We start from the raw sequence: 144179 nt of genomic DNA on the forward strand, positions 1-144179 counted from the left end.
CCAAGTAGATCATGCAACATCAAGATCTATCCAGGCAATTGTCAGGCCATCAAAAGTCTGCATTATTGTAGTCATCGTTGTTATTCATGCAAATTCTGCAAATAGACTTGGAAGTCTTCTAACCGCTAATCACGCCATATTAAAAAAATAAAAAATAAAAAATAAAAGTTAAGAATGAATATCGTAGCCCGTATTTACTCTATTTGCCGGTGACACCATTAATTAATTCTAACAGATATGCTTTAATTATGAATATTGCTTTTGGAAAATAGCTATATTATTATCAGGGCACTCAATATAAATTGAGATCTAAGACAAAATTTAAGTTAGTCATTCGTAATTATAATATAATAAAATAATATTTTATTTAAAATCTTTAAATAAAATTTTTTTTTAATTTATATTGAATACTACTACTTAAAATGAGACTTCAATATAAATTTAACACCTCAATTTAGCAAGATCTTAAAAAATTATTAAAAATATAAATAATTCATTGTATTAAATATTAAATTTAGTATTATGAGGCCTTGCACACATTAAAAAATAAAAAAGTTATTTAAAATTTTATATAATGAAATGGTTTTTATTTTTTTTTCAAAAAAAAATTAAGAAAAAAACACATTATTTTTAATTTTAAAAGCCTTACATAGGGTGGGGCCTTAAGTAATGACCTAATTGACCTTACCATTGAGCCGGCCTGATTATTATATATAAAATAATGGACTTGCATAGAAGTCTTTGTTAATTTGTTTCAGGTAATTTCTAGCTGGCTTCCAACTGCTTATAAACACGTTAATAATGGGCTTGCCCACAATTAGGCTCAGTTGCCCTATTCATATTGGGCCTGGCCCAACGGCCCAATCTGAAATTTAGATTGGCCTACCCCTGTTTAAAAACTAAAAATAATAATGTAAAAAAATAATTCAAAAAATCTAAAATACTGTAAAAAATAAGTTACAAAACTAAAATTTTAATACAATGACTAAATCAAACTACAAATCACAAATGATAAAGTTAAATTTAAAACTACAAATCACAATAAATTTAAATTTACAGCATCAAAATATTAAAATGAAATAGCAACAATGGCACAATTCCTTGCATCAGTCTTGAGTCTTGACAGTCCATACTCCATGTATTTGAATCGATGACTCGATAGTGATTTCTAATTTTTCTCAATGAAGTTTTATTGATCAATGCACTATCTTTTTCTTTTTCTTATAATAGGTATCTATAATAATGCACTATAGAATTAGGTACTGTACTATTGTGACGGCAAAGTGAAAAAGAAAAACAAATAAAATCTTAATATGATAAATAGTAATCATGAACTCACATCCACGTCTAACTCTGACTAGTTTTGTATGATGGTAATCATGGTATTGAGTTTCTCACCAATAAAGGGGCCATCCCACGATGCGTCCGTCTTAGTAGTCAGTCACCCACAATTAGTCTAGGCAATTTGTTGTCCTCAGATCTTATTACTATTTACAAAATTCTAATTTCATCTTACTTCCCAATCATCTTCTAAACCGATATATGTGACTGCAGTTCCTCTACCCAAGTTCTAGAATTTGGATAGAGGGTAATTAATAATAAAATAATAATAAGAATAAATAAGCCAATCTAAACGGAAACCATTTAAAACCATATTTCACAAGTAATAGCACTCATTAATTCCATGTCTTCCACAATGTTAATAGTAAATTACTCATTTACTCATTAAGTGGTGTCACTTGAGCACTACAGTTTGTTTTCACCAGAATAGAGATTCTCAATCAGCTGCAATTCCTCTTTCTTTGCAACCCTTACTTTTTCCACTAATTTACCTTCATTGAGGATCACAGAGGTTAGCAGCTACTATGCATCCCATTCCTCTGCAATAACTTTTAGATTCATCGAATCTCAATTCAGCCACCTTAACCTACAGGGACATGTTGGAGGGCATTTTCTTAGTGAACTTTCTCAGATGTAAATAATAAAAAAGAACAAAGCATTGTACCTTGACTATAAGGTGTTGTTTGGTCTTCCTACTATACTGATGTTGTGAATAAAAAATAACTTCCACAGCAGATATAATCGGCAAATGCAAATCACCACAGCCAACCTGCCTAGCTCACACGGTTATAAAGAGCTTCCAATACTTGGATTACAACCAATGCATAATCAGAGGGCAGCTCACAATATCTATGTATTAAATGTACCCAGTAATCACCAGCTTCTAGCATGCACAATAGACTTCAAAATGGCATTTAAAGATACAGCAACCTCAAGACATCTCATGATCATATTGGTTGGTTCTTGTGCTGGCTTGAGAAAACAAAATGAATCGACATTTCATTGAACATGGAACTTGGCGTTTACCCTCTGCGGAGATTTTTTTTTTCTTTTTTTTTTTAAGGAATGCAATAAAAGTGTTGTCTTGAAAATCTATATAGAAAATAATAGCTATAAGATCTGTCCCATTTTGCTTCCTTCTCAACCCATCTAAGTATTGATACCGTTACATTGATAAAGCAAGAACATTTTTCATGAGACTTATTTTACTCAGCAGCCACACACATAGATCAAGTTAACATCCATACATTCACCACACAAAATTTGGACTAATAGACATGATCTTACACAAATAGTTAGAAAATTAATATATACATATAGAAAGGGATGATAACAATACAAATTTATATCTTCTCATCCCCACTTCAATGAATCCATTAAATTACTTTGATAACGTTTACCAATCTCCATCGTTCAAAAGTAGGAAAAAAAGAAAAAAAAGAATAACAGATATAAAAAAACTAAGAGGCAGAAAAATCCGCTGATCTTTAAACCCAGACTTAAGTTGTTTAAAAAATCAAAACAGATCCAAGGAAATAGCATTTTTTATGATACATGGTAATCATACTAACCTGGCTACAACCTCTCTTTCCAATCATGATTACATCACCCACATCCCATTATCCACATTTATATTTTTCATCTTGCAAGTATTTTTCAAAAGACTTCAAACAATAATAAACAATAAACAAAAAGAATAAAAGACAAACAAGAGAATCTAAACAAAGGCCAATTTAAACCATAATTTACTAGTAATAGCACTCACTAATTCCATGCCTTCCATTATGTAAATAGTAAATTTCTCATTTTGTATGTGGTGTAACTTGAGCATTGTAGTTTGCTTTCACTGGAATAGAGATTCTCAGTCAGTTGCAACTCCTTTTTCTTTGCACCCCAAACTTTTGAGGATCACAGAGGTTGGCAACTACCATGCATCCCATTCCGACACAACAACTTTTAGATTCATTGATTCTTAATTCAACCACATCAACCTATGGGGACATGTTGGAGGGCATCTTCTTAGGATCTATTTGGAAACACAATTGTTATCAAATGCTCTCATACTACTTCACTACAATTGACAAACTATTTACTATTATTTACAAACTCTTTCACTATTATTCACAGATTATTTGAGATATTTTTAATATCCAAACGGAGATTTGGTGAACTCTATTAGATGTGAATAATGAAACAGCTTGCCCACACCTAGAAGCCTTGAAATCCACCAAGATCTGTGACGCCTCCAAATTTCGTTTGGGATCGGACGGACATTTGAAGCGTCGAGACATGCAACACAAGGTTACCTGCCCCCGTTCATGACATATAAGATGCAATATTCCTAACATGCATCTAACATTATGCAATATTCGCAGCGGATAATTTTTTTCTTTAGCAATACTATGCACCAAATTGAAAATATCCCAATTGCTTAAAACATACTTCATACATAAAGACCCATTGAACAACTAAGATCACAATACTAGTCCAAAATACTTATGATCCAAAAAGTACTGGAGATGCAACTCCATCGTACAAGTAGTAATTTAACTACTATATTAACATTAACGACGCACCGTCGTTCAGTCGACTGTGTCTAGTTGGTCAGCTCCTGATCCTCCTTCAGGTCCTGTAACAAGATCTACCATTCGGGGGGAATGGTAGTTGGGACTACCACAGTGAGATTTGATTACAAATCTCAGCAAGTTAACAAAAAACTTCCACACAGACTAATGATGCATGGATGACAGTAAAAGCATAAATGCATAATCAAATTCATAAGTAATTAAAGCATAACTTAGCGTACAACATAGCATCATTGACATATCTTAAATTGAATCATGAACTGAACTTGACTTGACATGAACTTGATCTGGAACTTGACTTAGCATGAACTTGCTCTGAAACTTGAATTAACATGAAAAATACATACTCCACAGTTGTTGTGGCCCCATGTATTCTACGTGTAAATACATACTCCACAGTTGTTGTGGCCTCATGTATTCTACACAAACTTGACTTAACATTAAAAATACATACTCCACAGTTGTTGTAGCCCCATGTATTCTATGTGTAAATACATACTCCACAGTTGTTGTGGCCCCATGCATTCTACACATCACAATGCAGTTAAATACATACTCCACAGTTGTTGTGGCCCCATGTATTCTACATAAACTTGACTTAACATGAAAAATACATACTCCACAGTTGTTGTGGCCCCATGTATTCTATGTGTAAATACATACTCCACAGTTGTTGTGGCCCCATGTATTCTACACATCATTATGCAGTTAAATACATACTCCACAGTTGTTGTGGCCCCATGTATTCTACATAAACTTGACTTAACATGAAAAATACATACTCCACAGTTGTTGTGGCCCCATGTATTCTATGTGTAAATACATACTCCACAGTTGTTGTGGCCCCATGTATTCTACACATCATTATGCAGTTAAATACATACTCCACAGTTGTTGTGGCCCCATGTATTCTACATAAACTGAATATACTCATGATGAAACGTGACTGGAATATGAAATGACTGAAGCCTTGACGTAACATAACGTGACTTGAACATAATTTGAAATACATAACCAACTTGAGATAGTAACATTTCGTAACATAGCATAACATATAACAGACAACATATTTATCATGACATATTTGTAATGTATAGTAATACATGACAGAATATATTATGTAACAGATAAAAATTGATGACAGAATAAATTCTGTATAATAGACAATTACATGAGAACTTGGCATGGCATGACATATATGATAACATACATACATACACTGTAGTTCTTTTACTTAGCACACATACACAGTAGACTGCTAGTAAGTTAAAAGCTAACTTACCTCGATCTTCGCGTTTCTTATAAAACTTTAAGCGCGATCACGAGGAACTGTAATTAATGATTCTAAAAGTTAGCACTAAATCACTAATAAATTGAAATATGAAAAATACTAACTTAAAGAGTAAAATTTCTATTTTACTCTCTGCATGTAGGAAAATGACCATTTTACCCATAACTTAAGGATTTTGCATACTAACTCCAAAAGTTTCCAAAATTTACATTCCTCATGTAAATTTTATCATAAACTTAAATATCAACTCAGAAAAATTTAAAACAAAACACAACTATGGAAAACACACTATGGCCAAAAAAATCCATAGGCCATTTCCCTTGATTTTTGTTGCAATTCCTTCCAACTTCAAAACTCATGCTTAAATCAAAATTTTGCAACAAACATCTTCCAATCCTAAGTTCAAAACCATACTTAAAACATCTATTTAGAAAAACCTAATAATCAACACCAAACTTTTTTGTAAAAAGATCCAAGCACTTGAATCACAAGTTTTGACCTTAAATCAAAACATCTCCAAGAGTTTCAAAAAATCAAATCTTACTTCTAACATATTCATAATATCATCCTAACATCAACAATGCTTTAAATCATCAAACTAAAGTCACCAAAATCACAAAATAACATTTGGAGTTTTTGGTTTTACACTTAGTCCAAAAACAGAAACTTTTTCCTCAACTAGTTTTGATAAATCTCTTGATCTATGACTTATAAATATATGATCTTCAAACCAAACCATCACATGGTTTAAAAAGATGCCCTAAAACATATATAAGCTTCTAATTCAAAATCACATGGTTAGAAATTAACCAAAACATAAATTTAGCCAAGAATATCCACACTTTGGCTTATCTGAATATCTCTATACATAAAATTTCATATCTTTGGAACTAACATCAAATATCTTCAAAATAATAATATAACATATATATAAGATGCTTAGGATCTTCCAATAAAATTATCAAAGTCATTAGAATAGGTTTAGACCACCAAAGAGTTAAACTTTCTCAAAACAGAAACTGTTTTTCCTCTTCCAGTTTCTAAGTTTCTAAATCTAAGAAAATCTTTCATCAAAACCTTTAATCATGCAAAAATCCTCAACCAATAGTCATATATATACATGTTAACAATACTCCATAAAAATTTCGGACCAATATCTATCCATTAGCTTGGTCAAAAACTCCAAACTATAACATATTCTCCAGTTTATCTCCCAGAATGACCTTTTTATAGTTTACACAATATTTGACTGACCAAATGATCTTCAAATGGGGCAAATAAGATATCCATGTAAACTAGACTAAAAAAGGAACAACTTATATGAAGGAGACTTTATGATAAAACACTTACAACAGCTTCAAAATGGGCGTGCAAAAGAACTCCTAAAAGCTGTCCGAGAGAGAGTGTTTGGTATTCTTTTAAAGAAACGTGTAAATGAAGATAATTTCGTGAGGAGGGGTGGCTGGAGAGATACTTATGGATGAGATATGGAAGAGATGAGGCTAGAGTGAGAGTTAAGTGTAGGACTCTCTTACCTGAAGTGAGAGTTAAGTGTAGGACTCTCTTACCGGAGTGAGAGTGGAGTGTAGGACTCTCTTACCTATTAATATCTACAAAAATCAACTCAAGATATTTTTACCCAATAATATCCACGAAATTAACTTAAAATATTTTTACCCAATAATATCCACGAAATTAACTTAAGATATTTTTATCCATTAATATCTACAGTTTTGAACAGACGTTTCGCCCGAAATTATGAAAAAGTGTTATTGCGCCATAAGACTTTAAAAAACCCTCCGAGTCTAATGGCACAAACCATAATACATTTTGACACTTCTAACTATCTCCAATAATCAAAAACACTTCTGATATCATAATGAGTAATAACACTAACTATGTAGTTAGCCTAAAACCTATATGATTAATGGATTCGTGAAAACTTATAGACTATTCACGAGGTTCCTAAAGTCAATAGAAATTCCACAATTGAATTTCTAGCGGGCTGTTACAAGATCTATCAAAATTGCTTTCTTCATTTGGTTCAAACCTGTGACAATTCAATATTAATTAGAGCTTCTCCAAACGAACACATTATGCCTAGATTTGCTTGAAGCTCATTCAGGTCTAAGACTTTTTAGGACCATATGCAGAATTAGAGTCTGATTGATAGGAAAATGAAATAGTCAATGTGCATAAATTGGGTTCTTATAATATTCATTGAGCTAACTACTAGGCTTTTCATCAATTAAAATATTGGAAAAAATTGATTATCATATGTAGTTTTAATGTGTGTCAATACTCTATTAACCGACTATGATAGGGTATTCAAGAAATCCTTGCTCTCCTATAAAGATTTTAGATGAATTTGCAGTCTCTCAAATTAAACAATCTCTTATATAATAATATTTTCTGGCTCCCCTTAACTAAAAACTCGTGGTGCTTAATTGAGCCAACAAACCAATTGGAAAGTTGACACTGCATGAGATCTGACTCCCAACTTGTAAAAAAAATGGCTAACATCTTCTATACCCAAACGAAATAATCCCAAGCCAATACTCAAAAGGACTCAGCTTTAAGAGAATGCTCCTGCTGAATCTGGGAGTACATGCTCATGAGGTCAATCGTCGATCCAAATTACATCGTCGGCTTCTTGGATTGGATGGAGTCCAAGTGCCTCGAGCTCCAAGATGAGCAATGTACGTTAGATTTTTCAGTTTCTTGGTACATTCTTTAATCCTTAGGAAGAACCAAGTATTTTAGATTTTTTGAACAATTTCTTGGTATGTCCTCTAATCCTTTGGAGTATTGGATCTTGGAGGACAAGCTTGGTGTCGTCTTGAACAGGTCTAAAAGGGGATTTTGGTTAGTGGACTTTCTATGAGCCACTTTGGACATTGCGATCGTTGTTATTGTTAGTGTCGGCGGTTGTTGGTTTCATTGATAGTTCTGAAACTTCCATTAATACTTCTCTCTCTCTCTCTCTCTCTCTCTCTCTATATATATATATATATCAACGAAATGTGCACGCGACACTCACACTAGCCCTCTATACTCCTCCCTCTGTCACAGCTTTTACAAGATGCATTTGACATTCAAAACTTATTGATTTTCTCGTTGCTATAATGCTGGTGCAAAAGGTATACAAAACAATAAAATAATGAGAGAAAAGTTTGCTTTAAGATGCGTTACAATATCGCTTTCCTTAAGATAATCTTCGCTCTCATCAATATCGATATGCATATGAGTTACAAGCGAATTTACCTTTAAAATATAATAAAATCCAAAACAAGTTTGTTTGTCTAACTGCATTATGCACATACAAAATTATTCTCAAATACTTTCAGATTTTACTACTCAACCAAAAGATTAGAAATCTATTCTTTGCAAAATGAATAGATCTTAATAACAAGTTTTTAAAAAATGAAAACTTTTTGAGATATAGAATTTTGAAATTGCCATGTGAGATTATGTTAATTTGTACGCTATGAGGTATTTTTATAGATGGTAAAGTATGCGAACAAAAAGTTGCAAAGAGTTACAACTTTTTGTTTTACTAAAATTGGTTATGAAGAGATACATATATTAGACCTGCTGCCAATGCATAGTTTGGACTTAGTCCAACGGTCACCATGCTACTCCACCAACCGGTTGGTAGTACTAGTTTGAGTCCCAGACGTGTCCCTTGAAAGTAATTTTTAGATTAATTTCCTGGGCGCTTGGGCTGGTTTGGCGCTGTGCATTGCACCTTGGGCTTGTATAAGGCCCTTCTTATCAATAAATCATTAACACTCCTTTATTGAGATTAGGCCCTTCCACTAAATTAGTGAATGACTTCTGTTATATATATATATATTTTTTTTTTTTCAAAGCCGTTGCGGGACGGTCGGGCTACTAAACATCTACGAGCAGCCCTCCAATCACTGCTTGCCAGGTAAGAAAATACACTATAAGAAAAATAATTTCCACTACACAGAAACACTTCTAATTAGAAGCAACGTACTGATTTCGCGCACCTCGTGTTTTCCTCTGCTCGTCTTCCTTGCTACCCCTATTTTCTACTCCATTCCAACCCAAATGAAGATTTCAACTGAAAAAAAAAAATCCCCAATGGCAACTTGAACGGCCGGCACGAACTTTGATAGAATTCAACAAATAATAAAAACCTCAGAATATTGCTTTCGGTAAAGAGATGTGATTTCTAAATCTGTACATAAAGCTCGATTTCTTCTCATTTTTGACTGTATTTAGAGAAATTTTTCCATTTTTTGGCAAAAAAAATCACTGGTTTTCTATTGGAGAAAATTTGATCTTTGTTTTCTTGAATTTGACTGTAAATCAATCGAGTTTACAAAATTTAATTTGTATAAGCCTTCGGCGATGGTTGGAGAGAAGCATCATATGGCGTTCAAACTCCAGCAAAAAGCAAGTAAATAAATTTCATATTTAATTTCTAAAAATACATGAGTAAAGTAAACAGAACAATGGAATTGGATTAGATTAACAAAAGAAAAAAAGAAAAAGATGATGGTGGTCTCCTGAAAAATTTCTCAATTTCTCTGTTTCTATTTTGATGGATTGAAGTCTTAGAGTTTATGTTGGAGGTATGAAGGTTGGCTGTTTGTACCAAGGAAAAGGATGATGGAAACGTGGAAGACATGCTGCGATGGAGAACACAGTGTGCATACAAGGTGTTTGCTAAAATGTAGAAGAGAAAATCACAAGTGTATTGTACGTATTGCTATGGGATCTGAAAATGCCATCAATTATCTTCCCCTTCCAATATCACAAGTGTAGAAGCAAGACTTGGTCGTTCTCTTCCCCTTCCAATATTAGTCCTATTGATTATCTTTTCCTTTTGCAGATGATGTAAATGCAAGTTCACAAAGAAGAAAATGAAGTAGAAACAGAACACAGTTAGCCTCTGTGTTGCTAGAAGAGACGAAGGCGTATGTGTTTCAACCGTGCTAACTCCAGTCGTGCGAGAGAGAGAAGTGTCGTGCGAGAGGTGGGTGCGAGCAGCCTTGCGACGGGGCAGAGAGGAGATGTGAAGGCAGAAAGGGGGTGAGAAGGATTTCTGCTAATATACAATAATAAGATGTAGTGCAACACAGGATAGTTTAGATGAAAAGTCTAGGTGTCAGCTGATTAGTGGTGGGCTACTCTTCTATGTTTATTTGCCCGACTGCTCCCCAGGTTTTTTTTTTTTTTTTTTTTTTTCCTTAGTATGAGTGGGGTTGGGGTTTGGCTTGGGTATTAGTTCTACGGGAAACAAGGGTTGAGGTTTAGTGTAACTTTTTGGGTATTTTGGGGTGTTTTTCACGGGTCTTTTTTGGGTCATTAGGGGCTCTTTATTATGGGTTAGTTGTTTTCTTGTATACGTTCAGTGTACTTGATTCCTCCTTTTGATATATAAAATATTTTTACTTAACAAAAAAAAAAAGGAGTGATTTTCTGGTGATACAAGAAATTCATGAATGGTCATACCATTAAAATTTATTACAATCAACCATTGGAACTAGGTGTTAAAAACAAGTTTCTAAGTTCGTCCATCTTCGAAGCTACACTTATTCCTCTCTCCAAAGACCCCACCATGGGCATATCAGTATCATCTTCCAAATCACGGTAATCTGAGAAGTGCCTTGGAGACCTCTCCATGAAGCTAAGAGGTTGATCACCCTTCTTGGCATCATCCAAGCTACACCCACCCTAGCAAAAAAGTCATTCCACAAAGTCGTGGCAATCTCACAATGTATTAGTAGATGATCGACGGATTCTCTTCTCTTTTAACCCAAACAACACCAATCCAAGACTATAATTCACATTGTCTTGGAAAACGTGGCACATCTTATGTCATTTCTAATGAGAACTTTGTGAGAGGCATATTGCTTGGTGGCTTGTTTTGGTCAAAAGATTCTTTTCTTGTGCGTTAAAAAGTTTTGGGACATTTGCGGTATGCTGGTTTTACTTGATGGTATTCATCCTCAACTGACTAAGTTTTGAAGTTATGACCTAAATTTTTGCAGGCACCCAATAACACTCAGCAGTCTTACAAAGTGAGTGACTCTTTCCCCTTCAAGTGAATAAACAAGTGGAGGGGAGGGTTCCATGTGACCTCAATGGCAACTACCAGGAGCCACTGGGGTGTTGTCATGTCTCGTAATGTTGGCTTCAGTGATCAAGTTGAATTTTGCTTGTTCTATGTACAACATATTCTGTTCTCACTTCAATTTTTCTATGTTCCTACAAAAATGTGGTGGAAGTGTAAGACCAGCTGCCCTTTTGTTTTCATAGTGTTTCTTTGGCTTTTTTTTTTTTTTTTTAATTTGGGGGGCACTACAAGAAAAATGGTCTTTTGCAGTGATTTAAGTATTTTTGGAAATAAAATCGCTGCAATAAATTATTAATTCCAGTGATTTTGATGTAGTTGCGGACTTTTAATATCAAATTTTAGAACTGATCTTTTGCAGTGATGTTTTGACTTTTTGCGACGAAAAAATTCGGTGTAATATAAAAACACAGCATAAAGTTTTGAAATGGACATTTGTAGCAATTTTTTTTCTTTTTTTTTTTAAATTTTTTGCGATGTAAAATTCGCTGCAAGATGTGAAAAAAACTGGTTTCGGCAATAAGTGACCCAATGGAATTGGTGTATTTTTAAGAGCAAATCACTCGGGCACCAAAACGTACCAAAATGCCCTTTCCCCCCAGAACACCATTTTGCATTTGAGAAATCCCGCCCGCGTCGCCCAGCACCGAGTCTTTGAAATCGTCGTCCCTTTCGTCGTCTAGCACCGAGTCTTTGAAATCGCCGTCCCTCTCGTCGTCCAGCACCGAGTCTTTGAAATCACCGTCGCAGACTCGCTTCCACCCTCCCCCTCCCTTCGAAGCATTTCTTTCCTCCCCCTCATCAGAGTCTTCGAAGCCTTAGCCCGATCCCTATCCCCATCCCTTGAAATCCATTGAAGCCCCATCATATTAAGCTTCATCAACCATGACTCTGGGTGTTTATTTAATCAGTGTATAGTTGTTTATTTTCTTGCTTGCATTTTTGCATTCTTTTTTTGGGTGCCAAAAGTTATTATCTTCTCGATGATTAGGAAACCCAAATCCTTAAGCTGTTTCTTTTTTCAGTTTGCCTGTATTCTTGTTTGCTTGAATTTGTGTATTTTGTGATATGTATCTAGTTCGTAGGAGCCGTATTTTACAATACCTTGATTTTTGGATGGCTATGTAAGTTTAAGACCTAGCCCTTGTCCATTACCTACCCGTGAAAATTATATGGTGTTCTTGAAGTTATGTTTTTATGTATAAATTGTGTTGGATGTTGCATTTCTTCAAATCTGCTTGATATAGTTTGAGCATAAAAATGGCAAGTTGCTCTATATCTTCTTCCAAGGAAAATAACTTTTTTTTTTTTTGTTTTTTTTTTTATAAGTAAACAAGTTTTATTGATCAAAGAATAGGCATAGCCCAGTAGAAATACAATAACAACTATCAATGATAGTTGACAGAAGAACTTGCTACACAAGTAAAGTCTGCAAAATAATTGCAGGATATCAATTATTCAAGCTCTATATTACCTTTGAAAAAAGGAAAGTTGTTGGCTGATCTTAAGCACGCATGAGCTTGTGGGCATATAATACTAGATATATGTAGGCAAATGTAGGACCAGAACACAATCATTATCCTATATAATTTTCATATAGTGCCTCAAAACCCAATGACCAGACTGGTTATGGGTTATGCCAGAGAAATAGTTCACACCCGTTGCATTCATTTAGCTTAATCATTTGTTTAAATATTATGTTGAGTTATTTAGCTTCTCAATTTATATTCATTTATATTCATTCATATATAGCCATAGCTCAATCCAAAAACCAATATAAATGATGTTGAACATTTCAGTTGCTAATCCATTTTCCCAGTGACCATGTCTTGCAGAATGGATACTCTTCACTCCTATCATTCACAGTGACTGACATTAACAATACAGTGGCAAAATTTAGCAGTAAGGGAAATTACCATGAAAGCAAGGAGCTCTTTGTTTGTTTCATTCTTGTTTTCTTCTTTAAAGTAAGTTTCTTCCCCAATACTACGTATTTTCTTCTTCTCTTTTTTCCTATGTTGCCCTAGCTCTTTGCGTACATGGAGTTATTGTTACTGCTTGTGTTTTCCTAATCAATTCATATTTATAATTTTTGTTGTGTGTATATCATTACATAAACAAATAATTATTTATGTAAACATCTGACTATTAGATTTCTGAAGAAGAACTGAAAAGTGTTTTGGTTCTGTTTTGAGATGTTGGGCATCATTTGAAGATAGCCCTCTATTTAGTGAAAGCATTTGCTCTGACTCCATTTTTTGGTTAGCTGAAAGAGATTGGTCCACATAGAATATCAAAATGATATAGAAAGTATCTCTGCATTTCATTTGTCTAGCTCTACCCCTTATGTTGCTGTGCTGCAAAATTGATGTTGAAAATTGATGGTCATGCTGTCATTGATGAAGAACATATCTTACTTTCAAATGATCTTTGCCGGGTTGGAAAAATAAAACAAATGTTTAAATAAAGAACTCATCCTGTTTTTTTACCTTGCACATAGATCATCATGATCAGACAAGAATAGAACATCTAAAACTTTTTAGGCCAAGAAATTCTTGAGCATGCTTGCAAGTAATAAGGATCATGCTCTTGTATTAATCCTAGTTGCTTTGGAATTGGGTTGAGTTATAAGGATCGTGCTGGCTAGGGGGCATTACAAAAACCCAATTTCAGATCTTTTATTTGATAAAATTATGCTAAGCTGTATCTACAAAGGTTATAACACTGCACTGGTTTGTTAGCATAAGCCTCCAGACATAGGGCATTAATTTTTGCTTGGTTTAGCTGTAGATTATAAGTATATGAAACATATCAACATTTGGGAAATTTTTGGATAAGATGTTGTGATAGACATTCTTTAGCATATTTATTGGCTATGGAATAACTATAAGACTTTTGTGAGGTAAGAATCAGTACAATTACCTCATCTATGGTGAGCCCATTTAAGTACTTTTCTATGTGCTCCTTGGTTATTGTACTAGTTTGATCACCATATATTTTACCATCCAACTTGCTTGATGAAGGGAATTCCTGCGGATAAATTAGAACGGGTATGTTTTGGCATATGAAACATGACCTACTTGGTTTAAAAACAGTTGAGAAGACAGGAAAAGAAACTGAACTTAAACATATATATGATTTATAGATTTCAAAACTTCTTCCAAGTTGGTTCATTTTTTTGTATGTTTCTTGTTCAAAGAGTATCTTAGACATAGATTAATGAAAGCTTATGTTTACTTGGAGACTTACTCCGGCCAGCAATTCCCTTGCAAATTCTTCATCAGTCCTCCAAGCAGACCCACCCCCTGCTCCACCAGATCATTAAAATAACCAAATTAAAGTGAAATAAAGAATCAGATAAAAAATTGAAATAAACAAATATCCCCTATATTGTTTGCCCCTTTCCCCCTTTTATAATAATAAGGTAGGATCTTCAGTAAATATCAAACAAAAGAAAATAAAGGGGGGAGCAGGGAGGGAGGAGCCATTATAGTATATTTTTAAAACAAAATATTGATGCCTTACAAGTTATATATATACAAAGTACCTTTAATAACTTCAGGATCGCCAGGAATTTGTTTATTCATGCCCATTGAAATGCTTATTTGTTTATTCGTGCCAATTGAAATGCTTAACCAGATGATGCAAACATTTCTTTCAGGATTGTAGTGTTGAAATCACAGAAATATCTGTTACTAAATGGGGTTTTCTTGTTTCCTCTTTATACATGCCACGTTTTCAAATATTAAAGTAATTAATTACATCTATTTCAGCTGCCGTTTGTAAGTGATGGTGGGTGACTTTATTTTCATGTCCTGAGGTAAAATGTGAATGAATTTCAAAAGTTTGAGATGGAGAGCAAGGTATTTTTTAGATGCTTGTGTTCGGTTAGCATGTTTAGTTTAAGTGGGGTCATTGTGCTGGCAAGTGGAGTATAAATAAGACTAAACCAACTTCTATAATATATTTGCTCAAATATGTTCATGTACTTCTTTATAATGATGTCAGATGGGGTTTTTTGGATGTTTTTTCAAAGTCTCTAGCCTTTAAGGAATTCTGGGGATGAAAGACTAGAAGAAATATTTTTTGAAAATTTCTGGATTACTTTAGAAAATCTCTGTCGACCAAGGAACTCTAGGACAGAGTCCAGAACAAACTTTTTTTTTTTAAGCTGTGGTTGTGAGAAGGTTTCAGTAAACATAACTCCTAATAGCTTTTCATGTTATGACTGGGAAGGAATTTTTGGATTTAAATCTTTCGGTGCAAATCATTTCTAGGATCACTGAGTCTGTGTCAAACATTTCTGTTTTTCCTGGCTATTAAGTTTTAATTTTTTTCCTCAGGTGGGTTGGTCTTGCGGGTTGCTTGGATTGGGTCTCCCATGTTTTTGGCCTCTGATTTTCTTCCTGGTATGCTTTACATTTTTACTGTGAAGTGCATGGTTTGCATATTTTCCTCTATTTTTACTGCTTCTATTTCTTGGTTGTGGTGTTGGTTTTGGTTTTGCGTATCTTCCTGGTATGCTATTTGTTGTTGCTGCTATTTGGCCTCTATTTGTTGCTGCTATTTTTGGGAGAAAAGAAGGTACTTAAGGTAGTGATATTGAAGATGTTCTAAGGGAAAAAACTTCTGAGATGAACCTCTTTCTTTTATTCCCTAGAACATTCAGCAGGCTGTGACAAGAACTGTATTATATCCATACGAAGCTACTGAATTAACAGCCCTAACTAAAATGTCTGTTCCATCTCTTTAAACTCATCTCTGGCACCTTTAACTACAAAATGCCCTCTCTGAAGACCAAGAAAAAAACATCTGACAAAATGTTCATGAGATGAAATATTGGGGTTACTGATTGGATGTTCATGTCCTGATTCATATGCCTTTAAATGATAATCTTTTCTATGCAGTGCCAATGTATATACCTTTATTTATTTATTTTTTATTTTTTATATACATAAGAAGTAAATTATATTGATATGAATGAAATAGGCATAGCCCATGTACATGGCTTCTTCAATGATGCAATGGTGAGAAGGGTTATTTCATAGAGCCTACAAATTTCTTACTAGTCAATGTATGTGTTTTTCTTTATAAAACATGCACCTGGAGGAACTTTCTTTTTAGAGGAATTGTTTTTACTCATTTCCCTTCATCTATCACTTTTATGGACAACTTGGTGGTGATTAAATAGGAAGAAATGTTGATAGCAAACTAGCTGTGTACAATTTGTATTGGAATGGTGACCATGTCTTTGGGTGCCACAATCTATAATTGCTTTAGGAGATAATTGTTAGAGAAATTAGCTCAAAGATACCAGCAAGACATTCCCAAGTTCTGAAATTTTAGTATCATAAATTCTGTCATCGTATCTTCCAACCTCATCTGTTCTGACATTTTTTCCTTCTAATACTTGTTTAGTTGGGTGTATAACCTAGTGGAGGGAAGTTAGAAACAAGCATAAATCGTGCAACCTACAGCCTGAAGAGGTGAGATGATTTTCTGTCTTGTTTTGTTACAATTTGTACACTTTCTACAAAACATTATGCTATAGTTTTAACTCTATTTCTTCCTGTATTAATCCCGATAGCTTAATTAGTTCCCAGCACATTACTTGCTTCCAGTTATGTACTCTAGCTGGAGCTAGCTTTGAGACAAAAGCCTTATCATCTATGTTTGTTAATTTATTTTCATAATTAATCCTTGTTCAGTTGCAAGAATCCAACTGATCAAAAAGAGTGCGTGTGTGTGTGTATTTATATATATATATATATATAAAACTGGGTTTTACAAAAGAGCAGACTATGTATGTCTATGTATATAGCACTACCTTGCTGTTCTGTGTAGTTATATTGAACTGTATATTAAACTGTAAATTTACATACTTGCATAGATTTGGATTTGATATTAGAGATATGATTTGCCTTATTTTTGGTTTTGGAGCTATTGATAAGCTAGCCTACAAGTTCTATTGCAATATATATTAATAAATTGCATGTTTCTATCGTTGGATTTCCTTAATGAATTTAACTTGCCCAAAAATAATATTATCAATTAAGAATAATATGGTCTTACTGGGTCTCCTTGAGATTCAGGTGTTTATCTATTTGATTTTTATGCATTAATTGATTGTTATCTTTCACTACAATTGTGTGTTTTAGGCTATAACAGCTTTCCAGCTTCGATAGTAATTTATTTTTTTAAAATTTGTAATTGAGTATTTCCAGCAATTTTTAGCTGCTGGAAATAAGCATGTTGCTGTTGGAAATGCACATTTGCAGCGTTTCTACATCGTTGTGAGAAATATTATTTGCAGTGATTTTTTCAAATGCGGCAAATGAGAACATCTTTTTGCAGCGATATTCTAGCTATTTCTGACAGTTATAAATCGTTGCAAATAATTGTGACGTGCAGTTGCGACAATTTTGTCCGGTATTTCCAGCAATGTAAATCGCTGCAAATAAAGTGTTATTTCCAGTTGCTTTTGTTTATAAGTGAATAAACAAATGTGACTAACGTCCAGCGCAGTAGAAATCGCTGAGAAAGAGAAATTGCAGCCATTTTAGGGGTTATTTGCGGCGATTAATGGTGCTACAAAAATATTCTTACGTACATCCCAATTTCTGAGCACCCATGTTAAGGTAAATGTGTTTGGGAGTATATTCTTCTGGGATGAGATTATTTCTATGAGGTGCAGATATAGGTACATTATTTCTATGAGGTGCATATATAGGTTCATTGTAGTACCTTTTCTTAGACTTGATACACTAAACTTTTCGTTTGTGCTTCTGGTTTATGTGCAGGCCGGAAAAGTGGCAGAAGAATCTCTATCTTGCTTGTTTGTGTTATGGGCGGACGGTATCTTGATTCCTTTGTAATTGCAAGGAATTTCTAGGTCAAAAGAAAGTGGGATTTTGGTGTTCCTCTTTTCCCACCATTTATGTAGGATTTCATGTCAGTTGTAAAAAACGATTGAGGAGCTTAGCTGAAGCGGCAGTCGAGACATGTGCTCGTATGTATGATAAATCGGTATTAAAGGTGTACGTTTGCCTTTCATTTTACCTCCTTGTACGAGTTTGTAAGAAAAAAATATATAGCGGCGCACCATTTTTTCTTTTCTTGTTTCTTTTAGAAAGTAGGAAGACTATTGACTTTAGAGCAGTGTCAAGTTACTCGTAGTGTTGACATAATATCATTTATGTCCTTAATCAAATAATGAAACTATGGTTATGCTAACACAATTCTATCTTGACAAAATGCTCATATTAAAGGTATATATGTCTATTCGTGTAGATACCTACGGTACTACTAATGATGTTCTCTAGGGATGGTAGTAGTTATAACCTTTCTTCCCCTATTACACAAGAAGGTGATGATTTTCTCCATTTTACATGTCATAGATTGCATATTACATTAACTGACAAGGTTAGCAGTCAAGAACCTTCTTTTGATTGTTACTTGGATAGTAGTAGTAAAGGCTCAATTTGAAGTAAGGAGATAATAATGCTAAGCCCAAATCAATTCAAAGTTTGGTATGCAGCATGCATTTACTAGGGTGCAAGCGCATTGAGTCAAGTCCAACTGTGAAGCTTGAGTGAGTGGCAAAAGTGAAGTACAGTGTTTTAAATACATCTTATAGTCGAGTGGGAGTGATTTCAAGTATCTATTGTTCTCTTGATGATCGATGATCGTGTATGTTTAAGTTCAACAATTTTTAATCATAATTCCGGTTCAAACCTCTTGACAATTTGATATCAAGGACTTCTTTAAATTGGCCTCATTTGGATTTAGAGATGAGATGAGATGGTTTTAGAGGAAAGATAAAAGTTAAATAAAATATTATTATCATTGTTTTTAAAAATTTGAAAAATATGAATTATTTATTGTATTTTGTGTGGAAATTTAAGAAAGTTATAATGATAAGATAAGATGAGTTGAGATGAGGTGAGATCACCTCTCAATCCAAATAAGGAAATATATCTAAAACTCATTCAAATATAAGATTTTTTAGAACTATATGCAGAATTGGAATTGATTAATAGGAAAATTAAACAATTCATATACATGAGAAATTCTGAATCTCTCAAAAGAAAACAATCTCTTATATAATAATATATTTTGGCTCCCCTAATTAACTTATTACTCCTGGTGCTTAAATGAGGCAAGTTAAAACAAACCAAATGGAAATTTGACTCATAACTTGTAAACAAAATGGTTAACATCTTCTATTCCCAAGAAACAATACCAAAGCCAATACTCAAAACTCAAAAAGGTAACTTTTATAAAGGACTCCTGCTGAATCGAATCTTCATTTCGCATCATGCAGCAATTCCATGTCAAGTATTGTCCCACGTTTTGGCAGTTGAAGTTTCCCTGATGATCACTTCCATGTACATAACATTTAACCATATTTTTCATATTAAAAACAGACAGAAGCAAAAACGACTAAATACTGCATGTTTTATAGAGATCCAAGTTTGAGATGAAGCAAAGAGGTAGCATAACGTACCAGAAACATGACAAAGAAGAAAAGCTGGTTGGGTGATTGTCTGCATTGCCTTAATCAATCTGAGATTTTATGATCACTTCGACATCGTCAATGGAATTGAGAGATTTCAGGTACAAAATGGTGATCATCTTTTATTCCCAAAATAAAAAATGCCAAGCCATTACTCAAAAGGACTAAGCTTTAAAGAGGTACTCTTGATGAATCTAATCTTCATTTCTCATCATGTCGCATTTCCGATGGTAAATTAAGAAAATTGACTAAGGAATCTAAATCTGATCCCAAACCAAGAGCACCATGATCATCCGGACATACTAAATGCAATCCCCATTCTTTCACTTCTACTCCCATAAATGAAGTTTGATCGGCGAACTGCTCAAATTTTGCTATAGTGGAAATCTTCCGTTTATCCAGACTCTTCAATTTCCAACTTTCCAAATCTACCGGATCCCATAAATACTGCCATAATACAATTTGCTTATCCAAAATGACGTCCGTGGAAAGTGCAAACAAAAATTTGCAAAAAGGTTTTTCTGGAGTACCGTCATCCAAACAAATTGGAAACGCCACCCTTTCATATCCCCTGAAATCAACTGGAGGAATTAAATGGAATTGACAAACAATAAAGATAGCAATCCCCATCACCGACATCGTATCACCATCCGACTCTGTGTCACCATCCGACATCGTATCACCATCCGACTCTGTATCACCAACCGACTCTATCTTTAGAGAGGAGCCATTACACATGTCAAAAAAGAGAGAGGAGCCATTACTTTTATTGTGGACCCACTCCGGGATTGTAGATCCCAATGAACACCTTGTTATCGACACCCCTAAGCCCTGCACAAAAAGAGATGTTAATTGCCGCACAAACTAAGCTATTTTTGTTTTGGTGGATGTCGACTTCATGTTTTGTTTATGTCAACAGCACCCTACGTATATTTACGTGTGTTCTTTTCTAAATTGAAGAAGAGAGAGAGATAGAGAGACTCACATCATCGTCATATCGAATATGCACCCGTTCCGTCTCATATTCTACAGGTGATCCGATATCACGATTGGTGGGATATGAGCTTTGTTTCGGCAAAGAGCAGTCATTAATGAACATAACCAAATCTCTTGATTCACGGGGCATCCTCTTTTCTCCTTCGAGTTCAAAGGAACCGATGCTCTTGGGGAGTAGATTGACAGATGGTATTTGTGTTATAGCAGTTTCGTATGCCTGAAATTCCTTCAAGCTTTTCAACCTACTCAGGTCTGGAAATTTCTCAAGGCTTGGCCAACCATCCAACCAGAGAATTTCAAGAGATGAAAAACTATAAATAACACTCGGAAAAATTGAGACTTCCGATGATGGTAACCTCAAGCTCTTTAGAGATATCTCTTGAGATATCATATCTCCCATAATATTCAGGAAATTCCCAAGTCTTGAACATCCATCTAAACTCAAATGTTTTAGTCGTTTGAGAAATCCGATGGATTGGTGGACCTTACACAAGCTTTCACAATCTGAAAAATTTATTATCTCAAGATTTAAAGCTCTACTCAAATCTGGTATTTCAATCAAGTCGTCACAACCACTCAGATCTAATTGCTTCAAATTGTCTAAAACCTGTTATAAGCAAACAAGTAGTTATAATTAATTAGATCAAAATATGAATATATTAACTTATTTGGAAAATATATGAAGAGTGATTATTAAGAAGATCAATACATATTTATTTATAAGAGTGAAAAACTTACTACCAACATCCCCTTCCATAGTTGTTTGATTCCGGTGCAAGGCATTTCTATTACTTGTAGTCGTCTGAGAGTTCCGATGGATGGGTGGACCTCACACAAGCTTGAACAGTTTGTCAGGTTTATTTCCTCAAGTTTTGGGGCTCCACTCAAATCTGGTGTTTCAATCAAGCTATAAGAACAATTCAAATCTAAGATCTTCAAATTGTCTAAAATCTGTTATAAACAAACAAGTAGTTAGTTGGACCAAAATATGCAGTGGCGGAGCCACGTTGCGGCCCCCCAGAAATTTGAATATATATATGTTAATTTTTTTTATTTATTAAAATAATATTAATTTATTATGTATTGGCCCCTCGAAATAAATAAAACACATCTTATATAAAATAAAATACATATTTTTATTATAAATAAAATTTTAAAAAAATTCTAACTATAACCAGTAGTATTTCTAACATCTTTCTATTGTCTATATTGAAAGAGAAATAGTTAAGAATTTTGATTTAGCTTCAATACTTAATGATTTTGTTTGTTTAAAAGAAACGCAAGTTACAATTTTAGACACTATGTATTTCTTTTGTTTAATATATTTATATAAATGTCTTTATATTATTTCAATGATATATTATTCTTGACATATCAAATACTTTTTTAATACATAAATTGTTTTAAACATATTTTATTTTTATTGTAAATCTTCCTATCAGATTATATATATCATAAAAAAAATTATATAAAAGTAGAATAAAACATATTTTATAAGAGCGAGAAACTTACCATCAATCCCTTCCACAGTCGTTTGAAGCTGCTGCGAGGCATCCTTAGTACAACAAGACCTTTTGGTTGGAAACTGCTCGGCCAGGATTTCGGAGGACAATTATGCCAGTTTAGGAATTGCAACTTATCGCTTGGCATGTATTTTAAAGGATTTCCACGCCAGTTTATATATGATTGAAAATGCTCGAAACGAAGAAATCTCAATTCGAAACTAAGAAATCTCAATTTTCTCATCTTTGAGAATGCTTTGGCGTTCATATTGAATCTATGTTTCGCTTCATCACGAAGAACAAAATGGAGGTATATGCTTTCAATTGCATCAGTTCCCTAGTAACCAAGAAGAGCGGATTAGCAAGAATTAGGATGAAAATACACCTTTTTATATTAATCTATACACCAATCAACTTACAGTATCTTTCTGTAGCACGTGAAAGACATCCTCCTTACGACACAGCCTACTACGTCGTCCAGGTTCTTCAGGATCTTCGCGGCGAACTATTTCCTGCCCCATTTTTTTTAGCAAATCATGCATGGGGCTTACAAGAGACCTGTCGACGAGAACCTCAAAGTCGATGGCTAGATATCTTTCCTCAGAAAACCTTATGTAACAAAAACATGCCAGATCCAAAAACAATTTTTTCTGCGATTCCTCCAGCCCATCAAAACTTATTTTAAGAATATCAAAAATTTCAGTTTTAGAAATCGCTTCCAATTTATCCCTAGCACTTTTCCATAAATCTATTGTTCTCCCAAATAAGAAGCGACCCAAAACTTTAAGAGCTAAAGGAAGGCCTCCAGCATAACTCACAAAATCCATAGATAGATCCTTGTAATTCTCTGGAGGATTGGTTTTGTCGAAGGCTGACAAACTAAATAGCTGCAAAGCATCGGCAGTTGGAAGCAGCACAACCTTATAGGTATCATTCACACCATGTGTTATCAACGTATGACTATCTCTGCATGTTATAATAACCCTACTCCCTGGACCAAACCATTTCTGATTCCCTGCTAATGCCGTCAGCTGCTTTTCACAATCCACATCATCAAGAATGATAAGAACCTTTTTATTCCGCAACCTGGTGCTCATCAACATGATTCCCTCGCGATAATCCCATATATGTATTTCTTGTTGCATGATCATAGAAAGCAGTTGTTTTTGTAAAGAAGCTAGATCAGGAGTAGTAGTAGATCTTTCTCTAATACAAGAAATAAAGCTGCTTCCTTCGAATTGACAAGAAACTCTATAATAAATTATTTCGGCCAGCGTTGTTTTACCAACGCCACCCATCCCATGAATTCCTAAGAAGCGAACATCATTCGATTCCATATCCAATAAGTTGATCATATTCTCTACACGGGAGTTTATTCCAACAAGTTTCTGGCCATCATAATGAAATAGAATATTTAGCATTGTATAATTGTAGAATATCATTCCACTGATTTGTTGTATAATTGTTGACTCGTTCCTGTAATTTGATAGAACAATTAATATAGACGAAAGCTAAATAGGCACGAACAATTAATTTGAAAGTTGTTTTGTAGAAAAATTATAAATGTCCTGAGTAGCTAGATAGATAGATAGATAGTGTTGACTAACAATAACAATAACCGCAACAGTACTAGCCAGTGTTGACTAGATTACTATTTTCTCAAAGTTTCCAAGTTATCTTAATTGTTTTAGAAGTAGAAAAGAGGACTAAATGTTACCTGTTCGCATTTATGTGCTCTCCGGAAATATTACCGACTTTTCTGCAGGCATTTCTCCACGTATCAATCTCTTTGATGTCTACCTTGAGATCTTTTTCATGTGCAGCGAAAGCTTCTGCAAAATTCCCTCTTTTATTTCTTACATCTGAAGGATTCACATGATAGAAAATAGGAATAATTTTGAGATTCTTCTTTTCCTCCCATTCAACGATCTCGGCAAGTTCCCTGAGGCACCATTTGGAAGAAGCATAATTTGCCGAAAAAATGACGATGGCGTATTGGGATTCTTGAATTGCTTGCGGAAGCTCTTGAGAAATGCATTTTCCTCGCTCCAGTGATTCGTCATCCCTAAAGACGAGAATACCTTTCCGTTTTAAATCAAAATAGAGATGATCCGTAAAACTTCTACGAGTGTCTTTGCCACAGAAACTAAGGAAAACATCATGTTTACATCGAGGCGTCGAGGAAGAAGGTGAGGAAGAGGTTATGATTTTTTCATCTTCTTCCGAACAAGATGAATTGTCTCTTTTTCTTTTCTTAGCATCTTCGGAATTAGTAGATGAAGAGGGTGTTTGAGTGGCCATGAATGCAAATGCGAGATATTTAGAAGCTTAATTGCGGAAGGAAATATTGGTAATTTGCGGGCTTAGACAATGAGAAGAACAATGAAGATATCCTGAGTTAATCTGTAGGTATAATAAATGGAAAATATATATATTATATTTGCCTACAAATGTTTCAGTCTTTTTATATTTGCGATCTTATCACTTTGTCTGACAGATTCAAATATATATATATAAATATATATATAACGTGCTGCTACATGCACATGTATTATCAATCGATGCATCAATACCCGTAACACTACAATTTTTTAATATATTAAAAAAGGAAACACGTCAGTACACACCTTTCGGCGGTTTGGCATTGGCATTTTCTGTTAAAAAATGCAAGAGTCACCGACAATCGGGTCTCTTTTTTTTTTTCAGTAATTAAAGAAGTAATTTTTAATAATATTATAAATTTTATTTTAAAAAATATTTAAGAAAATAAAAAAATAAAAAAATAATATTTTATTTTATTCTTCTTGAGATCGGTGTCGTGCTACATCCAATACATTGCTCTTTTCTCTATTCTAATAGAGTGGAGCTATTCTGCTGCCCAAATAGCACGGTTCAAAATGATAGTTAATCTTTTTCTTTTTTACATTTTTAATAGATTTAAATATTTTTAAAAAATAAAAAAATATACCAATATATTTAAATTCACTTTCTTAATTATTAAGTAAAAATAAAAAATTAACCAGCAGTCACTTTGAGCGATCAAGTAGTGACGGCATACAAGCCTCTATCCATTCTAATATCCTGCTGTGCTTGTCTGGTCTAAAAAGATGGCGATCGTTTTTGTTGAATATCGAGGTTGGCGGCTTAATTTTAATAACTTCTCCACTAACTATGTTATTTACAAGAACTCCAGAAGAGCACAACTCCAGAAGAGTAGTGAATTTAATGTTAAAACAATCTTGAATCAATATGGCGAATTTGTTTACCAAAACATTATCAACTGCATCATTTAAAGAGTTGGTACACAATATGGAGATGTATCAATGCAAAGACCTTTCACTATAAAGTCTTGAAGCACTTTTATATGGACAAAACTCATCCCCTGAGTACTCTAATAGTTGTTTGATCACTTGATGTGCAAAAAGACTCATTTCATCTTTGTGAAGACGATGAAAAAATTCTTGGTCCTGAAGTACTTTATCTCAGTACAATTGGAGCCTTGATGTATCTTGCAAATTGTACTCGGTCTGATGTTGCATTTTCAGTTAATTTACTTGCAAGATATAGTTCCGCACCAACTCATAGACATTGGAATGGTATTAAACATGTCATTCGTTACCCTCGAGGTACGATTGATATGAAATTATTTTATCAACATGGATCAAGTCCACAATTAGTTGAATATGCGGATACAGTAATCTTTCAGATCCACACAAAAAAATCATTGCAATTCGTAAGTAGAAATGTGAAATTAATTTCAAGAAAATACGATCAAGTGATAATCTGACAGATTTATTCACTAAAGCATTACCAACTACAATATTTAAGAAAATTGTGCAGAATATTAGAATGCAGAGAGTTGAAGACCTATTAACATGCACTTTTCAAGAAAAATAATGTCTTAAAAACTTGTACTGATTGTACTCTTTTTCCTTTACTAAAAAAATAAAAAAAGTTAAAGAATGAATATGGTAGGTCCAATCCACTAACTCTATTTGCTGGTGAACATTGCCACTTGGAAAAGAGTTATAATATTATATATAATTCTACAAATGGACTTGCATAAAAGTCTTTGTTAATTTGTTGGAGGTAATTTCCAGGTGGCTTCCAACCGCTTTAAAAAAACGTTAATAATGGGCTTGCCCATAACTAGGCCCAGTTGCCCTATTCAAATTGGGCCTGGCCCATGGCCCAAGCTGAAATTTAGATTAGCCCACCCCTGTTTAAAAATAATAATGTAAAAAAATAATTCAAAAAATCTAAAATACTTTTAACTAAAAGTTAAAAAAACTAAAATTTAAATACAATGACTAAATCAAACTACAAATCGCAAATGATAAATTTAAATTATAAACTATAAATCGGAATAAATTTAAATTTACAACACCAAAATATTAATATGAAATAACCACAATGGCACAATCCTCCACATCAGTCTTGAGTCTTGACAGTCAATACTCCATACATTTGAGTCGATGACTCGATAGTGATTTCTAATTTTCCTACATGATGTTTTTATTGATTAGATGCACTATTTTTTTCTTTCTCTTATAATAAGTATCTATAATAATGCACTGTAAAATTAGGTACTGTACTATTGTGACGACAAAGTGAAAAAGAAAAAGAAATAAAATCTTAATATAACAAATTGTAATAATGAACTCACCTCCATATCTAACTGTAACGAGTTTTGCATAATGGTAATCAAGGTATTGAGTTTCTCACCAATAAAGAGGCCATCCCAAGATGCGTCCGTCTAAACAGTCAGTCACCCACAATTAGTCTAGGTAATTTGTTGTCTTCAGATCTTACTACTATTCACAAAATTCTCATCCCATCTCCCTCCCTAAACATTTTCTAAACTGATATATGTGACTGCAGCTTTCTTTACTCAAGTTCTAGAATTTGGGTAGAGGATAATTAATAATAATAAAAAATAATATGAATAAATAAGCAAATCTAAACAGAAACCATTTAAAACCATATTTCACAAGTAATAGCACTCATTAATTCCATGTCTTCTACAATGTAAATAGTAAATTACTCATTTACTCATTAAGTGGTGTCACTTGAGCATTGCAATTTGCTTTCATCGGAAGAGAGATTCTCAGTCAGCTGCAACTCCTCTTTCTTTGCAACCCTTACTTTTTCCACTAATTTACCTTCATTGAGGATCACAGAGGTTGGCAACTACTATGCATCCCATTCCTCTGCAATAACTTTTAGATTCATTGAATCTTAATTCATCCACCTTAACCTACAGGGACACGTTGGAGGGCATCTTCATGGTGAACTCTTTCAGATGTAAATAATAAAAAAGAACAGACGATTGTACCTTGACTATAAGGTGTTGTTTGGTCTTCCTACTGTACTGATATTGTGAATAAAAAATAACTCCCACAGCAGATACACGTACGTCACAACAACACATGTAGTAACATATAATCGGCAAATGCAAATCACCACAGCCAACCTGCCTAGCTCACACAGCTATAAAGAGCTTCCAATACTTGGATTACAATCAATGCATAATCAGAGGGCAGCTCACAATATCTATGTATTAAATGTACCCAGCAAATCTATTTAGAAACTAATAGCTATAAGATCTGTCCCATTTTGCTTCCTTGTTCCTTCTCAACCCATCTAAGTCATACAACACTCTCACATGGCCCCGCAAATTGCACATAACAATGATCAGCAAGGGCTCAATGACAAACATATATTGAGAGACAAAGCTGAAACTTTTTTTTCCCTTTCTTTGAACTAAGAAATTCAGCAAAATTCTGATTAAATTGATAACGTAGAAAAACTCATGGAGTTGTATCGTTTAGAAATCATGGAGTATTTCAATATATAGGATACCGTTACATTGATAAAGTATGAACATTTTTCACGAGACTTATTTTACTTAGCAGCCCTACACTACCTACGGCCTGCTGAGTAGAATATTTTTTTTTTTTTATTTCTTTTCTTTAATAGGTGTGTAGTGTAGGAATGTTAATGAGAATTTTTCATTTTATGAAGGAGCGGGCTACTATTCCGCTTGAGTAGCACCACTCCATTTGACCGATAGTTGATTTTCATTTTTTTTTTCTTTTCACATTTTTTTAATATATTTAAATATTTTTTAAAAATAAAAAAATACATCAATACACTTAAAATCACTTTCTTTATCACTAAGTAAAAAAAAAAAAAAAAAAATTGACCAAGTGGTACACTTGAGCGATATGAATCGGGCGGCATATAGGCTTTTCTCTTTTATGAATTGGGTTTATTTTACTTTTATAGGCTATTTTACAATAATACCCCTTATTTAAAATATAGTTTTATAAAAAATATTGTAAAAAGAGTCGTGTCTATCATTTTCCATTTAAAATAGATAAGTTTTTGCCTTATTTGAGCATTCTCATTGGCTAAGACAAAGACAAAGCTAAAATTACATGCTTTACCTTTTACTCATTCCATTCAAGAGAGATTCCACATGTTAAATTATCCATCTATTAGTCAAAATAATAATAAAAAATATTATTAATTTAATTTTTTTATAATTTTTTTTTATCTAATTTATTTTTCTCATATTTTTTTTATTCAAATTCATTGTAAATTGTACGAATCTAAGTACCTATATATATATATATATAATAATAATAATAATTAGTGGTGCAACTATTATGTAGCAAAGAAATGAGAGAAATTAGTATAAATTATTCAATGGTACTGGGTGAATAGTAACCATACGAATAATATATAGAGTTCCTTTAGTTAGCAAGCAAAATATTTATATTTTACCTCTTTTAATATAGATCATTTTAAGAGATTGTTAGCCAAATTTTAATTTGTATTTATATTTGGCTAATCCATGAATGTTCCAACCGTTTAATGGTGTATTTTCAGGATTTTACTTGTCAGAGCACTTTGAAATGGCGACCTACACGTCAAACATTTGCCATTATACGTCTCAAAATTTAAATAAAAAGGGGGATTTATATAATATATTAATGACTTTCAGTGAACATATGAGGAGGAAAAAAAGTTCAGTGCATGAAAACAGATAATAAAGCTTTTGTGGATTTTTACATATCAATAACCAAATATAAAAATGAACCAAGGTTCAAATGAAATCATTAACTAGCTGGTTTTTACGTTTTCAAAGTTTGGGATCAAAGTTCTCAAAACTTGAGACCATAGTTTTTCAACTTTACAATATCAATATTAGAGAATCAATTCGCTAGCAATTATGTATTTTTACAAATCTCTAGTTAGAAACCTAACTAGAGGATTGACATGTAGCATACCAACTCCATATTTGTTTTTAATTGGGTGAGGCGTGGCATTAGTATGCCACATGAATACTTCAATTAAGAAAGTTTTAAAATACTGGTGCCACATCAGCTTCAATATGCCAATCGAGCATATTGATTTGCTTTCTTCTCGATGAGGGGAAACGTATTTTGATTAAATGGTAAGAATTTGTGAGTCAACAATGAGCATTAAGGGTGGGCAGCAGTGTAACACTTGGGCCTAGCACGAAACTTGCAATCAAAAAAAAGAAAATTTGGGTTAATATCTATGAAATGCCCACTTGAGATTTAATGAATAATTTTGGAATAAACTATTGACCCGAAATTTATGTTAACAGAATATGAATTTTATTAGACTTGATAATTAGGTTAAAATCCTTTTAATGAGCCAAGTGAGAAATGGCTCGAAAAATTTAAAGAACAAGTTGTATTATTTTCAGAGATTGTGTTAAGGCCCATAACTGACAAAAACAAAAAGTCCAAACCTTGTACGCCTAAAAACCCAAGCCTAGCTAGTCAACATCTTATGCATGTTTCTTTATACTATTTCCTTCTCTACGGATTTTATCTACCTATATATATATATATATATAATATGATCCCTATCTTGCACGTAGGTTCGTCTTCCCGCTAAAAAAAAAAAATTAGGGCCGCACCCTTCCTTCATGTTTAGAGAATAAAAACTAAAGCCCCACCGCGCCAATCCCGACAAAACACGCCCCACCCATAGACGTACAAACCATGCATCGGAGTACCAAGTGAGCCTTTGTTTTGGTACTTGCGGCCTTTCACCACCACCTTGAGCACCCACCATCTTCACGACCTCCACCCGATTGCTATTGCCGGGGAACCATCATGCACTACTGCAGCATCTCAGCAACTCAACCACCATCATCCACAAGAGGGTCTTGTTCCGCGCATGGTTGTCACACGTCGCAGCAACAAAGTGCGTTTGCTGGCTACATGCGTCGTACAGGTAGATTCGCAACCTCCAAATTTGACCCACCTCACCTCACATTCACCAGCGTATGGTCCCCACTCACCACTATAGACGAGCGTGAAGAAACTCAGTCCGCTACAGTCTAGCCCACACAATACCGGTCTCCCTACTATGTTTTCCGCTTTCTCCACTATTTTCCAACCATTTAATAGTGTATTTTTAGGATTTTCCTTGTCAGAGCACTTTGGAATGGTGACCAACATGTCAAACATTCGTCGTTATACGTCTCAAAATTTAAATAGAATGGGAATTTATATAAGAGCAATGCTACATACAGTTATGGAGTGCGCAAGCGCCGTGCATCTATTTTAAAAAAGAGTAGGGTCCACTATTAAAAAATTAATTTTTTTCATGTGAGTTCTATATGTATTTACTTTTTTTTTAAATGATTGTGTGGCCTTTACATATTCACGATTGTAAATATCATTTTTTTATTATAATATATTAATAACTTTCGGTGAACATATGAGGCGGAAAAAAAATTCATTGCACAAAAACAAAGAAAAAAAGCTTTTGTGGATTTTCAAAGATCAATAACCAAATATAAAAATGGTTGTGCTGCATCTATGAATATTGGGTCTCGATTTTGGATCCGAAGATGTGTAATTTGTTTTTGTTTTTTCTTTCATGCATTTTTAAAATAAAATTTAAATATTTGTTAAAAAAATTTACAACATTATTAAAAACTATTTTTTAATCATTAAAAAAAATACAATGGAGACCCATTGTCGAGTTCTATAGCATTTTCCATATAAAAAAGAATCGGGATTTAAATGAAATCAACTAGGCATTGGTTTTGACTTTTTCAAAATTTGGGATCATAGTTTCAAAATTTCAGACCATAGTTTTTCAATTTTACAATATCAATATTTGAGAATCATATTGCTAGCAATTAGGTATTTTTACAAATCTCTAGTTAGAAACCTAGCAAGAGGATCGACATGTAGTATACTAATTCCATGTTTGTTTTTAATTGGGTGAGACTTCGCATTAGTATACCACATCAATACTTTAATTAAGAAAGTTTTAAAATACTAGTGCCACATCATCTTCAATATGCCAATTGAGCATATTGATTTCCTTTCTTGTCGATGAGGGAAAAGTATTTTGATTCAATGGTAAGAATTTGTGAGTCAACAACAAACGTTTGGGGTGGCCAACATTTGGGGGGGCCCACACCCCGCTACCCCACCCTTGCATGGTGGGGTAGGCAACTCAGCCTGCACATTGTGGGGTGGGAGCCCCGCTTTGCAAGGAGAAAGCCCAGCGAGGATAGGGGGTTGGTGTGTGACTGTAATACAAAAGTCCTACATTGTATTGTCTTGGCCTCTTGTATAAAGGCTTCATTAGGTTATATTAACTTACACATTACATGCACTAACATTTCATCTCATTTGACTATCCAAACATCTAGAAGTTTAGGGTCGTTTGTCTTCGCAAATGAGATAAAAGTTAAAAATTAAATAAAATATTGTTATAATATATATTTTTTATATTATTTTTGTTTTGAGATTTTAAAAAGTTAAATTATTTATTTTATTTTGTATGGAAATTTGAAAAGATTATAATAATTAGATAAAATAATATAAATTGAATTGAGAAGTTTGTGAAAACAAACTAGCCAGGATTATTGACGGTAATATTTCTAACGTGCGCTATACAATCAGAAGAACAATGAAGAGATCATGAGTTCTATATAGAAGCTATCCATCGAGTACTAGTAGTCGACACGAGAAAAGTTCCAAGTCTTTGCAATCAACTCAGAAGTCTTTCTATTATTTTAGTCCTCGTTATTTTTGCAAAGCCTAATAAATAAAGAAAAAAGCTACCATGCCGCCTAATACTTACCGTTCCATTTGACCGCTAAGTAAAATTTTTTTAATTTAAAAATTAAAGAAGTAATTTTTAATGTCTTAATGTATTTTTTAAAAATATTTAAAAATAATAAAAAATGTTAATAAAATAACTGAATAAAAAAAACACAACTTTTGCACTAGCGGTCATTTGCAGCGGCATAGTAGCTCTACTCATAAATTAACACGTGTACCAATTCTTGAGTACTTCCCTCTTCTCTGCATGATTTATTTCCATGTTATGATTACTAACTTTATGATTAAGGGTAGTTCGGGATTGCGGTAAGAGTCTTAAAAAGTTTTTAAATAGATTTGAAAGCTCTCTAATAGAAAAATTAGATTTTTTGGGTGTTATAAATCAAAATATTTTTAATCTCAAATAAGTTAAAAAGTACGTTTGAAGAAAAATATCATTTTGATGTTTTTTTTTAAAAGTGCTTTTCTAGATAATGTGGAATGTATTTGAATTTTAAAAATACTGCCAATGAACGAAAATATCCATTCAACTTTCAAATAATAATAACTTTCAAACTTTCATAAATATGGTTATAATCTTTTAAAAATTTAAATAATCGTCATTTCTACTCCAGAAAGCATTTCTTTAATTTTTTTCCAAACAAATATAACATGATTGAAAGTGTTTTAAACATATCGTTATCAAATAGTAAATAACGTTATAATAGTATAATTTATTACTTAAATTATAAGTTATGAGCCTGATTGAGCTGAATTATTGCATATTTTACATATTTAGAACCAATATATTTCAATTACTTTATTGATATTATTATTGGTTTTAAATGAAAAAATGATTAAGAAGCATAAATCTGAGTTTGTAATTTAATTTGGTTAATATCATGGTTTATACTTATTTTTATAACCTGTGATTTAATTGGATAATAATTCTTCACATGCACAACACATTTTTTATATTATATTCTTCTTTTTAATTATTTTTAGTCTTCTATTATTTTTAATGTGTTATTTCTTTTTGTTTTTACTTCTTTTAAATATTCAAAAGGCACAGATGAATTTAGTGGAAAGAAATACGAAACCCATGCTTGAAATTAAAGAAAATGGTGAGAAAGAAAGCAGTTTCAGTTGCAGCACCTGGAAGAATAATAAAAAGAAGAAGAAGATAAGCATCAATTGGGCATAAGCTAATAGGGGTGTCAAATCGTGTTAACGAGTCGTGTCAAATCATGAATATTATATTATATAAGTCAATCCTAACTAGACCCATTAAGCTTATCGTATCAAAATCTCAAACCCTAACACGACCTATTAATATAACAAGTCGTATCGTGTCAACCCGTTTTGACCCATTAGTGAATATTACGAAATAGGTTAACATAACACAATCCTACCCGTTTTAAACTGTTTATGTAAATGGATTAAATATGCCCAAAATTAACCCTTTTGACTTAATTAAATTTAGCATAATTTTTTATAATATTAAAATTACAATATCTATAAAAAATTATAAAACTAATTACAAGTCCAAAATAACAATCTAAACAATAAAAAATATCTAAATTAAAATTCTAAAAATTTTATTTTAGGTATAAGGGTATAATTGTAATTTTAACTTTTTTAACGTGTCATAACGGGTTGACCCATTATCAACCTGTTAATGGGTCAACCTGTTTTGACCCGAACACCGTTAAGACTAAATCCTAACCCGTTATTATCGTGTTGTATTCGTATTGGGTTAACGGGTAGTGTAACATATTACCACTCCTATGTGCGAATGCTTTGGGAGAAAAGAGCAAAAAGAGATTACGGAGGAAATGGTTTATAGCTGGCGCCCATACAGAGAATCAACATCATGCCCATTGTCCAATTTTCTCATGCAGCAGTTTTTTGACACAACATGGAGAAAAATAGAAAAATAGCAAGGCAATTTTCATTTGGACGGACATGTGAGACATCATTTCTCGTTCACGTGGAACACGGACAGACGCATGCGAGACACACAGCTTGTGCATGCGAATTCCAAACATGCACTAAGTGTGTTAAAGTAGATTCTTCAATCCGCAATGGCTTCAATTATATGAATTTGCTTAGTATTTTAGTTATCTTAAAGTTTGATATTCTTATCTATGTGCATTTTTTTTTATGATAAAAAGCATAGGGTATTAATTAATAATGAAATATTACAACTAGACCTGAAACATACATTATAAGTCAACTACATTATTAATAACGCCTCAGTACACAACCGTGATTGACATGGACTAGTCTCTTCTACAAACCTCTACAAACCCAAAGGCTAAGAGACTGCACAACTCTGTCCAAAGACAGAGTGACAAAACCTCATATACTGTCTAAGACGAATAAGAGGACAAAACTTTATGGACTACTGTCCAAGAGACCAAGTTTTTTTTTTTTTTTTAGAAAAACAATACAAACATAAACTACAAGAAAAATAATACAACACTAAAACATTAAAAAAACACTCATGATGGACTTTGGTCAGCCCACGCTGTTTGTGCCCGACACCATCCGCATGCATGCCTCCTCGTTTTGCTCCAAAGCGCTCCAAAGCACTCCACCACAGCATCACATGGTGCTACACAGAAACCACGTACTCCACCCCAGTCCTGAGATTTATGGAAGGCATCGCGAAATTATGCTGGCAACCCAGAGACGTCAACTACACTATGTCTTCACCCTCATCTCAGCCCAAAACCCCCCTTCACGTGAAGTTCCTTCCAACCATTAAGTCCCACCTATGTTTTTGTAGATGGAAACAGAGTTTGGCAGCGGCACTGAAGTTCCTCCACAGAAGGCGTTTGACCACCTGAAATGGCAGCCACATCAACACTCATCTGGGGTGGCTTGCGTCCGGGTTGCACTCAGGAGGTGTTCCTCCCCTTGAGCCACTATGCCACAGCCATGAAGACAAGACCTCGTCTCACCTTATTAGCCAACACCAGAGCAAGGCTGGCTAAATAATTATCATGCACACAAGGCCGACTAAATAATGTGCTGTATTTTCCCATAATGCCTTAATTAATGAGATTGGAATATGCAAATGTACTATTAAATTTAAGGCATTTATAAGTATAATATAGATGATACTTGTTTTGTTGGTGCACGTAAAATGGTTCAGAACACGTTTAAATGGATGTATTGTTGGATTGAGTGCACTTATGACCTTATTTTTGGTCAAAATGATCAATGAGTTGTAGCAACAAAATCTGTGGGTATAAAACATATAGATAATAATTAAAAAAAAAAAAAACCCAAGCTTTTCAGGCATAAGTCCTTGAAGTAAAAGGGAGTGTTTTCTATGCAATTCAAAATAATGAAGATACCAATATGTGCGAAAAGGATCAAAACTATTCTATTTTCTACAAAGAAGCTTCTAAAAAATGATACTTTTGTTAACATGGCTTGATTTTGTGGGAAATAGTTGTTTATATTCTAAAGGTATAAATTAGCCCATTAGTAGTACTACCAACGGCAATAAGGGGTATTTGTAGGCAACATGATTGCCTCTTCCGCTGAAAGACCAGGCAGTGATTATAAATGCCTCTTAAGAATTCTTGTACTCGTGTCTACCATAGGCCGTCTTTCTCTAAGTGGATATGTTTAGATAGTGAGATGGAAATTTTTAGTTTTAAATAAAATTTAAAAGTTAAAAATTAAAAATTGAATAAAATATTATTTTTTAATATTATTCTTATTGTAGAATTTGAAAAAGTTAAATTAGAATTTAAAAAAGCTTAATTATTTATTATATTTTATGTGAGAATTTGAAAAAATTATAATAATGAGATGAGAGTTTTGTATCTCATCTTAGTTACCAAACCTACCCTAGTTACTTAAATTTTGATATTTCGTGAGTTTATTTAAATTTATTTAATCCTTTTTCCTTGGTAGTGATCCTAAATTAAATCTCTGTATCATGAGAACAATGCCCATAGGTGACTGATATGCAGCGTGCCCAAAATAGTGAATTCCTTCTGTCCTTCATAGTAATGCGATCAAATGTTATGCCTTTTGAGTACTCTTGGCAATGAGAAAAGTGGGAGAGAGAAAAGTAACTTTTATTGGCAACATCAATCCGATTCACACAGAAAAACATAGCGAAATATAATACTATATCAGCTTCCACGTTTCAGGATTAGAACCCTAAACATTGCCTTGTAAGGTTATGTTAATTTGCAACTTATGGGGCCTATTTATAAATGGCTAAAGCATTTCGTTTTACTACAATCGGTTCTGAACATATACATATATTAGATAGGGTTGGGCTACTATGCTGCCCAAGTTATTTTTATTTTTTCAATTTTCTTTTCATATTTTTTAATATATTTAAATATTTTAAAAAATAAAAAAATACATCAATATATTTATAATTACTTCCTTAATCATTAAATAAAAAAAATTAACACTTAAGCGGTACCATCTTAAAATAATATAACCATAAGCATAAGCATAAGATTATAAATTTTCCATAAATTCTCTCTTTCTAAAAGAATTTATAACTTTCAAATTAAATCCCAAAATAATATTAATAATAAATAAAATATATATTATTTTGAGATATTTACAACATATAATATATATATAGTTAGCCTTAATTAGACGGTGTTATGATGTTAAATATCTTCCCAAAGCGAAACTTTCACCTTGATCAGACACATATTCTCCTCGTGAACCCCTTTTCTTGGTTACGAACTCGTACGTATTGAGACGCTACCAAGTATTTGAAATAGACATGTACTTTTTGCCTTATTATCAGTTTAATAGTGTATTTTTAGTATTTTTCCTCGCCAGGACACTTTGAAATGGCGACCTATTCACTGTTATATAGGCGTCTCAAAGTTTAAATAAAAAGGGTGGATTTATATAATATATAATGACTTTTCGGTCATTAATGTATGATGAGAACAAAATGTTAGTGCACGAAAACAGAGAAAATTGATTTCGTGGATTTTTACAGATCAATAATCAAATATAAAATAAATGAAAATTGGATGATATAACTCTATTATCCAAAGTAGAGAATAATGCTATAAATAATATAGATTACATAGACAAAAAATTAGATGGATTACTCTAAATATCTTTCCAACCTTTTAGAATGTCATTTTCCTATTATTTTGTATATGCATCTTCTAATTACCAGATATTTCAGTTTATATTTACTTTAGTTTCTCGGAAAAAATTTCAGAATTTGGATACCCAATTAATTTAAGAAGTTATTCTTGGAAACATTACAGATACACCTATTTATAGTGTTAATACTAATATACCTTGTACCTCACCTGCTCATGATCATCCAAGAGAACTCTATTCTCCAACATATTTACAAATAATTGGGGATGATGCCTAAATATGTACTCTTAATAAAGAAGATTTTAAGATTAATAAAAAATATCTTAAACAAGATTTCATGAAACAAGAAAATAACAAAATAGAATAATATTCTTCTCAACTTTTTCAAAAATAGAGAGAGATTATATGAAATATTATGAATTCTTAGATGATTTAGATGATGAAAAAAGAAAACTAAGAAATTCTAAAGAACAGATTTTTGACAAAATATTTATTCTAATGAAAGTATGAATATCTTCTAGGACTTTTAATGGACTTGGGCCTTAAAATTGGGCTTGGGTTTTCTAACGGGTCAGGTTGCTTTTGACATGAGCAAAGAGGGCAAGTGCTCCTCTACCTTTACGAAACCCATGAGAATAAGTCAAGAAGAGAACCCATATGCAGTCTCAGTTTCTTTGTTGAGTCAAACTGACCAAGTAATGCATTGTAAAGTGCAAGACATTGCTAGTACATGGAGCTGCATGGTCTCCGTTGTGTATTGGGATAATTGTAATGGCAGAAGGGAAGTGTTGTAGGCAGATCTATCCTCTTATGCCTAGACCATTAGAGGTAGTCCTTGGTTGGTGGCGAGTACATTATGTTTCCCAGGCTAAGACTACTCCAAAAGATCAGCAGTCTAGCCCAGTTGCTTCCCTTCCAGTCACTTCCTCAGATTCTGGATCCCTCTCTCAGATTCATCGATCCTCTCAACTTTCTTATCCCGTTGAAGGATTGTTGTCTTATCTTATGAATCGTTTTTCCCAAAACATCGAGCTTACCTCATGTCAGTTCAATCTTCTCATGAACCTGAATCATTTGCTGAAGCCTTCAATCATTCTTGCTGGAGAGATGCTATGCAGGAAGAAATCAATGCCCAGGAAAAAAAGAATAAGACTGAGTCTCATTGCCTGTAGGGAAACAAGCCATTGGCTGCAAGTGGATTTACAAGATCAAGCATAAAGCAGATGGCTCGGTAGAGAGATACAAAGCTAGATTAGTACTAAAGGATTCCTTCAAGAATATTGAGTCGAACCCCTTTAAAGATAGGGAAAACATTTGCCCCAAGTTGCTAAAATGACCATGCATTCTTGCCTTGGCTGCAATAAAAAAGTGGCCCTTATTTCAACTTGACGTGAAGAATGCTTTTCAACAACATAAGGGAACTTGCTGACAAAGGGACCAAAAGGATGCCAATTGTCATACCAAAGAGAAGTAGAATTTCCATTTCCCACCACACATTTTATCTTGTCTCTTGCAAGGGATCTCAGTTTCAGTATTTTCCTCCACGTCCAGGAGCAGTCTCCTAGGAACTTCAACTGCCAGAAATTTCTGTCTATGATAAAGATAGAGAGGGCAAGATTTGAGATGATCCCCGCGACTATCTACTTAAAGAAGTTGTCGATAGCTACATCGCGAGTCTCTTCCCTTCGAAAGCACAGCACGAATACTGCCATTGTAAAAAAAGAGTAGAGGAAGAGATGGCTATCTATGTATGAGAGGGCCGTAAAGGACTCTCTTGAGCCAACTTTCGGGAGGCCAGTTCATGCTCTCTTTAGAATTTATACTGGTATACTTATTTTCGAATGCAATCCATTTGTATTTCATTCTTTTTTTCTTGCCTTAACTTTGCTTTTCTTTGCAACACAGAACCACATTGCCGGTTATTATGAATGAACTAAAAGCATCTATTAAGACTCTTAGTAACCGGTATATGCCCTGGTTATCCACCATCCCACTTAATCTTGGGCTTAGGTGGGTGCCAACTTGGAAGGCTCTGCCAAATCAAGTGATTGATCCAAGGACTAAGAGGCGTGTAAACTCTATTTTTACGTCCTTACCCCTTGAGTTCACATCTTATCTTGAGATGTCAGATGAAGAAGTATCTTTAGACTTTGGGTACTCTTATCAACTTGTTCATTTTTCAACTTTGTTTACTTATGAGCGAGGTCCTGTTAAACACCGTTACAACTTAGGTTGCTTCTTTGGAGCTAAACCTGCGTCTTTACAGGCGCTGTGGGCTCGAGTGAAACCGAAGGGGTATATGGAGTCTTAGGACAATGTACCTGCCATTCCTAATTGTATTGCGGGTTCACGCGAGGGAAAAGGAAAGCTTAGGTTGTTTGTTATAGGTAACTATATCAAACAGCGGTTGCTTAGGCCTTTACATGATTGGACGATGGATGTTCTCCATCGTCTTCCATGTGATGGGACCTTTAACCAACCAAAACCTTTGGATCAGCTAGCGGGTAAGACCATAGTTTATAGCTTTGATCTTACTGCAGCTACAGATAGAGGGCCTAGCTTGCATACATATATATATAAAAATAGCATTACATTAGCTGTTGCTTGCTGTATCTTACTGATGCAGCAAGGGAGGGTCAGACTGTATCACTTTTCATATGCAAATAGGTGCCCCTTTGGCTGCTCCTCTTATTCCATTACCGATTGCTTCTAGCGGCGGATAATAGGAAAACCTCTCTCGTGGACCGGGTATATAAAGAGTTCCAGAGTCCCTGTTACTATTTCCGAGCCATCTTTTGATTCTATGATTTGCCCTCCTAGAATAACCCGTTTCAATTGGTTCTGGTCTTCGCCTTCATTTATTCTGGTATGGATGCAACTTGCCTTGTTCCTATATAGCACATCCGGCACTTTATGAAATTCGTCTTTTCTTTGTATTTATACTAGATAGCTTCCTGATTTCGAGCCCTGCTTTTGTCTTTGGTTTAGAATTCCCCGTTCCCTTTTGAATCGCGTGCATTTTCTTTCGGCTATTACCTTCTCCATTATTCTTCCTTAGCCTTAGATATCCTTTTTAAAGGTCCAACTGATCACCGCGTAAAAAGTAAATTTGAGAGCCAAATCCAAAACAAGGGATGAGCGTTGACCAGGCAGTTGCTGCAATCACCTCTCATGAGGTTGAAGTTGAGCCAGAAAGACAAGGCTTTTACGACGAATGGCAAGAATGTTCACTTATGACATTAAGATCTCGGAAGAACCTAGCAATAGAAAACAACTATAGATAGCATGAACTTAGCAGTAAATAACCTATAACCATAGTTAGAACTTACCTTGAACTAGCAGCACAACAGGAGACTAGCGGCACTCGAGACTCTCATTCATTTACCTACCAGGTTCTGAAAGAATTCATTCATAGAAGAAGATTCTTCCTTCATTGTGAGCCAAGTCACTCTTGATTTGTGCTTTTATACCATTTCTTCTCGCCTGAGCTCCTCATGCAAGGCCTTGCAGAGGGTAGACTCTTTTATTTTGTCATACTCAGTGTGGGCGGTCCGCTGAACATGGTCTAGTTCATCTGTTAAGGCTTGAATCTTCTGCTGTATAACCCCGAAGTGCTCCTTGTTCCATTTTTTCAAGGCTTCCTTTGTATGAGAGATTATCTGGCACAATTTTAAAAGAGGAAAGCCTCTACAGGTTGCCTGCCATGCATCTGATATTACCTGGTGACTGGAGCTATCACGAGTCCAGAATGCTTCAAAACGAAAAGGCTTAGGAAGTGAGGAATGAGTACCCGTGGTATCTGGGATGATGGGAGAATGATCTGAAGTTCACATGGGCAAATTGATGATCGATGCTTTTGGGAAAAAAAGTCTCCATGCTGAGTTACAGATTCCTCTGTCGAACCTTTCTTTGATTAGAGAATTGCCACTTCTGCCATTAACACAGGTATAGGGATTTCCCTGGAATTCCAAGTCAATCAGACCATACTTTCGTATGAAATGGCCCAACCCCTTAGAGTAGGAAGGATCTATGGGTTTGCCTCGCAGCTTATCTGAAGCTTGAAGAAGGGAGTTGAAACTAATAGCTAGAAAAACAAGCTATTCCATTTAAGGCATAAGATGAACCAAGGAATCCAACCAAATAAAAATGAATAAGCATGTGAGAACAACATTGTTTGCATTGATTCAATTGATTTGAAGCGGCGGTTATACTATATATACAGACATAGTTTTCACTAGGGGTTTTTATCGAATTGGTCACAAGCCCATCAAAAGCAACCTTAGTAGAAAGCCACTCTTCCAGAGTCTCGTCCATCGTCTGCTTAGGCGACTATTTAATTGCCTTTATATCTGCCTGTGAGTTAGGCCGAATACTCCACTATACTATATAAGCTAGGCTCCTTCCTTTGTTCTTTTTAATATACACTAAACCGAAAGTCTTGGTTTCAATGACTCCCCAAGCCATGACCTATTTGATCCTTCAGAACCAACTTTAGCATTGAGTAAAGAAAAGAAGAATTCACTGTTGGATCCTTCAGCCGGGTGGACATCAAAATCTTCACTTTCATGAGCAGGAGCTGGAGTTTAGGAAACGGGTATAGATGCTAGCCATTCTATAGACGAGAGACCCGCTGACCCATTACTGGTTTTATGAAGGGAGTTGATAAAAGACAACAGTTTTAAGACAAAGGTATGGCATGGGAGATGGAGCACTTTAAACAGATATACTCCTCTACCAACCCCCAATTTCCATAGGACCTCCAGGGAAAAATTACACTAGCAATCACGGAGGAGGACAATAGTCTTCTATGTGCTATTCCAGATGAGCAGGAGATATGGGAAGCTCTCAAAGCTATCGGATCAAAAAAAGCCCCGGGGCCAGACAAGATAACAACTCTCTTCTTTAAACACTATTGGGAGATTATCAGCGTAGAACTCATTGATTCAGTAAGGTCCTTCTTCATCTCATATTTGATTTTGAAAAGAATCAACCATACTAATATCACACTGATTTCCAAGTCAGACAATGCGTGCATGGTAGCTATCGCCCTTTCTGTCTACCTGACAAAGAGGGAAAACTTTGAAAGAACTCTTCAAAAGAAAAACTACTTAGGTGCTCCGCCTCAGCCACCACTTTCAAATTTACTATAGATGAAGAGTTAATCGAGATTATTGTTTTGCTTTTAGGCTCAATATCTCACAATGGTTTTTTCTCAGGACAATAAGTAAGGATCTATGAAATAATAATGCAATAGGTCTGTTACATCAGATATCCGATTTGTTGCAGCGGTCGTGTCGCCGCAACAACCAGACCGATATATAAGCTGTCCCTCTTTCCCCCGTAAAAGGGTTACGTTTTTCCCTCGCCGCGACCAAATACCCAGTGCCGCCGTGAATCCGTCGGGCCTCGCGTCACAGCCGGTAAGGACTCCTTCGCTCTCTCTCTCTCTCTCTCTCTCTCTATTTGGTGTCTCTCTCTGTGTAATGGCTGATTTCGAGACTTTTCCCATTGTCACAGACACAGAGCTCGCCATGCGTCGTCTCCTCTGCCGTCGCCTGGTATCACCGTCACCGCAGATATATTGGCTCCCCTCTCTCTATCCCTCTTGTCTCTTTATCTCTCTCTACGTGTAATGCCTTAACCCTAGCAATTTTCATTTTTCGCAGAAACAGAGGACTTCTTGTGCCGCCCCCATCCGCCCTATATTAACCACGGATCCGTCTCTCTCTATAAAACCCCTCTCTCGCTCTATCCCTCACTCTGTAATGGCCTAACCCTAGCCATTTTTTCATCTGCCTATATATAGATTTTCATCTGTGATTTATTTTTCGTAGACCATTTTGCTTGTAGTAATACTAGGCGTTGGTACTATTGGGATGCAATTGCAGTAGACAAAATCGATTTTTTCATTCCTTTATGTCCATGAAACTTGTCCCAATGTTGCTGTGTTTGCTCTGTTTGCCGTGTTTGCTGTGTTTGGTTGGTGCTGTGCTTAGCTTGTGCTTTGAACTGTGTTATGTTTCTCCCTTGTAGCTGTTTCATTGGATGACTCATTTACATGTTCTTTCTTCATGAAACATACCTGTAAATGCAAGCACATGCTTCGAACATCTTCTTCATTCTCATACTTTGTGCTTTCTGGTATCGATTAAGGAGGAATTTTATCCTTCTTTTTGGGAAAATGTACTCTTCCTCACAACCCAATGGTATGATATTTTTAATAACATGGCTTTATGATAAACCGGCTCTTAAACCCCCTTCTCTTGTCCTGTTCAGATGAATGGAAATTACATATGATGCTCATACTTTGCATCATCGACTTAGTGTGGACCTAATTATGTGCCCAGCAAGATGATTAAGCCTTGTCTGATGCATGACATCCTTCTTAAATGCATGAAGTGACTTGGAAGCAATCTATTTTGTTGATACATGCCTAGTGGAAGAGACACTTGTATGGGAAAAGCTAAAAAAAATCATTTGGATTGATGTTAGAAGTAACAATGCCCATAAAAAAATTCAATGGCTTACCGCTTATAATTTTCTTGGGCCATTGTTTACAGAAAATCAACATAGATGATACTGATGTATCATTTCAATAAATACACTCTCTTTTGATATCATAGGAGAGATTATATGGTGCTATAATGCTTCTGAGACTAACTGAATTTGAGCTTTTAAATTGTTATAAATTCCCTGTTATATTTCTTTTGTGATCATTTTCTGTTGACAATCAATACAAACTTCATTATAGTAAGGACTGCTGAATTCCTGCTACGTAAACCACTAATCAAATCAACCATTTCTCCACGCCTAACTCTTTTAATGATATACCTGAAATGACATGCCCTTAATTGTTTATCAGAGAAAAGGTTCACATGCAAGAAAACCTTTTAATGATATACCTGAAATCACATGCAAGAAAACTTTTATAATGATATACCTGCCCTTCGAGATCCCAACACATAACTGATCCCCTTCGTAACTTCAATTCGACCAATATGTGTACCTTCTATCTTCAAACTTTTGATTAGCCCCTTATGACATGTCTACTCTATAGTGGTCCTTCGAGAAAAATCCAATAAATATAATTAACATCAATATAGAGTTTGAAGTGGTTGTAGGACCTACGCAAGATTTTACATAAACTTTTATATCAGCTAAAAGTTTCTCCAGCACGCGATATAGACATTCAGTTTCAGCTTGTTGCCATTAATGTGATTCCTGCGATTTAGATGTCTAACAATTTATTTTGTATTAACTAATGGATAATCAATTTTATTAATGATTCTAAGCCATTAATAACCAGTAAACAAATAATAGTTTGCAATAATTTAGGCTGACTTTGTATTACAATGGGAGAAGTTAAATCATTGCAAGACGGTGTTGAACCAACTACGTAGGAGGTTTAATTCTTTTCACTACGAGTTGCACAAGATCTACACCAGCTATGGAAGTCATAAAATGGCGTTGGCAAAAGGCACTGATTTGGTGGATGCAGAGGTGTGGAAGACTTTATGCGATAGGTGGGGTAGCAAGGACTTCTACTCTATCCGTCTCATGCTTTCATTATAGGGTTCTTGCCAACGTTGTTTTAGAGGTCACAATGGCCCAGTCTCTATCTTGTCCGATAAATTGTTAGGTGAGGTTGGTGGAAAAGTATTGGCAAGTGGAGGTGAAGATGCTACTGTTTGCCTTTGGTCCCTTAACTCTAGTTGCAAGTGTGGCCAGCAGGCGCTAAAGGCTACTCTGTATGGGCATGAAAAACCTGTGAAGTTAATGTCAGTTGCTGGGTATGAGTTTTCAATGATTAAAACTTAATAAATGTGACTTTATTAATTGATGCTAATTATCTTTTAGGTTTTAATATTGTGCACCAAGTAAAATGGAATCTTTATGTTGTGGGTGACCATTTCTTGTTATTAAACTGATCTATTCTTGTTTTCATCATTCTTCCGGGCATAAAACTTCTCTTTTGGTGACCATTTTGAAAAATTCCAAGGTACCTCCAGTTCATATTATTGCTGTTATTGTTAATGCTTGTAACAATAAGCCATTGGACTTGTTATTTGGTCAGCTATTTTATTATGCATGTTAAGATATGGAACTAGTACTTATTTATGTCATAGCTTCTGACATACATGACACTTAATCCTTCTTGATCACCATGTCAACACTACGTCATTCTCTGTCTCTTTCTTGATTTGTATGAACTCTCTGTTTACTTGAGTAAGATGGTTGACCGATCCCCAGGGAACATGGGGGTATCTCACCCTCAACTTAGGGGAAGAAGATGAATAAGCTTTGTTTTCATTTTTGCTACATTTGCTTTGAATTTGGAATGAAAAAAATATTGCAACCGTGTAGTATTAGCCTTCAAGATGATGATGTGTAGGAGCGGTACACGTTGATTTTTAACGACTAAACATGCAAACTCTGTTGAGAACCATAAATCTTCACATGTAACTCTCTTTCTTGTGCCAGGAGAATTCTATGCTTTGCCTCCAATTCCACAACTGTTTAAGCAGATGTTAATATTCTTTGGTACTAATTTTCTAGCAATATTCAATGAAGTTTGTGATTCAAGTTTTTATCTCATCTCTACATATGTTTTTGAGATGAAAATCTCCTTTGGGGGACAAGTTTTACCCAGCTAGATATTGAAATGGCTTTCACGCCTTTGGAGGACAATATTTCTGCAAGTATGTTGGACTTAATGTGCTTTGTACTTTGATGTGACTTGAGAAGTCTAAAGTTGCACATGACAAATATAATGTAGTTGCTTTATGCATTGTAATATAATGTAATTGCTTAGAATATAAAGCAAGTACTTTGTGTAATTGTTTTATGGATTGTAATATAATGTAAGATGTGTAATTTTTTTTTTTTATGCATTTTGTTTCAATATTATTATTATTTATTTTGTAACACACTATTTTTGGGGATCTAGAATCGAGGGAAATAATTAACTCTGTCAATACAACTTATTTGTGGCAACTATCATCGCTGCAAATATCTATTTGCGACCAGACAAATTTTTACACCATTTGCTGCAGAATATATGACGTTATGGTTGGAAATTATTATTTGCAGCGATTATACTGCTGCAAATCAACATGGGTGACTATTTATAATTTCTGGTCGCAAATAAGTATTTGCTGCGTTATAATCGCAGCAAATGAGTATATGCTGTGGCGTAACAAGAATTTGCGACCAAATTTCAATATTATAGCTTACCATTTCTGGCGAGAAAAAATCGTCACGAAAAGTGCTACTGGCAATAATTAATCCTGGTTGGTGCTTTTTTATGATAAAATTTTAGACTATTTGCTGCGTTATGGATCGCCGCAATAGTTCATAGATTTCGCGATGCTTTTTTGTATTGTTGTTAAAAACTTTTTGAGACGTAGTACCGACCATCTAGCAGCAAAAGAGCTTGGACGCTAAAAATCATTTGCGGTGCAATTTGACGTTTTTGCGACGATTATTTTCGCCACAAAAATCTAAATTTGAAGATCCCAAACCAAGAGGAGCAATGCTGTTATAGAACTATGAATTAGCAACTATGAATTAGCATCATCCGAAGACAAATGCATCCCGCATTCTTTAACTTTCACTTCCACTTCTCTTTGTAACGTTCACTACTTTCTGTACATAGACTACATATTGTATATATATTAGAAGACTCCCAATACTCTTCACATTGTGTGACACATTTCCACACAGTTAGTTCACAATTGTCTTTATGGCATCTAGAGATGTTGTGAGAGCAAGAGAGTCTTACTCCCATGGTAGCCATTTCACTATCTGTCAATAACTTTTACGGTTGAACCATGGAAATTATCCGCTATGGAGAGAACAAGTTGTGGCCTTGGTTGAGAGCCACGACCTCATGAACCACTTCACCAATTCTGTTCCTCCACCGATGACTTGACAACAATCACCCACAAAGAAATCAACCCCACTTACCTACAATGGTGGAAGGAGGATCGATTGCTTTGGGGTTGGATCATCGGTACACTGTCCGAGGAATCATTCGGCTTAGTTGTAGGGCTTGAAACTTCGTACCAAGTTTGGCATGTTCTTGAAGAGGCCTATGCTCAGGAGTCCCAAGAAAGAGAATTTCAACTTACTTAGCAACTCACCTACATGCGGAAGGAGGCGTCGGTTTCGTTACAGGACCATCTTAGAAACTTCAAAACTGTATGTGATAATCTAGCAGGAATTGGTCGACCAGTGAGTGACAAATTGAAGGTGTTCGCCCTTCTCAACGGCCTTGGACCGAAGTACGAACCCTTCAGCACACCATGCTCAAGCCGCCGATGCCTTCTTATGCTGAGGTTGTGTCGCTGCTACAGGGGTTTGATACACGAACCCTCACGAGACCTACAATGCACAAAGTTATGTGTTTTATGGCCCAAATGCAAGGAACGGGAATTCTAAACCGAAGTACTTCTCATCCCGTGGATGTGGCTTCTCCCAAGCCAATCACGTGTCACGCCCAAACCCCTCTCCCAGTGGGAGACAACACAACTCTGCCCCAAATAATGTACGTGACTCTTCTTGGGAAAATACTCGCATGGAGACTTGTCAAATTTGCGGAAAAAAGGGGCATATTGCGTTAAAATGCTGGCGCCAATTTGATCAGGCTCTTCAGCCAGATGACATTCCTCAAGCATTGGCTGCCATGACACTTGAAGATGGCACTAATGATGCTGAGTGATTGTACCACACTTGAAAATGGGATACTCAGGTAGTCTAAAATTCAAGCATAGAAACAGTAAAGGCTGCAACTATGGTCCACCATATGAGTGGCAAGTGTACAAGTAGGTCCTTTTTTTAGGGTTCTTCTGGGTTAATTTTTTGTAAGGATTGTGGATGATTGTACCATATATGTGTGTGTGTGTGTCTGTTTATATGCATTTATTTATGTTTTTTTCTTTCATTTTGTTTGAACAGCACTCTTGGTGGTAGTCATGTAGTGCCAAACGTACACTATAAAGGGAGGCAGGGAGACTATTATGTTATGGTATGATCCACACAAACTGCATCTTTATCATCTCTCCATTATAACTTGTTGGTTTAACTTTTATACTTGTTTATATGCAGGTTATGGACATGCTAGGTCCCACCTTGTAGGATGTTTGGAATACTTCAGGGTAGGCGTGAGTATCCCATGCTTGTATCTTTCTTTACCTCCTAGAGTGTCATAATTTTTATTGTTCTACTGGCCTGTGTTGTCTTGAAATCTTTGGGCTTGGTTGGAGGCAAAGCTCAATTAAGTTATTTAATTACATCACCAAAGTACAATTTTTCTATTTTACATACTGACTTTTACAATATGTTATTCATCAGCTTATCTATTTTTTCTCTATATCATTTAAATATTATATTATTTAATAGTTTGTTGGAGGAAAAAAATACAAGGAGAGAAACTATTGTGAGAGACAGAGGAGAGAAATAATAATAAATTGTTTAGATGAATGAACAGTAACCTCTACATGTAGAGATTTACTGTAGCCAATTGTAAAATAGAAATAGAATAGATGATCCATTGGAATGGACAACTCTGATCTACCAAAACTTCTGATTTTATACCTTAAAACTATTAAAGAGCATCTGTGAAATCAGCATGATTCAAATTATACTGCAAAACCCCGTGATTTAAATTCTACTGCCTATATGCTCTGTTGGTGAAAAATGCTGCAACCAGCCACAAGGTGTTTCATGAAAATATATGACTTTGAACTTTTTTGATCAGTAAACAAAGAGTTTTATTGATGATATAGGTAGGCATAGCCCTAGTGCACAGGACCTATACGAGAGTGGCAACCAAGCATGAGTATCCAGTGATACAACTAGGAAATAAAGATCACTTCCGCGACCTTTATAGGCTAACATTGTAATGAAGCAGCAAAGAGCGATTTGTACTCTCCTTTTACTGTATTTTCTTTGAAAATCAAGAAATCTTGTATTCAGGTGGTTGTCATCTTAAATAATCGCAGCCAGACCATCAATATAAAAATGTCCTATGCCATTTTGGTTATGAAATATTTAGGTGGATGTAGCATACTACTTTTGTTAATGTAATCTTTTTTGAGAAGTAATATAAATTTGATAAAAAAAAAAAAAATGCAAAAGATTCAATCCAAGCACACAGACGTGTACAAGAAAGACACCTATCTAGATAGTTGATCTTCAACTGTTAATCTTGAAGTTAATCTTGAACTGTTATAAAATTGCAATTTTTTTTTCTATATATCTTAAAAAAGTGAAATGATGATCCACCCTTCATTCCTGTCCTACACCCACCCTATAAAAAGGAGGGGGTGGGGGTGATGGGTGCAAACAATCATTAGGGGCCACACCCTTGGATGAAAAGCCATTGATTTAACCAGTTCTGTGTAGGGAAAGTTCCGAGGGCGCGATGCATGGGACTGGGGTTTACTTTGCAGGGGGGTCCGAAGGGCCCTTGCCTTGGAGAGGTTCCCCGACATAAAAAAAAAAGAAAAAAAAAAAAGAAAAAAAAATATTTAGGTGAATGGATCTTTTTTTCATTACGCTACTGGTTTGCAATACAACTATTTTACAGCTGGTCTTGATACCTTTTTCTTCTCTGAGCCAGAGGAGCCGTTCGATATGCTAGTGTTCACGCTCACCTGGGAAAACTGCTAGTAGAAGAGATGATCTTGAGTCTTGCGTATATATTCATCTTTCTCCATCGAGGCAGGTTGTCTTGGCAAGGCTATCAGGTACTAACACATATACCATGGGTTTAGAGTATTTGTTATTGTCTTTAGAGTTGCTTTTGGGGCTGTTTTGAATGCTCTATTTCTGTCCATTTTTCCGTGATAGGGAGATAACAAATCATTTCTATCTTGCAAAAAAAAAAGATGGCAACCTCTCCTGAAATGCTATGCTGCTTCTGCCCGCCACCTCTTAAGCAATTTCTTGAGATTGTGGTGAACATGAAATTTGATGAGGAGCCTAACTATGCCAAGCTAATATCTTTGTTAGAGGGCTTATTAGGCCCTAATCCGGCTTTAAGGCCAATAAGCACTGATGGTGCTCAAAAGGTAATTTTGGTAATATGAACTTAGGGCTAAATTCTGATTCTGTAGTTCTTTTATTCGGAGGTGTTTTACGCAACTGCTGTTGACATGTTTGTCAGGTTGGTCAAAAACAGGGTAGGTTGAATATTGAGGATGATGATGATGGGCAGCCCAAGAAGAAGGTTCGATTAGGAGTTCCTGCTACACAGTGGATTTCAGTTTACAATGCTAGGCTACCAATGAAACAGAGGTAGGTCTGCATTTTGCTTTTGGTCTCTCTCTCTCTCTCTCTCTCTCTCTCTCACACACACACACACACACACGCAAACACTCAATTAAACACCACCCCTCTGGCGGGCAGAGAAATTAATTGAGTTTCAACAAGTCCAAATATGCGTTAGAAATTTAAGATTCAGAAGATATATTAATTGAATAATTATAAAAAAAAATTATTAATTGAATAATCAGTTGAAAAGAGAGCATGGTTTTGACTGGGTATTGGAATCACGTCACTAGCCTAAACTCGGTTGGTTCTCTTTTTGGAAGTTTTGCTAAATTATTAATAAGTCATTCGATATCAGCTACTAAATGTGACATCATATATTAGCATTAGTGAGCAAGAGTCAATCGGCTAGTGCTTCTTCCAAGTGGCCAATTCATGTAGATGAAACAATTCTCTAGAATCCTTGAACGTGGATGGCATAATAATCACATAGTTCAGTATTTCAAGAATTACTTTCTGAACAATTCAATGTTTTTAATTCTTTTGGGTCGATTTACTGATCAAAAAAATAATTTTTGGGTTGAGTTGGGTGATGTGTAGAAAGGTGGTAGATATTTTGGCATATTGGAAGGGGTGGTTTGAAACAAACACACTGAGATATTGTGGACAACAATGACAAGTTTTGAGGATACCCAATGCAACATTGAAGACCTCCGGGCTGTCCTTTTTAATCCAATCTACCATTGGGTGGCAGCCAAACTTTGTCTCTCAAGCTATACTCTCTATGTTCTCTCTCTCACTAGGTGTATTTGTTGGATACCTCCATGTGCTTCGATTATGCCGTCGGTTCTTTTCTTGATCATTGATAAAATAATCTTACAAAAAATGGTATTAGTGTGGCTGAAAAAGGGACTTAAGTCTAACAATTACAATAATTGAGGGACTTGGTTCCAATTTTAGGGACACAAGTGGTGTTTGTGTGGTATTTTCTATTTTATCAAGTCAACATCATTAATAAAACCTTGTTTAATAAAAAGTACTATTTATTAAGTACTATGGATTTTTTAAAATTAGTCTTTGTAAATCTTATGACTTACTTATAAAAGGATAAAATCTAAGAACTTCTTGTTTTATGTTACCCAAAATCTTAGCCCTAGTGCAATCTGCATGAATATTTTATATCTTTAATGTGTGCCTTGGTACTTGTGCCTCCCAACTTGGTTCTGAGATGAACTATTGAGCAGCTGATGAAAGAAAGTGTTGGATGTTCAGCTTTCAAGCTTTGCCCGGTTTATTTAAAAGGAAAGAGAGAACCTTTGGATCTGACTTCAAAGTTTCTGGTGTTTAACCTTTCTGCTATTGGCTTATATGTCCTTTTATCAACATCACTTTATTTGTTCATGAAAGATCGTTGCTTGATGCCAGATTTGATGTAAAATGGCAGTGGGCCTCCTCTCGTCAATAATTTCTAGTTACAACTCCCTATACTTTTTTCTTGAGTTGTAACGTGTACTTTCTTTGTGTGCATGTGTGTTTCTTTTTGTGCAGGGTCTGTATTCTCCTGCAATTGATGCTCTAAAATGTTTCATGTGGTGTATCAACTCAATCGCATAGAATGGGAGCGCAAAAGCTTGAATTAGACTAGCCTCTTCATATCCACCTATTGAAAAGATGAAGAAGAAGAAGAAGCTTGATTTAGATTTTTTAGATACTAATCTTGAGAGCCAAAAAATCCTATGTTATGGTATGAAGTTTGATTGGCAACGCTACCAATCAAAAAAAGTTTGAGCGGCAACACTACCGATAAAAAGTTTTCTCTGAAGATGATTTGGTTCCTTATTACTTCTAGATTTTGCCTCCTGACTCTCTTTCATTCAATAAATTAAACAAAGCTTGGAGAAGGTTAGCTGGTAGCTGTCCAATTGCAGTAGTGTGGAAAATGGTTTCTACTTGCCCCATAGAGTTTATTTGGAGGGAAAGAAAGCAAAAGAAGTTTTGATGGATTGTGGACGGATAATGGAGGAGCTAAAGAATTTCTTTCTCAAAACTATACTGCTTTTGGACAATTTTTATAGACTTCAGTAGGCTTAATTTACATGATTTTTTTGTATATTTTTTTCTTTATAGATAGGTGAATGACTCGTATGTCACGTGTACTTAGATTGTGCCTTTTGCCCTTTTATGAAAGTTCTCTTATTACTTACCAAAAAAGAAAAAGTTAAGATAAGCCTGATTTTTAATGTGTAAGAGTAGTGTTATAAACAGCCTAAATGGGGGAACAGAAGTGTACAAGAGGGTTCCCCATACTAAGCTTAAGCTTGATAGGGTCATTAAATTGATTAAGTGAGCACCATATTCTTTCAAATCACGAGGTTATTAACAAAGAAATTCTATTACTCAACAAGGCCAAGGTTATTAATAAAATCACGAGGTACCGTCCTCTTTCAAAAAAAAAAAAAAAAAAAAAGGCCATGGTTCAACTGTCTGAGATTATGGTACTGAGAATGTAATTGGAACCATATTGAGGAGATGGACTTATAGGGTGCAAGATCTTTGCTGTTGGATTACCTTTGGGGTCACTTGGTCTTTTGGTTTCTGTGATCCCCGGTTTGGTTGAAAAGCCTTAATCACCTCATTATTATTTCCTTGCTGGAAAAGGCTTTGGTGTTAGGAAAAATTAACATACCAGTTTTATGTATTTGCTTTGTTGTAAAGAACAGTCATAGGGGATCACAGATTTAGTTGCTTTACGACTCTGCTCATTTATTACTTATCTTAAAAAAAAATGACCACCTCCCTTATTTAATGTTTAGGTACCATTATAATGTAGCTGATGCAAGGCTGGCACAACATGTGGAGTGAGGGATTGCAGATGGCCTGCTTATAAGTTGTGTGGCATCTTGTTCCAATCTCTGGGCACTTATTATGGATGCTGGACCTGGTTTTACAAGCCAAGTTTACGAGCTGTCACCTTTTTCTTGCACAAGGTGAATTTCCGTGCCATACACACACACATATTATAGTCTCTATTCATCTCAGGGGATATTATCGTGAAATAACAATTACATTTGATGTTTCAAATCCACAGGAATGGATCATGGAACAATGGGAAAAGAACTACTACATCAGTTCTATTGCTGGTGCCAACAATGGGAGCTCCCTTGTGGTTATGTCTAAAGGTTTGTTTACTTTATTAGATATATATACATATATATATATATTTGATAAGTAAGAAGAATTTGTTAATCCACATAATTAGACATAGCCCAGTTACACAGAAAGTATACAAGAGGTGAACCTAATTACAAGCTAAGTTCTGTGAAAATTGGCATAAAAGTCATTAAAACTAGTCTCATTCAATACAATGGTCGAAACCCAAAGTAACAATGTATGAAAGAAAAAGTCCCTAAACCCTCCCATCAAACATTCCCTATTATCAAAGCAGTGACCATTCCTCCTTTCGTTCCAAGTACACCACATTAAACATGGAGGCACCATCTTCCAAACAGCCGTGTTTTGATGATTGCGCTGAATTCCTCTCCAACATGACAGTAAGTCAACCACCCTCCTAGGCATGACCCAAGCAATACCAAGCCTTGAAAAGATCTCATCCCATAAAGCCTTAGATATATGTCATTTCTAATGAGAACTTTATGAGAGGCATACTGTTTGGTGGCTTTTTTTGGTAAAAAGATTGTTTTCTTGTGCGTTAAAAAGTGTTGGGACATCTGGGGTATGCTGGTTTTACTTGATGGTATTCATCTTCAGCTACTAAGTTATGAATTTATGACCTTAACTTTTGCAGGCACCCAATACACTCAGCAGTCTTACAAAGTGAGCGATTCTTTCCCCTTCAAGTGGATAAACAAGAAGTGGAGGGAAGGGTTCCATGTGACCTCAATGGCAACTGCTGGGAGCCGCTGGGGTGTTGTCATGTCTCGTAATGCTGGCTTCAGTGATCAGGTTGAATTTTGCTTGTTCTATGTACAACATATTCTGTTCTCACTTCAATTTTTCTGTGTTCCTACAAAAATGTGGTGAAAGTGAAAGACAAGCTGCCCTTTTGTTTTCTTAGTGTTTTTTTGGTTTTTCTTTTTCTTTTTTTGTTTTGGGGGGGGGGGGGGGGGTGGGGGGGAATATTTATATATTATTTAATTAGGAGACGTAACTTAATGATGGCTTTTAAATGTTAATTTGACTTGTTGGAATCCATGTTGGAATTTTTATGACGTTACTTTTCACTCTGCTTGACTTTGTGTAAATTTTGTTACCAAATAAATTTGAAACAACTTATGATGATTGACTTGACTACTTATGTTGGATTCATCAATGTGACCTAGGGTTGAAACTAGTTGGTCGACAAATCAATCATATCTTCAACATTGTTTCTTCATTTGAAGACAAATTGGCATGGTTGCTATTCTTCCCCCCTCTTCCCCTTCCTCTCCCGGGTTCTCTGACCTATGCTGTCACTGCTTTGTATAAGGTTGTGGAGCTTGATTTTCTTTATCCAAGTGAGGGCATCCATAGGCGTTGGGACAGTGGTTACCGAATTACATCGACCGCTGCCACATGGGATCAAGCTGCCCTGATTTTGAGTGTGCCTAGGCGCAAACCTGGTGACGAAACGCAAGAGACATTGCGGACATCCCAATTTCTGAGCACCCATGTTAAGGTAAATATGTTGGGGAGTATGTTCTTCTGGGATGAGATTATTTCTATGAGGTGCAGATATAGGTTCATTGTACCTTTTCTGAGATGTGATACACTAAACTTTTCGTCTATGCTTCTGGTTTATGTGCAGGAAAAGTGGCAAAAGAATCTCTATCTTGCTTGTTTGTGTTATGGGCGGACGGTATCTTGATTCCTTTGTAATTGCAAGGAGTTTCTAGGTCAAAAGAAAGTGAGATTTTGGTGTTCTTCTTTTCCTATCATTTATATAGGATTTCATGTCAACTGTAAAAAACGATTGAGGAGCTTAGCTACAGCAGCAGCTGAGGCGTGTGCTCCTATGTATGATAAATTGGTATTAAAGCTGCACGTTTGCCTTTCATTTTACCTCGTTCGAGTTTGTAAGAAAAAAATATTTAGTGGCGCACCATTTTTGCTTTTCTTGGTTCTTTTTGAAAGTAGGAAGACTTGACTTTAGAGCAATGTCAAGTTACTCGTGGTGTTGACATAATATCATTATGTCCTTGATCAAATAATGAAACTATGGTTATGCTAACACAATTCTATCTTGACAAAATGCTCATATTAAGTGTATGTATGTCTATTCGTGGATGTACCTACGGTACTATTAATGATGTTCTCTAGGGATGCTAGTAGTTATAACCTTTATTCCCCTATTACACACGAAGGTGATGATTTTCTTCATTTTGGATGTCATCGATTGCATATTACAGTAACTGACATGCTAGTAGTTATAACCTTTATTCCCCTATTACACACGAAGGTGATGATTTTCTTCATTTTGCATGTCATCGATTGCATATTACATTAACTGACAGGGTTAGCAGTCAAGAACCTCTTTTCATATTACCAAGATCGGTAGTGGTAAAGGCTCAATTTGGAGTAAGGATACAATAATGCTAAGCCCAAATCAATTCAAAGTTTGGCATGCATTCATTTACTAGGGTGCAAGTGCATGTGAGTTAAAGTAGGTCCAATTGTGAAGCTTGTGTGAGTGGCAAAAGTGAAGTTTGCTTAGTGTTTTAAACACATCTTATAGTCAAGTGGGAGTGATTTCAAGTATCGGTTCAAACCTCTTAACAGTTTTTAATGATGTCATCGACAATTTTTAATAATAATTTTGGTTCAAACCTCTTAACAATTTGATATCAAGGGCTTCCCCAATCCAACACATTGAGTCTAGATATGTTTGAAAGTCATTCAGATATAAGATTTTTTAGAAAAATGTGCAGAATTGGAATTTGATTAATAGGAGAATTAAACAGTTAATATACATGAGAAATTCTCAATCTCTCAAAGAAAACAATCTATTATATAATAATATTTTTTGGCTCCGCTAATTAACTGATTACTTTAGTGCTTAAATGTGATAAATTGCAACAAACCAATAGAAAATTCGACTCCTAACTTCTAAACAAAATGGTTAACATTTTCTATTCCCAAAGAAACAATGCCAAAGCCAACACTCAAAACTCAAAAGGGTAACTTTTCTAAAGGATTCATGTTGAATCGAATTTTCATTTTTCGTTATGCAGCACTTTCATGTTAAGTATTTTCCCACGTTTTGGCAACTGAGGGTTCCCTGATGATCACTTCCAAGCACATAATATTTAATCATATTTTTCATATAAAAAACAGATAGATGCATAAATGACTAAAGTGCATGATTTATAGAGATCTCAGTCTGAGATGAAAGACAGTGATAGCATTAACATACCATAAACGTGACAAAGAAGGAAAGCTCGGGTGGTTGACTGCATTCCCTTAATCAATATGAGATTCCATGATCACCTCGACATCGTCAATGGAATTGAGAGGTTTCAGATACAAAATGGTGATAATATTCTATTCCCAAAATAAACAATGCCAAGCCATTACTCAAAAGGACTAAGCTTTAAAGGGGTACTCCGGATGAATCTAATCTTCATTTCTCGTCATACCGCATTTCCATGCTGAATAAAATTGACGATAGGAATCTAAATCTGATCCCAAACCAAGACCAATATCGTCCGGACATACTAAATGTATCCCCCATTCTTTCACTTCTACAGGAGTTTGAGGAGAAATCTCTTTAATTGAAATCTTAATGAAGCTCTGATTATCCGAACTATTCGATTTCAAGCATTTGAAAAGCCGAGGAGTACGTGCATATGCCCAGCATACACTTGGCTTAACGAGAGAGAGACTGAATTTGGGAAAAAAATGTTCTAAAGAACCATCATCTCTCTCACAACAAAAGCTAAAAGTCACATATGAAGTTACGTTGAATAGCCGAGGAATTGAAGTAGCTTCAGGGGAATGGAATTGATGACAATCAAAAACTATAAAGATAGCACAACCTATCACCGACGTCGTATTACCATCCAACTCTATCTGTAAAGAGGAGCCAGTACTTTTATTGTGGACCCACGCCGGGATTCTAGATCCCAACGACCACCCTTCTATCAACAGCTGTAAAACAATCCCCAAAAAGAGATGTTAATTGCTGCACAAATTAAGCTTGTTTTGTTTTGTATATTTACGTGTGTTCTTTTCTAAATTAAAGAAGAGAGAGAGATAGGGAGACTCACCGAACTGCCGAAAGAAATTTGCAGTGCTTCTACGTCAAGCATTTCTTCCATCTCATATTCCACAGGTGATCCGGTATGCATTTCTTCCATCTCATATTCCACAGGTGATCCGGTATCACGATTGGTGGGATATGAGCTTTGTTTCGGCAAAAGGCAGGCTAAATGATCTCTTGATTTACGTGGCATCCTCTTTCGTCCTTCGATCTTTAAGGAACGGATGTTCTTGGGGATTAGATTGACTGGTGGCATTTGTGTTATAGCAGTTCCGTATGCCTCAAATTCCTTCAAGCATTCCAACCTATTCAGGTCTGGAAATTTCTCTAGTCTTGACCAACCAACCAAATGGAGACTTTCAAGAGATGACAAACTACAAATAACACTCGGAAAAATTGAAATGTTATTGCAACCTCTTAAATATAATTCGCGAAGGCCTGAGAAACTCATAAACGGTGATGGTAAGCAGGACTTGTCTAGAATTAGTAGTCTTGTAAGACATTTGTTTAAACTCAAAATTTTTAGTCCTTTGAGATCTACGATGGATGGGTGGACCTTACACAAACTTCTACAATATGAAAAGTCTAGTTTCTCAAGATTTGGGAATCTACTCAAATCTGATGTTTCAATCAAGTTCTCACAACAACTCAGATCTAATTCTTTCAAATTGTCAAAAACCTGTTATAAACAAACAAGTAGTTATAAATTAGATCAAAATATGAATATATTAACTTCTTTGGAAAATATATGAAGGTGGATTATTAAGAAGATCAATACATATTTATACGAGTGAAAAACTTACCACCAACCCCTTCCATAGTTGTTTGATTCGGGTGCCAGACATTTTTAATTCTTGTAATCGTTTGAGCTTTTTGATGGATGGGTGGACCTTACACAAGCTTATACAATATGAAAAGTCTAGTTTCTCAAGATTTGGGAATCCACTCAAATCTGGTGTTTCAATCAAGTTCTTACAACAACTCAGATCTAATTCCTTCAAATTGTCAAAAACCTGTTATAAACAAACAAGTAGTTATAAATTAGATAAAAATATGAATATATTAACTTATTTGGAAAAGATATGAAGGGAATTATTAAGAAAAATACGTATTTATATGAGTGAAAAGCTTACCATCGATCCATTCCATAGTTGTTTGATTCGGCTGCTAGACATATTTAATTTTTGTAGTCGTTTGAGCTTTGTGATGGATGGGTGGAATTTACACAAGCTGCTACAATCTGAAAAGTCTATTTTCTCAAGATTTGGAGCTCCGCTCAAATCTGGTATTTCAATCAAGTTTTCACAATAACTCAAATCTAATTCCTTCAAATTGGGTAAAACCTGTTATAAACAAACAAGTTGTTATAAATTAGATAAAAATATGAATGTATTAACTTATTTGGAAAATATATGAAGGGGGATTATTAAGAAGATCAATACATATTTATATGAGTGAAAAGCTTACCATCGATCCATTCCATAGTTGTTTGATTCGACTGCTAGACATTTAATTTTTGTAGTCGTTTGAGCTTTGTGATGGATGGGTGGAATTTATACAAGCTGCTACAATCTGAAAAGTCTATTTTCTCAAGATTTGGAGCTCCGCTCAAATCTGGTATTTCAATCAAGTTTTCACAACAACTCAAATCTAATTCCTTCAAATTGGGTAAAACCTGTTATAAACAAACAAGTTGTTATAAATTAGATAAAAATATGAATGTATTAACTTATTTGGAAAATATATGAAGGGGGAATTATTAAGAAGATCAATACGTATTTATATGAGTGAAAAGCTTACCATCGATCCATTCCATAGTTGTTTGATTCGGCTGCTAGACATATTTAATTTTTGTAGTCGTTTGAGCTTTTTGATGGATGGGTGGAATTTACACAAGCTGTTACAATCTGAAAAGTTTACTTTCTCAAGATTTGAAGCTCCGCTCAAATCTGGTATTTCAATCAAGTTTTTACAATGACTCAAATCTAATTCCTTCAAATTGGGTAAAACCTGTTATAAACAAACAAGTTGTTATAAATTAGATAAAAATATGAATATATTAACTTATTTGGAAAAGATATGAAGGGGATTATTAAGAAGAATACGTATTTCTACAAGTGAGAAACTTACCATCAACTCTGTCCATAGTTGTTTGATTCGTGTGCAAGACATTCTTAATTCTTGTAGTTGTTTGAGCACTTTGATGGATGGGTGGACCTCAGACAATTTTTTACATTTTGAAAAGTTTATTTTCTCAAGTTTTGGGGCTTTTGTCAAATTTGGCATTTCAATCAAGTTCTCACAATTTCTGAGATTTAATTCTTTCAAATTGGGTAAAACTTGTTATAAACAAAACAAGTAGTTATAAATTAGATTAAAATAAGAATATATTAACTTATTTGGAAAAAGACAGGAAGAGAGATTATTAAGATGAATGCGTATTTATATGAGCAAAAAACTTACCATCGACTCCATCCATAGTTGTTCGATGCAGCTATTAGGCATCTCTAGTACAACAAGATTTTTTGGTTGGAAACTGCTCGGCCAGGATTTCGAAGGATATTTAGACCATCGTAGGAACTGAAACTTATCGCTTGGCATGTATTCTAAAGGATTTCCAGACCATTTTATATATCCAAAATCACAGAAATAAAGTAATCTCAAATTTCTCATCTTTGAGAATGCTTCGGCATTAATTATTTCGCTATGATTTGCTCCAAGAATACCACCCAACAGGAGGTCCATGACTATGCCTTCAATTGCATCGGTTCCCTAGTGACCAAGAAGAATGGATTAGCAAGAATTAGGATGAAAATATACCTTTTTATATTAATCTCTACACTAATCAACTTACAGTATTATTCTTCAGTACGTGAAAGACATCTTCATGATGAAACAGCCTACTACGTCGTCCAGGTTCTTGAGGACATTCGCGGCGAACTATTTGCTGACCCATTTCTTTTAGCAAATCATGCATGGTCAACCTTTCTTTAAAGTATACGTCATCTTTTGATGTGCTTACGAGGGACTTATCGATGAGAACCTCAATGACGTCGGCCGAATATATTTTCCTAAAATTTACATCTATCCATTGACCAGAAAAACATGCCACATCCAAAAACAATTTTTCCTGCGATTCCCCCAGCCCATCAAAACTTATTTGAAGTATCTCAGAAATTTCTTTTGGAGGATTTCCTTTTAGATGATCCCTAGCATCTTCCCATATCTCTATTGCTTTCTTACATAAGGAGCGACCCAAAACTTTAAGAGCTAAAGGAAGGCCTCCAGCATACTCCACAAAAGCCATAGATAGATCCTTGTAATCCTCTGGAGGATGGGTTTCGTCGAAGGCTGACAAACTAAAGAGCTCCAAAGCATCGGCGGGTTGAAGCAGCTGAACCGCACACATATCATTCACTTTATTTATTTTGAACAGATGACTATCTCTGCATGTTATAATTACCCTACTCCGTGGACCAAACCAATTATGATCCCCTGCTAATGCCTCTAGTTGCTCGTCACTATCCACATTATCAAGGACGATAAAAACTTTTTTATTCTGCATCCTGCTTCTTATCATCTCAATTCCTTTGTGAGGATCCGATACTTCTATACGTTCTTGCATGATCCCAGAAAGAAGTTGCGTTTGTAAAGAAGCTAGATCACGAGCTGTAGATTTTTCTCCATTGAAAGAAATAATGGTTCTTCCTTCAAATTGACAATTAGAAGAAACTCTATCATAAATTATTTTGGCCAGCGTTGTCTTACCAACGCCACCCATCCCATGAATTCCTACGAAGCGAACATCATTCGATTCCATATGCAATAAGTTCATCATTTCCTCTACACGGGAATCTATTCCAACAAATTTCTTGTTATCATGAAGTGAGGATCTAGAATTGATCAACTCACGAGATATATTACCACTGATTTCTTGTATAATTTCTGTTTCGTACCTGTAAATTGATGATCAATTAATATTGACTAGACCTGAATTGACATGATAAAAAAATGCTTTAGCTGATAATTAGCATTGTTTACTACAGAAATCAAAACACTTTAATTCATACTTCACTATTTTCCCTCTTGCAACGCTCGAGCTGTCAGACCAGATCACAATGTAAACATTTTAAAAAATATAAATGTCATGAGTAGATAGATAGTTGTTAATTGCTTGCTAGCTGTCAATGGAAGAAGAAGCGAACATCATTCAATTCCATATCCAATAAGTTCATCATTTCCTCTACACGGGAGTTTATTCCGACAAGTTTCTGGTAATCATGAATTATATATATATATATATATTGTATAATTGTAGAATATTATTCCACTGAGTTTTTGTAAAATTGTTGAAACCTGTAATTTGATAGAACAATTAATATAGACGAGATCTGAATAGGGACAAACAAGGAAAAAAAACTCTTAACTTCTAATTAGAATATTTAGCATTGTTTAGTAGAATCAATCATTTATTATTTGTAGATGATTGTGTTTTATTTGGAAGGGCTAGTGTGGAGGAATGGAGAAAACTGAAAGTGATTCTTAGCAAATATGAGAGATCGAGCTTCTAGACAATTTTTAAACAAGGAAAAGACAGCTATGTTTTTCAGTTCAAACACTGATTCAGAAAATAGAAGAAAGATTTTAAGGGAAGGAGAGGATCTGGTGAAAGGGAGCTATGAAAGATACTTGGGGCTTCCCACTCTGGTGGGTAAATCTAAGTATAACACCTTTAGGTGTTTAAAAGAAGGAGTTTGCAAAAAATAAATAACTGGAAGAATTCTTTTCTCTCGAGTGCAGGGAAAGAAATTATGATAAAGACTGTTCTACAGGCTATTCCATCCTACACTACGAGTGTATTCAAGCTGCCCAATAAGCTAATTTGCAAAGAACTTAATGGAATGCTTGCCAAGTTTTGGTGGGGTAATCAACAAAGAGAATGCTGTATCCAATGGAGGAGCTGGAAAAAAATCGGGCAATCAAAAGAAAATGGAGGGGTGGGGTTCAGAGACCTAGAGAATTTCAACTTAGCTTTGCCTGGGAGAATACTTCAGAATCCTTCTTCTTTAACTACTAAGATCTACAAGGAAAAGTACTTCAGAAATTTCTCACTGTTGGAGGTAAAACTGGGCAATACACCCTCCTTGATATGGAGAAGTGTTTGGAGTTATATGGGATTGCTTAAAGAAGGACTCACGTGGAGGGTGGGGAATGGTAACAAGATCCAGATATGGGGTCAAAAATGATTGTCCACCCCATCTTCATTCTGTGTGCAGTCTCCAATTGCAATATTGAATGATGATGCTAAGGTCAGTGAACTTATGGTTGAGGATCGGATAAGAAGGAATGGAATGAGAATTTAATCAGAACTATCTTTATGAAGGAAGAAGCTGATCAAATATGCTGCATTCCTTTGAGCAGAAGGTATATAGAGGATAAATTGGTATGGGGCAAGAGTGCTTACTACTTGGAACAAGAGGGGCAGAGTCAGATAGCAGAGTCAGAGTCAGAGAATATACAAGGTGAATATTCAAGAGGGGCAGAGTCAGATAGCAGATGGAAGTATATATGGAAAAATATTTACCGGGAAATATGAAAGTGTTTATGTGGAAGGCAGGTAATGAGCTGCTAGCTACAAGAAGAAATCTTTTTGTAAGGAAAGTAATTGATGAACCAAAGTGCCCAATTTGTTTTCAAAAGGAAGAATCTGTAATGCATGTTCTATGACATTGTCTTGCTGCAAATGATGTTTGGGCAATGTATTTAAAAACCATGCAGAAATGGAGGACAACATAAGAAGATCTGTTGAGTTTATGGGAGAAGTTGTCACATAAGCTAATCAAGCTTGAGATGGAAGAGATAGTAGCTATCATGAGGAGCCTGTGGATTAGAAAAAATACGTTCATTTTCGAAAAGAAATTTTTCTGTTCAAGCAGTGTCATCAGATCAGCAAGAGAAGTTTTGAGTGAATTTCAACTAGCTCAGTCTATATCAGAGAGGCAGGAGAGGAGTCACATTAATGGAGTAGGAGGTGAGCAACAATGGAGACCACCAGAGCAGAGTTATATTAAGGTCAATTGGGATGCAGCTTTGGATGGTAAAGTAAGGAAGATGGGGTTAGGAGTGATAATCAGAAATGAAAAGGAAGAGGTTATGGCAGCTTGCTATGATCATAGACCAAATATAGAACAACCAGCTATAGCAGAGTGTTATGCTTCGAGAAAACCATGAATTTATGAAGGGATCTCAACTTTAACAAAGCAATATTAGAGGGAGATGCACGCGTCATTATCAATGCAATGAATGATACAAGGGAAGTTTTATCTTATTTTGATAGCATCATTGAAGATACGAAGATGGTCCTTTGAGGTTGGAATGGATGGAAGGTTCAATATGCATATAGAAGCACCAATACAGTAGCCCACAAACTAGCAAAGGCTTCTTTACAATCAAAGGAGGAGATGGTGTGGATTGAAGAGGCACCAGTTTTTGTTTTAGCTAGTTTACATAAAGACAAATATTGTATTGAACAACAGTTATATGCAGAATGAATGGGGAAAGTCTCATTTTCAAAAAAAAAAAAAAAAAAAAAAATGAGAAAAGCATTGTTTGGTAGAAAAATTATAAATGTCATAAGTAGATAGATAGATAGATGTTAATAACAATGACCGCAACAGTACTAGCATTTCTCAAAGTTTCCAAGTTATCTTAATTGTTTTACCCATCCGGTTCCCTAAAACTCCATATTCCCCATAATTTGGGGTTTATTTTGGGGTTTTGGTCAAAATACCTCCCACATCCGGATCCCTATTTTAGAGAAAATGTTTAGGAAATAAACAGTAAGTCCCCATATTTGGAGACTCACTATTCATTCCCTAAATCATTTTTATTAATATTTTATTCTAATATATAAAATAAATAATTTTTTAATCATCTACACTTTCTCTCATACTCATATTTATTATAGTTTTAAATAATAATGTTAAAAATAATTTAATTAATTACGAAAATATAAAAAAATTAATTTTAAAAATATTATTATATTCACAAAAAAATAATTTAAATTTTTGTTTAAAATATTCACTAGAGTAATAGTTCAAAAAATAAGAAAAAATATTAAGTAGTTAAATTTGTAAATAGAAGTGAAAGAAAAAAGTAATAAAAAAAGAATAGAAAAATATTATTTAATAGAATAGAGATAGGGATGGGGAATGGGATGTAGGAGGTTTTTGAAAGATGAATAAAATTTAGGGAAAAATTTGAAGAAAGGTGATTTTGAGTTAAATTATAGGGATGGGGACGAGGAATGGGATGAGGATGCTCTTAGAAGTAGAAAAGAGGACTAAATGTTACCTGTCCCCATTTATGTGCTCTCCGGAAATATTGCCGACTTTTGTGCAAGCTTTTCTCCACGTATCAATCTCTTCGATGTCTACCTTGGGATCTTTTTCATGTGCAGCGAAAGCTTCTGCAAAAGTCCTTTTTCGATTTCTTACGTCTGAAGGATCCACATGGTAGAAAATAGGAATAATTGTGAGATTCTTCTTTTCCTCCCATTCAACGATCTTGGCAAGTTCCCTGAGGCACCATTTGGAAGAAGCATAATTTGCTGAAAAAATGACGATGGCGTATCGGGATTCTTGAATTGCTTGCAGAAGCTCTTGAGAAATGCATTTTCCTCGCTCTAGTGATTCGTCATCCCTAAAGACGAGAATACCTTTCCGTTTTAAATCAAAATAGAGATGATCCGTAAAACTCCTACCAGTGTCTTTACCACAGAAACTAAGGAAAACATCATGTTTCGATCTAGGCATCGAGGAAGAAAGGAAGAGGTTATGATTTTTTCATCTTCTTCCGAACAAGATGAATTGTCTCCTCTTTTCTTAGTATCTTCAGAATTCGTAGATGAAGAGGGTCTTTGAGTGGCCATGAATGCAATGCGAGAGATTTAGAAGCTTAATTGTGGAAGGTGGGAATATTGGTAATTTGCGGGATTAGACAATGAGAAGAACACTGAAGAGATGATGAGGTGATCTGTATGTATACACAGAAGCTAGCCATGGAGTACTAGTACTGGTCGACTTGAGATGGAAATTTCCAGGAAGATGCAGCATCAACTCTCTGTTATGGAATGCATTGATTACAAGCGCGTACGTACGTAATTTCCAGGGTGGCTTCCACCCACTTTTGAACTTTTTGACTATAAAACACAAATAAGCATGGAGACTTTTATAAAACCCAACTCAAGTATGGATTATGTTAGTAGTACAAGGATAACTACTAAAATAGATTTTCAAGATAAAAACTGTGTGATCAACTAAAAACTGTGATCAACGTCCATATTTATCCAAGTCTAATCACAAGTATCACATTGATCGTTCTCCTTAATTTCTTAGTCATGATCCAAAGGAAGATTAAAATCAAACGTATAAAAGAAGTAATTTCTTGGATTCTATCAACTCTTCCTGCATTTCATTAAAACGCGTACTTTAAGCCTATGACTGCATACGAAATGAAGATTTTGCGCAACTTCCTGCAATTCATTAAAAGTTCATGTTGACTGACTTGGCTACATTTTTAAGAGGAAGAAGAAATTCATTTTATTTAGTAGCTACTTAATTTTTTTGATTGACTATAACCAACTTTCTGACCGACCTTGTGACCTGCCTATGTCTTTACGGAGAGAGAACTTCCTGCCACACTTTCTAAATCTACTTTTTTCTTTTTAAAAATATAAACTTACGTTTTAAATAATGCATTTTTTTTTTTAAATTAAGTTTCTTGCCTATTTAAAATATGGACAATACTAGAGTGATTATTAAATGTGTTTGCCAAATATGTATATACCAATGAGTTTTTTATTTTTCATTAATCATTTTTTAAACATCTTAAACCTTTAAAAAAAATAAAAAGAATATAAATTCACTAATAGTCATTTTCTTAACCATTAAAAAAATAAAAAAAATAGATGAGTGAGCACATTTCATAGATATATTTGATAGTCATACTATCATTTTTTTTTAAAAAATATTATCACGTATATTTTGTGTACGTAAAAAATTATAAATAACAATTTTTTAAATTAAGTAAATATGGAATCTATATAAAAAAATTAATATTTTAAAAATAGATCTTACTTTTTGTTTTAAAAGATTGCTCAACGCTAACATACTTCATGACTGTATCTAACACTACTCTTTATGATAAGATGATAAGACCACGTTATGCATACTCTGAGATTATGTAACAATATTCTATTAAACTACTTATTTCAAGAGTACTACAAAATATATTTTTTGTTTCAATTTTTGACTTTGGTATATTTTTGTTTTATGCTATATTATAAGAGTTATAATTTTGTGGAAAAACAATATCAATAGGAAAGAATAGACAAAGTTTAGTTAGATTTAGCGCTCAATTATAAGAGTACCATGTATTGAAATTAGGCTTAGGTCATACGTTAGGATTAGGATATTAAGGAAAAACTTATTTTTCTTTTTTGGCCAATTGAAAGTCGTCCAACTCATCTCAAATCAGCTTATCTAATTATTACAATTTTTTCAAATTTTCACACAAAATATAATAAACAATTTAACTTTTTTAAATTTTAAAATAATAATAATATTAAAAAATAATATTATAACAATATTTTATTCAACTTTTCATCTCAACTCACTGTTCAAAACTCACATGAGTCATAATTGCGTTAATTAGGATCTTAAGGAAAAACTTCTTTTTCCTATTTGACCAATTGAAATCCTAGAATATTGCCCAATGTGAGAACAAATTAAGTCAAGATATATTCATTCGATTTACCTTATTAATATTCTTTTTAGAGAGAACAAATAATTTCTCTTTCTAAAAAGAGGATGGAGGGTTGGCTCCCATTCTCATCTCCGTTTCTTTTCCAGTATCTATTTATAAAATTTTCAGCTAATGTTTTTATTTTTCCTCTTTTCCACCAGCTACATTTTGGTCAGATCTATCGCACTTCAATGATTGACGACTTGCACGCGCGCCACCACTCAACCCCATAGTAGCAATCTACCAAGATGAAGTAAAACCACGGCAAAAATATTGGCATGTGAGGCGCATGAGGGTCTTGTTCTGCACGTAGTTGTCACGTGTCGCCGTGACAAAGTACGTTTGCTGGCTAAATGCGCTGTACAGGTAGATTCGCAACCTCCAGATCTGACCCACCCCACCTCACATTCATCGGCATGTGGTCCCCACCCACTGCTACAAATGAGCATGAAAAACTCGGTCCACTACAGTCTAATCCATACGATGCCGATCTCCCTACTATGTTTCCGCTTTCTCCACTATTTTCCAACCTTTTAATAGTGTATTTTTAGGATTTTCCTTATCAAAACACTTTGGAATGGTGACCAACACGTCAAACATTCGTCGTTATATATATGTCTTAAAATTTAAATAGAAGGGGAGATTTATATAAGAGTAATGCTACATATAGTTGTGGAGTGTGCAAGCGCCATGCAAATATTTTAAAAAAGAGTAGGATCTATTATTAAAAAATTAATTTATTTTCATGTGAGTCTCGTATTTATTTATTTTTATAAAGTAATTGCGTGTTACTTGCATATTCATGATTGCAACTAGTATTTCTTTTTATTATAATATATTAATGAGTTTCGGTGAACATACGAGGAGGAAAAAAAGTTCAATGCACGAAAATAGAGAAAATAAAGCTTTTGTGGAATTTTACAGATCAATAACCAAATATAAAAAAGGTAGTGTTGAATCTATGGATATTGGGTCTCGATTTTGGATCCTGAGATGTGTAATTTGTTTTTGTCGTTTTTTAGGCATTTTTAAAAATTAAAAAAAAAACATCATTAAAAACTAATTTTTAATCATTAAATAAAAAAATACAATCGAGACCCATTGTCGAGCTTTATAGCATTTTCCGTACAAAAAAGAATCGGGATTTAAATGAAATCAATAACTAGGTACTGGTTTTTACTTTTTCAAAGTTTGGGATCACAGTTTCAAAATTTCAGACCATAATTTTTCAATTTTACAATATCAATATTTGAGAATCATATTGCTAGCAATTAGGTATTTTTACAAATCTCTGGTTAGAAATCTAGCAAGAGGATGGACATGTAGTATACTAATTCCATGTTTGTTTTTAATTGGGTGAGGCGTCACATTAGCATGCCACATCAATATTTTAATTAAGAAAGTTTTAAAATACTAGTGCCACATCAGCTTCGATATGCCAATTGAGCATATTGATTTGCTTTCTTGTCGATGAGGGAAAAACTATTTTGATGAAATAGTAAGAATTTGTGAGTCAGCAATGAGCGTTAGGGGTGGCCAGTGGGGCCCACACTCCGCTACCTCGCCCTTGCATGGTGGTGCGGGGGAAGGGGCCGGTGTGCGACTGCAATACAAGAGTCCTACATTGTATTGCATTGACCTCCTATATAAATATTTTATTAGGTTATATTAACTTATACATTATATGCACTAACATCCAATCTCATCTTATCTCACTATTAAAATCACGCCTAGAGATTTAGCCTTGTTTGTTTTCGTAAATGAGATAAATGGATATGAAAATTAAAATATATTGTTAGAATATATTTTTTTAATATTATTTTTGTTTTAAGATTTAAAAAAAATGAATTATTTATTTTATTTTATCATGAGATTTGAAAAGATTATAATAGTTAGATAAGTTGAAATTAATTGAATTGAAAACAAACTTTATGGATTGTTGACGGTAATATTGATAATGTGCGGGCCTATACAATGAGTAGAACGGTGAAGAGATCATGAGTTCTATATAGAAGCTACCATCGAGTACCAGTGGTCGACCTGAGGAAAGTTCCAAGTCTTTGCGGTCAACTCAGAAGTCTTTCTATTATTTTAAGTCGTCGTTACTTATGCAAAGCCTACTAAATTAAGAAAAAAGTTACTATACCGTCCAATAGTTATCGTTCTATTTGACTGCTTAGTAAAATTTAATAATTAAGAAAGTAATTTTTAATATATTAATGTAATTTTTATATTTTTAAAAAATATTTAAAAATAATAAAAAAATTGAATAAAAAAATACTACTTTTACACTAACAGTCATTTGTAACGGTAAGCTGCAAGCGGCACAGTAGCTTTACTCATAAATTAACACACGTAGCAATTCCTGAGTACTTCCCACTTCTCTGCTAGATTTATTTCCATATGACAAGGGGTTTGTTTGGGAATGCCGTAGGAATTTTAAAAAATATTTAAATAGGTTTAAAAGTTCATTAATAGAAAAATTAGATTTTTTGAATGTTACAAATCAAAATACTTTTTATCTCAAATAAGTTAGAAATTACGTTTGAAGAAAAACATTATTTTAATACTTTTTTTAAAAAAGTGTTTTTCTGGATAATGTGAAATGTAATTTGAATTTTAAAAAAGCTGCTAATAAACTAAAATACTCATTCAACTTTAAGATAGTTACAACTTTCAAACTTTTAGAAATATAGTCATAACCTTTCAAAATTCAAATAATCGTCATTTCTACGCCATAAAGTATTTTTTTAATTTATTTCCAAATAAATATAACATGATTGAAAATGTTTTAAATATATAGTGTCCAAACAGTAAATAACTTTTTAATAATAGAACTTATTACTTAAGTTATAAGTTATAAGCCTAATTGAGCTGAATTATTGCGTATTTTATAGATTTAGAACCAATATATTTCAATTACTTTACTGATATTATTAATTGTTTTAAATGAAAAAATGGTTAAGAAGCATAAATCTGAGTTTGTGATTTAATTTGGTTAATATCATGGTTAATGTTTAATTTTATAACTTATAATTTAATTGGATAATAATTCTTCACATGTACAACACATTTTTAATATTCTATTTTTTAAAATTTATTTTTAATTTTCTATTTTTTTTATTGTTTGGAAGAAGCATAATTTGCTGAAAAAATGACTATGGCGTATAGGAGTTCTTGAATTGCTTGCGGAAGCTCTTGAGAAATGCATTTTCCTCGCTCCAGTGATTCGTCATCCCTAAAGACGAGAATACATTTCCATTTAAAATCAAAATAGAGATGATACGTAAAACTCTGCGAGTGTCTTTGCCACAGAAACTAAGGAAAACATCATATTTTGATCGAGGTGTCGAGGAAAAAGGGGAGGAAGAGGCTATGATTTTTTCATCTTCTTACGAACAAGATGACTTGCCTCCTTTTCTTTTCCTAGTATATTCGGAATTAGTAGATGAAGAGGCTCTTTGAGTGGCCATGAATGCAATGCGAGAGATTTAGAGGCTTAATTGTGAAAGGTGGGAATATTGGTAATTTGCGGGATTAGACAATGAGAAGAACACTGGAGATTATGAGGTGATCTGTTTGTATACATAGAAGCTAGCATTAACTTCCTGTTATCTACGTAATTTCCTGGTGGTTTCCACCCACTTGAGAACTTTTTGACTAACACAAATAATGGACACTATTTTCAAACCCAACTCAAGTCTGCATTGATTACAAGCGCGTATATATGTACGTAATTTCCAGGTGGTTTCCACCCCCTTTAGAACATTTTGACTGACACAAATAATCATGGACACTTTTTTCAAACCCAACTCAACTACTCAAGTATGCATTGATTACAAGCGCGTATATATGTACATAATTTCCAGGTGGTTTCCACCTACTTTAGAATTTTGTCAAACTTTGTTATTAAAGTTGTATTTAGTTAGGGAAAAGTGTTGAGAATGATAATAAATAATAATATAAAATAAATAAAAAGTAATAATAAAATAATAAATAATAATGTTAAATATGTAAAAGATAATAAATAATAAAAATAAAAATAAAAACTAATTCAATACCCAACGTAAACACAAATGATCATGGACACTTTTTTCAAATCCAACTCAAAGTATGGATTATGTCAATAGTGCAAGAAGAACTTTTAAAGTAGATTTTCAACGTAAAAACTGTGTGATCAACGTCCATATTTATCCAATTCTAATCACAAGTCTCATGTTCATCGTTAGCCTTAATTTCTTAGCTGTCAATGAATTGGCACACTATGGAAGATTAAAATCAAACGGGTAAAAGAAAGAAAGAACTTTAAAACGCCTACGGCCAATGAATTGGCAAAGTTATACGCAGCATTCACTTCTCCTTGACTTGGGTGTTGAGAAGTATTGAGAAGAATTATAAATAGTAATAAAAAATAAATAATAAATAATAATAAAATTATGTAGGTAAAAAGTAATAATAAAATAATGAATAGTAATGAGAAGTATTGAGAGTATAACTCTCAGTACCTAAACACAATCTTAATGATACTTGACTTGGTTTGCATTTGGATAGTAAGTGATATCAAATTGGAACCAATTTTTCTTACCGACATTGTGGAATTGCTGTCTTTAGGGAGAGAAAACTTCCCTGCCGACACTTTCTAAACCAACATTTAAAAAAAAAAAAAAAACTTGCATTTTAAATTAAGTCTCTTGTATATTTAAAATATTATCACATATCTTTCGCGTACATCGAAAATTTTACATATTTTTTTTTGAAATTAAATAAATACGAAATTTACATAAAAAAAACTAAAAGATACTAATTAATATTTTAAAAATAGATCTCATTATTTTTAAAAGGACTGTATGCCACTTACATACTTCACGATTGTATCTAACGTTACTTTTTATTTATCTATTTAATTTTTATATAGGGGTGGAAGGTTTCGACTCCAGATTTTTCATTTAAAGAACCTGGTGGTCATATGCCATCAATTGGTCTCTTGGCTAACGTTACTCTTTATGATAAGATGGTAAGACCACATTATGCATACTAGATTATATAACAATATTCTATTAAACTACTTATTTCAAGATTACCACAAAATATCTATTTTGTTTCAATTTTTGGTTTTTGATAAATTTTTGTTTTATGCTATATTACAAGAGTTATAATTTTGTGGAAAAGCAATATCAATAGAAAACAATAGACAAAGTTTAGTGCGCTCAATTATAAGAGTTCATGTATTGAAATTAGGGTTAGGGCATGATTGCATTAGGATTAGGACCTAAAGGAAAAACTTCTTTTTCGTCTTTGACCAATTGAAATCCAAGAATTTTGCCCAATATGACCACAAATTAAGTCGGGATATATTTATTCGATTAACCTTATTAATAATGAAGTCATTCATATAAATTAGCAGGGGAGTCTTTTCTCTTGGTTAGCGTAACCAACGTATGCATTTAAAAACCACAACCACCTTCTAATCATCTTATGTTTAGAACATAAACTCACATCAATCATTCTCAAACTAATCATTGATAGAATTTAATACTTTTTCAACTTCTATAAAAAAACTTAAACTCATTTTAACATATTTCATACATTAAAACACATATCTTAACATATTTATATTCAAACACATCTCAATGGAAGCACATATAAAAAAGGAACACCACTCACTTTTCAAAATTTTCGAATAAAAGTTCATCGTTTTTGTAATTATCAAAGAAAAAATCATTCAATTTTTAAAATTTTCAAACAAAATCATCTACCTTTTATATATGTAAAAAAGAACATAAATCATTTTTCAAAATTTTCAAACCTAACCTTTTACTTTTCACATATGACAAAAGAAACATTATTTGCTTTTAAAAATTTTCAAACAAAATCATATACCTTTTGCATATGTTAAAAAGAGCATCAATTGAAAATTTTCCAAGTTATCATACACGTGAGAGATTACAATCAATCATCTTTCAAATTTTCAAAATTCAAACTTTAATTTTAATAATGTCGTGCACATGTAAAAAATGCAATTTGATATTTTATGAGAAAAGATTAATTTTGAGTTTTAATCCAGTTTCAAATTGTTCAAGAGATGTACAAAATTACTTTAAAAGCTTTGTTTATGAGCTTGTTCTATTTCTTGCTCATACTTGATTTTTAGTGACACTTTTTCGTATTACCGTTAAAAATCCTTTTGAGATGGAGTAGTACCGACCATCTAGCGGCGAAAGTGCTTGGACACTAAAATCCATTTGAGGTGCAATTTGATGTTTTTGCAACGATTAAAATCGCCGCAAAAACTACTATATGTTGTGGTGGAATTGGCTCCATTATGTAGACAACTTGAGGTTTGTATTTGACTCCATTGTGTAGACAACTTGAGATTGAGACTCATTTATAGTTGAATTCATTTATTATTATCAAAATCTATATGTAGATATATAATTATATAAAACTTGAAACCTTTGGTTCAACATTATTATTATTTTAAGATTTGAAAAAGTTAAATTTTTTATTATATTTTGTGCAAGAATGTGAAAAAATTATAATGATAAAATGAGATGAGATGAAATATTTTTTATATCCGAGCCGATCCTTCTATAGGGAGAGAAAACTTCCCTCTAGCCATTTTTTAAACCTACGTTTTAAATAATATGGTATTTTTTTAGAGTAATACTACTCATCATCTCAATTCTCATCATTTTCTTATCATCTCATGATGTAGCATTAAATGATTGGAAATTATTTTTTATATTTTACTTATAAACCTATCATCTAATGACTCATTATGAAATGATGAGAAAATAGATTTGGTAATGACTCATCATTCTCTCGTCTTGTCCTTAATATTTAATAGGATGATGCTAAAAATATAAATTAATTTAATAAAACTGTTGATTGACTTGGCTACATTTTCTAGAGGAATGATCGAAGAAATTCATTTTATATAGTGATCACAAATTAGTAGCTAATTGATTTTATTTTTTTTCTAATTTTTCTGACAACCAAATTAGTGTTGCACATGATAGAGAAGATGATCAAGTACTCAAATTTTAGATGTACATTTAATTAAGAATACAAAAACTTTACCTCGTAAAGCAAGATCAGATTATTTTGTCCTTCTATCGATATTGCTTGCTTAAAATTAGCGATGGGAATTGAAACATCATTCGTCAACATATCAGTACGAGGTCTACTCATAAGTCGACGTTAATTGGTCTTTGTCCTTTCGTAGTCATCATCATTAATAATGCATACAAAAACCAAGAAATTTAAAACGCGTAGGCCAATGAATTAGCACACTAAGGTTCTACGCAACTTCGCTTCTGCTTCACTTTTAATATTTTTGACTTGCGTTTAGGCAGTGAAATATCATGCTAGAACCAACTTTTCTTACCGACATTGTGGACCTCCCCATGTCTTTAGGGAGAAAAAACTACACTTTCTAAATCAATGTTTAAAAAAAAAAAAAAATTAAGTCTCTTGTCTATTTAAAATATTATCATGTATTTTTTGGATACGTGAAAAATTTTACATAATTTTTTTTAAAAATTAAATAAATACAGAATTTATATAAAAAAAATACTAACTAATATTTTAAAAGTAGATTTTACTCTTTCTTAAAAGGATTGTACAATATTTATATATTTCATAACTATATCTAATAATACTCTTTATTATAATAAGATGATAAGACCAGTATGCATACTCTGAGATTATGTAATAACATTCTATTAAACTACTTATTTCAAGAGTACCACAAATCAAATATATATTTTGTTTCAATTTTTGGTTTTGGTATAATTTTGTTTTATGCTATATTATAAGAGTTATAATTTTGTGGAAAAGTAATACCAATAGGAAAGAATAGACAAAGTTTAGTTAGATTTAGCGCTCAATTACAAGAGTTCATGTATTGAAATTACGCTTAGGTCATAATTGCGTTAGGATTAGAATTTAAAGGAAAAATTTCTTTTTCTTTTCCTCTTTGACCAATTGAAATCTAAGAATATTGTCCAATGCAACCGCAAATTAAGTCTGGATATATTAACTTTATTAATAATGAAGTCATTCGTACAAATTAGCAGCAGAGTCTTTTCTCTTGGTCAGCGTAGACAGCATATTTCCAGGGTGCCTTGGGTTCCACCCACTTTAGAACTTTTTGACCGAATAATGAAGATATTCTTATCTGTAAAGAATATGACAGCATTGGGATTAGTTTGGTTATTTTAATTTTTAAAATTTTAAAAATATGTAATTTTTTAATTTTTAATTAATCATTCAATATTTAAAATTTATATTAAATTAATTATTACATTTTTTATAATAATAAAATATTATTATTTTTTATTATTTATATTTCTTTAATTAATTTTTTTAATATTTTTTTATTTTATTTTCATAATATTCAATAATCTCTAACAATTATATTCATTTTTATTTTCACAATCTAACAATCTATAATATAATAATCTCATACGTACATAGATAGTAAAATCTCATATTATATAAATAAAAATCTAATATGTACCATCTATAAAAATTCCATATGTATAATATAATAATATGAAATGTGGGATGAATGTGAGACAAGAAATAATAAAATACTAATTTGAAGAAGTTATAGTTGTTTTCATATATATATGGAATGTGGGATAGATTTACTGTAGCTAATAGTTCATATAAAAAGTGTTTAGTTAATTTAATGTGGATTTAATTTCATCAATATTCTTTAAAATATGAAAAGCATTGGCCTTTAGCTAATCCAATGCCAGTGTTCTGAGAAAAGTTAATCCTACTGATCAAGGATCTATATTCGAGGATGGATTTCGATAATTTTTTAAAAAAATTATTTTTTAATTAGTAATTAAGAGAATAATTTTTAATAATATTATAATTTTTTTAAATATATTTAAAAAATTTAAAAATAATAAAAAAATTAAAAAAAAAACAATTGGTCTTGTCAGGATCGCCTTTCCGCCTTCAAGGGGATAGAGATAATCACGCCATACCATGTGCACAACTAATACTGTTAAATTAGATTTTTAACATAAAAACTGAGTGTGAATATCTTCAACGTCTATATTTATCCAAGTCTAATCCCAAGTCGCGCATTCATAATTCTCCTTAATTTCTTAGTCATGATTTAGAAAGAGATTAAAATCAAAAGCGTAAAAGAAATAATTTCTTTGAATGACATGGAAATGTTATGTCAATTCTCCTTTAAATTTATTAAAGGGTATCGTACAAGTAATTCAAAATTTAAAGATAAATCATTTCAAGGCAGTTCTTCTAGGATCAACAGTCCCTAAAATCCCGTCGCGGCTTCTGCTAACGGTAATTAAAATAAATAAATAAAAAAACTGAAACTTCGAGTTTGTGTAAGATAGGAAAGGGCATTGAAGGATGAAACTTTAATTTTATTGGGTCAACAGAGTTTTTTTATATTAGATTTAAATACCAAACGGGTCTTCCAGCTAAAATGGGACCTCCAGGTTATGGAATGCCGCATTGATCAGAAAGTGGAAGGAAGCAGAGCTGCGCACAAGAAGCGCGGTACGTACTTAATAATTTCAAGATTACATATTTTATTAGGGGGAAGGTTCAGCATGCGCAGCTCCACTTTAGTAACTTTTTGACCACTACGTCTGAATTTAATGATCATTTTACTGCCCTACATCTTTAGTCCTACAAGAGCTGAGAAGAACAGTACTACTGAAGAGACCTGAGCTGGAAAGTTCCAAGTAGATCATGCAACATCAAGATCTATCCAGGCAATTGTCAGGCCATCAAAAGTCTGCATTATTGTAGTCATCGTTGTTATTCATGCAAATTCTGCAAATAGACTTGGAAGTCTTCTAACCGCTAATCACGCCATATTTATAATAAAATAAAATAAAAAATTTAAGAATGAATATCGTGATTATGAGTATTGCCTTTTGGAAAAGAGCTATAATATTATATATAAAATAATGGACTTGCATGGAAGTCGTTGTTAATTTGTTGCAGGTAATTTCTAGCTGGCTTCCAACTGCTTATAAAAACGTTAATAATGGGCTTGCCCACAATTAGGCTCAGTTGCCCTATTCATATTGGGCCTGGCCCAACGGCCCAATCTGAAATTTAGATTGGCCCACCCCTATTTAAAAAACTAAAAATAATAATGTAAAAAAATAATTCAAAAAATCTAAAATACTGTAAAAAATAAGTTACAAAACTAAAATTTTAATACAATGACTAAATCAAACTACAAATCACAAATGATAAAATTAAATTTAAAACTACAAATCACAATAAATTTAAATTTACAGCATCAAAATATTAAAATGAAATAGCCACAATGGCACAATTCCCTGCATCAGTCTTGAGTCTTGACAGTCCATACTCCATGTATTTGAATCGATGACTCGATAGTGATTTCTATTTTTTCTCAATGAAGTTTTATTGATCAATGCACTATCTTTTTCTTTTTCTTATAATAGGTATCTATAATAATGCACTATAGAATTAGGTACTGTACTATTGTGACGGCAAAGTGAAAAAGAAAAAGAAATAAAATCTTAATATGACAAATAGTAATCATGAACTCACCTCCACGTCAAACTCTGACTAGTTTTGTATGATGGTAATCATGGTATTGAGTTTCTCACCAATAAAGGGGTCATCCCACGATGCGTCCGTCTAAGTAGTCACTCACCCACAATTAGTCTAGGCAATTTGTTGTCCTAAGATCTTACTACTATTCACAAAATTCTCATCTCATCTTACTTTCCAATCATCTTCTAAACCGATATATGTGACTGCAGTTTCCTCTACCCAAATTCTAGAATTTGGGTAGAGGGTAATTAATAATAAAAAAATAATAAGAATAAATAAGCGAATCTAGACAGAAACCATTTAAAACCATATTTCACAAGTAATAGCACTCATTAATTCTTTGTCTTCCACAATGTTAATAGTAAATTACTCATTTACTCATTAAGTGGTGTCACTTGAGCACTACAGTTTGTTTTCACCAGAACAGAGATTCTCAAACAGCTGAAATTCCTCTTTCTTTGCAACCCCTACTTTTCTCACTAATTTACCTTCATTGAGGATCATAGAGGTTAGCAGTTACTATGCATCCCATTCCTCTGCAATAACTTTTAGATTCATCGAATCTCAATTCAGCCAACTTAACCTACAGGGACATGTTGGAGGGCATTTTCTTAGTGAACTCTCTCAGATGTAAATAATAAAAAAGAACAAAGCATTGTACCTTGACTATAAGGTGTTGTTTGGTCTTCCTACTATACTGATGTTGTGAAAACTCCCACAACAGATATAATCGGGAAATATTTCTCACCACAGCCAACCTGCCTAGCTCACTTGGCTATAAAGAGCTTCCAATCCTTGGATTACAACCAATGCATAATCAGAGGGCAGCTCACAATATCTATGTATTAAATGTACCCAGTAATCACCAGCTTCTAGCATGCACACAATAGACTTCAAAACGACACTTGAAGATACAACAACCTCAAGACATCTCATGATCATATTGGTTGGTTCTTGTGCTGGCTTGAGAAAATAAAATGAATCGACATTTCATTGAACATGGAACTTGGCGTTTACCCTCTGCGGATATTTTTTTTTTTTTGAAGGAATGCAATAAAAGGGCTGTCTTGAAAATCTATATAGAAACTAATGGCTATAAGATCTGTCCCATTTTGCTTCCTTCTCAACCCATCTAAGTATTGATACCGTTACATTGATAAAGCAAGAACATTTTTCATGAGACTTATTTTACTCAGTAGCCATACACATGGATCAAGTTAACATCCATACATCCACCACACAAAATTTGGACTAATAGATATGATCTTACACAAATAGTTAGAAAATTAATATATACATATAGAAAGGGATGATAACAATACAAATTTATATCTTCTCATCCCCACTTCAATGAATCCATTAAATTACTTTGATAACGTTTACCAATCTCCATCGTTCAAAAGTAGGAAAAAAAGAAAAAAAAGAATAATAGATATAAAAAAACTAAGAGGCAGAAAAATCCATTGCTGATCTTTAAACCCAGACTTAAGTTGTTTAAAAAATCAAAACAGATCCAAGGAAATAGCATTTTTGATGATACATGGTAATCATACTAACCTGGCTACAACCTCTCTTTCCAATCATGATTACATCACCCACATTTATATTTTTCATCTTGCAAGTATTTTGCAAAAGCCTTCAAACAATAATAAACAATAAACAAAAAGAATAAAAGACAAACAAGAGAATCTAAACAAAAGCCAATTAAAACCATAATTTACTAGTAATAGCACTCACTAATTCCATGCCTTCCATTATGTAAATAGTAAATTTCTCATTTTGTATGTGGTGTAACTTGAGCATTGTAGTTTGCTTTCACTGGAATAGAGATTCTCAGTCAGTTGCAACTCCTTTTTCTTTGCACCCCAAACTTTTGAGGATCACAGAGGTTGGCAACTACTATGCATCCCATTACGACACAACAACTTTTAGATTCATTGACTCTTAATTCAACCACATCAACCTATGGGGACATGTTGGAGGGCATCTTCTAAGGATCTATTTGGGAACACAATTGTTATCAGATGCTCCCATACTACTTCACTACAATTGACAAACTATTTACTATTATTTACAAACTCTTTCACTATTATTCACAGATCATTTGAGATATTTTTAATATCCAAACGGAGATTTGGTGAACTCTATTAGATGTGAATAATGAAACAGCTTGCCCACACCTAGAAGCCTTGAAATCCACCAAGATCTATCAAAATTGCTTTCTTCATTTGGTTCAAACCTGTGACAATTCAATATTAATTAGAGCTTCTCCAAACCAACACATTATGCCTAGATTTGCTTGAAGCTCATTCAGGTCTAAGACTTTTTAGGACCATATGCAGAATTAGAGTCTGATTGATAGGAAAATGAAATAGTCAATGTGCATAAATTGGGTTCTTATAATATTCATTGAGCTAACTACTAGGCTTTTCATCAATTAAAATATTGGAAAAAATTGATTATCATATGTAGTTTTAATGTGTGTCAATACTCTATTAACCGACTATGATAGGGTATTCAAGAGATCCTTGCTCTCCTATAAAGATTTTACATGAATTTGCAGTCTCTCAAATTAAACAATCTCTTATATAATAATATTTTCTGGCTCCCCTTAACTAAAAACTCGTGGTGCTTAATTGAGCCAACAAACCAATTGGAAAGTTGACACTGCATGAGATCTGACTCCCAACTTGTAAAAAAAATGGCTAACATCTTCTATACCCAAACGAAATAATCCCAAGCCAATACTCAAAAGGACTCAGCTTTAAGAGAATGCTCCTGTTGAATCTGGAAGTACATGCTCATGAGGTCAATCGCCGATCCAAATTACATCGTCAGCTTCTTGGATTGGATGGAGTCCAAGTGCCTCGAGCTCCAAGATGAGCAATGTACATTAGATTTTTCAGTTTCTTGGTACATTCTTTAATCCTTAGGAAGAACCAAGTATTTTAGATTTTGTGAACAATTTCTTGGTATGTCCTCTAATCCTTTGGAGTATTGGATCTTGGAGGACAAGCTTGGTGTCGTCTTGAACAGGTCTAAAAGGGGATTTTGGTTAGTGGACTTTCTATAAGCCACTTTGGACATTGCAATCATTGTTATTGTTAGTGTCGGTGGTTGTTGGTTTCATTGATAGTTCTGAAACTTCCATTAATACCTCTCTCTCTCTCTCTCTCTCTCTCTCTCTCTCTCTCTCTCTCTCTCTCTATATATATATATATATATCAACAAAATGTGCACGCGACACTCACACCAGCCCTCTATACTCCTCCCTCTGTCACAGCTTTTACAAGATGCATTTGACATTCAAAACTTATTGATTTTCTCGTTGCTATAATGCTGGTGCAAAAGGTATACAAAACAATAAAATAATGAGAGAAAAGTTTGTTTTAAGACGCGTTACAATATCGCTTTCCTTAAGATAATATTCGCTCTCATTAATATCGATATGCATATGAGTTACAAGCGAATTTGCCTTTAAAATATAATAAAGTCTAAAACAAGTTTGTTTGTCTAACTGCATTATGCACATGCAAAATTAATCCCAAATACTTTCAGATTTTACTATTCAACCAAAAGATTAGAAATCTACAGAAACGCTTCAGACCGGTCGGGCTGTTAATCACACAAAAACAGCCCGCCAATCATCTTATGCCACGTAGGAAAAAGGACTAAAAGGTTAGTAGACCGTGAAGCAGGGAATCAGAACGTTTGCTCGGCATTTTCTCCCTTCCGGCACCATCATCCACTTCCTCCGACCACTTTCTCGGCGTTTTCTCCCTTCCGGCACCATCGTCCACTTCCTCCGACCACTTCTTCCGGACCGGCACCATCATCCACTTCCTCGGTGTTTTCTCCCTTCCGGCACCATCATCCCACGATCGCGAGCCATGGGTTTTCTCCCTTCTTCCATTTGTCTCAGCCCGACGCCGACGGACGGCCAAAATCGCAGCCCATCGCCGACGAAAGTATCTCAGCCCGACGCCGACCGGTCCTAAGGATTTCTCGGATTTTATAGAGATTTGCGCCGTCGTTCCTGTGCTATGTTTTCTTCAGTTTTGGTCTTCTAAAATCGGTCTTCAGTTTTGGTCTTTGAGAAGCAGTACGTTACTCCTCTTCGCCATGGCATTCGAAAGCACCGGCACCTTCATCGGCGCAGACTGATGGTGGTGCAAGTTCCTGCCCAGCAACGACTGCGAGTACTCCCTCTCCGACGGTCCCGGGATCGATGGAATCGCTTTCGTTGACGACGAAGACGTGGATGATGTTAAAGGCTTGCGGCACAGGACTGGTCCCTCACGGAGGGTCTGGTAGCGCAATTGATCGGCTTGGGGTAGCACGGAGAGGATTTCGGATTCCATCGATTGCCCGAAATTCAAGCGGCGATGGTGATCATGGTGGGTATCGGAGTGGTTAGGTTCGGTAAAATCAGCGGTCCAGAAGACTTCTGCTTCGTTGAGCTCGTGTTCTCCGGGCGATTCAGTGGATGATGGTGCCGGAAGGGAGAAAACGCCGAGGAAGTGGTCGGAGGAGGGTGAACGGCAGTGACGGTGCCCGGGCCCAGTGAACTCCATTTTGATTGGGTCTGACAGAGTCCCCAAGTAACAGAAAGAGAGTGCAAAAGAGAGAAGTAACAAAAAGATTGGGTGAATCGTGGTTTAGACATAAAAAGCATGAGACGCGTACGTGGCAGCCAATTACTTCCATTACATTACTTCACCTCAGGTGTTAAGGAATGCCATAATTCTTATTAAACTAGTTTTCTTAATGTATCATATATTTCATCCGCCTGATATCGTTGCAGCGGCAGCTGGATATCCACCGTCACCATCGTCGATGTCCACCATCTCATCCAATTCTGCAATGTCGTATTACTCAGCTGAGAATGAGGCTTCTCATAGCCTATGTCGAGCTTTGCAATGACGCCCCATCGACGATGTCCAAGATTCAAAAAGTGAAAATGTTAAAGAAAGGGAGGGTAATTTAGCATCAAATGATGAGGGTAGTAGCGACATGGGACCCTAGCTTGGATGGATACTTCAAGTATTTAGTTGATAGCGAGCTCGTCTTCGACACTGAGGAGCACATTGTCAATGAATCCAGTGACGTTGCCTACGCCCGTTTCAGAAAAAACTGGATTGGAACAATTAGAAGGTCTTGCAAAAGATCTAGAGTGGCTTAGAGAACAGGGGTTTGTGATTCCTGAACCTAGAAGTAGCAATTCGGGAGTTTCTCATGCCAAGTATTTGAACGAACTTGCATAGAAAAGTGTCCTGTTGTTCCTTTGCCATTTCTACAATATATATTTTTCATATATAGCAGGAGGTCAGGTGATAGCAAGGCAGGCTTCTAAGAAGCTCCTAGAAGGAATGGAGCTAGAATTTTACAGATGGGAAGGGGGATTTTAACTTAAACAATTTCCAAGATGGTTTTCTATCTTCTGCCCTTATTGTTGGACTTCTTGTAGCTCCCTCAATATTTGTATCCTTGGCAAGGAGCCACAATCCTTTTAGGCTTATTGAAGTTGGGTTATCTGTTTGGATAGTTGCTGCAGCTGGGTGTGGTAGTTCATTTGACTTTCGGTCCATTGCAATCTGTCGCATGCTGGTTAGTGTTGGAGAGGCTTCTTTCGTAAGTCTTGCTGCCCCATTTATAGATGACAATGACCCTGCTGCTCAGAAAATAGCATGGTTTGCAACAATTTACGTGTATATACCAACTGGGGATGGTGTAGGCTATGTTTATGGTGGACTTGTCAGAAACCATTTGAATTGGCGTTATGTGTTCTTTAAAAAAGGCATTTTGTATACTTCCATTTGCTATGTTGGGTTTTATGGTGAAGCCTTTGCAATTAAAGGGTTTTGCCCCTGTTGAGCCAAGAAAAGATTTGACAAAACTGAAAGTTGCGGGGCCTGTTGCTGTTCGTGGAGGGATACTTCAGGACATGATTTCTATGGGAATGGTACCGCTGGGGTTGTCGATGTATCTCGCTTCTGCATCTGTGTGGTCTTGGGCAACGAAGGTCAACCACTGAAGACTCTCTTTTGTAGACGGAAAAAGCTAAACGTAGTCCATTTCGGGCACCCCTCGTGCACGAAATCTATATGGCTGCCGGGTTTAATGAAACGGTGCGCACGGAATGAACTAAACGAAGATAAAAATCCATTCCTCCCAAACGTTTGAAACGGTGCGTACCGAAATGATCTCATCTTCTCCACGCTGTGCAAAATCGATTTGAAGCCCATCTTCTTCGCAGCACCTCTTCTCTGTTGTATAGCAGTTAACAAGAACTAATAACATTCCTATTGGGTTCATAATTCTCCAAACGGATCCCTTTTTTTACTCCTCAATGATCCTCTAGCTAACAACACACGATTCCAGCCGGAGAAGATCCTTACCACCAAGAGATACCTTTTCTTTTCCTTTTTTTCCCCTGAACCACCCCTTCCTGATAATAATGGCACATATAATAATGACCAATGAAAATAATAACTGAAGACAATTTTGTGGAGATGAAGTCGAATTTGGGTAATCGAAGGAGGATATGAATCTTGAGTTCGACAGTGCGTGGGATTAATGGGCGAGCCTAGCATTGTGCAAGAAAGCAGCAGAGCAAGGAATGGAAGCAATGCAGGCGAAAATCCCCATCCCGGTGACCAAAGAAATCCCAGCAACCAGCAAGTCTAGTATAGGTTGCAAAATAAAACCCACCATCTTCCTTAATTTTTGCGTTTTCAGTTATTGGTTTATGGGGTATGATTTAGATCTAGAAAGACTTTGGATAGGGTATTTTGATGCAAGGGTTCCAAATCCAAAGTACTCTGTGGAAAGGACAAGGATCAGTCACGGCTAATTTATAAGGCTAGAGAGTTGAAAGGAACGAGAGAACATGTTTTGGGAATTGAAAAGGTTTTCATTTTTGGCATGAACGAAGCGGCACCATGTATCACGAATAATTCACCCTTCAAGATTTTGCGAAGGAAAAAGCTAATGATTTTTCAACTGACGACGGATGGCGAGAAGTGACAGTGGGAGAAACCAACGATTTTTTGATTGAGAACGTGACTGCGAAACCCAGATCCGAGGTCGATTGAGCATTTGGGTGCCAGACATTCTTAATTCTTGTAGTCGTTTGAGCACTTTGATGGATGAGTGGAATTTACACAAGCTTCTAAAGTATGAAAAGTCTATTTTCTCAAGATTTGGGGCTTCACTCAAATCTGGTATTTCAATCAAGTTCTCAGAAAAGCTCAGATCTAATTCCTTCAAATTGGGTAAAACCTGTTATAAACAAACAAGTTGTTATAAATTAGATAAAAATATGAATATATTAACTTATTTGGAAAAGATATGAAGAGGATTATTAAAATGAATGCGTATTTATACGAGCGAAAAACTTACCGCCAACCCCTTCCATAGTTGTTTGATTCGGGTGCAAGACATTCTTAATTCTTGTAGTCGTTTGAGCCCTTTGATGGATGAGTGGAATTTATACAAGCTTTCACAGTATGAAAAGTCTATTTTTTCAAGATTTGGAACTCCACTCAAATCTGGTGTTTCAATCAAGTTCTCACAACAACTCAGATCTAATTCTTTCAAATTGTCAAAAACCTGTTATAAACAAACAAGTAGTTATAAATTAGATCAAAATATGAATATATTAACTTCTTTGGAAAATATATGAAGGGGAATTATTAAGAAGATCAATACGTATTTATACGAGTGAAAAACTTACCACCAACCCCTTCCATGGTTGTTTGATTTGGGTGCCAGACATTTCTAATTCTTGTAGTCGTTTGAGCCCTTTGATGGATGAGTGGAATTTACACAAGCTTTCACAGTATGAAAATTCTATTTTCTCAAGATTTGGGGCTCCACTCAAATCTGGCATTTCAATCAAGTTCTCACAACACATCAGATCTAATTCCTTCAAATTGGGTAAAACCTGTTATAAACAAACAAGTTGTTATAAATTAGATAAAAATATGAATATATTAACTTATTTGGAAAAGATATGAAGGGGATTATTAAGATGAATGCATATTTATACGAGCGAAAAACTTACCACCCACCCCTTCCATAGTTGTTTGATTCGGGTGCCACACATTTTTAATTTTTGTAGTCGTTTGAGCACTTTGATGGATGGGTGGACCTTACACAAGCTTCCACAATATGAAAAGTCTATTTTCTCAAGATTTGGGGCTCCACTTAAATCTGGTATTTCAATCAAGTTCTCACAATAATTCAGATCTAATTCCTTCAAATTGGGTAAAACCTGTTATAAACAAACAAGTTGTTATAAATTAGATAAAAATATGAATATATTAACTTATTTGGAAAAGATATGAAGGGGATTATTAAGAAGAATACGTATTTCTACAAGTGAGAAACTTACCACCAACCCCTTCCATAGTTGTTTGATTTGGGTGTTAGACATTCTTAATTCTTGTAGTCGTTTGAGCACTTTGATGGATGAGTGGAATTTACCCAAGTTTCTACAGTATGAAAAGTCTATTTTTTCAAGATTTGGAGCTCCACTCAAATCTGGTATTTTAATCAAGTTCCCACAAGCACTCAGATCAAATGTCTTCAAATTTTCAAAAACCTGCTATAAACAAGTAGTTATAAATTGGATCAAAATATGAATATATTAACTTATTTGGAAAAAGACAGGAAGGGAGATTATTATGAAAAATATGTATTTATAAGTGTGAGAAACTTACCATCAACTCTGTCCTTAGTTGTTTGATTCTTGTGCAAGACATTCTTAATTCTTGTAGTTGTTTGAGCACTTTGATGGATGGATGGACATCAGACAATTTTTTACATTTTGTAAAGTTTATTTTCTCAAGTTTTGGGGCTTTTGTCAAATTTGGCATTTCAATCAAGTTCTCACAATCTCTGAGATTTAATTCTTTCAAATTGGATAAAACATGTTATAAACAAAACAAGTAGTTATAAATTTGATTAAAATAAGAATATATTAACTTATTTGGAAAAAGATAGGAAGAGAGATTATTAAGATGAATGCGTATTTATATGAGCAAAAAACTTACCATCGACCCCGTCCATAGTTGTTCGATGCGGCTATTAGGCATCTCTAGTACAATAAGATTTTTTGGTTAGAAACTGCTCGGCCAGGATTTCGAAGGATATTCACACCATTGTAGGAACTGCAACTTATCGCTTGGCATGTATTCTAAAGGATTTCCAGACCATTTTATATATCCAAAATCACAGAAATAAAGTAATCTCAAATTTCTCAATGCTTCGGCATTAATTATTTCGCTATGATTTGCTCTAAGAATACCACCAAACATGAGGTCCATGCCTATGCCTTCAATTGCATCAGTTCCCTAGTAACCAAGAAGAATGGATTAGCAAGAATTAGGATGAAAATATACCTTTTTATATTAATCTCTACACTAATCAACTTACAGTATCATTCTTCAGTACGTGAAAGACATCTTCATGATGAAACAGCCTACTACGTCGTCCAGGTTCTCGAGGACATTCACGGCGAACTATTTGCCGACCCATTTCTTTTAGCAAATCATGCATGGTCAACCTTTCTTTAAAGTATACGTCATCTTTTGATGTGCTTACGAGTGACTTATAGATGAGAACCTCAATGATGTCGGCCGAATATATTTTCTTAAAATTTACATATATCCATTGATCAGAAAAACATGCCACATCCAAAAACAATTTTTTCTATGTGAAGAATAATGAAGACTGTAATATATTCATTTATCTTGCATTACATGGAGTGCAATATTCTATTTATAGAGAGATGCAGTACTGCACTAATTCAAGCCTGCGTACAAGCAGGTGATATGCGTTGGTGTTTTTAGACACAGCTGGGAATCGTTACAACCGAAAGATTCCTTTGTACAATTATATTCAAAACAGAAAATACAGAATTACAGAGAGGACATTCTAGAGGATTCTGCTGGTAGAGATGAGCAAGGATCATGTTGTGGAGCTGACTTGGAGTCTTGCGCAGAGGAGGTCTTGCGTGGAGCTGACTTGGAGACAGCAGTGCTGGTATTGCTTTCACCCTCTCGTGAGTCCAACAGGGGCACCATGGTGAGACTCGTCCGTAATTGCAGAAAGCGTGAGGAGGCCAATGGTTTGGTCAGGACATCTGCAAGTTGATCACGAGAAGAGATGAAGGCAACATTAAGTGTTTTGGCTGATACACGATCTCAGACAAAATGGAAGTCAATTTCCATATGCTTGGTGCGTGAGTGAAGGACAGGGTTCGCAGAGAGATATGTTGCGCCAGGATTGTCGCACCATAGTGTAGGAGGCAGAGGCAGAAAAATTCCAAGGTCTTTGAGGAGAGACTGAATCCATAGAAGCTCTGCAGTGGTATTAGCAAGGGCTTTATACTCTGCTTCCGTGCTAGAACGGGCAACAATTTTTTGCTTCTTTGAGCCCCACGAGAGAATGTTTGAGCCAAGAAAAACACAAAACCCGCCAGTGGAACGACGGTCATCGGGGCACCCTTCCCAATCGGCGTCCGAGAATGCATGCAGTGAATATTTTGAACATGGTCGAATATGAAGACCAAAATTTGCAGTGTGCTTGAGGTACCTCAAAATCCTTTTTACAGCTTGCCAATGGGGGAGCTTGGGAGCATGCATAAATTGAGCAACTTTATTAACAGCAAAAGCCACATCAGGACGTGTAAGGGATAGTAACTGAAGACTCCCAACAGTGCTTCGGTAAAGGGTTGGATCAGTGAAGGCAGGGCCATCTGTGAGAGACAGGTGAGTTGAGGTGGACATTGGCGAGGTGATGGGTTTGGCAAGATCCATGTTTGTGCGCTTGAGAAGGTCACATACATATTTGGTTTGGGATAGATGAAGTCCCGTGGAAAGGAAATTAATTTCAAGACCAAGAAAAAAACGCAATGGTCCAAGATCCTTGACTGGGAAAGACAAACTGAGGGAGTGAAGCACTGAGGAGATGGCGTCCGAATGTGACCCAGTGAGAATTATGTCGTCTACGTAGACAAGAAAAAATAAGGTAACAGAATCATTCTTGTAAATAAACAGGGAAGGGTCGGCATGAGAGGATGAAAAACCGAGATCAAGTAGATGAGCACTTAACTTGGAGAACCAAGCTCTGGGAGCCTGCTTAAGGCCATAGATAGCCTTATTTAATCGGCACACATGGGTTGGGAAGTCTGGATTGATGAATCCAATCGGCTGAGTCATGTAAACTTGCTCATGGAGATCACCATGCAAAAAAGCGTTGTGAATATCAAGTTGCCAAAGACTCCATCCTTCGCTAACAGCAATGGTGAGTATGGTTCGAATAGTTGTCGGTTTGACAACTGGGCTGAAAGTCTCGGAGTAGTCAATTCCGGCTTGTTGATGGTAGCCCTTGGCAACCAAGCGAACCTTCCGTCGCTCAACCGAACCATCTGCAAGACGTTTTGTCCTAAAAACCCATCGACAGCCAACAAGGTTAGTAATACCAGAGGAGGGAACAAGGGACCATGTATTGGTGTTTAGGAGTGCTTGAAATTCCTCAGTCATGGCATTTCGCCATTCTGAATATTTGGCAGCCTCGGTGTAGGAGGTGGGGTCTTCGGGTGTGGTGGAAACAGAGGTAAGATAGCTGCGTGGTGGTGGCCATAATATGGTGCCATCGGTGAACTGTCGGGGATGAAGAGAATTTGTTTTTGAACGAGTAACAATTGGAGATGGAGAGGAAGAGATATCTGATGCAGAGGAAGGAGAGACTGCAGAAGTGTTAGGTGAAGAAGATGATGAGCTGTCGGGAGAAGAAAGAGGGTCACTAGGCTCAAGGGAAGCAGAAATAGGTGAAGAAGTCGTGGGTGAAGTTGACTCAGTGGGCTGCATAGGAGGAGAGTCCGTGAGTGAGAGACTTGAATGGACAGCAGGTTGCGTGGGCTGACTGGGCATATGAGACACAAGAGGGGGGCCCAGAAGTGACGGAAGAGTAGTTGTGGAGGATTTTGGAATGGGGGGGCAGTTTGAAAAAGGAAAGAAAGTTTCGTCAAAAACAACATCACGGGAGTAGTATATGCGATTAGTGGGGACATGGAGACACCTGTAACCTTTATGAGAATTACTGTAACCCAAGAAAAGGCATTGAGAAGAATGAAGGTCAAGTTTGTGTCGGTTGTAAGGCCGTAGATGGGGCCAACAAGCCGTACCAAAGACTCGAAGAAAGGTATAATCTTGAGATTTTAAAAACAGCTTCTCAAAAGGAGATTTGTTTTGAAGAAGGGGAGTAGGAAGTCGATTGATTAAATAAATTGCAGTGTGAAAGGCATCGGCCCAAAAAAGTTGAGGTAACGATGCTTGGGCCATAAGGGCGAGGCCTGTCTCAACAATATGGCGGTGTTTGCGTTTCACGGCCCCATTTTGTTGATGAGTGTGGGGACAAGATAAACGGTGTGAAATGCCTTGCTTTTGAAGAAGGTTGTGAAGGGAACGATATTCACCGCCCCAATCACTTTGAATTGAGAGAATTTTGGCATTAAACATTAATTCAACATGTTTTTGGAAATTGATAAAAACACTCAGAACATCAGATTTTTGAACTATGGGAAACCACCATGTATATCGTGTAAAATCATCTAGGAAGTAAACATAATATTTAAAACCTTCTCTAGAAATTACAGGGGCAGGGCCCCATACATCGGTGTAAATGAGTTGAATGGGTCTTGTGGAATGCTGATGTGTAGATCTGAAGGGGAGTTGAGTGCTCTTGGCTTGTCGACAAGCTGGACAAACTGGAGAGATAGAGCTAGCAAAAACAGGAAGATTATTTGACTTGAAAACGATGGACAAGTTGAAGAGATGGATGCCCGAGACGTGCATGCCACTGTGAGGAAGAGGTGCGCTCACCAACAAAAACTTGAGAAGGAGAAACTGACTCGGATTGCTGAAAGGAGTAAAGGCCATTAAGCATTGGACTACGAAGAAGAGGGGCTCTCATCTTGGAATCCTTCACAAGAAAAAAGGAGCTGTGAAACTCAAAAAAGACAGAATTATCACGACAAAATTGACTAACCGAAATTAAATTTTTGGTTATGTGAGGAACATGTAATAAATGCTTGAGAAGAAATGAACGAGAAGAGGAGGAGAGAGCAGATTCACCATTATGAGAAATGGGAAGGGCAGAGCCATCACCAACACGTATCTTGTCTGTACCACCATAAGGAGTGCACTGAAGGTTCAGATTAGAGAGATCAGAGGTTAGGTGGTTTGTGGCAGCGGTATCAGGATACCAAGTGGGGTCAGGAGAGGAAGCAGAGGTGGTGTAATGAGCTGTGAGGGAAGGAGGTGGTTCACTTTGATAGGAATGGTCAAAACGGAAATAGCACTTTAAAGCACCGTGACCAACTTTTCCACATACTTGGCAAGTGGGCTTGTTGGTAGGTAGAGGAGCTGAAGATTGAGTAGGATGTGGAAAAGATGAGGGTGATGTTGTGCGACCCCTCCCACGACCACGATTGTTACCGCGATAAGAACCACGGAAACCACCACGGCCACGTACGGGAGAGGAGGTGGTGAAATTGGCAGAGAGGTTGAAAGAAGAAGGCAAATGGTTGGAATGAGCAAGGCGATTTTCATAAGTGAGTAAAAGGCTGTATAATTCTTCAGTAGAGAGAGGGTCAAGCCTGGCTGTAATAGAGGTAACGAACGCATCATACTCACTATTAAGGCCAGCAAGCAGGTAAGAAGGAAATTCTTCTGGAGAAAGGGGAGAACCAGCAGCACTCATAGTGTCGGAAAGATGCTTGACCTTTCGAAAATAATCAGTGACAGAACTAGACCCTTTTGAGAGAGTAGCTAGCTGATAGCGGAGCTGAATGATCCTAGCATGAGATTGAGAAGTAAACAATTTTTCAAGGGCTTTCCAAACCTCACGGGCTGTAGAGTAGCCAACGACTTGAGCAATAAGATTATCAGATAGAGAAGAGATTAAGGCACTTAAGATGAGCTGGTCAGTTTGAATCCAAGAGAGAAATTCTGGGTTGGTCGTGTTATCAGGAAGAGTGGGGGAAGGAGGTATTCCAGTGCCATCAACAAAATGAAAAAGTCGCTGACCTTTGAGATAGGGTACCATTTGAGTACGCCATAAAAGGAAATTTTCATTTGTAAGTTTAACAGTAACTAGATGAGAAAGATGTGGAAGAGAAGGGGTGGAGGAGGACGATTGTGAAATCTGAGTTTTTTGAAGGGGAGACTCTTCCGCCATTGTTTGACGTTAGTCTTAAAAAAGCTCTGATGCCATGAAGAATAATGAAGACTGTAATATATTCATTTATCTTGCATTAGATGGAGTGCAGTATTCTATTTATAGAGAGACGCAGTACTGCACTAATTCAAGCCTGCGTACAAGCAGGTGATATGCGTTGGTGTTTTTAGACACAGCTGGGAATCGTTACAACCGAAAGATTCCTTTGTACAATTATATTCAAAACAGAAAATACAGAATTACAGAGAGGACATTCTAGAGGATTCTGCTGGTAGAGATGAGCAAGGATCATGTTGTGGAGCTGACTTGGAGTCTTGCGCAGAGGAGGTCTTGCGTGGAGCTGACTTGGAGACAGCAGTGCTGGTATTGCTTTCACTACGATTCCCCCAGCCCATCAAAACTTATTTGAAGTATATCAGAAATTTTTTTTGGAGGATTTCCTTTTAGATGATCCCTAGCACTTTCCCAAAAATCTATTGTTCTCCCAAATAAGAAGCCACCCAAAACTTTAAGAGCTAAAGGAAGGCCTCCAGCATAATTCACAAAATCCATAGATAGATCCTTGTAATCCTCTGGAGGATGGGTTTCGTCGAAGGCTGACAAACTAAAGAGCTCCAAAGCATCGGCGGGTTGAAGCAGCTGAACCGCACACATATCATTCACTTTATTTATTTTCAACAGATGACTATCTCTGCATGTTATAATTACCCTACTCCCTGGACCAAACCAATTATGATCCCCTGCTAATGCCTCTAGTTGCTCGTCACTATCCACATTATCAAGGACGATAAAAACTTTTTTATTCTGCATCCTGCTTCTTATCATCTCAATTCCTTCGTGAGGATCCGATACTTCTATACGTTCTTGCATGATCCCAGAAAGAAGTTGCGTTTGTAAAGAAGCTAGATCACGAGCTGTAGATTTTTCTCCATTGAAAGAAATAAAGCTGTTTCCTTCAAATCGACAATCAGAAGAAACTCTATCATAAATTATTTCGGCCAGCGTTGTCTTACCAACGCCACCCATCCCATGAATTCCTACGAAGCGAACATCATTCGATTCCATATGCAATAAGTTCATCATTTCCTCTACACGGGAATCTATTCCAACAAATTTCTTGTTATCATGAAGTGAGGATCTAGAATTGAACAACCCACGAGATATATTACCACTGATTTCTTGTATAATTTCTGTTTCGTACCTGTAAATTGATGATCAATTAATATTGACTAGACCTGAATTGACATGATAAAAAAATGCTTTAGCTGATAATTAGCATTGTTTACTACAGAAATCAAAACACTTTAATTCATACTTCACTATTTTCCCTCTTGCAACGCTCGAGCTGTCAGACCAGATCACAATGTAAACATTTTAAAAAATATAAATGTCATGAGTAGATAGATAGTTGTTAATTGCTTGCTAGCTGTCAATGGAAGAATAAGCGAACATCATTCAATTCCATATCCAATAAGTTCATCATTTCCTCTACACGGGAGTTTATTCCGACAAGTTTCTGGTAATCATGAATTATATATATATATATATATATTGTATAATTGTAGAATATTATTCCACTGAGTTTTTGTAAAATTGTTGAAACCTGTAATTTGATAGAACAATTAATATAGACGAGATCTGAATAGGGACAAACAAGAAAAAAAAACTCTTAACTTCTAATTAGAATATTTAGCATTGTTTAGTAGAATCAATCATTTATTATTTGTAGATGATTGTGTTTTATTTGGAAGGGCTAGTGTGGAGGAATGGAGAAAACTGAAAGGGATTCTTAGCAAATATGAGAGATCGAGCTTCTGGACAATTTTTAAACAAGGAAAAGACAGCTATGTTTTTCAGTTCAAACACTGATTCAGAAAATAGAAGAAAGATTTTAAGGGAAGGAGGGGATCTGGTGAAAGGGAGCTATGAAAGATACTTGGGGCTTCCCACTCTGGTGGGTAAATCTAAGTATAACACCTTTAGGTGTTTAAAAGAAGGAGTTTGGCAAAAAATAAATAACTGGAAGAATTCTTTTCTCTCGAGTGCAGGGAAAGAAATTATGATAAAGACTGTTCTACAGGCTATTCCATCCTACACTATGAGTGTATTCAAGCTGCCAAAGAAGCTAATTTGCAAAGAACTTAATGGAATGCTTGCCAAGTTTTGGTGGGGTAATCAACAAAGAGAATGCTGTATCCAATGGAGGAGCTGGAAAAAAATGGGGCAATCAAAAGAAAATGGAGGGGTGGGGTTCAGAGACCTAGAGAATTTCAACTTAGCTTTGCCTGGGAGAATACTTCAGAATCCTTCTTCTTTAACTACTAAGATCTACAAGGAAAAGTACTTAAGAAATTTCTCACTGTTGGAGGTAAAACTGGGAAATACACCCTCCTTGATATGGAGAAGTGTTTGGAGTTATATGGGATTGCTTAAAGAAGGACTCAGGTGGAGGGTGGGGAATGGTAACAAGATCCAGATATGGGGTCAAAAATGATTGTCCACCCCATCTTCATTCTGTGTGCAGTCTCCAATTGCAATATTGAATGATGATGCTAAGGTCAGTGAACTTATGGTTGAGGATCGGATAAGAAGGAATGGAATGAGAATTTAATCAGAACTATCTTTATGAAGGAAGAAGCTGATCAAATATGCTGCATTCCGTTGAGCAGAAGGTATATAGAGGATAAATTGGTATGGGGTCCTTCCAAGGAAGGCTTGTTCAATGTCAAGAGAGCTTACTACTTGGAACAAGAAAGATCAAAAGCCGTACAAGGGGAATATTCAAGAGGGGCAGAGTCAGATAGCAGATGGAAGTATATATGGAAAAATATTTACCGGGAAATATGAAAGTGTTTATGTGGAAGGCAGGTAATGAGCTGCTAGCTACAAGAAGAAATCTTTTTGTAAGGAAAGTAATTGATGAACCAAAGTGCCCAATTTGTTTTCAAAAGGAAGAATCTGTAATGCATGTTCTATGACATTGTCTTGCTGCAAATGATGTTTGGGCAATGTATTTAAAAACCATGCAGAAATGGAGGACAACATAAGAAGATCTGTTGAGTTTATGGGAGAAGTTGTCACATAAGCTAATCAAGCTTGAGATGGAAGAGATAGTAGCTATCATGAGGAGCCTGTGGATTAGAAGAAATACGTTCATTTTCGAAAAGAAATTTTTCTGTTCAAGCAGTGTCATCAGATCAGCAAGAGAAGTTTTGAGTGAATTTCAACTAGCTCAGTCTATATCAGAGAGGCAGGAGAGGAGTAACATTAATGGAGTAGGAGGTGAGCAACAATGGAGACCACCAGAGCAGAGTTATATTAAGGTCAATTGGGATGCAGCTTTGGATGGTAAAGTAAGGAAGATGGGGTTAGGAGTGATGATCAGAAATGAAAAGGAAGAGGTTATGGCAGCTTGCTATGATCATAGACCAAATATAGAACAACCAGCTATAGCAGAGTGTTATGCTTCGAGAAAACCATGAATTTATGCAGGGATCTCAACTTTAACAAAGCAATATTAGAGGGAGATGCACGCGTCATTATCAATGCAATGAATGATACAAGGGAAGTTTTATCTTATTTTGGCAGCATCATTGAAGATACGAAGATGGTCCTTTGAGGTTGGAATGGATGGAAGGTTCAATATGCATATAGAAGCACCAATACAGTAGCCCACAAACTAGCAAAGGCTTCTTTACAATCAAAGGAGGAGATGGTGTGGATTGAAGAGGCACCAGTTTTTGTTTTAGCTAGTTTACATAAAGACAAATATTGTATTGAACAACAGTTATATGCAGAATGAATGGGGAAAGTCTCATTTTCAAAAAAAAAAAAAAAATGAGAAAAGCATTGTTTGGTAGAAAAATTATAAATGTCATAAGTAGATAGATAGATAGATGTTAATAACAATGACCGCAACAGTACTAGCATTTCTCAAAGTTTCCAAGTTATCTTAATTGTTTTAGAAGTGGAAAAGAGGACTAAATGTTACCTGTCCCCATTTATGTGCTCCCCGGAAATATTGCCGACTTTTGTGCAAGCTTTTCTCCACGTACCAATCTCTTCGCTGTCTACCATGGGATCTTTTCCATGTGCGGCGAAAGCTTTTTTAAAAGTCCCTCCTTGTTTTCTTACATCTGAAGGATTCACATGATAGAAAATAGGAATAATTGTGAGATTCTTCCTTTCCTTCCATTCAACGATCTCGGCAAGTTCCCTGAGGCACCATTTGGAAGAAGCATAATTTGCCGAAAAAATGACGATGGCGTATTGGGATTCTTGAATTGCTTGCAAATGCTCTTGAGGAATGCATTTTCCTTTCTCGAGTGATTTGTCATCCCTGAAGACTCGAATACCTCTCCGTTTTAAATCTTCATATAGATGATCCGTAAAACTCGTTCGAGTGTCTTCGCCACGGAAACTAAGGAAAACATCATGTGTCAATCGAGGCGTCGAGGAAGAAGGTGAGGAAGAGGATATGATTTTTTCATCTTCTTCCGAACAAGATGAATTGTCTCTTTCTCTTTTCTCACTATCTTCGGAATTAGTAGATGAAGAGGGTCTTTGAGTGACCATGAATGAAAGAAAAAATAAAAAAATAAAAGAAATAAAAAATATAAAAATATAAAAACAAAGAGTGGCCATTAGTGCAATGCGAGAGATTTAGCTTAATTGTGGAAGGTGGGAATATTGGTAATTTGCGGGCTTAGACAATGAGAAGAACAATGAAAATATCCTGAGGTGATCTGTATGTATATATAGAAGCTAGCCATGGAGTACTACTACTACTGGTCGACCTGAGCAGGAAAGTTCCAGGAAGATGCAGCATCAACTTCTGTTATGGAATGCATTGATTACAAGCGCGTACGTAGGTAATTTCCAGGTGGCTTCCACCCACTTCGGAACTTTTTGACTATAAAACACAAATAAGCATGGAGACTTTTATAAAACCCAACTCAAGTATGGATTATGTTAGTAGTACAAGAATAACTACTAAAATAGATTTTCAAGATAAAAACTGTGTGATCAACGTCCATATTTATCCAAGTCTAATCACAAGTATCACATTGATCGTTCTTCTTAATTTTTTAGTCATGATCCAAAGGAAGATTAAAATCAAACGCATAAAAGAAGTAATTTCTTTGATTGACATGAGAAGGTTCTATCAACTCTTCCTGCATTTCATTAAAACGCGTACTTTAAGACTATGAATGCATACGAAATGAAGATTTTGCGCAACTTCCTGCAATTCATTAAAAGTTCATGTTGACTGACTTGGCTACATTTTTCAGAGGAAGAAGAAATTCATTTTATTTAGTAGCTACTTAATTTTTTTGATTGACTAGAACCAACTTTCTGACCGACCTTGTGACCTGCCAATGTCTTTACGAGAGAGAACTTCCTGCCACACTTTCTAAATCAACTTTTTTCGTTTTAAAAATATAAACTTACGTTTTAAATAATGCATTTTTTTTTTAAATTAAGTTTCTTGCCTATTTAAAATATGGACAATGTTAGAGTGATTATTAAATGTGTTTGCCAAATATGTATATACAAATGAGTTTTTTATTTTTCATTAATCATTTTTTAAACATCTTAAACCTTTAAAAAAAATAAAAAGAATATAAATTCACTAATAGTCATTTTCTTAACCATTAAAAAAATAAAAATAAAAATAGATGAGTGAGTACATTTTATAGACATATTTGATAGTCATACTATCATTTTTTTTAAATATTATCACATATATTTTGCGTACGTGAAAAATTCTAAATAACAATTTTTTAAATTAAGTAAATATGGAATCTATATAAAAAAATTAATATTTTAAAAATAGATCTTACTTTTTGTTTTAAAAGATTGCTCAACGCTTACATACTTCACGACTGTATCTAACACTACTCTTTATGATAAGATGATAAGACCACGTTATGCATACTGTGAGATTATGTAACAATATTCTATTAAACTACTTATTTCAAGAGTACTACAAAATATATTTTTTGTTTCAATTTTTGACTTTGGTATATTTTTGTTTTATGCTATATTATAAGAGTTATAATTTTGTGGAAAAATAATATCAATAGGAAAGAATAGACAAAGTTTAGTTAGATTTAGCACTCAATTATAAGAGTACCATGTATTGAAATTAGGCTTAGGTCATACGTTAGGATTAGGATATTAAGGAAAAACTTATTTTTCTTTTTGGGCCAATTGAAAGTCGTTCAACTCATCTCAAATTAGCTCATCTAATTATTATATTTTTTTTAAATTTTCACACAAAATATAATAAACAATTCAACTTTTTTAAATTTTAAAATAATAATAATAATATTATAACAATATTTTATTCAACTTTTCATCTCAACTCACTCTTCAAAACTCACATGAGTCACTGTTCAAAACTCACATTAGTCATAATTGCGTTAATTAGGATCTTAAGGAAAAACTTCTTTTTCCTATTTGACCAATTGAAATCCTAGAATATTGCCCAATGTGAGAACAAATTAAGTCAAGATATATTCATTCGATTTACCTTATTAATATTCTTTCTAGAGAGAATAAAGAATTTCTCTTTCTAAAAAGAGGATGGAGGGTTGGCTCTCATTCTCGTCTCCATTCCTTTTCCAGTATTTGTTTATAAATTTTTCAGCTAATGTTTTTTTTTTCCTCTTTTCCACCAGCTACATTTTGGTCAGATCTATCGCACTTCGGTGACTGACAACTTGCACGCGCGCCACCACTCAACCCCACAGTAGCGATCTACCAGGATGAAGTGAAACCACGGCAAAAATATTGGCATGTGAGGCCCATGAGGGTCTTGTTCTGCGTGTAGTTGTCACGTGTCGCCGTGACAAAGTGCGTTTGCTGGCTAAATGCGTTGTACAGGTAGATTCGCAACCTCTAGATCTGACCCACCCCATCTCACATTCATCGGCATGTGGTCCCCACCCACTGTTACAAACGAGTATGAAAAACGCGGTCCGCTACAGTCTAATCCATACGATGCCGATCTCCCTACTATGTTTCTGCTTTCTCCACTCTTTTCCAACCGTTTAATAGTGTATTTTTAAGATTTTCCTTATCAGAACACTTTGGAATGGTGACCAACACGTCAAACATTCATCATTATATGTCTCAAAATTTAAATAGAATGGGAGATTTATATAAGAGTAATGCTACATATAATTGTAGAGTGCGCAAGCGCCATGCAGCCATTTTAAAAAAGAGTAGGGTCTACTATTAAAAAATTAATTTATTTTCATGTGAGTCTCGTATTTATGTATTTTTTTAAAGTGATTGCGTGTTACTTGCATACTCACGATTGTAACTAACATTTCTTTTTATTATAATATATTAATGAGTTTCGGTGAACATATGAGGAGGAAAAAAAGTTCAGTGCACGAAAATAGAAAAAAAAAAAGCTTTTGTGGAATTTTACAGATCAATAACCAAATATAAAAAAGGTAGTGCTGAATCTATGGATATTGGGTCTCGATTTTGGATCCTGAGATGTGTAATTTTCTTTTGTCGTTTTTTATGCATTTTTAAAATTTTCTGAAAAAACATTATTAAAAACTATTTTTTAATCATTAGATAAAAAAATACAATCAAGACCCATTGTCCAGCTTTATAGCATTTTCCGTACAAAAAAGAATCGGGATTTAAATGAAATCAATAACAAGGTACTGGTTTTTACTTTTTCAAAGTTTGGGATCACAGTTTCAAAATTTCAGACCATAGTTTTTCAGTTTTACAATATCAATATTTGGGAATCATATTGCTAGCAATTAGGTATTTTTACAAATCTCTGGTTAGAAATCTAGCAAGAGGATGGACATGTAGTATACTAATTCCATGTTTGTTTTTAATTGGGTGAGGCGTCACATTAGCATGCCATATCAATATTTTAATTAATAAAGTTTTAAAATACTAGTGCCACATCAGCTTCAATATGCCAATTGAGCATATTGATTTACTTTCTTGTCGATGAGGGGAAAACTATTTTGATTAAATAGTAAGAATTTGTGAGTCAACAATGAGCGTTAGGGGTGGCCAGTGGGGCCCACACCCCGCTACCTCGCCCTTGCATGGTGGTGCGGGGGAAGGGGCCGGTGTGCGACTGCAATACAAGAGTCCTACGTTGTATTGCATTGACCTCCTATATCAATGTTTTATTAGGTTATATTAACTTACACATTATATGTACTAACATCTAATCTCATCTCATCTCACTATTAAAATCACGCCTAGAGATTTAGTCTTGTTTGTTTTCGTAAATGAGATAAATGGATATGAAAGTTAAAATATATTGTTAGAATATATTTTTTTAATATTATTTTTGTTTCGAGATTTAAAAAAATTGAATTATTTATTTTATTTTGTCATGAGATTTGAAAAGATTATAATAGTTAGATAAGTTGAAATTAATTGAATTGAAAACAAACTTTATGGATTGTTGACGGTAATATTGATAATGTGCAGGCCTATACAATGAGTAGAACAGTGAAGAGATCATGAGTTCTATATATAGAAGCTACCACCGAGTACTAGTGGTCGACCTGAGGAAAGTTCCAAGTCTTTGTGGTCAACTCAGAAGTCTTTCTATTATTTTAAGTCGTCGTTACTTATGCAGAGCCTAATAAATTAAGAAAAAAGTTACTGTACCGTCCAATAGTTATCGTTCTATTTGACTGCTTAGTAAAACTTAATAATTAATAAAGTAATTTTTAATGTATTAATGTAATTTTTATATTTTTAAAAATGATAAAAAAAATTAAATAAAAAAACACTACTTTTACACTAACGGTCACTTGTAGCGGTAAGCTACAAGCGGCACAGTAGCTTTACTCATAAATTAACATACGTAGCAATTCCTGAGTACTTCCCACTTCTCAGCAAGATTTATTTCCATGATACGATCACTAACTTTATGACTAGGGGTTTGTTTGGAAATGCGGTAGGAGTTTTAAAAAATATTTAAATAGGTTTAAAAGTTCATTAATAGAAAAATTAGATTTTTTGAATGTTACAAATTAAAACACTTTTTATTTCAAATAAGTTAAAAATTACGTTTGAAGAAAAATATTATTTTAATGCTTTTTTTAAAAAAGTGTTTTTCTGGATAATGTGAAATGTAATTTGAATTTTAAAAAAGTTGTCAATGGACGAAAATACTCATTCAACTTTAAGATAGTTACAACTTTCAAACTTTCAGAAATATGGTCGTAATCTTTTCAAAATTTAAATAATCGTCATTTCTACGCCATAAAATATTTTTTTAATTTATTTCCAAACAAATATAACATGATTGAAAATATTTTAAATATATAGTTACCAAACAGTAAATAACTTTTTAATAGTAAAACTTATTACTTAAATTATAAGTTATAAGCCTAATTGAGCTGAATTATTGCGTATTTTAAAGATTTAGAACCAATATATTTCAATTACTTTACTGATATTATTAATTGTTTTAAATGAAAAAATGGTTAAGAAATATAAATCTGAGTTTGTGATTTAATTTGGTTAATATCATGGTTTATGTTTAATTTTATAACTTGTAATTTAATTGGATAATAATTCTTCACATGTACAACACATTTTTAATATTCTATTTTTTAAAATTTATTTTTAGTTTTCTATTTTTTTTATTATTTGGAAGAAGCATAATTTGCTGAAAAAATGACGATGGCGTATAGGAATTCTTGAATTGCTTGCGGAAGCTCTTGAGAAATGCATTTTCCTCGCTCCAGTGATTCGTCATCCCTAAAGACGAGAATACCTTTCCATTTAAAATCAAAATAGAGATGATCTGTAAAACTCTGCGAGTGTCTTTGCCACAAAAACTAAGGAAAACATCGTATTTTGATCGAGGTGTCGAGGAAGAAGGGAAGGAAGAGGTTATGATTTTTTCATCTTCTTACGAACAAGATGACTTGTCTCCTTTTCTTTTCCTAGTATATTCGGAATTAGTAGATGAAGAGGCTCTTTGAGTGGCCATGAATGCAATGCGAGAGATTTAGAAGCTTAATTGTGAAAGGTGGGAATATTGGTAATTTGCGGGATTAGACAATGAGAAGAACACTAGAGATGATGAGGTGATCTGTTTGTATACATAGAAGCTAGCATTAACTTCCTGTTATCTACGTAATTTCCTGGTGGTTTCGACCCACTTGAGAACTTCTTGACTAACACAAATAATGGACACTATTTTTCAAACCCAACTCAAGTCTGCATTGATTACAAGCGCGTATATATGTACGTAATTTCCAGGTGGTTTCCACCCCTTTAGAACATTTTGACTGACACAAATAATCATGGACACTTTTTTCAAACCCAACTCAACTACTCAAGTATGCATTGATTACAAGTGCGTATATATGTACATAATTTCCAGGTGGTTTCCACCTACTTTAGAATTTTGTCAAATTTTTTTATTAAAGTTGTATTTAGGTAGTGAAAAGTATTGAGAATGATAATAAATAATAATATAAAATAAGTAAAAAGTAATAATAAAATAATAAATAATAATAATAAATATGTAAAAGATAATAAATAATAAAAAAAAAGTAAAAACTAATTCAGTACACTTTTTTCAAATCCAACTCAAAGTATGGATTATGTCAATAGTGCAAGGATAACTTTTAAAGTAGATTTTTAACGTAAAAACTGTGTCATCAACGTCCATATTTATCCAATTCTAATCACAAGTCTCATGTTCATCGTTAGCCTTAATTTCTTAGCTGTCAATGAATTGGCACACTAAGGAAGATTAAAATCAGGGAGTCTCCTGCACGAGCTGAGGAGGATTTCTTGCTAAAGGCAAGGATAGTCCCCTGATTTCTTGAAACCGAGGGGTTCAGTTTGTAGTCTTTTGATCCACCTTTTTCAGCGTGGATCTCTTTCCACTCATCTTCGATCTGCCCAGATCTGTCCTGTTGCCTCCAAAGTAAGAAAGCTTTTTCAGATCTAGCCAGGAGCAACTGGAAAAGTATTACAGAGGCTCCCCCTAGGAAACTCAGCACTGGCGAGATATGGAAGAAGCCTTAATAGAAACTTGGGGAAAGCTCAAGCTGACTGAACGCGAACAAGCAGATGTCCACTTTGATTTAACCACGGAAGAGGCAACTCTCAGACGAGGTAATATGAGCTTACTTGGGCTTGTCATAACGGAGAAAGTGATTAATAGTGAAGCTTTCAAAATTTCAATGGGAAGGATCTGGAAGCTGCGAGGAGGACTAAAAATCAAAGGTGTGGGCTAAAACCTTTTCTTATTTGAGTTTGACGAAGCCACTTATATGCAAAAAGTTAAGCTTGGAAGGCCGTGGACTTTTGATCGCCAACTTCTGTGCCTTAAAGACTATAATGGACAGATCTCCCCAAAGGAGATGATTTTTGATAAAGAACCATTATGGGTGCAAGTGCACAATATCCCATTGGGTGGTATGACAAGGAAAGTGGGAGAACAAACTGGTAGACAGGTGGGTGAAGTCTTAGATGTGGATGTAGATGAGCAAGACGTTGGTTGGGGGCCTTATCTTCGTATCAAAGTCCTAATCGACATTACAAAGCCTCTAATGCGGGGAGTCATGGGTTCATTCAATGGTACGAGAGTATGGCTTCCATTTCAGTACGAGAGGTTACCCTCCTTTTGCTTCAACTGTGGAATTATCAAACACAGTCCAGAGGGATGCCAAAACCAAGAGTCAGCGAGATCAATGCACGGAAAGAAAGGGGAACAGTATGGGGTGTGGCTACGTGCTGTTAATCAGAAGGAATTTCCTAAGGACTCGAAGGTAGGAAAAGGAGGGGCCAAAGAAAACCCAGAAAAATTTTCAGCTCATGAGGAAGGAGTTGGTGACGTGGACAAGGCTTTTAGTCATCCAGCAAAAGAGTCAAATCTGGCTGACAAATTGGTAGAAGAAGATTGCCCAACCATGCCTGTGTCAGGATTGCTACTGGAGACGCCACTCCACAGAGGAGCAGGTTCCTCGGGTCCACAGTCAGGTATGGTTCCTGAACTATGCACTGTTAAAAATCCAGTTGCTTCAGTTACCCTTAGTAAACTAAAAGGAACCGTACTAGAAAGTCATGGTCAATGTTATGTAACTAAGCATTTTGGAAGCAATCTAGTTGAACCCTTGTCGTCACATCGTGGGGGCATGATAGGGCTACAATGCCACAATAAGCCAGGGGGGATAGCCACAGTTATAGCCCAAGATACACAAAAGAAGGATAGTACTTTGCCCAACGTCCTTCAGGAAATAGATCCAAACCAACCTACCCCTATCCAGCCCAAATCATGGAAGAGGAGGGCGAGGAGGGAGGGACCTATGGAAATTGAAAATAACATAGCCGTGGAGGGGGAAAAGATTCAGTATAGTGCAAGTGATAACCAACAAGACAATACTACAAAAAGGAAGGCTGATCACAAGGCATCAAGTAGAAAGAGGGGGAAGCAGTTAACGGAGCTGCAAGATGAGGACTTAACTGTTTTGGCAGAGGCTGGGGTCCAGCCCTGCCATCCCAAATGAGTCTAATAAGCTGGAACTGCCGAGGGCTTGGGAACCCTCGGACAGTTAGAGTTCTTAACATGTTAGTTAAGGATAAGCGCCCGGGATTAGTTTTCTTAATGGAGACTAAATGTAATAAAAAGAAAATGGAAGCAATTAGAGTTAAACTAAAGTTTGAAGGTTGTTTTACAGTAGAAAGCCATGGAAGTGGTGGGGGTCTTGCACTACTATGGGGTCAAGAACTTGAGGTACAGATCCAGAATTTTACAAGGTGGCACATCAGTGCAATAGTGAAGGAGAAAAATTGTCAACAGCTATGGAGTTTCACTGGTTTTTATGGCAACCCCGACACCTCGAAAAGAGACAGCAGCTGGGGTTTATTAAAGGCTATTAAGGACCAAACCACCTTGCCTTGGATATGTATAGGTGATTTTAATGAGATACAAAGCCAAGAGGAGAAGTGGGGAGCAGCACCAAGGCCATATAGGCAGATGGAGAACTTTAGAAATGCTCTCAGGGCTTGTTCACTTCATGATCTAGTCACCAATGGTCTTTTTTTCACATGGTCTAATAACAGAACTGGTTCCAACTTCACAAAAGAAAAACTTGACAGAGCTATGGCCACACCAGAATGGATGTCTTTTTTTCCAAACAGCATCTGTCAAGCCCTTCCAGCAGTAAGTTCAGATCACTCTCCCCTCCATTTGAGATTGAACTGTCCAATACTGAGCAGCAGCAACAGAAAATTCGTGTTTAGATATGAAGCAGCATGGTCTCTGAGGGATGAATGCCAAACATTGATTAAAGAAGCATGGAAAACACCAACGAAAGGGCAGCATCTGGACACAAAATTCAGAGAAAAGCTTACAAACTGTCAAAGGTCGTTGCAGCAGTGGGCAGCAAAAAATAGAAAACCAGTTTCTCACAGCATCCAGAAACAGTTACAGCAGCTATCAGCAGTGCAACAGTCAGGATCAGGTGACCACATCAGTAGCATGCAACACCAGCAGGATGAGATAAATCAGATCTTAGCAGAAGAGGAATTAAGATGGAAACAACGGGCAAAACAACATTGGCTAAAACTGGGGGATAGGAATACAACCTTCTACCATAAATATGCATCCCAAAGAAGGAAAACCAATAGCATCAGGCTCCTACAGGACCAGAATGGAATTGAAATAATCGACCAAGGGAAGATAGGAGCAATGTTTTCTGATTTTTTTTTCCAGCTTATTCACCTCTTCTAAGCCTACAACAACAGAGGCATGCATCTCAGGTTTGACTTCCAAAGTAAATGAAGACATGAACAGAAATCTCCTACTGGAATTCACCCCTCAAGAAGTAAAAGATGCAGTTTTCGAAATGAACCCTTTAAGCTCTCCAGGGCCAGATGGTTTCCCTGCTCATTTTTATCAATCCAACTGGGAACACATCCAGCAGGAAGTAATAGAATTTTCCCTACAATTTCTGAACAAAGGAGGTCCCCTAAAGGAAGTAAACGACACCTTCATCTCTTTGATTCCAAAGAAAAAAGAGCCAAAGGAAGTGAGTGATTATAGACCCATAAGTTTGTGCAATGTCATCTATAAGGTCATAGCTAAGATGCTTGCAAATAGGCTTAAAGCTGTTCTGCCTAAGGTGATCTCCCAAAACCAAAGTGCATTTGTGCCTAGTAGGTTAATAACAGACAACATCCTTATAGCCTATGAAACTATCCATGGGATGAACACTCGGGTAAGAGGCAAAGAGGGCTTTATGGCACTTAAGTTGGACATGAGCAAGGCTTACGACCGAGTAGAGTGGTGCTTTCTAGAAAGAGTTATGCTGAGGATGGGTTTTGAAGCAAAATGGGTCACTCTAATAATGAAATGTATTTCTTCTGTCACTTATTCCATTCTGATTAATGGGAAGGCTCAGGAATCCTTTGTTCCCTCTAGAGGATTAAGGCAGGGGGATCCCCTCTCCCCCTATTTATTCATCCTTTGTGCTGAAGCTTTAACCTCTATGCTGAATGAGGCAACTGAGACAGGTAGTATAACAAGTGTGCAAGTGGGGAAGCAACCTGTTTTTATCAACCATTTCTTCTTTGCTGACGATAGCTTGCTTTTTTGCAAGGCTAATTCACTAGAGTGGAGCAGGATTCTTTTCATTCTAGAAACTTATGAAAGGGGTTCAGGCCAAGCGTTAAACAAGGAGAAGACTTCTATTTTTTTCAGTAGAAACACTCCTCTAGAAAACCAGCAAATGATTCTTCAGTTGGCCGGAGTAAAATCTCAGGGATCCTTTAAGAAATATTTGGGCCTCCCATCTATGGTGGGTAGGAGGAAGGTGGCAGCATTCCACTCTATTATTGACAGAACCTGGGCTAGGGTAACAAATTGGAGGACAAAGTTTCTGTCTGCAGCAGGTAAAGAGATCTTGCTTAAAGCTGTACTTCAAGCAATTCCAACTTACTCCATGGGCATTTTCCTCCTTCCTCAGTCTATCATTCAAAGACTTAATGTTATTTTGAGGAAATTCTGGTGGGGGTATAATGAAGACCACACAAAGATTCAATGGGTGAAATGGAGTCTTATGGGAAAAGCTAAGGAACACGGTGGGCTGGGATTTAGGGATCTTAACAGCTTTAATATTGCAATGCTAGCAAAGCAAAGCTGGCGCATATTAAAGTTCCCTGATTCTCTACTTGCACAAGTTTTCAAGAGCAAGTACTTCCCTCACTCAGACTTATTGGAGGCAAGACTGGGCAGCAGGCCTTCATTTGCTTGGAGGAGCATAATGAAAGGCAATAAACTACTTAAGGAAGGGCTAATATGGAGAATAGGGAATGGTAAAAGAACCAAAATATGGGAGGACCATTGGATCCCCTCTTCACTACCCAACAGAACCAATACAAGAGGAGAAGAGAATAATCTGAAGTGGGTCTCTGAGCTAATCGATTCTGAACTGAAGCAGTGGAAGGAAAACTCTCTTAGGTCCCTTTTTAATCCAGAGGAGATTGAGAAGATAAAAGCAATTCCCATAAGCTTGGGAAGTAGGGAAGATCAGCAGGTGTGGGAAAGCTCATCGAATGGCTTATTCAATGTAAGAAGTGCTTACCTCCTGCATAAGGAGATAATCAGTCAAATGGAAGGTGAATCCTCAACAAATAGGGAACACTCTGCTGAATGGAAAGCTATATGGCAACTAAAAGTCCCAAACACAGTCAAAATGTTCATATGGAAAGCTTGCCAAGATGCCCTTCCCACGTTGGCAAATCTGTACAAAAGAAAGGTAGTTGAGAGTATGGAGTGCCCAGTATGCAAGCAGAAATCTGAAACAGGGATTCACGTGCTATGGAACTGTGAAGCAGCAAAGGATGTGTGGGGACAGGGATGTATCAAAGTTCAGAAAATGGCAGGAAATAGAATCTCTTTCAGTGAGGTTTGGAAACAAATGATAGAGATATTAAACAAAGAGGAAATAGCAGAAGCAGCTCTCATAGTTAGATTAATCTGGTTCAGAAGAAATAATTTGCTCCATGAAAACTCCTACTCTCCTCTTGGGCTAATTATTCAAGCGGCTAAAAAGGAAATGAAGGACTTTAAGGAAGCCACGGGTAGGCCACAGATCAACCCTGTCCACAACTCAGATCAAACACTCAGTTTATGGGAGAAGCCTCCAGAGAATTTCTATAAACTTAACTGGGGTACAGCCACTGACAAAGTAGCAGCAAAAGTGGGAATTGGAGCTATTATAAGAGACTAAAATGGCCAGGTGATTGGATCTCTGCAAGCTTCAAGGCAATTAAAATCTGACCAATTTACTGCTGAATCATATGCTTTATTGATAGCTACAACTTTCAGCAAAGAGATTGGTACCACAGCAGTGATAGTGGAGGGAGAAACTCAAAAAGTACTAAACCTCTTAAAAAGTGGAGCCACTGATTGGAGTGAAGGAGGACTTCTTGTTGAAGAAGCAAAAGGCATCCTCAACTCATGTCTATCATGGTCGGCCAACTTAGTCAACAAGGAGGCCAATAGAGCAGCCAGTTCATTAGCTAGAAATGCTCTTGTGTTGTATGAAGATCTATGTGAGTTGGAAGAAATTCCTAACTGTATCTTATCCACTGTTCTCAGTGAGATGATGTAATTCTGTTTGAAGATCAATAAACTAGCAAGTTTATTTAAAAAAAAAAAAAAAAAAAAAGGAAGATTAAAATCAAACGTACGGGTAAAAGAAAGAAAGAACTTTAAAACGCGTACGGCCAATGAATTGGCACAGTTATACGCAGCATTCACAATCCTTGACTTGGTGTTGAGAAGTATTGAGAAGAATTATAAATAGTAATAATAAATAAATAATAAATAATAAATAGTAATAAAAATATGTAAGTAAAAAATAATAATAAAATAATAAATAGTAGTGAGAAGTGTTAAAAGTACTTCAGATACTCTCAATACCCAAACACAACCTTAATGATACTTGACTTGGTTTGTATTTTGGACAGTAAGTGATATCAAATTGGAACCAATTTTTCTTACCGACATTGTGGAATTGCTGTCTTTAGGGAGAGAAAACTTCCCTGCCGACACTTTCTAAACCAACATTTAAAAAAAAAAAACTTACATTTTAAATTAAGTCTCTTGTATATTTAAAATATTATCACATATCTTTTGCGTACATCGAAAATTCTACATATTTTTTTTTGAAATTAAATAAATAAGAAATTTATATAAAAAAATTAAAAGATATTAATTAATATTTTAAAAATAGATCTCATTATTTTTAAAAGGACTGTGTGGTACTTACATACTTTACGATTGTATCTAACGTTACTTTTTATTTATCTATTTAATTTTTATATAGGGGTGGAAGGTTTCGACTCCAGATGTTCCATTTAAAGAACTGGGTGGTCATATGCCATCAATTAGGGGTGTCAAATCGTGTTAACGGGTCGTGTTCGTGTCGTGTCAAAGCATGTATATTATACTATATAGGTAAACCCTAACCCGACCCGTTAAGCTTATCGTGTCAAAATCTCAAATCCTAACACGACCCATTAACATAACGTGTCGTGTCGTGTCAACCCGTTTTAACCCATTAATGAATATTACTAAATAGGTTAACACGAAACAATATGACCCGTTTCAAAATATTTATGTAAATGGGTTAAATATACTTAAAATTAACATGTTTGACTTGATTAAATTTAATATAATTTTCTATAAATGTTAAAATCACAATATCTATAAAAATTATAAAACTAACTACAAGTCTAAAATTACAATCTAAACAATAAAAATATCAAAATTAAAATTCTAACAATTTTACTTTTGGGTAAAGGGTATAATTGTAATTTCAACTTTCTTAACGTGTCATAACGGGTCAAAACGGGTTAACCCGTTAAGCAATCGTGTCTTAACGGGTCAACCCGTTTTGACCCGAATCCGTTAAGACTAAACCCTAACCCGCTATTATTGTGTCGTGTTCGTGTTGAGTTAACAGGTCGTGTAACATATTGCCACCCCTACCATCAATTGGTCTCTTGGCTAATGTTACTCTTTATGATAAGATGGTAAGACCACATTATGCATACTCTGAGATTATATAACAATATTCTATTAAACTACTTATTTCAAGATTACCACAAAATATCTATTTTGTTTCAATTTTTGGTTTTTGGTAAATTTTTGTTTTATGCTATATTACAAGAGTTATAATTTTGTGGAAAAGCAATATCAATAGAAAACAATAGACAAAGTTTATCTCAAACCTTATGGTTTGATTTATGTCTGTAATCTCCTCTTTGATTTAATGAAGTTGAAAGTTTGAGTATCAAAAAAAAAAAAAAAAAAAAAAAAAGGAAAACAATAGACAAAGTTTAGTGCGCTCAATTATAAGAGTTCATGTATTGAAATTAGGCTTAGGGCATGATTGCATTAGGATTAGGACCTAAAGGAAAAACTTCTTTTTCGTCTTTGACCAATTGAAATCCAAGAATTTTGCCCAATATGACCACAAATTAAGTCGGGATATATTTATTCGATTAACCTTATTAATAATGAAGTCATTCATATAAATTAGCAGGGGAGTCTTTTCTCTTGGTTAGCGTAACCAACGTATGCATTTAAAAACCACAACCACCTTCTAATCATCTTATGTTTAGAACATAAACTCACATCAATCATTCTCAAACTAATCATTAATAAAATCTAGTACTTTTTTAACTTTTATAAAAAAACTTAAACTCATTTTAACATATTTCATACATTAAAACACGTATTTTAACCTATTTACATTCAAACACATCTCAATGGAAGCACATGTCAAAAAGGAACACCACTCACTTTTCAAAAATTTCAAATAAAAGTTCACCGTTTTTGTAATTATCAAAGACAACATCATTCAATTTTTAAAATTTTCAAACAAAATCATCTACCTTTTATATATGTAAAAAAGAACATCAATCATTTTTCAAAATTTTCAAAGCTAACCTTTTACTTTTCACATATAACAAAAGAAACATTATTTGCTTTTAAAAATTTTCAAACAAAATCATCTACCTTTTGCATATGTTAAAAAGAGCATCAATTGAAAATTTTCAAACTTATTATACACGTGAGAGATTACAATCAATCATCTTTCAAATTTTTAAAATTCAAACTTTAATTTTAATAATGTCATGCACATGTAAAAAATGCAATTTGATACTTTATGAGAAAAGATTAATTTTGAGTCTTAATCCAGTTTCAAATTGTTCAAGAGATGTACAAAATTACTCTAAAAGCTTTATTTATGAGCTTGTTCCATTTCTTGCTCATATTTGGTTTTTAGTGACACTTTTTTGTATTACCGTTAAAAAACCTTGTGAGACGGAGTAGTACCGACCATCTAGCGGCGAAAGTGCTTGGACACTAAAATCCATTTGCAGTGCAATTTGACGTTTTTGCGACGATTAAAATCGTCGCAAAAACTACTATATGTTGTGGTGGAATTGGCTCCATTATGTAGACAACTTGAGATTTGTATTTGACTCTATTGTGTAGACAACTTGAGATTGAGACTCATTTATACTTGAATTCATTTGTTATCATTAAAATCTATATGTAGATATATAATTATATAAAACTTGAAACCTTTGGTTCAACATTATTATTATTTTAGGATTTGAAAAAGTTAAATTGTTTATTATATTTTGTGCAAGAATTTGAAAAAATTATAATGATGAAATGAGATGAGATGAAATATTTCTTATATCCGAGCCGATCCTTCTATAGGGAGAGAAAACTTCCGTCTAGCCATTTTTTAAACCTACGTTTTAAATAAAATGGTATTTTTTTAGAGTAATACTACTCATCATCTCAATTCCCATCATTTTCTTATCATCTTATGATGTAGCATTAAATGATTGGAAACTATTTTTTATATTTTACTTGTGAACCTATCATCTAATGACTCATTATGGAATGATGAGAAAATAGATTTTGTAATGACTCATCATTCTCTCGTCTTGTCCTTAATATTTAATAGGATGATGCTAAAAATATAAAATAATTTAATAAAACTGTTGATTAACTTGGTTACATTTTTTGGAGGGATGATCGAAGAAATTCATTTTATATAATGATCACAAATTAGTAGCTAATTGATTTTTTTTTTTTTTTTGTTTCTAATTTTTCTGACAACCAAATTGGTGTTGCACATGATAGAGAAGATGATCAAGTACTCAAATTTTAGATGTACATTTAATTAAGAATACAAAAACTTTACCTCGTAAAGCAAGATCAGATTATTTTGTCCTTCTATCGATATTGCTTGCTTAAAATTAGCGATAGGGATTGAAACATCATTCGTCAACATATCAGTACGAGGTCTACTCATAAGTCGACGTTAATTGGTCTTTGTCCTTTCGTAGTCATCATCATTAATAATGCATGCAAAAACCAAGAAATTTAAAACGCGTAGGCCAATGAATTGGCACACTAAGGACGTTCTACGCAACTTCGCTTCTGCTTCACTTTTAATATTTTTGACTTGCGTTTAGGTAGTGAAATATCATACTAGGACCAACTTTTCTTACCGACATTGTGGACCTCCCTATGTCTTTAGGGAGAGAAAAACTTTCCCCTCGACACTTTCTAAACCAATGTTTTTTTTTTAATAAAAAAAATTAAGTCTCTTGTCTATTTAAAATATCATCACGTATTTTTTAGATATGTAAAAAATTTTACATAATTTTTTTTTAAAAAATTAAGTAAATACAAAATTTATATAAAAAAATACTAACTAATATTTTAAAAATAGATTCTACTATTTTTTAAAAAGATTATGTAACGTTTATATATTTCATGACTGTATCTAATAATACTTTTTATTATGATAAGATGATAAGACCAGTACGCTATGCATACTCTGAGATTATGTAATAACATTCTATTAAACTACTTATTTCAAGAGTATTAAAAATCAAATATATATTTTGTTTCAATTTTTGATTTTGGTATAATTTTGTTTTATGCTATATTACCAATAAGAAAGAATAGACAAATTTTAGTTAGATTTAGCGCTCAATTACAAGAGTTCATGTGTTGAAATTACGCTTAGGTCATAATTGCGTTAGGATTAGGATTTAAAGGAAAATTTTCTTTTTCTTTTTTCTCTTTGACCAAATGAAATCCAAGAATATTGTCCAATGCAACCACAAATTAAGTCTGGATATATTAACTTTATTAATAATGAAGTCATTCGTACAAATTAGCAGGAGAGTCATTTCTCTTGGTCAACGTAGACAGCATATTTCGAGGGTGGCTTGGGTTCCACCCACTTTAGAACTAAAAAACGAATAATGAAGATATTCTTATCTGTAAAGAATATGATAGTATTGGTATTAGATTGGTTATTTTAATCTTTAAAATTTTAAAAATATGTAATTTTTTAATTTTTAGTTAATCATTCAATATTTAAAATTTACATTAAATTAGTCATTACATTTTTTATAATAATAAAATATTATTATTTTTTATTATTTATATTGCTTTAATTAATTTTTTAATACTTTTTTATTTTATTTTCATAATATTCAATAATCTCTAACAATCATATTCATTTTTATTTTCACAATCTAACAATCTATAATATAATAATCTCATACGTACATAGATAGTGAAATCTCATATTATATAAATAAAAATCTCATATGTAGCATCTATAAAAATTCCATATGTATAATATAATAATATGAAATGTGGGATGAATGTGAGACAAGAAATAATAAAATACTAATTTGAAGAAGTTATAGTTGTTTTCATATATGGAATGTGGGATAGATTTACTGTAGCTAATAGTTCATATAAAAAGTGTTTAATTAATTTAATGTGGATTTAATTTCATCAATATTCTTTAAAATATGAAAAGCACTAGCCTTTAGCTAATCCAATGACAGTGCTCTGAGAAAAGTTAATCTTACTGATCGAGGATCTATATTCGAGGATGGATTTCGATAATTTTTAAAAAAATTATTTTTTAATTAGTAATTAAGAGAATAATTTTTAATAATATTATGAATTTTTTAAATACATTTAAAAATTTTAAAAATAATAAAAAAATTAAAAAAAAAAACAATTGGTCTTGTCAGGATCACCTTTCCGCCTTCAAGGGGATAGGGATAATCACGCCATACCATGTGCACAACTAATACTGTTAAATTAGATTTTCAACGTAAAAACTGAGTGTGAATACCTTCAACGTCTATATTTATTCAAGTCTAGTCCCAAGTCGCGTATTCATAGTTCTCCTTAATTTCTTAGTCATGATTTAGAAAGAGATTAAAATCAAAAGCGTAAAAGAAGTAATTTCTTTGAATGACATGGAAATGTTATGTCAATTCTCTTTTAAATTTATTAAAGGGTATCATACAAGTAATTCAAAATTTAAAGATAAATCATTTGAAGGATCAGTTCTTCTAGGATCAACAGTCCCTAAAATCCCGTCGCGGCTTCTGCTAATGGTAATTAAAAAAAAAACTGAAACTTCGAGTTTGTGTAAGATAGGAAAGGGCATTGAAGGATGAAACTTTAATTTTATTGGGTCAACAGATTTTTTTTATATTAGATTTAAATACCAAACGGGTCTTCCAGCTAAAATGGGACCTCCAGGTTATGGAATGCCGCATTGATCAGAAAGTGGAAGGAAGCAGAGCTGCGCACAAGAAGCGCGGTACGTACTTAATAATTTCAAGATTACATATTTTATTAGGGGGAAGGTTCAGCATGCGCAGCTCCACTTTAGTAACTTTTTGACCACTACGTCTGAATTTAACGATCCTTTTACTGTCCTACATCTTTAGTCCTACAAGAGCTGAGAAGAACAGTACTACTGAAGAGACCTGAGCTGGAAAGTTCCAAGTAGTTCTTGCAACGATATCGTGATCTATCCAGTCAAAATTGTTAGGCTATCAAGAGTCTGTATTATTGTAGTCATCGTCGTTATTCATGCAAATTCTGCAAATAGACTTGGAAGTCTTCTAACCCCGCTCATCAAGCCATATTAGTCTAGGCAATTTGTTGTCCTCAGCTCATGCAACATCATGATCTATCTAGGCAGGGGATTGTTGGGCCATCAAAAGTCTGTCTATTATTGTAGTCATCGTCTTTATTGGGGGGAAGGTTCAGCATGCGCAGCTCCACTTTAGTAACTTTTTGACTATTGCGTCTGAATTTAATGATCATTTTACTGCCCTACATCTTTAGTCCTACAAGAGCTGAGAAGAACAATACTACTGAAGAGACCTGAGCTGGAAAGTTCCAAGTAGATCATGCAACATCAAGATCTATCCAGGCAATTGTCAGGCCATCAAAAGTCTGCATTATTGTAGTCATCGTTGTTATTCATGCAAATTCTGCAAACAGACTTGGAAGTCTTCTAACCGCTAATCACGCCATATTAAAAAAATAAAAAATAAAAAATAAAAGTTAAGAATAATATCCTAGCCCGTAGGTCCAATCCATTTACTCTATTTGCCGGTGACACCATTAATTAATTCTAACATATATGCTTTAATTATGAATATTACTTTTAGAAAATAGCTATATTATTATCAGGACCGCTCAATACAAATTAAGATCTAAGATAAAATTTAAATTAGTCATTAATTAATACAATAAAATGAGATTTTATTTAAAATCTTTAAATAAAGTTTTTCTTTTAATTTATATTAAATACTATAACTTAAAATAAGACCTCAATGTAAATTTAACACCTCAATTTAACAAGATCTTAAAAAATTATTAAAAATATAAATAATTCATTGTATTAAATATTAAATTTAGTATTACGAGGCCTTGCACATATTAAAAAATAAAAAAGTTCTTTAAAATTTTATATAATGAAATGGTTTTAATTTTTTTTCAAAAAAAAAAATTAAGAAAAAAACACATTATTTTTAATTTTAAAGACCTTACATAGAGTGGGGTTTTAGGCAATGACCTAATTGACCTTACCATTGAGCCAGCCTGATTATTATATATAAAATAATGGACTTGCATGGAAGTCTTTGTTAATTTGTTGGAGGTAATTTCTAGCTGGCTTCCAACTGCTTATAAAAACGTTAATAATGGGCTTGCCCACAACTAGGCTCAGTTGCCCTATTCATATTGGGCCTGGCCCAACGGCCCAATCTGAAATTTAGATTGGCCCACCTCTGTTTAAAAACTAAAAATAATAATGTAAAAAAATAATTCAAAAAATCTAAAATACTGTAAAAAATAAGTTACAAAACTAAAATTTTAATACAATGACTAAATCAAACTACAAATCACAAATGATAAAATTAAATTTAAAACTACAAATCACAATAAATTTAAATTTACAGCATCAAAATATTAAAATGAAATAGCCACAATGACACAATTCCCTGCATCAGTCTTGAGTCTTGACAGTCCATACTCCATGTATTTGAATCGATGACTCGATAGTGATTTCTAATTTTTCTCAATGAAGTTTTATTGATCAATGCACTATCTTTTTCTTTTTATTATAATAGGTATCTATAATAATGCACTATAGAATTAGGTACTGTATTATTGTGACGGCAAAGTGAAAAAGAGAAAGAAATAAAATCTTAATATGACAAATAATAATCATGAACTCACCATCACGTCTAACTCTGACTAGTTTTGTATGATGGTAATCATGGTATTGAGTTTCTCACCAATAAAAGGGCCATCCCACGATGCTTCTGTCTAAGTAGTCAGTCAGCCACAATTAGTCTAGGCAATTTGTTATCCTCAGATCTTACTACTATTCACAAAATTCTCTTCTCATCTTATTCTCCAAGCATCTTCTAAACCGATATATGTGATTGCAGTTTCCTCTATCAAAGTTTTAGAATTTGGGTAGAGGGTAATTAATAATAAAAAAATAATAAGAATAAATAACCGAATCTAAACGGAAACCATTTAAAACCATATTTCACAAATAATAGCACTCATTAATTCCATGTCCTCCACAATGTTAATAGTAAATTACTCATTTACTCATTAAGTGGTGTCACTTGAGCACTACAGTTTGTTTTCACCAGAACAGAGATTCTCAATCAACTGCAATTCCTCTTTCTTTGCAACCCCTACTTTTTCCACTAATTTACCTTCATTGAGGATCATAGAGGTTGGCAGCTACCATGCATCCCATTCCTCTGCAATAACTTTTAGATTCATCGAATCTCAAGTCGGCCACCTTAACCTACAGGGACATGTTGGAGGGCATTTTCTTAGTGAGCTCTCTCAGATGTAAATAATAAAAAGAACAGAGCATTGTACCTTGACTTGAGATTCGATGAAGATTAAACTCAAATAATCATGCAGAGGAAGATTAAAATCAAACGTAATTTCTTTGAATGATACGGGAAGGTTCTATAACTCTTCCGGCATTTCATTAAAATGCGTACTTTGGGCCATGAACGCATACGAAGGTTTTGTGCAACTTCCCGCAATTCATTAAAAGTCCATATTGACTGACTTGGCTACATTTTTTAAAGGAAGAAAAAATTCATTTTATATAATAGCTATTTAATTTTTTTGATTGACTAACCAACTTTCTTACCGACTTGTCAACCTGCCTATGTCTTTTTACGGAGAGAAAATTTCCTGCCGACACTTTCTAAATCTACTTTTTTTTCTTTCTAAAATAAAAACTCGCGTTTTAAATAATGCAGTTCTTTTTAAATTAAGTCTCTTGCCTATTTAAAATATGGATAATGCTAGGAAACTATTAAATGTACTCACAAATTTACATATTAGTACACAAAACTTTTTTTATTTACTTTTAATTATTTTTTAAACGTCCTTAACCATTAAAAAATAAATAAAAAAAATATAAATTCACTAGTAGTCATTTCTTTAACCATTAAGAAAAATAAAAAGTAAAATAAAATAATAATAGATGAGTATGCACATTTGATAGACATATTTAATAGTCATACTATCGATGAGAAGAACAATGAAGATATCCTGAGTTAATCTGTTTGTGTATATACTAGAAGCTAGCCATGGAGTACTAGTACTACTGGTCGACCTGAGCAGGAAAGTTCCAGGAAGATGCAGCATCTATTTTCGGTTTATTTAAGCCATGTTTATGGGAACCCATCACCGAATTTGCTGCTAATTAAGATAAAACGCGTAGATAAGACTTTGTCAACTCTCCTTAGTCGTCCTTACAATGCATTAATTAATGTTTTACACATTTATCTCTTTGAGTATTTCTTGGATGGATACCAGTGATCAATGTTTTACACATTTATCTCTTTGAGAACATAAATATATCTTTTTTTTTTAATGTTAAATACGAGATCCCGTTACAATTGAAGCAATGATATCTTGGGGACCACAGCTCTAACCAGAAACAGAAATCTGGAGCGATTGAGAAAGTATGTTTCGGAGATTAGAAGGGTATAGAAGTTGTCCAACAATTATTATAAGTAGGATTTAAAAAAATGGAGTTCGACGGCTTAAAGCATTCGAAGACTTAATGCTCGGCAGAGAGTTCTATTGCCCTTAGGATAAAGACTGAAATGATATTCCTTTTATTGCTTACACCTACCAGAAAAGGGAGATATCTACTGGAGTCGTTTAGATCTTTTTTTTTTTTTTTTAATCAATTACCGAAATTCTTAAAAACCCAAAAGACGAACACTTGTATAAGAATTTAAAAGAGAGGTGATATATTAAGATTTGAAACCACAATCTTATTATTAAGGAATTTGAAAGAGGGAAGTGGGTTTGACATTAAAAAATAAGGAATTTAATTATATAAAAAATATATATAAAAGGAAATTCATTAATCACGTGTTTTTTTAATATAAACAATATAATTTTAAAATACAAATGAAAGTTTAAGTTAATATAATTACTGTAAAAAAACTAATAAATTTTTGGCTAACAATTATATGTTATAATTACTGGGGTAATAATATAAATACGGGAAAATTTTGAGTTTTACCGGCACAACAAATAAGTGCCGACAATAATTTATATTTATTGGCATATACAAAAATGCTGGAAATGTAAACGCCAACAAAACTTATTATTCACTAGCGCGAAATTAATAAATTATATATTTTTGCCCGCTCAACAATGTAAATGCCAGCAAAACTTCTTATTTATTGGTGCGAAAATTAAGTGCTGACAATAATATATATTTATCAGCGCATACAAAAACACCGGAAATATAAATGCCAATAATTTTTTTTTTTTGGTGAATTCGAAGTGGCTTAAATGAGAGCACTATAGACCAATTGATTCATGGTGCTTAAATGAGGTAAGTTGCAACAAACCAATTGGGAAGTCGATGCTGCAGACCCGACTCCTAACTTGTAAACAAAATGGTGAACATCTTCTGTTCCCAAAGAAATAATACCAAAGCCAACTATTTCATGCCACCTTGTGTTCTGCAAGGTGAACCAAGTTGCAAACTATTTGGCCAAGCTGGGAGCTACCAAAGAAAACTCAAAAGAATAACTCCTATCAAGGACTCTGACTGAATTGAATCTTCATTTCTCATCAAGCAACACTTTCATGTCTAGTATTCTTTCACGTTTTGGCAACTGAAGGTTCCCTGACGATCAATTCCATGCACAAAACATTTAATCATATTTTTCATATTAAAAACAGATAGAAGCAAAAATGACTAAAATACTTCATGTTTTATAGAGATCCAAATCAGAGATGAAGCACAGAGGTAGCATAACGTACCAGAAACATGACAGAAGAAAAACTGCTTGGGTGGTTGTCTACATTCCCTTAATCAATTTGAGATTTTATGATCACTTTGACATCGCCAATGGAATCGAAAGGTTTCAGGTACAAAATGGTGATTATTTTCTATTCCCAAAATAAACAATGTCAAGCCATTCTCAAAAGGACTAAGCTTTAAAGGGGTACTCCTGATGAATCTAATCTTCATTTCTCTCCATGCCGCATTTCCATACTGAATAAAATTGAAGATAGGAATCTAAATCTAATCCCAAACCAAGACCAGCATCATCCGGACATACTAAATGCATCCCCCATTCTTTCACTTCTAATTCCACTGGAGTTTGATTGGAGACATAATCCAATATTTCTGCTGTAAGTGAAATCTTAATGGAGCTCCGTTTATCCAAATTATTCGATTTCCAGCGTTTGAAAAACTTTGGAGTTTGTGTATGCGCCCAGAATACAATTGGCTTAATGAAACATACGACGTCCACGGAATATGGAAACCTAAGTTCGTAAAAACAATCTCCTAGAGAACCGTCATCCGTCTCAAAACAAAATTTAAACTTCACATATGAACGTTCCTTGAATAACGAAGAAATTGAAGTACCTTCAGGGGAATGGAATTGATGATAATCACAAACAATAAAGATAGCACAGTCCACCCCCTTCATAGTACCATCCAACTCTATCTTTAGAGAGGAGCCATTACTTCTATTGTGGACCCACTCCGGAATTCCATATCCCAAGGACCACGCATATATCATCACCTATAAAACAATTCCCAAAAAGAGATGTTAATTGCTGCACAAATTAAGCTATTTTTGTTTTGGTGGATGTCGACCTGTTTTGTTTATTTCACACCCTACATATATTTATGTGTGTTCTTTTCTAAAGAAGAGAGACAGAGACTCACCTTATCGGCAAAGATAATGTTTGACGAATATTTGCCTGTGCCGCCAAAATTAATTAGCAGTGCTTCTACCTCAAGCATTCCTTCCATCTCATATTCTACAGGTGTTCCGATATCATAGGTGAGATATGAGCTTCGTTTCGGCAAAGGTTTACATGGCATCCTCTTTCGTCCTTCGAGAAAAAAGGAACGGATGCTCTTAGGGATTAGATTGACAGATGGTATTTGTGTTAGAGCAGTTCCGTCTGCCTTCAGATGCATCAAGCATTCCAAGCTACTCAAGTCTGGAAATTTCTGAAGTCTTGACCAACCATACAAATGGAGACTTTCAAGAGATGACAAACTACAAATAACACTCGGAAAAATTGAAATGTTTTTGCAACCACTTAACGTTAAATTGCGAAGGCCAGAGAAACTCATAAACGATGATGGTAAGTCCTTTTTGGTAGGCTCGCTAAAATACACTATCCGCAGAGATGTCATATCTCCCTGAATATCCAGGATATTCACAAGTCCTGTACATCCAGAAAGATCCAAAATTTCAAGAGATTCCAAGCAGAACTTGGCTGGAAGTCTTCTAAGACACTTGCAACGATTTAAGCTCAAATGCTTTAGTCGTTTGAGAACTCCGATGGATGGGTGGACCTCACACAAGCTTCTACAACGTGCAAGGTCTATTTTCTCAAGATTTGAAGCTCCTGTCAAATTTGGTGTTTCAATCAAGTCCTCAGAATCACTCAAATCTAAGAGCTTCAAATTGTGTAAAACCTGTTATAAACAAACAAGTACTTATAAATTAGATCAAAATATGAATATATTTACTTATTTGGAAAATATATAAAGGGAGATTATTAAGAAGATCAATACGTATTTATTTATATGAGTGAAAAACTTACCACCAACCCCTTCCATATTCGTTTGAAGCGACTGCCAGGCATGCTTAGTACAATAAGATTTTTTGGTTGGAAACTGCTCGGCCAGGATTTTGAAGGACAATTAAACCAATGGAAGTATCGCAACTTATCGCTTGGCATGTGTTTTAAAGGATTTCCAAGCCATTCTATAATTGGTGATGGATAAATCTGGCTAAATATTGGAGGAACTGATATTTTAAGAAGTCTTAATTTTGTCATCTTTGAGAATGCTTTGGCATTGAGTGATCTGATCTTTTTCATGTGAGGCAAATCTTGGAGTACTATGCCTTCAATTGCATCAGTTCCCTGCAGGTAACCAAGAAAAACAGGTTAGCAAGAATTAGGATAAAAATATACCTTTTTATATTAATCTCTACACTAATCAACTTACAGTATCTTTCTCCAATACGCCAAGGACATCACGGTAATGAGACAGTCTACTACGTTTTCCAGGTTCTATAGGGCATTCGCGGCGAACTATTTCCTGGCCCATTTTTTTTAGCAAATCATGCATGACCAAGCTTTCATATTTTGATTTGCTTACGAGGGAGTTGTTGATGAGAATTTCAATCTCAATGTTCGAATAATGACCAAAAATTTCTAATGCTTCCTCAGAATCATTCTTTAGCCACCCATCTAATTGAGAAAAACATGCCACATCCAAAAACAATTTTTGCTGCGATTCCTCCAGCCCCTCAAAACTTATTTGAAGTATATTCATAATATGTTTATTAGGAATTGGTTCTAGTTGATCCCTAGCACTTTCCCATGCATCTATTGTTCTCCCAAATAAGTAGGAACCCAAAACTTTAAGAGCTAAAGGAAGGCCTTGAGCGTACTTCACAAAATGCTTTGATAGATCCATGTAATTCTCTGGAGGATTGTTTTTCCTGAATGCTGACAAACTAAAGAGTTGCAAAGCTTCATCAGTTTGAAGCAGCTGAACCTCATACATACCATACACTCCATGTGTTCTCAACAAATGACTATCTCTGCATGTTATAATCACCCTACTCCCTGGACCAAACCATTTCTGATTCCCTGCTAATGCCGTCAGTTGCTTTTCACTATCCACATCATCAAGGACGATAATAACTCTTTTATTCTGTAGCTTATTCATTATCATCCCAATTCCCTGGTGATCATCCCAAAAAGGTATTTCTTCTTGCATGATCCCATGAAGAAGTTCTTTTTGTAAAGAAGCTAGATCACGAGCAGTAGTAGATCTTTCTCTAATATGAGAAATAAAGCTGCTTCCTTCAAATTGATAAGAAACTCTATCATAAATTATTTCGGCCAGTGTTGTTTTACCAACGCCACCCATCCCATGAATTCCTAAGAAGCGAACATCATTCGATTCCATAGCCAATAAGTGCATCATATCCTCCACACGAGAGTTTATTGCAACAAGTTTCTTGTAATCATGATGTGAGAATCTCGAATTCAACTTAGTAGATATACTTCTACTAATTTCTTCTCTAATTACTGATTCATACCTGAATAGGCACGAACAAAAAAAAAAAAAAAAACCTCTTTTAACTTATAATTAGAATATTTAGCATTGTTTTGTAGAAAAATTATAAGTGTCATGAGTAGCTAAATAGATAGATAGATAGTTGTTAATAGCAACACTAACAATAGCAATAACCGCAACAGTACTATCATTTCTCAAAGTTTCCAAGTTATCTTAATTGCTTAGAAGTAGAAAAGAGGACTAAATGTTACCGTTCCCCATTTATGTGCTCTCCGGAAACATTACCGACTTTTCTGCAGGCATTTCTCCACGTATCAATCTCTTTGATGTCTACCTTGAGATCTTTTTCATGTGCAGCGAAAGCTTCTGCAAAAGTCCCTCTTTGATTTCTTACATCTGAAGGATTCACATGATAGAAAATAGGAATAATTGTGAGATTCTTCTTTTCCTCCCATTCAACGATCTCGGCAAGTTCCCTGAGGCACCATTTGGAAGAAGCATAATTTGCCGAAAAAATGACGATGGCGTATTGGGATTCTTGAATTGCTTGCGGAAGCTCTTGAGAAATGCATTTTCCTCGCTCCAGTGATTCGTCATCCCTAAAGACAAGAATACCTTTCCGTTTTAAATCAAAATAGAGATGATCCGTGAAACTCCTGCGAGTGTCTTCACCATAGAAACTAAGGAAAACATCATGTTTTGATCGAGGTGTCGAGGAAGAAGGTGAGGAAGAGGATATGATTTCACCATAGAAACTAAGGAAAACATCATGTGTCAATCGAGGCGTCGAGGAAGAAGGTGAGGAAGAGGATATGATTTTTTCATCTTCTTCCGAACAAGATGAATTGTCTCTTTCTCTTTTCTCAGTATCTTCGGAATTAGTAGATGAAGAGGGTCTTTGAGTGACCATGAATGAAAGAAAAAATAAAAAAATAAAAGAAATAAAAAATATAAAAATATAAAAACAAAGAGTGGCCATTAGTGCAATGCGAGAGATTTAGCTTAATTGTGGAAGGTGGGAATATTGGTAATTTGCGGGCTTTGACAATGAGAAGAACACTGAAGATGTCCCGAGGTGATCTGTACGTATATATAGAAGCTAGCCATGGAGTACTAGTGCCACTGGTCGGCCTGAGCAGGAAAGTTCCAGGAAGATGCAGCATTAACTTTCTATTATGGAATGCATTGATTACAAGCGCGTATGTACGTAATTTCCAGTTGGGCTTCCACCCACTTTGGAACTTTTTGACTAGAACACAAATAATCATGCAGAGGAAGATTAAAATCAAACGTAATTTCTTTGAATGATACGGGAAGGTTCTATAACTCTTCCCGCATTTCATTAAAATGCGTACTTTGGGCTATGAACGCATGCGAAGGTTTTGCGCAACTTCCCGCAATTCATTACAAGTCCATATTGACTGATTTGGCTACATTTTTTAAAGGAAGAAAAAATTCATTTTATATAATAGCTATTTAATTTTTTTGATTGACTAACCAACTTTCTTACCGACTTGTCGACCTGCCTATGTCTTTTTATGGAGAGAAAATTTCCTACCGACATTTTCTAAATCTACTTTTTTTTCTTTCTAAAAAAAAAAGAAACTCGCGTTTTAAATAATGCAGTTCTTTTTAAATTAAGTCTGATCTTGCCTATTTAAAATATGGATAATGCTAGGAAACTATTAAATGTACTCACAAATTTACATATTATTACACAAAACTTTTTTTATTTACTTTTAATTATTTTTTAAAAGTCCTTAACCATTAAAAAATAAATAAAAAAATATAAATTTACTAATAATCATTTCTTTAACCTTTAAGAAAAATAAAAAGTAAAATAAAATAATAATAAATGAGTGTGTATATTTGGTAGGCATATTTAATAGTCATACTATCATTTTCCTTAAAATATTATCACATATCTTTGGAATACGTGAAAAACTCTACATAACAATTTTTAAATTAAATAAATATGAATCTATATAAAAAAAATTAATTATTTAAAAGTAGATCTTTTTTTTCTTAAAAAAATTACTCGACGTTTATATATTCTATAATTATATCTAACATTACTCTTTATTATAAAATGATATATATGACCACGTTATGCATGCTCTGAGATTATGTAACAATATTCAATTAAACTAGTACTACTTATTTCAAGAGTACCACAAAATATATATTTTGTTTCAATTTTTGGTTTTTGGTATAATTTTGTTTTATGCTATATTATAAGAGTTGTAATTTTGTGAAAAAGCAATATCGATAGGAAAGAATAGACAAAGTTTAGTTAGAGTTAAGGCTCAATTACAAGAGTCTTTTCTCTTGGTCAGCGTAGACAGCATATTTCCAGGGTGGGTTCCACCCACTTTAGAACTTTTTGACTAAAAATACGAATAATTAAGATATTCTTGTCTGTAAAGAATATGAGAAAGCTAATCCTACCGATCGAGAATCTATATTCCGATGATGGATTTCGATAATTTTTTTTCATATTTTTTAATTAATAATTAAGAAAATAGTTTTTAATAATATTGTGAATTCTTTTAAAATATTTAAAGATATAAAAAATAATAAAAAAATAAAAAAAGACCAATTGGTTTTGTCAGGATCGCCACTCCGTCTTCAAGGGGATCAAGGATAATCATGTCATATCATGTGCACAACTAATACCACTACAACAAAAATCAGATTTAGTGACAGACGAAACTGTCACAAAAAATGGAAAAAACGTCACGAAATACATTAAGTGACGGTTATAAACCGTCACCCCCACCGCCACAAAATGTGCGTCACAGAATACATATGGTGACATTTTACTGTAAAAGCGTCACTAAAAATATTTTTAGTGATGGTTTGTGATGTGCTGTTTTATATAACGTTCGAACGTTTGCTTTTCTATGACGGTTAGAATCTGTCATAGAATATAACGTTCGAACGAAAAAAACAACGTTCGAACGTAAAGCAGACAAATTGACATCCGAATTAGGGCAGGTAACGTTTGTTGATTACCATTCGAACGTATTAAATTTATGTTCGAACGTTACGTTCGAATTTAGATTCCAACGTAAAGGAAACAATGTCCGAACGTTTTCATCGTAACGTTCGGACGTTCTTTCCAATGTTAAGAAACTTGAATTCGAACGCAATAAGTACGTTCGGAGGTTTGGAACGTTAAAAGTTTAAACATTCGAACGTAAGTTTCAATCGTCGCTGTAAACGTTTGAACGTGATGTGTGATAACGTTCGAACGTGTGTTCGAATGTGAAATACTGTTTACAGGTCTTTATTTACATTCGAACGTACATATCAGAAATACTAAACTCATCCCATTAATAAACATACCAATTGTATCATATTACATAACATATTTCATAACTAACAATGTTTGTAATTGTTTTCCAAGTAGATATTAAAAATTTAATACAGTAATAAAATTCATTTTTTTTCTTTCCTCGTCCACCACGATTATGTTGCAATGACATAACACGATCCATTTACAGCATCATCTCCCGCTGCACTTGCTCTTGAACCTCACTACGTATTCTTTCCTCCTGGTCTCTTTGTTGATCCTGCAAACGCGTCTCTAAATGAGACTGTCGCTCTAAAAGGGACTCCAACTCTTGCTGTCTGGATCTCATATACTCATTCTCGCGTCGTGCAGCTTCTAACTCTTTGCTAAAATTATTAATTTGTGAAGTCGATGAGATTGATGAGGATGAACCGGAATGCTTGAAAGATCGTCCCAAACCTCTTGCCATACTAGAGTTGGGCTCGAGCACTTGTGTGAAAATGTCTATGTCACTAGTAGAGGATTCCCCAGAAACTGACTGCAACTCCATCATTTTCCCTGCAGTTTGAAAGATCAAAACACACAAATTAATAACGTATTAAAAGAAATATAAATAAAAAAGAATTTAACCATATGTTGCATAATTTATTTAACAATAATGAACACCGCTTACATAATTAATTGCAGCGGCAGGATCCATCCACTCACTATGCTCATTAGTGTGAGCAGCAGCATAAACATGTATGAGGGAAAAGTTTTCAGGATCATCACGTTTCTAACAAAACGACATTAGCAAATTTATTAATTGTTGTGTTAGTACTTATATAAAAGAATAACAGGAAAATAAATGAATTATATAGTTTATTAATTACCATTTTTTCAGCAAGACGATGGAATGATCTTGAACCAGCACAATGGTGAATAGTCAGATTCGCTTATGTGCATTTGTAGAACTTAAGTGCTACAAATGCACATTAAGAATGTTAATTGTAATATATATATATATATATATACATATAAGATAAACAACAAATATTAATGTCAATAATTAATGGAAATAAATCTAGAATACCTGATATTCTGGAGATGCAAAAAGATCACAACACTTTATCCAGTCGTCTAACTTCATATGCTGGAAAGGTGACTGTGCAGCCTCTTCAAACGACTCAAACTTCTTGAAGTGGTCGTGACATCGTCCCTTGTGACGTTGGAATAGTGTAGCCATTAGCTCATTCACAGTTCTCAAATCCTCGCTACGACTAAAGTCGAGGTCAAATTCATCCTAATTATAAATTAATTAGGTAAAAAATATGATATACTAATGTAGGTGAAAGAAATGAACTGTTAAAATAAACTCACCAGCACACGACTCCGAATGTGTTCCTTAATCTCATTCGGCACATTTCGCCAGGAGTGCACATAAAATGGAGCATGAGCTCGGACTACTGTACCAATATAGGAGGAAAGCGCTGCTGCACTATCATTTACTCCTCCAGTGGAATTATCAGGAATTGTGATTTTCAGTTTTCCATGCCTTCGATTTTTCTCAAGTGAGATGTCGCGTGTATAGCCACGACCGCGACAAGCGAATGCATCAACTAATATAGATAATGTGTATAATTTTTATACTAATATAGTTATTGAGACAAAAATATTAAATATATAAATATTTAATAACGACATTTCCTTACTAGTAGGTGTCGACTGGGCATCGTTCTCTGTAGTGTTAACTTCATCTTCAGGAACAGACTCTTCAGGTGGGGATTCCTCAACGGGTTCGGGACTTGGACTTGGTAGAGGAGGCACATTTCTTCTTTGTCTTTTTGGCGGCATACTTGAAATTAATTATATATACTAAAAAAATTTAATTAAATGAAATTAATTATTATTATAAAAATCTATACTCATATATGAATAAAGTTTTTAGTACTTTTAGTCTTCATCTTCGGATATATTTTCCGTGCTTGTTTCAGAATCTCTCTCTATAACATCTTCATCATCATCATCAACCTCTTCTTCGTCCTCCTTATCCACTTCCCCTCCGGATTCTTCTTCGTCTTCTTCTTCTGACTCTTCTACTTCTTTCTCACTTTCTTGAATTGAATGATCATTTAATACAGACGTATCGAGATGGATGAGTGGGACGTCATCTCTACATAAGGGGAGCAACTCGAGTGCACTAAGGTCAACAAATAAGTTAATACCCCCTCCATCTTCCTGGTAGGCCTCTACATTCGGAGTGTCATCTTCATCTCCACTAGTATCGTAATCTGCATTCATTTCTACTTCATATATATTTCAAGGCACAAATTTTTGTACGACTCGCCAAGTTATCTCTCCACTATCTTCATCAGCATTTTTCATTGGATCAATCAAGTAATAGATTTGAGTAGCTTGACAAGCCAATACAAATAGATCATCTTCGTACCATTTATATGCAGTATTTACACTCGTAAAATGATTATCCCTATATATCGAAACCCAACCACCGCCTAAATCCCACAAATCACATTTAAAGACATATGTTATAGACCCACCAAGATATTTCAATCCGATAATATCACGAATGACACCATAATAATCAATATCATCTGTTCCATGACTACCCTCGACCAACACACCACAGTTTTGAGTCTTTCTATTACGTTCACGGTCCAGAGTATGGAATCTATAACCTCGAACCGTGCATGCAGTGTATCGAAGTGCTCTATTTGAAGGACCACGGGCCAATGCATACAATTCAAAAGAGACAGATTCGGGATCACGAGCACGTTGTTCCAAAATCTAACAATTCAAATAATGTTATTAATTAAATATTACTTAGAGTTAAAACTTTTATAATCTAACATATCAAGTAGGGTTTAGTTCATACACACTGTTCAAACCATCCAGAAAATTCTTCCTCGTGTCTTGCCACTATATTCTCTACGCCTTCCGTCTTAAGTTTGTCCATGTGCTCACTGTATATATATATATATATATATGCAAAATCATATTATTTTATATCACAAAAGTTATATTTAACCTCATTGAATCTAGAAATATTTAAACCTTTTACAACGACATACCTGAGATAGTCTTCAATCTCCCGACAATTATTTAGCACGTACCACCGAACTTTACCCAACTCTGTATCAAGTAAATCGTATCCCATTTGTGCACCCAAGGGTCGTACATTCTGAGAAAACACTAATAGCTCACGAGGAGGCGGAGCAGTAAGATCAGCATTTCGCTCTTGACGATTAAATCGTGTCTCAACACCACAAAGATATAAAGAGCAAAATGTTAACCATTCATCATGTATATAGGCCTCTGCTATTGAACCCTCAGCTCTGGCTTTATTCCCAAAAGTGCGTTTCAGTCGACCCAAATATCTTTCAACTGGATACATCCAACGAAACTGCATCGGTCCACCCAACATTATCTCCCGGGGTAAATGTATTGCTAAATGGACCATGACATCAAAAAATGATGGTGGAAAGATCTGCTCGAATTTACATAATATAATAGCAATGTCTTCTTCCAGTTTCTGCAGCAAATCTCTCTTTACTACCCGAGCACACAAATCCTTAAAAAACATACATAGTTCAGTTATGGCAACACGTACGGCAGATGTTAGCTTCCCACGAATTCCCACCGGTAATAACTTCTGCAAAAATACGCGACAGTCATGACTTTTCAATCCACCAATTTTCCAATCATCAGGGCTTACGCATCTACTGATATTTGAAGCATAACCATCTGGCAGCTTCACACCTTGCAACCACTTGCAGAAGTCCATCTTCTCCTCCCTTGTCATCATAAAACATGCATGCGGCATGACCACCCTATCACCTTCCACCCGTAAATGTAGATTATGTTTAATTCTCATTCTCTCAAGATCTTTCCTCGTCTTAATCGTATCTTTCATTTTTTTACTAATACTCATCAATGTACCCAATATATTATCACAAATATTCTTCTCTATGTGCATTACATCCAAACTATGTCGCAACATGCAGGATGACCAATACGGCAAGTCAAAAAAAATACTACACTTTGTCCAATTCAATTCTGCTGCACCTCGTTTTCTCTTGTTCTTTCCCCGACCTTTGCCAAAATTCTTCGCTGCCACATGTATCAATTGTTCCAATATCTCTTCCCCAGACAACTCATTTGGTGCAATTCTATCCTCTACTCGCCCATCAAACTTAGCGGATTCTGTTCTCCATGCATGATTATTTGGTAGATAACGTCGATGACCCATGAAACACAACTTTTGAGAATTTTAACCACTCACTAGTAGTTTCTTTATTACACGTCGGACACGCTAACTTCCCTTTAGTACTCCAGCCGAAAAGATTCCCATATGCAGGAAAGTCATTTATCGTCCACATTACCGCAGCATGCATCTGAAAAGTTGTCGACATCGATGCATCATAAGTTCTGACACCTGTTTCCCATAACTCTTTCAGCTCTTCAATCAACGACTGCATATATACGTCAATGTCATTCCCAGGTGATCTCAGGCCGGGGATAAGTAAAGTTAACAAAAAGTTGGGCGCCTTCATGCACCTCCATGGTGGAAGGTTGTACGGAATCAACACTACAGGCCAAGTGCTATAACTTGTACTCATATTTCCAAAAGGATTGAATCCATCTGATGTGAGTCCCAGACGCACGTTCCGAGCTTCTATCCCAAATTCTGGATACTGATTATCGAAAAATTGCCACGCAAGTGAGTCAGTTGGGTGCCTCATAAATCCGTCATTATTAATTCTTTTCTCCTTGTGCCACTTCATATCGTGAGCTGTTTTCTTACACATATATAATCTTTGCAACCTAGGTCTCAATGGAAAATATCGCAAGACTTTAACTGGCAGGCTTTTCTTACCCTTCCACCTCGACTCTCCGCATACAGGACATTCTTGTTTCTCCTCGTTCTCCTTCCAAAATAATACACAATCATTCTTGCATGCATGTATGGACTTATACTCAAACCCTAATCCCTTTCTCAACTGTTTCGCTTCATAATAGTTCTTCGGCAATGCGGACCCTTCAGGAAGCACTTCGTTAAATAACTCTAATACCATGTTTATTGCTTTGGTCGACATCCCACACAATACTTAATGTGCAGCAACCGTACAATAAACGACATTTTGGAATGTTTTGTACAGTCTGGATACAGCTCACGCTTTGCATCTTCCTACATTGCAGGAAAATTCCCAGAATCATTCCCTCAACCATTTGAGGCATTGTCGTCAACCTCATCCATAAACATCCCAGCTCCAATATCACTCAACATCTCCTCCATCTCATCTCGCTCATGATCGTCATCCATGTGCCCCGAATAATTCGGATGACCAAATAATCTATCCACTGATTGTGCATACGGCTCACCATGCAGTACCCATCGAGTATACCCCAAATCCATACCATTCACAAATATATGACTTTCAACTTCATCCAACCCTATCGCACACAAATTTTTACAACCTCGACATGGACACTTAATATAACCTCGACTATCAGTAGAGGCCCTTGCAAAATCAATAAAGGTTCTTACTCCATATGCATAGGGTATGTAATCATTTCCAAGTCTATCGCCTAGCTGCATCCAACTTTTATCCATTTCTATAAACACTTAATTATTAGTAACACGTTGTATACTATAATACACATGCATGTCATGCTCCCATTCAAATTACTCTTTCTGAAGGTAGTTGGTCCTATCCCATTCGAGATTATATTATCCATATTGCACAAGTTCCATCACTCTACTACTTTCCACGTCAGTAAAAATTTCGACAGCACCTCCCCATAGTTCTCCAAGTATACATGTTCACATAGAGGGATTGTGACCCTATGAACAGTATACCCGAAGAACAATAAAGAAGGACACCGAAATTTCATACTAAACATGTTCAGTGGGAATAACATGAATGTGCAATACAGATAATATAATCTCAAACTGTCCACACTGGACAATTCAGGAATTATTGTACACCTAAATGTACACTAATTCCCGAACGGGTCTAAGGTTATTTATGCAATGTCATACAATATCTTACAAAAAACACTACCAACAATACCTCAACCATGTTCATTGAATTAAAAACTACTAACAAGAATTTCCATGTGTTATATATTGTTAAACAAAAGTTTAGATAGAAGAATATTATACTATATAGTTTATTATAATTTGTATTATATTAGTTCTTAATCTAATAAATTTAATTGTTATAGTAGTTCTATATTATACTATATAGTACTTATTTATATTATATTTACTAATACTATACTATATATTAGATTAAGATTTGCATTAGGGATTCTTAATCTAATAAGACTTAATGTTATATTATAATATAATTATATATTAAACTACTTATTTATTTCTTATTTACTAATATTATACTATTAATATAATATACTATTAGTATTTATATTAGTATATATATTATATATACTAGATAGTATATATATTAATACTATTATATATACTATATGATATAAATAGTATCTATACTATATATATAGATAGTATATCTATTAATATAATATACTATTATATATACACTAGATTATATATTAGAATATATATATATATAATATATAATATATATTATAGTACTCTAATATAATATACTACTATAGTGTATTATATTAGTGATAATATAGTTATAATACATATACTATAATATATTAATAATATATACTATATTATAGTATATAATATATACTATAATATATACTAAATATTATAATATTTAATAAATGGCTTACTATAAAATACATCGCGTATATTCTGTTTAATAAATATTATATAAACTATACTATACTATAGTTATATATTATATCATTATTATCTATATAATATAATATATATAACTATATATAATTATATAGTTATTATATATTAGTACTTCTATAACTATATAAATAATATAATTTACTTCATAAACGTTCGAATGTCATTCGTTTAACGTTCGGACGTTTCAGTATAACATTCGCACGTATTTAATTAAACGTTCGAACGTATTTAATTAAACGTTTGAACGTTAACTGTATATATAGTCTTCCCCGACGGCCGAACCACTCATTTCGTCGTTTCTCCACACACCGTATGTCGTTTCTCCGCCACGCTCGCTGCCGCATCCGCCGCCATACGCCACCGCAACCGTCACTAAAAGGTAATGTGCCCTCCCCGTCTCCTCTAGATGTTTATATGTATCGGTGGGTTATTATATTCGAAACCCAACAAGGCCGGATATTCTTCTTGAATTTCCGGCCACCATTGCTTGTTAAACCTTAAACAACCACCATAAAAACATTCCCCATAGCCTATAGAGTAGTTTTATGTTTTTTTTTTTTTGGCTTCAAAACGTGTGTTTCGAAGCTTTCAGAAATGGCTGAGTTGACTCAGCTGTTCTGTCTCGTACGTTTGAAAGTTACAAAACAAACGTTCGAATATGTGACGTTTAAGTTCTTTACGTCCGAACGTTACGTTGTAACGTGCGAACGTAAAATTTAACCTTCAAACGTTTTTTATCCAACGTTTTCAGTGGACGTTGGATAAAACGTCCGAACGTAAACCGTTCGAATTCTTCCGTTAGCAAATACGTCCGAACGTCTGACGTTTCAAGTTCATTACGTCCGAACGTTAAGGTGTAACGTTCGCACGTCACTGTGCGAATTTATTAAATGTACTATCGAACGTTTAAATATGACGTTCGATACATACATTCTCACGTAAATAGAACATTCGAACGTATAAATAAGACGTTCGGATCAAATTTACGTTGCTTAGTACATTCGATCGTTTCTTCGAAGTTACATTCAGACGTAAATTTACATTCAGACGTTATTTTGTTATATTAGTTTGACTAAGTACGTTCGAATGTTAATGGTTTACGTTCGATTTTTAATATTACGTTCGAATGTGAAATCATTGTACATTCGGACGTAATTTATTTCTAAGTAGCATAATTTTATAGTTTGAACGTCAATTGTGTAACGTTCGAACGTTTCTTTATTTAATTTAATTTATATTTTCTTCTTTTCTTATAGTCTATTTTGGGTATTTAAATAGTTGAATTTCTTAATATATTTATTGTCAAAATTATGAAAATTTATAATGATGATATTTTAATTTTGTATAATCCATATATGTCGTAATATGTATATAAATCTGCAAAAATTTAGAGATTTTTTTATTATATTTTAACTTGTATTTTTTTTTCCTCAGGATATGGCTCACTTTATAACAACAAGGAAACGAGGGAGGGATGAAGGCAATCCGGACATTGCTCGGCTTGGGGCACGAACTGTCATGGGTGAACGAGAAATTTTAATTAATCAGTTCGATGAGCTCAGCTGGGAGCGGAAGACGCTTAGAGACATCTTTGTCACGAGAGGCTAGGTCCCAATTTGCACATTAAGGGGAAAGATTTACCCCTCAATGGTCCGGGAGTTTTATATTGGGATGACCACCATGCCTAACGATGCATCATCCCATACCCTCAGTATACGTGGTGTACAGTTTGAGTTCTCGGCGGATGTTATCGCCGAGTTACTCCTGATTCCCCGGATACTGCCTGAGGCGACAGCTGCTCAAGCTAGTGACACAATAGCTGCATTTGATCCTGGCACATTTGAGGCAGATCCAGCCACTTCTGCTTCATCTACGGGCCCTGTTGACACTATGCCCAATGCACAGGAAGATCGGCCCGAACGTGAGGATATTGCTCTAGAGGTTGGTGATGACGAGCGGGATCAGGATTTCTACATCCTCACCAGCACAGACCGCACGAAGCTGGATAGGTCGAACTCCTTCAGCCAGAATCAGTTGCTGCCTTTCTTCCGTATGTTGCAAATTTTTGTTGCAACAAATATAGACCCTGTGGCACATAAGACCACATTCAGTCGGGGTCGCACACAGTTCCTTATTTGCTTGGCACGTGGAGATCCCATTGACTTGCCGCTCGTTATATTTGAGCGGATCCATTACGAGGCCAACATTGTTACGACGGATAATCTCCCGTACGGAGTCATCATCAGCCGCCTCTTACTAGCCCGGGGAGTGCCACGCCAGGCGGAGGAGATGGTACTAAACCAGATGAGCCCCATCGACATTACCACACACCGTCGAAGCATTGCACAGGGGAGAGGCTCAGCTCGGCGTCATGCTGCTGCTACTGCTATATCAGATCTTGTTCCTCCGACTGAGGCTGGGGCCGGTGTTGCTCCCCCGTCTGCGAGTACTAGCCAGCAGCCGGCGACTGCATCTGCAGGGGATGTGCGACCTACTTGGGTTGATGCAGTGATGACAGAAATGAAGGCGCATATAGACCGACAGATCGATAGACAGATTGCATATATAGATCAAGCTGTCGCACATCTTGCAAATCATGTAGATGTGCTAAATAATAAGGTTGAGACATTGACTGAAGAGTTTCGATCTTTTGTAAACCAGCAGTACTTCTGAATGTCATTTGTTATTATATAATCAAATTTTGTTTTCTATTTTCGACATATGTAATTGACAATATTATTTAATGTATGTATTGTAGCTTAATTTATACTCTCAATGACGATTAATATTATGCAACCTTAATATTAAACAAATATATATTATGATTAATTTTTGCAAATTAAAATATAATGTTCGAACCTTACAAATATGCGTTCGAATCTTGTGGATACGTTCGCACGTAATTACATATAACGTTCGAACGTTGGCGCTAAAATTTTTACGTTCGCACGTAAATATGCGTAACGTTCGGACGTTATTGTGACGTGCGAACAAATTAACTAAAACGTCCAAACGTTAAAAATTTCTTCCCTATCATTTAGTGACAGTTCTCACAAACCGTCACAGAAAATGACTTTTAGTGACGGTTTAGAGACTGTCACTATCTTCAATCCATCACTAAAACCTATATTTGTTGTAGTGTACTGTTAAATTAGATTTTCAACGTAAAAAATGAGTATGAGTACATTCAACGTCTATATTTATCCAAGTCTAATCACAAGTCGCTCATTCATGTTCTCCTTAATTTCCTAGTCATGGTCCAGAAAAAGATCAAAATGAAATGCATAAAAGAAATAATTCTCTGAATGACATAAGAAGGTTATGTCAATTGTTGCCCAGATGACTAACACAAGAGGGGGGGTGAATTGGGTTGTATTAAAAAATAACAATTATAAATCAAATATATAATATAAAATATAAACAAAATATGAAATAACAATAAATATAAAGAGTAAGGGTAAGAGAAAAGCAAACTCAGTATGTTAACGAGGTTCGGCCCCACTGCCTACGTCCTCGCCTCAAGCTACCCCTTGAGGATTCCCAAATTCACTATTCAACCTCCTTCAGGTGGAGATAGAAACCTATTACACCTTTGAACAACACCGCTACAAAGGATCCGTGTAGAACACCCTCTACACTTGCAATCACCTTACAAGTGGTGATTCAACTATTCCCCGTATAGAATACTTTCTACACGCACAAGGGTTATACACACCCTTTTTCTGATACAAAAGCTGATAGTGGGTAGGTTATCAGAAAACACTCCTCAATGAGTGAAATAAGAACAATACAGCACAAACTATATCTCTCAAAATGAACAAGGATTAAGGCTCAATGCTTATAGAAGAGAGAATGAAAGCTTTGAATGAATGTTGTATGCTCTGGATGTTGTGAATGTGAAGCTCTCAAATGATCTATTTATAGGCATATGAGACTTCATATTCAAATTTAAAAAGATTCACATGTCAAAGACAACATCATTCACTTTTTCAAAAAATTCAAATAAAAGGTTCTTCTTTTTCAATTGTCAAAGACAACATCATTCATTTTTTCAAAATCTTCAAACCTAATCTTTTACTTTTGACATATGACAAAAGGAGCACACTTTACTTTTCAAATATTTCAAACCTAATCTTTTACTTCTTGCATATGACAAAAGGAGCATACTTTACTTTTCAAATTTTTTCAAACTAAATCATCTACCTTTTGTATAAGTCTAAAAAAGCATCAATCACTTTTGAAAATATTCAAATAAAACATGCACATGTGAAAGATGACAATCAATCATCTTTAATATTTTCAAAGTTCAATCCTTTAATCAAGGTATGCACATGTGAAAGATGACAATCAATCATCTTTCAAAATTTTCAAATTTAATTTTCAAAATATTCATGCACATGTGGAAAATGTATTTTAATGCTTTATGAAAAAATATTAATTTTGAGCATTAATCCTAATTTCAAATTTTGAAGAGATTTACAACATTACTCTATAACTTTAATGTGAACTTGTTCCCTTCTTGCTCATGCTTGTTTCCTTGATGTGCTTGACTCCATTGTGTAGACAACTTGAGCTTGAGACTTCTTTATTCTTTGAATTTATTTGTTATCATCAAAATTCATGTGTAGATATATAATTACACAAAACTTGAAACCTTGGGTTCAACATCAATTTTTCTGCAATTCATTAACAAGTACGTACATAGTGCCTATGAATGTATACGAAGGTTTTGCACAATTTCTCTCGTTTTGTATTTAATAGGATGATGTTAAAAATATAAATTAATTTGATAAAACTATTGACTGACTTGGCTACATTTTCTAGAGTATGATCGAAGAAATTCATTTGATAGTGACTGCAAATTAGTAGCTACTTTATTTAATTTCCAATCATGATTCGAACCAACTTTTCTTACCGACATTGTGGACTCGCCTATGGAATGGTTTGGACAGTAAGTTAAGATGAGATAAATTAAAATGAAAGTTAAAGCTTGAATAAAGTTAATAATTATAAACCAAATACATAATGTAAAATATGAACAAAATACGAAACAGTAGTAAATATAAAGAGTAAGGATAAGAGAGAAGCAAACTTAGTATTTTAACAAGTTTCAGAAAAAGATCAAAATAAAATGAAAAAAAGAAATAATTCTCTGGATGACATGAGAATGTTATGTCAATTTTTCTGCAATTCATTAACACGTACGTACATAGTGCCTATGAATGTATAAGAAGGTTTTGCGCAATTTCTCTCATTTTGTATTTAATAAGATGATGTCAAAAATATAAATTAATTTGGTAAAACTATTGACTGACTTGACTACATTTTTTAGAGTATGATCGAAGAAATTCATTTGATAGTGACTGCAAATTAGTAGCTACTTTATTTTCCAATCATGATTCGAACCAACCTTTCTTACCGACATTGTGGACTTGCCTATGTAATGTTTTGGACAGTAAGTTAAGATGAGATAAATTAAAATGAAAGTTAAAACTTGAATAAAGTTAATAATTATAAACCAAATAGATAATGTAAAATATGAACAAAATACGAAACAGTAGTAAATATAAAGAGTAAGGGTAAGAAAGAAACAAACTCAGTATTTTAACGAGTTTCAGCCCCACTACCTACCTTCTCGCCTCAAGTTACCTCTTGAGAATATCCAAATTTACAATTCAACATTCTTCAATTGAAGATAGAAACCTATTACACATTTGAGCAGTACCACTATAAAAAATTCGTGTAGAATACTCTCTACACTTACAACCACTTTACACGTGGTGATTCAACTATTTTTTATATAGAACGCCTTTTATACGCATTGGGTTTATGTTGAGGATACTTTACCTTAATCTAAGGATTGCCATATGTGACATAACTGACCTTTAATTCTAGGAGATTTTTTTGTATATACTTTCCATTTATTTGTCCTCAAATTGATATGTAATTATTTCTATTTCATACAATTTGTAATTAAATATAAATGGAAAATACTCTCCACTTTATAAGTGTGGTGGTTTCATCAAACCTTCTCAGTTTATACACACTTTTTTACTAATACAAGAACTGATAATTGTTAAGTTATCATAGAACACTTTTCAATGAGTGAAATAAAAATAATACAGCACAAACTATATAAATATATATATATATATATGTCAAAATGAACAAATGTTAAGACTCAATATTTAGAAATGAGAGATTGAAAGTTTTGAATGAATGTTGTAAATTTTGCAATTGATGTGTGTACGCTCTTGTTGTGAATTTGAAGATTTCAATTGATCTATTTATAAGTATATGAGACTTCATTTTCAAACTTAAAAAGATTCACATGTAAAAAAGGGGCACCACTCACTTTTCAAAATTTTTAAATAAAAGTTCATCTTTTTTACAATTATCAAAGATGACATGATTCACTTTTCAAAATTTTCAAACAAAATCATCTACATTTTGCATATGTCAAAAATAGTATCAATTACTTTTGAAAATTTTCAAACTTATCATGCACATTTGAGAGATGACAATCAATCATCTTTCAAATTTAAAAAATTTAAACTTTTAATTAGGTCATGCATATGTGAAAAATGCAATTTGATGGTTTATGAGAAAAGATTAATTTTGAGCCTTAATCTAATTTTGAATTTTTCAAGAGATGTATAAAATTACTCTAAGAGTTTTGTTTGTGAGCTTGTTTTCTTTCTTGGTCATGCTTGGTTTGTTAATTTGTTTGGCTCAGTTATATAGACAACTTGAGATTTGTGATTGGCTCCATTGTATAAACAACTTGAGATTGAGACTCCTTTATATTTGAATTTATTTGTTATTATTATTATTTTGGGATTTACAAAAAATTGAATTGTTTATTATATTTTGTGTGAGAATTTAAAAAAAAATTATAATGATTAGATGAGATGAAATGAAATACTTCTTATATCTAAACTGGTCCATCTTTAGGTAGAGAAAACTTCCCTACCGCCACTTTTTAGACATACGTTTTAAATAATACAGTATTTTTTTAGAGTAATGTTACTCATCATCTATATTCTCATTATCTTTTCATCATTCTATCATGTGGCATTAGACGATTAGAGACTATTTATTATATTTCACTTATGAACATATTATTTAATATCATATTATGGAATGATAAGATGATAATGAGATAATGAATGATGAATAGATTGTTTTCATCTTTTTTATAAATTAAGTCTCTTGTCTATTTAAAATATTATCATGTATCTTTTAACTACTTGAGAAATTACATTTTTTTTTTTTTTGAAGAAAGGCTACATAACAATTTTTAAAGTTAAAATGTTAACAAAAATTCACTTGTCACGTGCTTAATGAGTACCTGCTATTTTGGAAATTCCGTCATTTTAGAAAAAAATAAAAGTCATTGCATTGGTCTTGATTTATTTATTAAAATTAAGTTTAGATATATTGAGAAATCTTTTTAAACTTGTTTTTATCAAAATTTGAAAAAGTAGGAGACTTATTAAAACTTATTCTTAGGAAGAATATTTAATTAGTAGGAATTAACACGCGTATTAGAAGAATATTTAATTATTCTATTATTTTAAGTCGTCGTTATTTATGCAAAGCCTAATAAATTAACACGCGTAGCAATTCCTCAGCACTTCCCAATTTATTTCCATGATATGATCACAAACTTTATGACTGAGTGTGTTAAAGTAGATTCTTGGATCCGCAATGGCTTCAGTAATATGAATGTGCTTGATATTTTAGTAATCTTAAAAGTTTGATATTCTTTATGTTTAAATTATTAGCATAAGAACTACTATCATAGACATGATATTGTAGTGATAGACATCCTAGCTAGCTAGCTGTCATTTTATTCAAAGAGCTGGTAACTTTTTGACTCTTACATCTGATGCTGGCTCCATTGATCAGCATGCGCAGCTCCGCTTTAGTAACTTTTTGACTCTTACATCTGAATTTAATGATCATTTGACTGCCCTACATCTTTAGTCCTACGAGAGCTGAGAAGAACAGATCTTGCAACATCATGATCTTGCAACACGCCATATTAGTCTAGGCAATTTGTTGTCCTCAGACAGATCTTGCAACATCATGATCTATCTAGGCAGGGGGATTGTTGGGCTATCAAAAGTCTGTCTATTATTGTAGTCATCGTCTTTATTGGGGGGAAGGTTCAGCATGCGCAGCTCCACTTTAGTAACTTTTTGACTACTGCGTCTGAATTTAATGATCATTTTACTGCCCTACATCTTTAGTCCTACAAGAGCTGAGAAGAACAGTACTACTGAAGAGACCTGAGCTGGAAAGTTCCAAGTAGATTACTAGATCATGCAACATCAAGATCTATATCCAGGCAATTGTCAGGCCATCAAAAGTCTGCATTATTGTAGTCATCGTTGTTATTCATGCAAATTCTGCAAATAGACTTGGAAGTATTCTAACCGCTAATCACGCCATATTAAAAAAATAAAAGTTAAAAATGAATATCGTAACCCAAGTAGTTCTGGGCTACGTGCCAATTGCGAATCTATCTGTCTCGAAATTGAGGGTATGCTAATCTCTCTTTGTTCTGTCTTTCTTTCGGTTTGGTTAGAATTTTTTTGAGTTTGTATTTAATTTTCGCTTGGTCTATTTGAATTTGTGTTTGATTTTCTAGGTTTGGAAAGGTAGTCATCATTTTCCTTTCTCTTCACTACATTCCATATTTTTTTCAAATCAAATCATTGATTATCCGAGTGAAGAAACTTGAGAGAAAGTCTTGAAATTATTGTGAATGGGTTACTTTTTTTTATGTTCTTTGCGAAATATAATTTGAAAATAAGTCAATGAGGATGCGTTTTTAGCTTGACAAAAGTCTTGAAATGAATACTAAATTAACTCCACTAATGCCTGCGTCCCCCTCTTCAAATTGCAAAGAAAGTGACAGAAAAAAGTGGACTTGTCCACCAGCATTGATTCTATAACACTACATACTCAGAAAGTAAAAAGAAAGAGAGGCTTTCACCTAAATGTTAGCACAAAAGTGTCACCCATTTAAGTTCTAACATCATTTACTACTTTAATATGGAAACGATTCTCTTTTGCCTTTTGTAACATTTGGAATTAGCTACTGTTATCTGTTGCCCTTTTGGTTGTTTTGATAACATTTTTATCCTGTCCTTCTAATTATTGGTAGGATTATCAAATTGATGCTGAAGATGATGGTCTGGAAGATATGTGGAAGGAGATGATGCTGTAGATCCTCCATCTGAAGAACAAGCAAGAGGAGAGGAAGATTGTGATCATTCTTTTGTCTTGAAGGATGATCTTTTTTTCTTTTCTTTTTTATCGGTTAATGTATTAGTTTAATTAGCTGTGATGTATTAGTATTTATTTTATTCTTTGTAAATTTATGTTTTGCATTGTGATATAACAACAATATTATCTAGTTTGCATTTTTTTTTTCTTTTGTTCTTCAATTAATTTTTTTAGAAAATTCTTTTAAAGTGTTTTAATTATTTTTTTAAAAAAATCTGAGCAATTTAAATATGAGATCAGATTTTTTTTTTTTTTTTAAAAAAAAGTGCTATAATTTTTTTTTTTTAAATTATAGAGATTTTTTTAGAATTTTTTTTTTTTTTTCAAAACCCGGATTGAATCCGGGTATAACCCGGATATCCGGGATTAAAGACAAAAAAAAATAAAAAAATCCAGATATCCGGATTGAATCCGGTTATCCGCCCGGATTAAGTCCGGGCAGATAACCGCCCGGATTTTGAACTCCGGATCCGGATCTGGTTATGGCCGGACACCTGGATCCGGATCCAGATGCACACCCCTAGTAGGTCCAATCCATTGACTCTATTTGCCGGTGACACCATTAATTAATTCTAACATATATGCTTTAATTATGAATATTACTTTTGGAAAATAGCTATATTATTATCAGGATCGCTCAATACAAATTAAGATCTAAGATAAAATTTAAGTTAGTCATTCGTAATTATAATACAATAAAATGAGATTTTATTTAAAATTTTTAAATAAAGTTTTTCTTTTAATTTATATTAAATGCTACAACTTAAAATAAGACCTCAATGTAAATTTAACACCTCAATTTAACAAGATCTTAAAAAATTATTAAAAATATAAATAATTTATTGTATTAAATATTAAATTTAGTATTATGAGGCCTTGCACATATTAAAAAATAAAAAATTTATTTAAAATTTTATATAATGAAATGGTTTTTATTTTTTTTCAAAAAAAAAATTAAGAAAAAAACACATTATTTTTAATTTTAAAGACCTTACATAGAGTGGGGCCTTAGGCAATGAC

General features: G+C 34.4%; 7 protein-coding genes, 1 long non-coding RNA gene and 1 pseudogene across 16 annotated transcripts; 3 read left to right on the forward strand and 6 right to left on the reverse strand.

Annotated features, from left to right (window-relative positions):
• Positions 1–11848: 11848 nt before the first annotated feature.
• On the forward strand, positions 11849–18437 carry LOC122294443. 2 transcript variants are annotated; one of them, XR_006237617.1, is made up of 4 exons: positions 11849–13293; positions 15100–15735; positions 16745–16812; positions 18127–18437. It is a non-coding gene; the product is annotated as an uncharacterized LOC122294443 (long non-coding RNA). The 2 variants fall into 2 exon arrangements; XR_006237616.1 differs by having other exon boundaries at positions 11859–13293; positions 15670–15735.
• Positions 18438–19341: 904 nt separating this feature from the next.
• On the reverse strand, positions 19342–24728 carry LOC122294431 (disease resistance protein RPV1-like). Of its 2 annotated transcripts, none has more exons than XM_043103166.1 (7): positions 24057–24728; positions 22759–23815; positions 22350–22676; positions 21576–21788; positions 20827–21444; positions 19833–20672; positions 19342–19696 (listed from the first exon to the last, which is right to left on the reverse strand). In XM_043103166.1, the coding sequence occupies exons 1-6, from the start codon at positions 24638–24640 to the stop codon at positions 20043–20045; spliced, it is 3429 nt and encodes a 1142-aa protein (XP_042959100.1). In that variant the 5' UTR covers positions 24641–24728; the 3' UTR covers positions 19342–19696; positions 19833–20042. The 2 variants fall into 2 exon arrangements, with proteins under 2 accessions (XP_042959100.1, XP_042959099.1); XM_043103165.1 differs by having other exon boundaries at positions 19342–19706.
• An 18133-nt stretch (positions 24729–42861) lies between these two features.
• On the forward strand, positions 42862–56062 carry LOC122294433 (annotated as a pseudogene).
• A 1190-nt stretch (positions 56063–57252) lies between these two features.
• LOC122294427 (disease resistance protein RPV1-like) lies at positions 57253–66227 on the reverse strand. Of its 4 annotated transcripts, none has more exons than XM_043103159.1 (8): positions 65444–66225; positions 60945–62046; positions 60554–60862; positions 60221–60430; positions 59891–60100; positions 58894–59103; positions 58098–58769; positions 57253–57978 (listed from the first exon to the last, which is right to left on the reverse strand). In XM_043103159.1, exons 1-8 carry the CDS (start codon positions 65902–65904, stop codon positions 57445–57447), a joined length of 3708 nt encoding a protein of 1235 aa, XP_042959093.1. In that variant the 5' UTR covers positions 65905–66225; the 3' UTR covers positions 57253–57444. The 4 variants fall into 4 exon arrangements, with proteins under 4 accessions (XP_042959093.1, XP_042959095.1, XP_042959094.1 ...); XM_043103161.1 differs by having other exon boundaries at positions 60945–62080; positions 65444–65582; XM_043103160.1 differs by lacking the exon at positions 60221–60430 and having other exon boundaries at positions 65444–66224.
• An 18708-nt stretch (positions 66228–84935) lies between these two features.
• Positions 84936–87519, reverse strand: LOC122294434 (disease resistance protein RPP4-like). Its single transcript, XM_043103168.1, has 6 exons — positions 87205–87519; positions 86877–87086; positions 86547–86756; positions 86217–86426; positions 85883–86092; positions 84936–85762 (listed from the first exon to the last, which is right to left on the reverse strand). Exons 1-6 carry the CDS (start codon positions 87358–87360, stop codon positions 85469–85471), a joined length of 1290 nt encoding a protein of 429 aa, XP_042959102.1. The 5' UTR covers positions 87361–87519; the 3' UTR covers positions 84936–85468.
• A 5584-nt stretch (positions 87520–93103) lies between these two features.
• LOC122293865 (disease resistance protein RUN1-like) lies at positions 93104–93793 on the reverse strand. The gene has a single exon (XM_043102308.1). It carries the CDS (start codon positions 93791–93793, stop codon positions 93104–93106), a length of 690 nt encoding a protein of 229 aa, XP_042958242.1.
• A 733-nt stretch (positions 93794–94526) lies between these two features.
• LOC122293866 (uncharacterized mitochondrial protein AtMg00310-like) lies at positions 94527–95222 on the forward strand. The gene has a single exon (XM_043102309.1). The coding sequence runs from the start codon at positions 94527–94529 to the stop codon at positions 95220–95222; it is 696 nt and encodes a 231-aa protein (XP_042958243.1).
• Positions 95223–96715: 1493 nt separating this feature from the next.
• LOC122293867 (TMV resistance protein N-like) lies at positions 96716–97303 on the reverse strand. The gene has a single exon (XM_043102310.1). The coding sequence runs from the start codon at positions 97301–97303 to the stop codon at positions 96716–96718; it is 588 nt and encodes a 195-aa protein (XP_042958244.1).
• A 22552-nt stretch (positions 97304–119855) lies between these two features.
• Positions 119856–124838, reverse strand: LOC122294430 (disease resistance protein RPV1-like). Of its 4 annotated transcripts, none has more exons than XR_006237606.1 (6): positions 124029–124838; positions 122692–123799; positions 122283–122606; positions 121390–122154; positions 120471–121243; positions 119856–120333 (listed from the first exon to the last, which is right to left on the reverse strand). XR_006237606.1 is itself a non-coding variant. In XM_043103164.1 (5 exons), the coding sequence occupies exons 1-5, from the start codon at positions 124751–124753 to the stop codon at positions 120671–120673; spliced, it is 3495 nt and encodes a 1164-aa protein (XP_042959098.1). In that variant the 5' UTR covers positions 124754–124838; the 3' UTR covers positions 119856–120670. The 4 variants fall into 4 exon arrangements, 1 of the variants encoding a protein (XP_042959098.1); XR_006237607.1 differs by having other exon boundaries at positions 119856–120322; positions 122692–123796; positions 124026–124838; XR_006237605.1 differs by having other exon boundaries at positions 122692–123796; positions 124026–124838.
• Positions 124839–144179: the final 19341 nt, after the last annotated feature.

This window comes from Carya illinoinensis, chromosome 14 (assembly GCF_018687715.1).
Source record: "Carya illinoinensis cultivar Pawnee chromosome 14, C.illinoinensisPawnee_v1, whole genome shotgun sequence".
In the NCBI taxonomy this organism is placed as follows: Eukaryota; Viridiplantae; Streptophyta; class Magnoliopsida; order Fagales; family Juglandaceae; genus Carya; species Carya illinoinensis.

Excerpts from the sequence above, each read along its gene's own strand:
- LOC122294430 (XM_043103164.1), bottom strand. The coding sequence starts at position 124,753 with ATGGCCACTCTTTGTTTTTATATTTTTATATTTTTTATTTCTTTTATT. Across the intron at positions 122,607-122,691 it reads GCGTATTGGAGAAAGATACT|GGAACTGATGCAATTGAAGG; the intron begins GTAAGTTGATTA and ends GGTTACCTGCAG. Across the intron at positions 121,244-121,389 it reads ACATTATCTTTGCCGATAAG|GTGATGATATATGCGTGGTC; the intron begins GTGAGTCTCTGT and ends ATTGTTTTATAG.
- LOC122293867 (XM_043102310.1), bottom strand. The coding sequence starts at position 97,303 with ATGGTCACTCAAAGACCCTCTTCATCTACTAATTCCGAAGATAGTGAG.
- LOC122293865 (XM_043102308.1), bottom strand. The coding sequence starts at position 93,793 with ATGGAATCGAATGATGTTCGCTTCGTAGGAATTCATGGGATGGGTGGC.
- LOC122294431 (XM_043103166.1), bottom strand. The coding sequence starts at position 24,640 with ATGGCCACTCAAACACCCTCTTCATCTACTAATTCCGAAGATGCTAAG. Across the intron at positions 23,816-24,056 it reads GAGCACATAAATGCGAACAG|GAACGAGTCAACAATTATAC; the intron begins GTAACATTTAGT and ends ATCAAATTACAG. Across the intron at positions 21,789-22,349 it reads GACTGTGGAAGGGATTGATG|ATTTTAGACAATTTGAAGAT; the intron begins GTAAGTTTCTCG and ends TGTTTATAACAG.
- LOC122294427 (XM_043103159.1), bottom strand. The coding sequence starts at position 65,904 with ATGCCTAGATCGAAACATGATGTTTTCCTTAGTTTCTGTGGTAAAGAC. Across the intron at positions 60,101-60,220 it reads AACTATGGACAGAGTTGATG|GTTTTACCCAATTTGAAGGA; the intron begins GTAAGTTTCTCA and ends TGTTTATAACAG. Across the intron at positions 58,770-58,893 it reads AACTATGGAAGGGGTTGGTG|GTTTTTGACAATTTGAAAGA; the intron begins GTAAGTTTTTCA and ends TGTTTATAACAG.
- LOC122294434 (XM_043103168.1), bottom strand. The coding sequence starts at position 87,360 with ATGCCAAATTTGACAAAAGCCCCAAAACTTGAGAAAATAAACTTTACA. Across the intron at positions 86,427-86,546 it reads AACTATGGAAGGGGTGGGTG|GTTTTACCCAATTTGAAGGA; the intron begins GTAAGTTTTTCG and ends TGTTTATAACAG. Across the intron at positions 86,093-86,216 it reads AACCATGGAAGGGGTTGGTG|GTTTTTGACAATTTGAAAGA; the intron begins GTAAGTTTTTCA and ends TGTTTATAACAG.
- LOC122293866 (XM_043102309.1), top strand. The coding sequence starts at position 94,527 with ATGAGAGATCGAGCTTCTGGACAATTTTTAAACAAGGAAAAGACAGCT.